The 144,179-nt window shown below is 36.2% G+C and overlaps 5 protein-coding genes across 6 annotated transcripts; 1 reads left to right on the top strand and 4 right to left on the bottom strand.

Moving 5' to 3' along the window:
* Positions 1 to 3,693: 3,693 nt before the first annotated feature.
* LOC127125461 (peroxidase 39) lies at positions 3,694 to 5,207 on the bottom strand. Its single transcript, XM_051054237.1, has 4 exons — positions 4,886 to 5,207; positions 4,610 to 4,801; positions 4,361 to 4,529; positions 3,694 to 4,259 (listed from the first exon to the last, which is right to left on the bottom strand). The coding sequence occupies exons 1-4, from the start codon at positions 5,093 to 5,095 to the stop codon at positions 3,856 to 3,858; spliced, it is 975 nt and encodes a 324-aa protein (XP_050910194.1). The 5' UTR covers positions 5,096 to 5,207; the 3' UTR covers positions 3,694 to 3,855.
* A 23,529-nt stretch (positions 5,208 to 28,736) lies between these two features.
* On the top strand, positions 28,737 to 31,322 carry LOC127125460 (rho GTPase-activating protein 2). Its single transcript, XM_051054236.1, has 4 exons — positions 28,737 to 29,247; positions 29,515 to 29,635; positions 29,732 to 30,082; positions 30,492 to 31,322. Exons 1-4 carry the CDS (start codon positions 28,934 to 28,936, stop codon positions 30,957 to 30,959), a joined length of 1,254 nt encoding a protein of 417 aa, XP_050910193.1. The 5' UTR covers positions 28,737 to 28,933; the 3' UTR covers positions 30,960 to 31,322.
* A 992-nt stretch (positions 31,323 to 32,314) lies between these two features.
* LOC127129793 (uncharacterized) lies at positions 32,315 to 32,710 on the bottom strand. The gene has a single exon (XM_051058918.1). It carries the CDS (start codon positions 32,708 to 32,710, stop codon positions 32,315 to 32,317), a length of 396 nt encoding a protein of 131 aa, XP_050914875.1.
* Positions 32,711 to 52,458: 19,748 nt separating this feature from the next.
* On the bottom strand, positions 52,459 to 58,671 carry LOC127125459 (RNA-binding protein BRN1). Of its 2 annotated transcripts, none has more exons than XM_051054233.1 (9): positions 58,320 to 58,671; positions 58,093 to 58,175; positions 55,638 to 55,689; positions 55,372 to 55,497; positions 55,187 to 55,269; positions 53,716 to 53,895; positions 53,192 to 53,528; positions 52,805 to 52,948; positions 52,459 to 52,719 (listed from the first exon to the last, which is right to left on the bottom strand). In XM_051054233.1, the coding sequence occupies exons 1-9, from the start codon at positions 58,486 to 58,488 to the stop codon at positions 52,592 to 52,594; spliced, it is 1,302 nt and encodes a 433-aa protein (XP_050910190.1). In that variant the 5' UTR covers positions 58,489 to 58,671; the 3' UTR covers positions 52,459 to 52,591. The 2 variants fall into 2 exon arrangements, with proteins under 2 accessions (XP_050910190.1, XP_050910191.1); XM_051054234.1 differs by having other exon boundaries at positions 55,187 to 55,266.
* A 31,881-nt stretch (positions 58,672 to 90,552) lies between these two features.
* Positions 90,553 to 91,266, bottom strand: LOC127129792 (uncharacterized). Its single transcript, XM_051058917.1, has one exon. It carries the CDS (start codon positions 91,264 to 91,266, stop codon positions 90,553 to 90,555), a length of 714 nt encoding a protein of 237 aa, XP_050914874.1.
* Positions 91,267 to 144,179: the final 52,913 nt, after the last annotated feature.

Genomic DNA, 144,179 nt, shown 5'->3' with positions numbered 1-144,179 from the left:
CTTGCCACTGTTAGAGTCATCATATACATTAAATGAGAGAAACTTACCTTTTAAGTGGAAGATAAAAATATCTAATTCATTTTATCTAAACTTATGAAAAATTCATCATTTGAAGATTTTTTGTTTTGTTTCAGGCTTGATATGACTGATCAATGTGTTAAGGAATACCCATTTGAACGGACACCTCATGACGAATTAGAAGTATTCTTGAGAGGGAGAACAAATCAAGAAGATGCAAACATAAAAGCTGAGGCATACAACAAATCGTTGGATGAAAACCTTACCTTTCAATACCAAAGGTTTGAAGTGTTAATATAAGAAACTCTGAAGGTAGAACTAAACCCTCGTCATTAAATCTCAAGTATGAAGTACTTGATAAAAATTTACCTCTTTTGTCATAAAAAATGTGGAATAAAAAGCCGATGGAACTGAAAAATGGTTAAAATGTTTGAAGGAGGTAAGTTTGAAGGAAACCCCGTTTTAATTAAAGAAGAAAGAATGGTCAAGCTAATGACCTAAAAGAAGTTTCCTGCGAGAGACAACCCACATATTTTTCTTCTTCTCTTTTATGCTTTTATTTATATTAATTTTATAGGACGCGAAAAAACCCTCACATGGAAGCAGATTTTAAACAACATAGAGTATATTGGTTCTTGTAAGACTAAGTGTATTAATTTGAAGTAGTGGATTTTCTTTCTTGGGTAGAGTGCCCCCCAGACGCATGTGTGGTTCCATCGAATTGGGTTACCAATCTCTTGGATTATTTTACTACTTTCTTTATTGTTTTATTGTTGTCATATTACTATCATTCTGGTTCAAAAAGTTGGACAAGTTGTCTTAACATCTGGTTAAAAATTTATCCCTCCAAAAACAAAATTTCACTTGAGACGAGACTTTAGTTGTAATTTTCGTTAGCCATCATCGGATAGTCAAGTTTATCAAACCCTAAAGATAAATTTGCATCTTTAACCGTTTAATTGTTCATACTTGACTTATCATTAGTTGTCATCATCAAAAATTAATGTCCTTGTTAAAAGCATATCACTTGCAAAACAAAGTTCCATTAATATTTCATACAATAATTTTATTAGCACAATTCTAAATTTGTCATAAGATTTTCTGAAGGTTGTGAAGTAGTTTTGGATTCAAATCAAATTGAAGGTTTGATTCCTTCATTTTTTCAAAGTCCACCATTGCTCCGGTTGTTCAAAACAAATTTTCAAAATTCCCTTGTTCTTATGTGCTAACAACACATCTAATAGATTGCAGGTATTAGACCTATCAAAGAGTCAATTATCATGGCACCTTTCACATTGTTAGAGTCATTTGAATTCATTGGTATTTCTAGATTTCATTGACAATATTTTATCAGGTGAAGTTCCATCATCAATGGGATCATTAATTGAACTTCAAGCATTAATATTGCGAAACAATATCTTCATTGAGGTGTTTCCTTTCTTCTCGAAAAGTTTCATAGAACTAATCATGCTACATGTTGGAAATAATAAATTCTCAGGGCCAATACCGTATTGGAGACATAAATATGTATTGTTCTTGAACAACATATTTGACACAATGTATGTGTTTATGGTGCTGCATGAAATTAAATTTCGAAGGTGGTTTTGAGGTTTGCAGGTAACTATTTTTCTCCCTCTTTCACACTAGCCTTCATATACTAAAGTCAAAAGATTAGCAACTTCAACCATAAATTACAATTATATAGCTCTATTTGTTAATCACTTGACAAGTTAATTAGGCCTACAAGCCAACGTCATGATCTCAATTTGTTTATATCTTTTTCTATTAAATAGGTTAAATTAAGCTTAAATAAAATTGTTATATCAAAGTTATAGATTTTTCAAAGATTTGTTAGATTAAAGAAGCATTTGCATCTCTATCGAAGAAAGATAACTGCCAATGAGACAAAAATAAGGGAATTTGAAGTTCTCTGTTTAAGATCAATTTGTGAAACATATGTGTTGTGTGATTAATATTGTTATCCTGAACATGTTTTATAATCTAGTATACTGATATAATGGTGCTAATTGAATGATATATATGTTATGAAATTTGACTTGATGTATTTCTCTATTGTATTTCATACTATATATAATAATGTGAGTAATTACAATTAATTATAATTTATAATGACTAATCTTCTATTTTAGGAAGGTAAATTACTTACAATAAAGGTAAAGATTAATTCATGATTAATATCCCCTCAAATTGACGCGGATGGTTAAAGACATCAATTTGCTAATAAGAAATTGATGTCGTGGGCGTGGAATAACCTTGGTGGAAATATATGTGACATGCAACTGTTCTGACACGAGGAAGTGATATCAGTCGGCCATCATAGGCTTCACAAATTGAATGACAATTAACTTCTATATGTTTGACGCATTCATGAAAAACAAGATTTGCAACAATTTGAAGGACACTTGTATTGTCAGCATAAAGTGAAATCGACTCTGTTTGGGGAAATCCAAGTTCAACCAAAAGACCACGAAGCCAAAGTATTTTGAGGAAGCAACAAACATGACACGTTATTCAGATTCAGTAGAAGATTTAGAAATTTAGTTGCTTCTTACTTTTCCAATAGATCAATGAAAAACCAAGTAACATGCACCAAGATGTGATAAATTGGCAAGTATCAGGACATCTATCCAATCACCATCACTATAAGCATTAAATTGAACAGAAATTCCAACAAGAAAGAATAATATGCGGTGAGAGGTTCCCTTCAAGTAGCGAATTATATGACGAACCATTTGCAAGTGAAGATGACGAGGGGAATGCATGAATTGAATTACTTGTTGGACAACAAAAGATAAGTCAGGACGAGTAATATTCAAGTAATTAAGGCTACCCACAAGTTGTCGATACAATAACGGATCATGCAAAAGATCACCATTATCACGATGATATTTAACGTTAACCTCAAAGGGAGTATCTACTTGATTAGCCGATTGGAGACCAGCCATATAAATCAAATATGTAGCATACTTATATTGATGGAGAAATCCTTGGATGTAGAATGAACCTCAAAACCAAAAAAATAATGTTGTTTACCAAGATCTTTCATATGAAATGAAGTTTATAGCTTCTGTTTAAGTCTCTAAATGGAAGCATGATCAAAACCATTAATAATCATATCATTAACATTGAGAAGAAGTAAGACAATTCCCGTAGATGTGTTATGAATAAATAGAAAAAAATCATACTGACTATGAGTAAAGGAGAACCCAAATATAGTGTAACGGAGTTTTTCATACCATGTTCTGGGTGTTTGTTTCAAATTATATTAGGAGCATTTAAGCTTGCAAACACCCAATTGGATGAAGAGAACATGCTTTGAGGAGATGTCATATAAATATCTTCAACGAAGAAAAACATTATTCACGTCCATTTGATGAAGAGATCATCCATTAAAAGCAATTATGGATAATACATTGCGAACAATTGTCATTTTGACAACCAATGCAAATGTTTCATCATAATAAATTTTATATTCCTACTTGTTTTCTAAGAGCAACTAAGCGAGCCTTGTAACGAGGGACTTATCGGAATTATAATCGAGGGGTTCATCAGAGTTCAACTTCACATAATTCAATTCATAATATAACTAATCTTCTATTCTAAGAAGGTAAATTAAGAGCAAACATTAATTATATATAATGACAACTTACATCATAAAAGATATCCTTTATTTATTATTCCTTGAATTTGAATACTTAGAACAATCTCAATTTCTCAAACATCACAGGCCCAAAACAATTAACTAGAATAGAAAATGTAACTAAATTAAAACACAGAAAAGTGAAATTAACAACTGATAATTAAACCATTAGTTATTTAATTAACAATAGAGCACTTCCTCCTAATCTCTCCATCAGAACCAGAGAGAACACCAATGGCTCCCATCCTCTTCATTGACTGAGCAAACTCAGTGAAGAATTTGTTTTGTGAAACCAATTCTTTAACAATGTTTCTTGATTGTTTGGTTGTGAGAAGAGTAGCATCTGATGTGAATAGACCCTTCTTCCGTAAAAGGATAGGATAATAGTCACTGTTAAAGTCTGTTGAACTACTAGGATCCATCTCCACCGTTGTGGTGGTGTCACCTAAACCTTGGCACTTGGTCTTCAAGAATTTGGCATAAGTTGAATCCAAAGTAGGATCTTGATCACCTTTACCAGTGAAGTTGAAAAGCCTGTTGCTGAATAAGTTGCAATGTCCTACTCCAATTGTGTGTGCTCCTATTCATACAAAAAAACAAAAGTTAATCAATGTGGCACAAACACTTCAAAATTTGCATATATGTGTTTGACGCGACACTGACACATGTGATTAAGCGTACCTGATAATACGACCAAGTCATGAAGAGTAAGATTTTTACTAGAAAAGATTTGTCTGAGTGTTGAGATGTTATGGAAAGGTGCTGGGATATTGATGAGTGCTTCCAAGCTTTTGGAGACAGTACCATCTCTTCTACCAGTAAGCACTTCCCACTTTTGTTCATTATTAAACTGTAACAATAAGTATCAATGAATCAATCATGATGCTACATGCATAAATACAAACATAGAAGAATATATATATAAATTACTTGGACAGAAACAGCATCTCTAGCAGCAAGTGTGAGTATATCAGCACATGAAACAACTCCAGGACATTTTGCTTCCACAGCATCTTTGATATCCTTTACCACATCAAAACCCGATAATGATAAATTCGGAATAGCATCCTTCTCTGCAGTGTTACTTGCAGTAGACTCTATCAAAACAGAAGCATCACACCCCTGAAATGCAACCATAATAGGTCCAAAAACAAGTTAACTAATGAAACCCTAATAGAGTATAAAAAGGTATGAATGTTTATATACCCTAACAAAACAGTCATGAAAATGCAATCTTAGCAACTTGGCTGGAAGCTCAGGCCTTGAAGAAACATGCTGTAGGGTTATATTCTTCACAATCTCCTCAGCTTGAGGACATGATTTCTTATAGAAATTCTTCCTGAGACTGCCTCCTTCAGTAATCTCAAGGAAACTGAGAAGCATCATAGAAGCTACAAGGAAGAATCTCATCTTCATGATTAACCTTTTGTGTGTTTATATTCTCTATTACTGTCTTAAATAGCTATAAAGTTGATGATTTAACTTCAATGTAGTTGCTCTCTTTTATAGGCATTGCATGCAATTTTTCTATAAAAAAAGCAGCTAAGCATCACATTAATTAATTTGAAAAATGACACTAAAACATTACCACAACTGATCATGATTGTGATGAGAAGTATAATTAGAAGGGTTGTTTATTAATTATGATATTTGTTTCTTGCAGCAAAGTTCAAGGAATTTCATATTTTGAATGTTTGAATATATTGGTATCTATCTATCTATCCAGAGAATTATGTTAATATGTTAATTTGGTGGTTGTGCTAATAATTCTGGTGGTTATCGTGATTAAAAGTCAATGACTAAATTATTGCCAGAAAGTTTAAGAATCAATTAAGATTTTTTTTGAATAATGAAGTCAATCCTTCTGTAGTGTCAACATTCTATATTTTCTATCAGAATTATACTTCCAAGTTTCAAGAGGCACCGTTCTCTTATAAAATATTTGAAATTGAAATTTTCAAGTCATTCCTAAAACAAAATATAATATATTTTTATAGATTTAAATATGTAGCAGCTAGATTTAAAAATTAAATTTGAAATTAGGCCACCCCAACCAATTTTAAAGACGGAGACAGATTTTAAAATGATTTTTTTTAAAGTTAATAGTTATATATATATATATATATATATATATATTAAAAATTTTTAATAAAATTATATTTAGTTTGATTTTATATTTTGAGTTCTTTTAAGTTCAATATTATTTATTAAATTGTTGTATTGGATTTCATCAATTTATTTTGATTTATAATAAAGTCTTTTTTTTTAATATTTGTTGAGATAATGCTGATTTTAAATAAGATTTGAAGAGTGTTAACAACATACTTTTTAAGACACGTTTTTTTTTAAATAATCAATTTTTTCAAAAATAATTCTAAAATAATAAATATTTTAATTTTTTTTCGAAATAACCACATTTGAAAGAGGATGCGCCAGATGAACTGGCGCATCTCTTAAAGATCAACAAGAGACATCCAAGGAATTGACGTCTGCATTGGGCCCCTCATGAGGAGGCGCCAATGTCCTTGGCGCATGCATTGACCTTCATGAGGAGGCGCCAATGCCAGACGATGTCAGACGATGTCCCATTAATATTCTGGTCAGTAATCCTCTTTTGCTACTACGGAAAAACTAATTTTATAAATATTTGATAGGCTGGTGACTTTGTAAACGTCAGATAGCAATGACATGGGAGCAGGGTTTACGAAAGGCTTGGAACTTTCCACAGTCGCACCAACCTCTATCTAGTTCGACTCTATACTGTCCCATCGGCATGCCCTCATTGTATTCCATGGACTCGACAACACTATACCAACATTTAGTGCGGTCAAACACCGTGACTACATGTGTGTTTGCTTTGGCAGCTTCATGTCTAATGAATTTCATTGAAGCATCACTGAACAGCTGCCCAGATTGCAACACTGAACTCAATTTGGACCGTCTGCTCTCAAATAACGCCCCTAGCCTGAAATATGTTGCCTGCATCAAAACGGTTATATGTAGGTTACAGATGTCTTTGAAGACAGAGTTCATTGATTCCACAAGATTTGTTGTCATGTGGCCCTAATATTGACCGTTGTCGTATGCCCTAGTCCACTTCTTCAATAGAATACTATTGATCCACCATACTGCATATTCGTTTGACAATCTTATTTCTTCGCGGTAGTGTTTGAAAGAAGGTTCTGGTAATGCATAACCTGCATTGACAACCTTCTTCCGCAACGTCTTATCTTCGATTTCCCGCATGAAATTCTGAGCAATATGTCTAATACAAAAGACATGCATCGAAGGAGGATTTTGCCAGCCATTATCAATGTTATTATATGCACTGATGATTGAAGGGTGTCTGTCGAAGATCAAACATAAGTTAGGTTGAGGTGCAACGCGCAATCAAAGATTTCTTAGAAAAAAACTCCATCCCTCAGCAGTCTCCCCTTCAACAAGGGCAAAGGTGATTGGAAAAATATTGATGTTGCCATCTTGTGCCACTGCCATCAGTAACGTTCCTTTGTATTTCCCGTACAACCATGTACCATCAATTTGTATAATCGGTTTACAGAAAGAAAAACCTATGATGCATGGTTGATACGCCCAGAAGAGACGGTGGAATATTTCATTTCCAACAACACATGTTCCGTCTGGTGTATACGCGGGCAACGTTTCCAACTTGACAATAGTCCCTGGAGCATACTGTTTTAGAGCCAACAAGTATTTTGGAAGTTGTTTGTAAGACTCCTCCCAATTGCCACTTTCTCAACAACCTTTGTCCTAACTATCCATGCCTTTCTATATGATAGAGTGTACTCGTACTCTGCCCTAATATGCGAGATTATTGTACTCACCTTTAACGACGGATTGTCGCCAATGACAGACAATATTTCATTGTATATTAGCTGAGAGCTTAATTTCCGATGATCCTACATTGGGTTTGTCAACATGCATGTGTGAACTAGACCCATGGATCCAATCTCCCAAGACTCGCTCCTCTTCCGGTACGAAGCTGACAACCTAAAAGGTAGTGCTCATTCGGATAATAAATTTTGTACCTCAATACGTTAGTTCTGTCAACTCTAAAATCAGCTGATAGTTGCATGTGAATTTTTTTTAATGGCTTTTACACATTCCTCTTTTGTGCGAAATGTGTCACCTTGTTTCAAAGATCATTGCATTTGCATATAAGGATTGTACCATATATCTGATGAAGGTTCATCGGAACCCAAATTCAACCTTGTCATGTGTTGAGGTGGACAGTATACATGACTAGCTGGATTGGCTCCTCTTCCTCATCAGCGTTCACCATTGAATCGACCATGATCTCGGCTTTTTCTTCTTCGTCATCTGGAACATTCACCTCTGCTTGTTCATCATCAGTTTCACAAAACACTTGTGACTGATCAATAAACTGAGACACTTGTTGTTGATATGGTAATATATACAACTCTATATCGTTGTACCCAGATTGTTCGTGACTGACAAACATATGCTGAACATCATCATCATCTCGAATCTTCTTCTGATAAAACTTCACCTGGTTTTCTGCAAACCAAACCGGAATTTTATAGATGATTTGGCCCACATTACTGCACTACAATTTATTTTCTATTCTTTGTTTCAGATGTGAAAAATTTGATCGTCGATTTACTATAAACCGAGTTACATCTGTGTTGCGAAAACAAAAACCGAATAATTGATGATCAAATATTTCACCTTCGATATGAGCATTGATCATGTAATATTGTGAGGAAGACATTTTTTAAATCTAACTTTCTTTTATATATTGAAATTGAATGCATTGCTAAGTTGTTCATCTGCACATACTTAAATAGCGTAAACATTGAATGCATTAATCACTCGGTTCGTCTGCACAGACTTGACCATGCATGCAGTGATAAGAATACACATGCAGTGACAAAAATGATAAGAACACACAATTCATGCGCCCAAATAATCTTTGTGGAAAGGAATCTCACAAGAGAATCACTGCCTTAATAGTCCAAACAGACGCCAATTCCCTAGGCGCATAAAGCAACCTAGGCGCCAAGAGTTAGGACGCCCCTTCTCTAAAAGTACTCCTAGGCGCTAAGAGGAAGGGCGCCTCTTCCTTGCATGTGACTATTCACATGCAGGCACCAAGAGGAAGGACGCTTCTTCCTTGCTTGTGAATATTCACATGCATGCGCCTAAGACCATGGTTACTCTACTTTTGTCATTGCATGCAACCAATCACATGATGTGTAGGTTGCAAACCTAGTAAGACTCCCTCTTCTATAAATAGGCTTCAAATCACAATATCAAATCATCTCCAACACTAATCATCTATACTCTTTCTTTACCACACACTTTCTCTGCCACACTCAAGCTCTGCAACATCAAATTATGTCTCTGTTGACTATGGGTGATGAACACATAGGAACACTCGAGAATATCTTGACATTTGTATGTTATCACTCTCTTTTTACTTATTCCATTTTTAAGTCGTATACCTTTGTTATCTATGTTTGTATTATATATTTATATATTACTTCTTCTTATTGTATTTCTTACTTATGTGTTATTAGGACCCAAAGCGTTTTCGATGTTGCGTACATGAATATGTACCCCACGATCCTTTGATAGAACCATATATTAGAGGATGTGGATTTATAAATCTCCTCAACATTGTCTCGTACTCGGTGGACTACAAGTTCATTCTTGCTTTGTAAGAGAGGTGGAGACCCGAGACCCACACATTTCACCTTCCTATCGGTGAGTGTACCGTCACACTTGAGGACATATACATGTTGTTGGGTCTCCGTATAAATGGTAAGATCGTGAATGGTAGAGTAAATCAGGACAACTCTATCTGCAAACAGATTATTGGGTGCCCCTTTATGTGACGACCAAACTGAGGGAGAGTCATCCGGTCAAGCAAGGGGGCAAGGTATAAATTTAAAGTACCTTAAACAATATTATGCGAGTATAATATTGTCCGAAGAATCAACCGAGTACGAGAAAATAATTAAAGTTCGGTGTTATATTATGATTTTATTTGGTAATTTTTTATTTCCAGAAAGTACAGGTAATTCAGTAAATATTATGTATTTACCGTTGTTACCCAACATTAATAAGGTAAGCACATATAGTTGGAGTTCAGTTGTGTTGGCTCATCTATATAGTGCAATGTGTAAAACTGCAAAAAAGAATACTTGTACGTTTTTTTCATGTGCGTATTTGCTACAAGCATGAGGTTGGTCAAGAATGTCGTCACTCGCCCCAATAAACGAGGACCCATTCATGTTCCCGTTTGCAACCAAGTAAGTCTAAGACTTTATCATTTAATTAATTATATTTCATATTACAATTAACTGTAAATAATATTTTTCAATTTTTTTGATCTAAGGTGGTCAGTAAGGGGGATGAACTACAATAGGTGTCTGAAACACGCTATTGTAGTCTATCGCAATCTATTAGACCATATTGGACCTGACGATGTAATACTCCTACACAACTATATTTAAATTTTAAAATGCTTATCAAATTATTTATCATCTAATCAATTCGTATTGTTTTACAGTTTTTCTGGAGGCCATATCTGGGTCTTGATCATGATGTGAACCATGACGATGCTGCAGTTTGGACAACAAAGACACCGATTATCCAGTTTACTACTGTGGAAATGCACCAGAGTGACCGGGTAAAATTGCAGTTCGGCATGCAACGACAAATTCCAGAACATCCCACGTGTTTGGGGAATTGGCATCAAAAAAGAGTTGATGCACAATGGGATTATTCAGACTGGAAAGACTTTGCAAAAGAGATGTATCGTCAATGGAGGAATCGACGACAACACATCTTAAACGAACCAGTCATCCATGGTGCAAGACCAACTCAACAATATATGGCATGGTTTAGGTCGATAACAACTCGACAATTTGTGTCTGAGCCGCGGTATTTGATGGATCAACGCCAACTAGCTTCGTCATCGTAGGCCCCATAACAATTCCCCGCCCAACACCAATGTCAAACTACCCAAACCCAACAACCAACCTCACAACATCAACCTACTACATACACCCAATAACCAAACACCCAACTTCGTAACTCATTCATGTCATCCACCCAACAACCAAACACCCAACGTCGCAATCCATTCATGTCACCCACCCAACCACAAAACTAGGAATCAAATCCTACCCACCAACAACCATACGATTCAACCAGATAATTCATATGGGACACTTCATCGTAGCCCCCCATCAATGACCACTCAAACATCTCATCACCAAAACACACAACCATTGTTTAACTATAGTACGCCCTAGGAACCATTGCTTCGTTTCCAAAACGATTCAATGTCCAAATTCAGGCAACTATACCGTCCGCAATCCACCAAACCCCATCGACCTAACTACGATGACATGGACACCGAACTCTATTACGGAAGCGCCGTTGGCCAGAGCCCCTCTGGATATTGGGAACAAATGATGACACAAATGTCAAATACCGTTGGAACTTCCGTCGGACCTTCGCACCAGCCATCATTCGATCAGGTCAGCACACAAAGACCTCAAACACCTCAAGAAAATCGTGGGAGACCTTGAAGACAAACTAATGCATCTAGTTTTGGAACAGGGGGACGTTTCGATCGAGCCAGTCATTAAATTTTTGTCAATCCCGTGTAACATTTATTATATCATGAATAATTTTATTTTTTTATATTATGTTTTATTATTTGATAAATAAAAAAAATAAAAAATAAAAATAAAAATTAAAATAATACAAGGGTGTATGCGCCAGATGAATTGGCGCATACACCACATGCACCATGCAGGCGTCAGATGAATTGGCGCATACACCACATGCACCATGCAGGCGCCAGAGACATTGGTGCCTCCTCATGAGGGTCAATGCATGGGTCAAGGGCATTGGCGCCTCCTCATGAGGGGCTCAATGCAGATGCGAATGCCTTGGACACCTCCTTTTGATCTTTAAGAAATGCACCAATTCATCCGGTGCATCCTCTTTTAAACGTGGTTATTTAAAAAAAAAAATTGAAAAAATTATTATTTTAGAATTATTTTTGAAAAAGTTGGTTATTTTAAAAAAAAACTCAAGACACAATCTTTTATTGATTTATAGTTAGATATATTTTTCTAAATTATGTGAGCTCCATATAATTTTAATGATACTTTTAATATTTTTCATGAAGTTATTAGTTTTTTATTTTGATTATTGATAATGTGAGAGCACGACATAAAATAGTAAAGTTAAAAAATTCCTTTAATTTATGGGTAAAATATATTTGAACTAGCGTCTTGTGTCCTTTTGTCCGTTTTTTTTATAATGCAAACGCGTAAAATATTAATGGATATTTTTAAATTTAATTTTGATTTTAATTTAAATTATTTATATAATAAATTTTATGATATGTATTTTCATCTTTGTCGGTGAGTTTTTCAAAAAAATTTAATACGCAACCAAACATTATAAAAAAAACTTCGCTATATGTTACAAAGTAATTGTGCAAGAATAAACACATGACATAGAAAATATTAAAGGAGATTAATTGGTGGAATATCTTATTTATTCTTTATTTTTGTTTCATGATATTTCGTATAAAGAATTCTCTTTATAATTTTTTTTTTATATTTTGATTTTATATAACATTATTTGTAAAGTTAATATAGTATATTCATTCTCTCCCTCCCTCCCCCTTTCTTTCATAATTACTATTTTTTATTGATAATAAATCATCTGAAAGTTATTCTTTAAAGAAGAAAGAGATAATATATATATATATATATATATATATATATATATATATATATATATATATATATATTATCTCTATTCATTTATATAAGAGACAATTTATTTTTTAAATTTATTGAATAATCAATATATCTATTATATAAATCGATCAAATACATTGGTTATTTAATGAATTAAAAAATGAATTTTTTATTGTATAAAAGAATGAATGTAGCATTATACAAACTTCATGACAATTCAAACATCCTTTGAAGAGTTATTTTAGAAACTACATTTTAAGTTGATCTTCCTCTGTTATGTTTTCAAGAAAATGCAATCTATTATTTCTTTTATCACTTGAAAATGTTGTTTCTAGGAGAAAAGAGAAAGAGTGTAGGTCTATTTCAATAGACGTCTTTTGAAAATTAGAATAAAAATTAAGAGATGGAGAGAGATTGTGATACAGATACAACTCCTAGTGGTGGAATTAGTAATGAGCAGCCCACTATTTTGCAGCCCAACACTGCTGAAGTTAGGCTCACTCGTACTAAGAGGATTCCTTCTAAGTACAATGACCACTTGCTTTATTAATGAATACTATATTTTCCTAGTTGCATTTTATTCCCTTATTCCTAGTATGTTTCTAAAAGGTTGTGACTCAGCCAAGTTTGTTAGGATTTGCTTAGCTGTGAGATCTCTCACTAGATTCTCTATTGCATTTCCTTATATGCTGTAATTGCTCTTGGGGCAGATCATGAATGAAATTCTGTTAAGAAAACTCTCTTCTCTCTCTTTATACTTGCTTGAGGAGGTTTGCTCAGTCCTTAAAAACTGAGCACTATCATTTGGTGCTTTCATTGTGTTGAATTCATCCTTCTTCCATGACTCCACCACCAGATCCCATCGCTGATCTCACTCGTCAAGTCGCCACACTCACCACTCAGCTTGATGCTATGCGTAAACGCTTCGACGACACCGCTCCTTCCGGTGGTTCTCGTTCCAGCGCCGATTCGCAACACCGTCCTCGTCTCAAACTCGATGTCCCTCGCTTTGATGGTACTGATACACATGGCTGGATTTTTAAGATTTCTCAGTTTTTCACCTACCATCAAACTCCAGATGAGGAACGCATCACCATTGCATCCTTTTACCTTGATGGTCCGGCGTTGGCGTGGTACCAGTGGATGTACCGGAATCGCCAGATCGCGTCGTGGGATCAATTTCTGAAGAAATTGGAGATTCGTTTCGCTCCAACGACATTTGATGATCCTCGTGGCAATCTGTTCAAGCTCACCCAATCGTCGTCAGTGACGGCGTATCTCACCGAGTTCGAAGCTCTTGCTAACCGTCTTGAGGGTTTATCTGAGGCTGATTTACTAAGTTGTTTCATTTTGGGTTGAAGGTTGAGGTTCGCCGTGAAGTGTTGGCTCAATAACCAACGACTATTTCTCAGGCCGCCGGTCTCGCACGATTACAGGAGGATAAATTGCAGGACATTGCTCGTTCTTCTCGTCCACGACCATCACCGTGGCATTCTACGTTTGGTTCTCGTCCTTCACCAAAGCCTAATTCCGACCCTCCCTCCACGGCGACGTCTTCGCAAGGCTTACTCCTTACCCCACCTGCTAAGCCTCGATTTAGGCATCTTTCTGGGGCGGAATTGGATGATAGACGTAGCAGAGGGTTATGTTTCAACTGTGACCAACCTTGGTCTAAGCAACACAAATGTGATGCCCGTATTTTTTTGATGGTGGATAATGATGATGATTTTTCTTCCGTGACAGGTGATTTAGAAGCTGCGGTGGCTGAATTAGTTGACGGCGGCGTCACGCCGGAGGACACCTTGATTCACGCCGCTCAATTGAGCTTGCACGCTCTTTCTGGCGACCAAGCTGCTGACACCTTTCGACTTTCGGGTCGGATCTCTTTGGAACCAATGGATGTTCTTGTTGATGGGGGTAGTACCCATAATTTCATTAAAGAGACTATTGCTGCAGCTTTGGGCCTGAAGTTGAGCCCAATTGATCCATTCCGGGTTTTGGTGGGTAGTGGCCAAGAGTTATTGTGTTCTCATATTTGCCAGGGGGTGTCAATAGTAATGCAAGGCCACTCATTCTCCATGGACCTATTTGTTTTGGGGTTGCGGGGTGCTGATGTAGTGCTGGGAGCCCAATGGTTGAAAAGGTTAGGCCCAGTTTTAATGAATTATAATTCCCTTACTATGACCTTTTTTCACAACAATACTTGTGTCGAGTTAAAAGGAGATTCACCCACTCCTACTGTAGGCTTACATCACTTCCAAAGGCTTACGAGACTTGACCCAGAAGCCCAATTATTCTCCCTTCATATCACCAGTCCATATGATACACATACTCAACCCACACCCACTCACTCACCTTCCTTACCTGATACAGACCACCTTGACCCAGATTTCATTTCCCTCCTCTCTAAACACTCCCACCTATTCACTTAACCCTCCACCCTCCCCCCATATCGTCCCACCGACCACACTATCCCCCTCTTACCTCAATCAACACCAGTAAACGTTCGACCCTACCGTTACCCCCATTCCCAAAAACTAGAAATTGAATCCCAAGTGGCCAAGTTTTTGAAGACAGGGTGGATACAACCTAGCACAATCCCCTTCTCATCTCTAGTGCTTCTGCTTAAAAAGAAAGATGGTTCTTGGCGTATGTGCGTCGATTACCGGGCCCTGAATGCAATTACAGTCCCGGACCGCTTTCCCTTGCCAACCATCGACGAGTTATTGGATGAATTGGGTAGGGCCAGGGTATTTTCCAAGTTAGACCTTACTTCTGGTTTCCATCAGATACGCTTGGCTCCGGGTGATGTTCCTAAGACCGCCTTCCGCACTCACGACGGTCATTATGAGTATCGTGTTATGTCGTTTGGCTTGTGTAACGCTCCGACAACCTTCCAGGCTACGATGAACGACATATTTCGTGAGTTGCTGCGTAAATTTGTCATCGTCTTCTTTGATGACATCCTGGTCTTCAGCTCTTCACTTGATACACATTTGGATCATCTGACGCAGGTCTTTACTATCTTGGCTAATCACAAATTTCACTTGAAACCCACAAAATGTTCATTTTGTCAAAGTCAGATTGCTTACTTGGGCCATATTGTTTCTGAGGGCACGGTGGCACCTGACCCACTTAAGATACAGGGAGTGGTAGATTGGCCAACTCCTAAATCAGTGAAGAGTTTCCGTGGATTTCTTGGCTTGTCTGGTTTCTATCGGAAGTTTGTGCAGGGGTATGCTACTTTGGCTCACCCTCTAACTTCATTACTTAAGAAGAATTCCTTTGAGTGGTCTGATCTTGCTCAGCAGGCTTTTGATAAGTTGAAGGTTGCTTTGGCCACAATACCGATTCTTGTGTTGCCGGATTTCTCATTGCCTTTTACAGTGCAAACTGATGCTTCTGGGTATGCTATGAGGGCTGTTTTGTTACAAAATGAACACCCTATCGCCTATTTTAGTAAGTTGTTTTCTCCTCGTCTCTCTAAAGCTTCAACTTATATCCGAGAGCTTCATGCCATTATTTGTGCCGTGAAAAGATGGCGTCAATACTTGCTTGGTCATTACTTTATAATCCAAAACTGATCACCGTAGCTTGAAGGAGTTGCTTACTCAAGTGATACAAACTCCAGAACAACAATTTTATTTATCTAAATTGTTGAGGTACCATTATGACATTCAGTACAAGCCCGGGAAGACGAATACTGTTGCGGATGCCCTGTCTCGCTGTCAAGAACCCCATGTTGCTGAGTTAAATGTGCTTTCCACCCCTCAGTTGTTGTTCATTGATGATTTGCGAAAAGAATTGAGTTCGGATGTTGACTATCAGACTAAGTGTCAGCAAGTTACTGCTGATCCCTCTCTTGCTCCGGATTACACCGTTTCTAATGGGTTATTGTTGCACAAAGGGCGCATTTGGATCCCTTCTACATCTCGTTTCAAGGCCCTGCTGCTTAAGGAATTCCATGAAACTCCTATTGGAGGCCATGCAGGGGTTGTCAAGACTCTCAAGCACCTTTCCGCTAATTTTTGCTGGCCTGCAATGCGCCAAGACATCAAACAGTTTGTGCGTGAATGTGCCACTTGTCAACAGACTAAATATGTGACAAGTAAACCAGGGGGGCTACTACAGCCACTGCCCATTTCGATACGTATTTGGGAAGACATTTCCCTTGACTTTGTCACCGGGTTACCTGCTTCTAATGGGTTTACAATTCTGCTTGTTGTGGTGGATCATTTCTCCAAGTATGTGCACTTAGGAGCATTGCCTTCTAATTTCACTGCCTATAAGGTGGCTGATTTATTTGTCAATATTGTTTGCAAATTACATGGGTTGCCTAGGAGCATTGTTTCGGATAGAGATCCGGTGTTTATTAGCAAATTTTGGACTGAGCTATTTAAGTTCAATGACACTCTCCTTCGATGAGTTCGTCTTACCATCCTTAAACGGGATGGCCAAACGGAGTTTACTAATCGCACAATTGAGCAATATTTGAGGGCATTTATTCACCACAAACCCTCTCTTTGGCATAGATTCCTTCCTTGGGCAGAACTGCACTATAACACCTCCTTCCATTCCGCTGCTGGTCTGACACCATATGAGGTGGTTTATGGTAAGCCACCCCCCCTCTATTCCCTCTTACGTGGCTGGCACGTCTGATTTGGCTGCTTCTGATGAGTTGTTGAGCTCACGTGACGCTATCCTAGACCTTCTTAAGAAGAATTTGACTAAAGCTCAGTCTACCATGAAGTCCATTGCTGATGGTAAACGTAGAGATGTTGCTTATGAGGTTGATTCCTAGGTATATGTCAAACTGCAACCATATCGACAGGTCTCTCTTTCAGGTATCAAATACAATAAGCTGCATAAGAGGTATTATGGTCCCTTTCGTGTGCTCGCTCGCATTGGACCCGTAGCTTATAAATTAGAGCTCCCTTCATATTCAAAGATTCACGATGTTTTCCATTGTTCGCTTTTGAAACCTCATGTTGGTCCACCACCTGCTGAGAGTGGGCAGCTTCCTGCTGATTCTTTGGGGAATAATCCTATACTCACTCCTCTGGTTATATTGGATAAGCGGATCGTTATAGTTGATGGCAGCCCTCAACAACAAGTTCTGGTGCAATGGACTGGTTTAACACCAGAGGAGGCATCATGGGAAGCTTGGCAGATGATGCAAGAAGTTTACAACCTTGAGGACAAGGTTGAATTTGAAGGGATGGGTATTGATACAGATACAACTCCTAGTGGTGGAATTAGTAATGAGCAACCCACTGTTTTGCAGCCCAACACTGCTGAAATTAGGCCCACTCGTACTAAGAGGATTCCTTCTAAGTACAATGACCACTTGCTTTATTAATGAATACTATATTTTCCTAGTTGCATTTTATTCTCTTCTTCCTAGTATGTTTCTAGAAGGCTGTGACTCAACCAAGTTTATTAGGATTTGCTTAGCTGTGAGATCTCTCACTAGATTCTCTATTGCATTTCCTTATATGCTGTAATTGCTCTTGGGGCATATCATGAATGAAATTCTGTTAAGAAAACTCTCTTCTCTCTCTTTATACTTGCTTGAGGAGGTTTGCTCAGTCTTTAAAAACTGAGCACTATCAGATTGTTCGTGGATAATTGTGAAAAGTTGTATAAATTGTGAGAAGTTATCTTGAGAATTTATCATTGATTCAATTTTTTTATTTGAGAAATTGAAAAGTTATTCATTTATGAGATAATTTTGGTAGAAAAAATTAAATACTTTTTGTTTAATTTTGATTTAAATTTAAATTATTGTGTAATGACATTTTTAATACCCGTTATAATTTTTGTTCTTTTTTTAGTGTGAATTATAAGTTATTATTATTTTTTATTTTGGTTTTAATTGAAATTATTTGTTAGGTAAATTTTGAGATAAATATTGATTTTGCATCTCATATTGACATATGATGGAGGTCTCTCTCCCTCCCATTCTCCCTTTATATTTATCAAGCATGTTAAATTGGATTAAAAGCTATAATAAATTGGATTAGAAGTTATTATAGTAGAACAACATACTAATCATCAAAAGAAATTGTAGAGAATTAAAAAAATGGTTTTAATCTCCATACACTTAGTGGTTTGTTCCAATGCGCATAAAAAAAATACATGATTTAGAGATATAAAAGATCATCTATACATATAAATTTGTTTGTAAATATATAATTGATACAATATTTAATTTATCTAAATCACTATATAAGAATTACTTCTTTTTTTCCTTCTAATTTTTCTTTCTCTTTCTCGACTTAAGTTTTCACATACAACACATACCATAAATTATCACCTAAAATAAAAAAATAAGTTGATGTCTAACCTATAAAACAAATATGAAGAAACCCAACATCACAAAAAGTAAGAATATAAGTGGTAAAAAAATAAATAAAACAATAAGAAAAGGCTCAAACCGACATGCTTGTTGTGCACCCTTGCTGACATTATAATTCATTATGTTATGGTGTATCCATTTCAGTCTAACCGAAAGGGGATTATGCAAAAAAATAAAATAAAATAGATGATTGAAAGCTACAAAGAAAAAATATAGGAATCATAAAATTGATAGTTATGATGTTTACTCTTAGATCAGGGATTCAGACTCAATTAATTGAATTTTTTTATTTTAAACCATTCATAAATTTCATCATTTAAAGAATGACAAATCAGAAAAAATGGGAAAACCAAAGGCAAAACAAAAGTGCAGAAACTGAAAATGGAAAGAAATTCAATGAGGAGACATGGGGTTTTTTAAGGAATGAAAAAGAGTTTACCCAATACTGAATGAAATTTAAGAGAGCATGAAAGTTGTATCAGAATTAATGAAATAATTTGGGAAAATATTAGAAAAGACGAAGAATAAGAAGAAGTTGTTGATAAAGAATAAGAAAGGGAAGGAAATTAATACAAATCCGTTGGAGAAACTAAATATTTAGAAAATTTTGTTGTTGAAGGAGACAAGGAAGAATTGGTAGATAGATCAAAGAAATATAAACAAAAGAGGGTGAAAGAGAACAAAGTTGAGACCAATGATATTATATAATTTATTGTTGCCTTCTTCGACCAAAATCAACATCAAGAAACATGCAAGTCACATAATTTATATCTCAAATACATGAGATTTCTCTCTAACAAACTCACAAATAAGGATAATGTGTTATCTATGTCATTTTGGTCACCCTAACAAACGAGGTGTTGAGCTGATGGAGAAAAAACAAGCACTATTTTGGAGGCATGCCAAAGTTTCTTTCCTTTTTCTTTATTTCAATATGTTGTTTTAGTTACTTTGCACCTTTCATTAGTTTTAACTTTTTGTGCATGATTATGTTTTGCTAAAATTTTAGGCAAACCATGGTGCTAATTGTTTAGAATAACAAGTGAGAGTATTATGGGAAAGTCCTACATTGATTAGAAATATGGAGACTTGAGTATTTATAAGTGGGAGAATCCACACATCTATCACCTTAAGGTTTTGGGTGAGTATGTTATGCGTCTCTCACAAAGATGTGTTACTCTTAAAGAAAATCTCCAAAGTGTAAAATGCTCCCTCGTGTTGACCCCCCCCCCCCTGTAGCCCCAACAGTGGTATCATGAACCTTTGGTTCGAGTGAAGGGACTAACTCACTTGTATCGAAAGTATCCCCACACTATCGTGGATAAAGTGTCACGTTGAAAAGTGTCAACTACGGTACAAGTGTATTTGGACGAAATAGTTTCCACTTGAGGGAGAGCATTGTGGATAGACTCACTGTTGAGAGTAACAAATGTGAGTAGTGTGGATAAGTCTGACATTGATTAGAAATATGGTGACTTGAAGATTTATAAGTGGGAGAACCATCACACCAATCACCTTAAGATTTTAGGTGAGTACACGGTGTGTCTCTCACAAATGCATGTTGCTCTTAAAGAAAAACCCTAAATTGTAAAATGTTGTTCACCCCCCGATTTGTAGCCTTAACACTAATAAGGGAAACTCATTAGAAAATTGGCATAATTCAAGTTTGTAAGTGACTCACGAGACGAGCAATTATCAATAAGATTTTGCTTAAACATTATGAAGCTAACTTCTTGAATATAAAGATGATCGACTAATTTCTCTAGATTAAACCCTTTAGATGAATTTGCCTAAATTTGTGTGAATGTGATATATTTAGATTTTCTCTTTATAATGATAAAGTCTTTTATGTTATTCAGTAATATTTTGTGGTTAATGTTTTTTGTTCTTTTATGAATTTAGAGTGAGTTGATTTAGACAATGTTTGAGAACTAATCTTAGATAACGCGATTGAATTTAAAGATTACTTGGAGGTTGCTTATATTACTGGACATATGGTATACTCAGTTGTGACATATGTACTTTACAGTCGCTCAAACCTTTGTTGGTTACAACTTTTTCCAAGAAATTGGGATAGTGTAATCATACGAAGCGAGTTGCATGACGAGATGTTACGTGCAACTATTTTTTGAAAATAATCATGATATATTAAGAGTCATTATAGGTGCAGGCATATATTAACCACACACGGATTGACAAATTATTCGAAAGTGAAATTAATTGTGTTTCTTTATTAGAATTCATAAATTTTTATTTATTTTATTTACTTTCACCGTATGTAAGAAAAAAATTAATTATACTATGCATACCCCAAGTTTATTATTATTATTATTATTATTATTATTATTATTATTATTATTATTATTATTAGTTTTAAAATAAGTAAAATTACTATTTTTTTATAAGTAAAAGAAATTTATAAAAAAAGGAGCACAAAGGGTGCTCAACCCTCACAACACAACTAAAAAAACACAACTAAAAAAACACAGCAAAAAACTCACTACCCGACTAAAAAGGAAGAATGATTGGTTTGTCATACCAATAGATTCACATCGATCTGCCCACAAAACATGGCCAAAAACCATTCCCTAGACAAGAATTTAGTGATCCCCAAAATATCCATCTCTTCCAATCTCCCTTCTTCAAAGATGATAAAATTCCTAGATATCCACAAAGCCCAACAAACCACTGGCCAAATACAACAGTGAAACCCAACATTGAATTTTATTGAACATAAGTTCTTAAAGTAGAAAAACAGAGAAACTAATGAAATATGCTCCCCACATAAATTGATGCCAAGCCAGCCAACAGATGGTCCCAAATCAATTGAGTCACATCACAAGAATAGAAAAGATCAAAGAGAGTTTCGTCGGTATTAAAGCAAAAAGGGAAAATAGAATTACCCGTATTGATGCCTCTTCTCAATAAATTCAGCTTAGTAGGTAACATATTCAACAAGTATCTCCAACCAAAAAACTGAATTTTACTCGGTGCCTTCGATCTCCAAATATCCGCCAAACCTTTAAGGATCAAAGCCTCTGTAATTAAACCCCTTTATTGAACACATACATCAACTTATAACTACTAGTTGTAGAAAAATTGTTGACATCCAATTTCCAAACAAACGAATCCTCCCGCAAGAGCTTAGGATGAACATTCTCCAACAATTACTACAACTCCAAGCGTTGCTCCGCTGCCTACACAGTGTGATTGCCATTACTGCCCGATAGATTCCACAACTAATTTTTGCCTATCCACTCACCCATTGAAATTATCTTGACAGGGCCTGCAGCGAATCTCCGAAACAAATATGGAAAAACAGCAGCAAGCGACTTCCGACAGATCCAAGTCAGCTGCCAGAAATCAACTAAGTTGTCATCACCGATCTTCCCACAAACAAACTCATTGAACCAGTTTATATCCAGATTGAAAACTGTTCCAATGCCACTAATGTCTCTCCACCACAACGATTATTTTTGCAAAACTTTATTATTCACAAATGAATTTGAAAGAATGTTGTAATTCAAATTGTCATACCTTGCCTTTAATTGACCAGGCCATAAATTGTCTTTCTCAACCAAGATCCGCCAAAGCCATTTACTGAGTAGTGTTATATTAAACCTCCCAACATGTTTGACCCCGAGACCCCAATCCTTTTTAGGCTTACAAATATCGTCCCAACTTATCCAACAAACCTTCTTAACTTCGTCAACCCCACCCTAAAGAAATCTCTGCTAAATAGAAATTAATTCCGACACAACCACTTTAGGAGCCTTGAAAAAAGAAAGGAATCACCAACCTTGAAACCACTAAAATGACCCAAATTCACAACATTCCACATCATCCCCGCAAGACCTTCTGCAACAAGCAGGAACAAAAAGGGAGAGAGAGAACCACCTTGTCAAATCCCTTTTCCCACCACAAAATCCTTCATCGGACTACCATTTACAAGAATCGGCATAGAGCTATTTAAAATTAACCCATTCATCCAAACCAATCACTTAGGATCAAATCCCATTTGACCTGAAATGTTTCTCAAATAGCCCTAAGATATGCAATCATACGCCTTTGCAAAATCGACCTTCACAAGTAAACATTCCTCCTTATTACGCCTAGCGAAATCCAACATCTCATTCACCACCAGGATATCATATAACATTTGCCTACCTGCCAAGAAAGCGGGTTGGGACTTCGAAACCAATTTATTCATGACATTCCTGATTCTATTAGCCAAAATCTTGGATAAAATCCTATAAAGACTACTAATTAGACAGATTGGTATAAAATCATAAATCTCTTGCAGATTATCTCCTTTCGAAATGAGAGTAAGAAACGAAGTCGTTATTGCCTTTAGCACCCTACCACACTCATGAAACTCCTTAACAAATCGAAACAAATCATCTTTAAGGAAATCCCAGCAAACCTTAAAGAAACCCAAATTGAAACCGTCTGAGCCCAGAGTCTTATCTTTATCTCCATTCCACATGACTTCTTTAATCTCATCCAACGCAAAAGGCTCTTTAAGAAATGCCTTATACTCCAAGGAAAGTTGTCTAAAAGACACTTCATCCAACATAGGCCGCACATAATTAGTTTCAGTAAACCTACGTTCAAAATGCCTTTTGAATTCCGCTTTCATTTCATGAACCTGCTCGAGTCTTCCCCTGCAAGTGTTGAGACCCACAATGTTATTCCTCCTAAGTCTTACCCTCAAAGAATTATGAAAAAACTTCATATTACGGTCGCCCTCTTTGATCCAAATGCTTCTATTATGCAAGGACTTCCAAACCTTCCTGGTAGCCTCCCACCTCAGCCTAACAAAATCAACACATTAGAACTTTCCTCCACCTCCCCACCAATGGCATTTAAGTTGTCTAACTGGTTAAGGTCCTTAAAACACTATCCACCTCCAAATTGATGACACCAAATACATCCTTATTCCACTTCCTTAAAACACTTGTCAACAACCTCAACTTCTCTTTCAAGGCAAAAGCAACCTTACCTTCAACAATAGTAGACTCCCAAAAATCCTTGATCAATGGAACTAGTTCATCATTACCTAACCAACCGTTGAAAAATTTAAATGGTTTGGGACCCCAATTCAAATTTATACCTTTGCACTCACATTAGAGCCTTTTGGACTAACTATTGTTTGGGCAGGAAGTTGGTTTGATCCTTGGGCTTGCTGCATGGCATTCATCGAAGTGGCAAGTTGTCCAATCTGTGTCTGCAAAGTCTGAATACTGGAATCTGTTCGTTGCTGAAATTGGAGATTGTTAACAGCCATTTGTTTGACAAGATCCTCCAATGAATGTCCGGAAGGTGCATAGGTGGAGACTTGGGGAGTGGTCTGTGGTTGTGGCAGGGGTATGACTAATTGTTGTTGGGTGGGCTGTTGGTTTCCATATCGAAGGTTTATATGGTTCCTCCAATTGGGATGATATTTGTTGGTGGACAAGTCAGGAATGTTGTACCCTCTCTGATTGTTGCTTTGGTTGAAAAAGTTAGCTACATATGCTTGAGGCAACTGAGTGACCGACTCATCTTGAAGAATAGGACATGTGTCAGTTGGATGTTTAGTAGAAGTACAAATACCACACAACTTTGTTGTTTGAGGTTTACTCACTGCCATTTGTTTCACTAAAGAAGTAAGCTCTTCAATTCTGGTTTCTAAAGCCTTGTTGGAAGAGGAAACCTGAATGTCATTCATACCTTTTGTTTGGACCATAAAATTATTTCTGGTTGTGAATTGTTGGGAGTTGAGTGACATGTTCTCAATTAGGGCTTTAGCAGCAACTGGAGTTTTATCGACAAGTGCTCCACCACTAGCAGCGTCAAGAATGTTTCTATCCATTGATAACAATCCCTCATATAAATACTGAATAAGCAGTTGTTCGGTAATTTGATGTTGAGGGCAGCTGGATACTAATTGTTTGAATCTCTCCCAATACTCAGCCAATGACTCATTTCTCTGTCTAATACCACATATTTCTTTTCGGATTGATGCAGCCCTGGAGGCAGGAAAGGATCTCTCTAGGAAGACTCTCTTCAAATCATTCCAAGTCGTGACAGAATTCGACTCAAGATAATATAACCAATCCTTGACAGCACCCTGTAGTGAAAACGGGAAGGCTCTCAGCTTGATGTGATCTTCGGTGATTCCTTCAGGTCTCAATGGTGTAGAGCAAACAACCTGAAATTCCTTAAGGTGCTTATGCGGATCCTCACCTGCAAGACCACTAAACATTGACAACAAGTGTATTAAACCAGATTTCAACTTAAAAGGAACAGTAACATCAACATATTCAATACATAAACCATTGTAATTCATATCAGGAGCAGCAAGTTCTCTCACAGTTCTTTGGTCAGCCATATTAAACTCAATAAAAAATCAACAAACAATGAGAAAACACATAACTAATTCAGCAATGCAGCAACAAATAGGAAAATACCGACAATGTCCCTATTAAGAACAAACAATTGAAATACGTAAAAAACTATTAAACTAAAAGGAAAAAAATACAAAAACACAAAAATTAATCTAATAACGTCAATTAAAATTTTTGAGATTTTTTTCGGAATTTTCTGAAACTATCAAAATAGAAAACAAAATCATAAAAAATAGAAAAATAAGGAATTTTGAGTTTTTAGGATAACTTCCACTATTTAGTCTCTAAATAGAGGCTTTTGATCATTGATTTTTTCCTAGTTAATCGAAAAAAGATCGGAATAATTTGAGATGATTTTCTTAAAAAAAACAGATTTTTTTATCATAAAACGCAAAAACACCTGAACACAAGAAACTTAGGGCAAAAAAATGTTAAAACACAACACCTATGACTATAATAATAGTTAGACTATATTAATGGTTAAAATCTACAAGAATCCCCGGCAACGACGCCAATTTGATCTGCTGTCGCACACGAGTCAAAAACAAGTAATAAAATATAGTAAACGGGAAGCGACACCTCGAGTATCATATCGCAAGGATTCTTGTATTATTCTTAACCTAACGAAATCGATTTAAGGGGGGTTTATATTTTAGTGGTCGATTTAGAAAACAAAGCAAAGAAAGTGATTAAAATAAGCGATTATAAGATAAGCCAATCTACTGTTTTCGGTTTCCGGCTAATCATTGGTTTTTACCTACCAATTCCCTAAGCGGCTTCGATCTCTATTCGATTCAAATTCGATTGACAAGCGCAATAGATATATGACATATTTATATTCCTATATTCCGAATTAAGCAAACGGATAAATACAATCGTGAATTAAGCAAACACGATTTACAAACGCAATTTAACGACAAAACGACAAAAACGGCGATTAATAGTTAGGAATGCAATCATACGAATTTAATCAAAACCATTCCATAAAATACAGATTAAGCAAATGAAATTTCATAGAATAGAATTGAAAGAGAACAAAATTAAATTGATAGAATAAAAACCTCAAAGCCTTGGAAATTCGGTTACAGCAAATTGACTCTAGGAGATTAGTTCCTCTTCATGATCGCACAAAAGCAAAAAGTTATTGTGAATAATGTGTGTTTGCTACAGTACTGCGGCTGCCCTTTTAAACAGAATAAGGGTTTCACTTATAATTCAAACTGGGCCGGAAAACCTAAATTTGGCCCAACAAATGGCCCAAAAGAAATTATTTCCTAAAGTACAAAACTTCAACGAATTATTTGAGACGTCTGCACTCTGAATCAGCTTTTGGCTTAAACAAGAAAATTATAGCCCTTTCTCTTAGCTTTCCAGAGCATGTTAGAACGCGCAAAACGACAACCGTAGCTCAAGTTATGATCTAAACAATCGACATGTATCAAATAGCCGCTAAAACTGAAAATAGCAAACGAAAATAGATTAAAGGCAAACATGAACTTAAATCTAAAAACATAATAAAATATTAAAATAAGTAAGATAAACTAGATAAATGCCTAAGTACAATTATAGAAGAATATGCATCAAAATGCACTGATCACAGATTCTAGTGGAAAACCATTTAAGAGTGCATGTAGGTAAAGCGAGGACGAACATCGAAGCACTATAAATATCAGTGCCATCTTTCTCTCTCTCTCTCTCTCTCTCTCTCTCTCTCTCTCTCTCTCTTACTCTTGCATTTAAATTCATAGTGATTGCATGCTTAGGTTTTTCAATTTTGTCGTATTATATTGTTTGTTCTTGATAGAGATTTATTACGTAAGCATTAGGTTTTGTTGGAATTGGATAACATGTTAAGCAAGATAGCTGATTGATAATCTGGAAACGAATTGAATTTAGAACTTCACAAATTGAATCATTGTGTATACACTTCTTATGATTACACAAATTGAATCAATTCATACCAAGCGTTTCATCATTATGATCTTTGATATTTGTGAAACAAACAATATTCAACTGTATAATTTTCATTTTCGCATGAAACATTTCGCTCACAACTCATTTTTGAAAACACTCTGATTTTGGAAAACAGAGATTGAATTTTAATTTGGGTCTATTCACCCCCTCTATACCGTTTTTCTACTTCCATATTCACATCCAATAAAATTATATGGCCATACCATTAGCTTGGATCTGATTACCACTAATAAGATTCACCCATATCTTCTTCTTTGAGTCTGAGTCATCATGGTTCGTCATATATTTTTCCGTTTATGCGCTCTTCGATGTCGAACTTAGGTCAATAGTCTCACCCTCTTCATCGTTCGTAAAGTTGTTTTCTTCGTTTGCTTTGCCCAAATCTTCATTCGACTTTTCCTTCTAATGAGTGTTGTCATCTTATACCTCATATGCCTTCGATTTTTCTCGTGGCAATGACACCTTCCGCGGCCACCCCGCCCTATACTCATCTTTTAGAACAATACCTAATTTTTATTGTTTTATCACATTTTTCAAGATACTCAATAATATATATAGACTATCATCGAAATTAAAAAGAATATGTGTTCTTATTAGTGGATTTTTTATTTTTTATTAGCTTTTTGAAAAAAACGATACAAATTTAAAAAAAAAAATTATAAAAAAAATATAATTAATATTATAAAATTACTTGAGAGTGTTAGGTTTAAAATATGGAGTGCATGGTACATTCCTCTCATTGTCGTGGAGTTAGTTCTTAGTTTTTTTTCTACCCAACCCACTTTCAAATTTTTTAAGCCTTGAATAAGTAGCTATAAGACCCAAACAAATTTATTCTCTCAAAAATTTGCAGTGCCGTGCAACGGTTGTAACGTAAACGTTTATGTTCTGAAAAAAGCAATAAGATCAAGTAAAAAGGAGCTATCTTATACAAAAGTTGTCTCCAAAAATAAGAGGAAACATTAAAAGAAAAAGATGATACAACTATTCGTTATACAAGAGTCCCTATATGATAAATACTAACTAGTATCTTTATTTTTTTTCCTTTTACAACGGTCTTTCATAAATTCATTAGCTTTCTAGGATTTATTTATTTATTTATTCATTTTGACTCAACTATTATTTGGTAATTCGTGATTACACCCACCAAGTACATAAGTGCTTAATCATATTTTCCACTCATTAAATTTCATGATTTTGATGGTAAATCAAATCAAGCCACTGTTGTTTTAAATCAAACAAAAATAATAATTAACAAGGACAAATTAATTTCCTTTGTTGGTCACTTAGCACATTCTTTATATCTGTTTTTTTAGACATGTCACATTCATTAAATCTCAACTATATTTTGCGCCTAAACAATATTTTGTAATAAATTTATATTAAGATCTAAACCAAAGTTGATGTACTATTTAATTTAAGTAAAAGCTTAATATGGAGTAGTAGCTGTAGCAGGTAGAATTAATTATGATTTGTACAATATAATAAATAATAATAATATCCATGAAGGGTAAAATAGTACAATAATGAAGTATTGATAAAGTTAACCAAAATTTGAAAACACAAGTGGCCGTTGAAGTTCACAAGAGAAATAAAACACAAGAGCCTTCAAATCAAAAGCATCACACAAAAAACAAACAACCTTAAATCACACAACACAACACAACAAAAACAAAACAAACAAACAAACGCTTCCTCGAATTCAAAATCTGTCTCTCTAGAGATAGTGTTTGTGTGGAGAATAACAAGAGGATAATTGAGAATGAGAGGACCAGTGATGGTGAGTGGTGGATGCGGTGGTGGTGGTGTGAAGGGAAGAAGAGGAGGACGTGACGGCGCCGGCGGCGAGGAAGTTTCGCCGGCGGCGTTAATGTTGGCTGCTTTGAAGAAATCAATGGTGGCTTGTAGTGTGGAGAGTCCTGACGATGTAATCTCGGCAGTTCATCATCCAATGGAGATTGGATGGCCTACCAACGTGAAACATGTTAGCCATGTCACGTTTGATAGGTTTAATGGTTTTTTAGGTCTTCCTCTTGAGCTTGAGGTTCATGTTCCTGCTCCTGTTCCTAGTGCTAGGTACTTTTTTTTTCTAAATTTGTTTTGTTATTGATCATACTATTGGATCTCTTAGTCGGAGTTCAGAGAGAATTTTGTCGTCTATTGTGGTTTTCTTCGACTCGAGAGATTACTAATTGTTGGTTTCTATTTTGGTTGTGTAACATTTCAATTAGGGTTTGATTAAAATGCTAAAAAAATCATTTTTTATGATTAACTTTTTTCAAGAAGCTATTAAGCAATGTCATTTTTTTTTACTAATGTGTTAATTATCATGAGTATTTGCAGTGTTAGTGTGTTTGGTGTGTCAGCAGAATCAATGCAATGTTCTTATGATTCAAAAGGAAACAGTGTCCCCACTATTCTGCTACTGATGCAGGAAAGGTTATACTCACAGGGAGGACTGAAGGTAACTGCAAAATTTATGATTATTTTGTCAATTTTTCAGATTATGTAACCAACTAGTATAACTGTTTTTTTTTTCTGTTAATTGATGATTTTTCAGGCTGAAGGAATATTTCGTATAAATCCGGAAAACGGTGAAGAGGAACATTTGAGGGAGCAATTGAATAGCGGCATTGTGCCGAATGATATTGATGTTCATTGTTTGGCTGGTTTGATAAAAGCATGGTTTAGGGAACTTCCTTCTGGAGTTTTAGATGGACTTTCTCCGGAGGAAGTTCTTGAATGCAACACTGAAGAAGAATCTGTTGAGCTTGTGAAGGAGCTGAAACCAGTTGAATCAGCTCTGCTTAATTGGGCTATTGATCTCATGGCTGATGTCGTAGTTGAAGCCGACTATAATAAAATGGATGCTAGAAATATTGCAATGGTTTTTGCTCCAAATATGACTCAGGTATGTTTACGCGTGCACCCACACTCTTTTTTTAGTATAAACCAGACATCCACCGCAAGCATTTGCAGAGACTAATATCTCAAATCGTGTATGGTAAGAGTGTCACATCAGACAATATATGATCTGGACATGTATTCATAAGTGGGGACAATCCTCACCTTACAAACCGGTCTTGTAAGATTGAGTTAGGCCCAACCACAATTCTTAAGATGGTATCAGAGACTCGTTCAGATCATATATTGTCCTCAGACTCTTAACATGCACCCTCACGTCTAGGACTAGACATCTGGAGCGTGAGTATAAATGATGGGAGGCATGAGACTTAGTTCTTGGATTGTCGATACTGCACGCAATCAGCCACATGACTGTTATTTTGAATTACATTTTTAATTTTTGTCTCATGAAACAGATGTCTGATCCATTAACTGCTCTTATGCACGCGGTCCAAGTGATGAATTTACTTAAGACACTGATATTGAAGACACTTCGAGATCGCGAAGAGACATCATCAACCGAAGAATATTCATCCATGTCATCTCATTCATCAGACCGTCAATCAGAAGTAGATGACTATGACAGTCAACAAGAAATGGATACTAGTGGTGAATTCAAAAGAGCCAAATTAGATTATGATGATCATGCTGACTACAGCCACAACATTGAAGAGGCCGCTGCATCTAACTATAATGCGGAATCTGTTATATCAGTTACTGATACAAAAACGGAGGATTCTTGTTTGAGTTCCAGTTCTAGAGACGACTCGACAACAACGGAGGGATCGAACGATGAAACAACAAGTAGTCCATCGACAGAAAGTAAAGAAACCAACGATGTGGAGATGGTAAATAAATGCGGTGATTCTGTTTCATCTAGTTAAGAATTTGAGTTTCTAGTTGTGAGAAATGCTTTCATTTTTTAAGTGATTTGTTTTAGATTTTGTGTTTTACAAGCAAGATTGCTTGTGTATATTTGATTAGTAGTACACAAATTAGGAAGTGTTTGGTTTGTTTTGGATTTTAAGTTGGTTATGTTCAGTTTAGTGCTGAATTTGATCTGATTTTATGTATGTCCAAATAGTAGACTATTTGGACATAGTAGCTAAGAATTTCATATAGGTTAGAAGTTGAAGTTGTTGATTAATTCTTAGGGACTAGAGTAGAGAGATTGATTAAGCTTGAAAATGGTGTTAGTGATGTATGCAGTTCATGATCAAAATTTATGGATTCATTTATGTTCAATTCATATCCACGCATTTACTCATCTGTGCACCTTGGATCGAAGTCAGATGGAAATTGAAATCGAGATGGACTGATTTCAATCCAACAAACGCGATTTAAATAACCACCATGTGCAACTTCTAAAATTTATTGATAGTATACTTGAATTAGGTCACACCATGAAAAAGTCTCTATTCCAAAGGGATCAACTCCTAAAAAAATAAAGAAAACGTGTGAACAAGTATTTTCAATTTCAATGGTAAAGACTCACACACTATTTAAAATTATATGAAATTTGACTATTTCATCACTCTTGGTAATGTTAATTAATACTATAATGCTAAGTAAGTTGAACAATAATTGATTTTCAAATATTCTAAGATAACATGTTATAGTGCAACCAATTTTTTTTGCTTATTTCCAAATAAAAAAGTAAAAGCATCAGAATTTCATCAAGGTGGGAGGAGGACTTTATATCAATGTGGGCCCATACTAAACCCAAATCCTTTCCATCCATTCACCTTGCCACCCACATGTCTTCCCCCATCTAACAGTCACAGAAATTCACAAGCTTAAAATTCACCTAACTTTCATATATCTCCTTAAACAAAACACATTATCATAAGAACTTAAAATCTAATCAAAGCAACCAATTCTCTAACATGATTATTATAACTACAACTATATGCTATTTGCATAATTAAACTATACCGTAATGATGCTTCTGTAGATAACACATGTACTGATGTACCGACAGACATCAGATACAACGCTGACACGTTGATATTGATAATAATTTGATGTATGTCATGACGCCGATGCAGACAAAACACAACACAGGAATATCATATGAAACTGATAATAGATTGAAGGAATCATGAAATATGGTTTATAAATTTGTATAAGCATAGACACTATTGAAAGCTTTCATCAAAGTGATTCTATGCATCTAAGTGATTATCAGAAATCCATAGAAGTGATTCATAAATAAAAACTAAACAAAAAAACAATACAATCAAGATGCCAAACAAGCTTCCCAGAAAAGCCTGTTCTTTTCCATCTCATCTAAAAACTCATGATCAGAAGAATCATCGGAAACATAGGACTTGTAATTGTTATGTTCTTGAATATCATCATCTTCACAATATGAAGAAACATAAACATCACTTTTTTTCACTTCTTCTTCTTCTTCTTCATCTTCATCATCATTCAAAGACTCACATACCTTGAATTCAGCAGCATTATCATGGCAACAAGATTCAGCATCATCATCATCATAATCACCACTTCCAACTTCATAACCAAATTCATCCCTTGTTGAATCATTACAATTATCTTCAGAATCACCAGTGGCTTCAATAAGCATGTGTGAAGGAACCTTAGCAAATTCATGAGAATCTTTCATGTCCATTTTAGAATGAACTTGAAACTGTGCATAGAACCAATACAACTATTATAATTAAAGGTAGATAGATAGTATTGAAATAAAATAATAATAATAATAATAATAATAATAATAATAATTAACTTGTTTGATACTTTTTTGTGAAAGTGACAAAGAAAATGATTCAAAAGCTTAGATGGGACTATAGTAAGTATATTTCATTAGTCATTATAATTAAAGGAGAAGGATTTGGCACATTTTTTGTCAAAATCTTCTAGAGGAAAATATAGCTTGTCCAATAGAGCAATGGAGACATGTTCCAACACTTTCTAGAAGAAGACATGGAGGGTCTTTAATTTAAACATTTAATGCAAGTTAAATAATTATATTTAATATATGTTTTGTGAGTGTTTTTAATATTGGTTAAAGAATTTTTTCTGATTAAAAAATCATTAGCATTTAATAATTTGATAATTTTGAAAATATTTAATAAAAAAACATATTTTTATTCTTTAATTAATTTATTATATTTAAAATATGCATTATGAGTGTTTTAAAAATATTGGTTAAAGGTTTTTTTAATTAAGAAAATATTACCATTTAATAATTTGATACTTTTTAAATATTTACTGGAAAAAAATCATTTTTTGATTCTTTAATTAATCGGTTTTCAGAATACTAAAGTTAATTTATTATATTTAAATTATATACTATGAGTGTGTTAAAAATATTGATAAAGAATTTAAAAAAACATTAGTATTTAATAATTTGATAATTTTGAAAATATTTATGTGATCTTTAATAATCAATCTCTAGAATACTAATTAGGGTCTTGCTAACTTGTGTCCTTAAAACACAAGTTAAGGATGCTACAATTAAAAAAATTGTGTGGAATAAAATAATATTTTAAATTTCAAAAAATTAAATGCATCGATTTCAAAAATGTATTTATACAAATAAGTCATTAACTTGTGTCCTTAGGATACATGTTAGCATTAACCTACTAATTAATTTGTTGTATTTAACATGTATGTCTTATGAGTGCTTAAAAATATTGGTTAAAGAAATTTTTATTTTAAAAAATAGTATTATTTAATAAGTTGATAATTTTAAAAATATTTACTAAAAGTAATCATTTTCTTATTCTTTAATTAATTGGTTTCTAGAGTACTAAGGTTAATTTATCATATTTAAGATATGTCTTTATGAGTGTTTTTAAAATATTGGTTAAAGATTTTTTTAATTAAAAAAATTTAGCATTTAATAATTTGGTGATTTCGAAAATATTTAATTTTATTAAAAAAATTTTTTTTTAATATATTGGTTTTTAGAATGAAAGTTAATTTATTTATTTTTTGGTCAAAGTTAAACTAGTATGTTTAACATATTTTAAAATATTTACTTTTTTAAAAATCATTTTTTTTATTCTTTAATAAATCGGTTTCTAGAATACTAAAGTTAATTTATTTAGTTTTGGTCAAAGATAAATTAGTATATTTCACATATGTTTTGTGAGTGCTTTTGAAAGTATTGGTTAAATAAAAAAAATTAATCCAAAAAACACTAGCATTTAATTATTTGATGATTTTGAAAATATTTAATTTTAAAAAATCATTTTTTATTCAATAAATAAGTTTTAGAATATAAAATTAATTTCAAGAATGTGTATTATTTATTAATTTGAAGTACATGTATGTATATTATTTATTAATTTTGACTAAACGTGTGCATTCTCTATCTTGGTACTCCAAATATTTCAACCTTTTTATGGTAGATTTTGACTCTTTGTATCATGGTGCTAAGTTCATGGTTTTGTGGTCAAATGGATGAATTTCAAGACAAAGTTAGAAATCAAAGAAAGAAAATGAGTATTATTCCACTATTATTCTTTCAATCTTATAAAAGATCAATAATATATTTTATCTCCTTTATAACATTTTCTCGTTTTAAGATAATTGTTTATTTATAATATTAAAGAAATAAAAAAAATCAATAATATATTTTAACTTATGTAAATATTTTACTAACTATTTAATAAAAATATTGTGTGTTTTAATTATAGTAGCTACTAGATTTTATATATAGCCACCATGCTGAAGAATTAAAAATAAATTTATTCAGAAAAAGTATCATCTCTTGTGAGAACTTAGAACTTTAAAAAAATTGGTCAAAGAAATCTATTGTGTGTGTTATAAGTAACAAAGCATTTGATATTTAAAAATATATTATACGGTTTTGGAAACAAAAACGTGTGTAACTAATTAAATATTATAGAAATACAAGTTAATTTAAGGAAGTACTTGGTACTTTTTCAAAGAAATTTCCTTCTTGGTGCTTAGAAAATCTCATACCATTTTCTAAGTAATTTTTAACTTTGTTTTGTAACATTTTGGCTTTTTCATTAGATTCAAACTTGACCATTAGATATTTTCTTCTCTTTTAGATGAATTTCAAATCTTATAATTTAAGACTATACAATGAACCGCATTTTATTTTCTTCTCTTGTAATTTTTAACTTTGTTTGCATCATATTAATATAATATTAAAAGTTAAATACAAAACATATATAGTTATACAATATTATAATCACTAATTTATTTGATTTACAAAATTGATCTCTATATTTTAAATTTAAATATTTTTTATTTTTTTATTTTAAATTTAAACAGTTTGATCAACCTATCATGTTTTTATATTTAAAATTAATAATATTTTTATTTTTAAATGACAAATTATTTATGAAACATAATAAATATATATATATATATATATATATATATATATATATATATATATATATATATATATATATAAATACATTGTTGAATTTTATAAATAAAAGTATAAATTAAAAATAAAAAATCTTATAGATTTTTTATGAAAAAATGTGAGAGAAAAACTAAAACGGATTGAATATAAAATAAGATATTAAAATTATTTAAATTTTAAATAGAGAAATTAAATTTATAAATAAACAAAATTGGGGACCAAAATTATTCTTTAACCTATTATAAACAATTTAAAATCCTAATTTAAGTATAAAATAAAAAACATCAAATCACCTTAATAAAATATCATTCATTATAAACTTATCACATACTACTTACATAGTTTTTAAAGTTATTAAAAGATAAAATATCTCATTAAAAAGTTATTCTTTAAAAAATCAAATCAAATCAAATGAATTAGATAAATTGAATAAAATAAATGACTTAAAATTCAATTTTACTAGAGATTTAACTAAAAAAATTTAACTCATAAAATCAAATAAATATTTGACATTATTGTCCATGTCACTCATATTTTGTGGATTATATTAGAAATGAGTTAGGATTAATTCATGTGTTTTTTCCTTTGGATAAAACAATCCCTTTTGTAATGAAGTATTTGTAATCTGAACAAAATCATTTTGTAAGAGATTTACTATTTCTGGTCACTATAAAAAACAAATTTGTCTTATGTTTTTGAAGACTTCGTACCATTACAAATATTTTATGAAATTTTAAACTAGTTAAGAATAATGTTACTAATATACTCTTCATTCAATTTAAAGATTAATTACTAAATAGTTAACTCATTAAATATCAACAAGTATAATTTAGTAAATTTTATATATGTTTTAGATGAAATTAATTATTTTAAATTAATGTAAAATTAATTATTGAAATATAGTTTTTTCTTTTATTTATAATAATGATCGTGGGAATATTAAATACTTTCTCTGAAATGATTTATAAGTAAAACACACAATATTTTTAATTACAAATTATAAGAAAAAACATTAAATTTATTTTATTTAAGTATTTTATTCAAAAAATGAATTTAAAATAAAATAAAATAAAATGTAAATATAATTTGAATTTTTTTTCAAAATAACCAAGTTTGGTAGAGGATGCGCCAGATGAATTGGCGCATCTCCACATTGTAAAGAGGAGGCGCCAATAGCATTGGCGCATGCATTGGGCTCCTCATGAGGAGGCGCCAATACTAGTGGCGCCTACATTGGGCCTCATGAGGAGGCGTCAATGCTAGTGGCGCCTGAGTGTATTTTGGTGGGTGTATGCGCCAATTCATCTAGCGCATACACCCCTCCTATTTTTTTTATTTTTTATTTTTTTTATTTTTAATATTTAATTTTTATTATTTATTAAATAAAAAATAGTAATGAAAATAAATAAATTCATTGAATATGTAATAATTGGTTACATTGGATTGGACTGACAATAAACTAATGACTCGCCCGATTATAACGTCCCCCCGTTCCACATCCCGGTGCGTTAGTTTGTCTCCGAGGTCTCCCACGATTTTCTTGAGGTGTTTGTGGTCTTTGGGTGCTGACCTGATCGAACGATGGCTGGTTGGAAGGTCTGACGGAAGTTCTAGTGGTATTTGACAGATGTGTCATTATTTGCTCCCAATATCCGGAGAGGCTCTAGCCAACGGCGCTTCCGTAATGGAGTTCAGTGCCCATGTCATCGTAGTTAGGGCGTTGGACATTGGGGTTGGTTTAGTGTTGTCGAGTCCATGGATCACAATGAGGGCATGCCGATGGAACAATACCAAGTCGAACTAGATAGAGGTTGGTGCGACTGCGGAAGGTTCCAAGCCTTTCGTACCCCCTGCTCCCATGTCATTGCGGCATGCTCAAAGGTTCGAAGGGATCCATCTTACTTGCTATCTGAAGTTAACAAAGTCGCCAGCCTTTCAAATGTTTATAAAATTAATTTTTCGATAGTGGCAAAAGAGGATTATTGGCCAGAATATCAAGGGGACATCGTCTGACACAACGAAGTTATGCGAAGGAAGAAAAAGGGTCGCCATAACAGCACCCGGATTCGAACCGAAATGGATACGGCGAACAAAATGGTTAGATTATGTAGTTCATGTCGTCAACCAGGTCACAATCGTAATAATTGTCCTAGTGTTGGAACGAGCACAACCAGATAAATTCAGATGTACCTCTGTTGCAATATATGAAAAACTAAATTTATTTCATAGTACCTCTGTTGCAATATATGAAAAACTAAATTTACTTCATAGTAGACGTCTGTGACGAAAATACCATTACATAAAAAATAACACAAACAATTAAAACAACTAGAATATAAAAACTATGCGATTACAACCATCAAAACAATTTTGAACATGTAATGCATCATCCTACGAGCGTCTTGGTCGGTCTTAATATCCACCCATTCGCGCACTTCTCCGTGTTGGTTGAACGTGGACACAAGTCATTGTATTCTTCTAATCCGTTCATCCTCTCCAATTTCTCCCTCTAACCAATTGTACAACGTCCGATTAAGACGTTCAAATGTATTTGTGTTTCAAAGTCAAATCTGTATCGGAGCCGCAACGGCAGAAAATATTACATCAGTATTTCGTTTCTGAATGTATGCAGACATTGTTGAAACAGAGAGAATTGAAATTGATGGTTGAACTAGACAAATTATGGTATTAGGAGATGAGTTTGAGTGAAAAATATTGTATCCAAGGCGTGGTATTTATAGAGACGAAACATCCATTGTACAAAACACGTGGGTGCCTTAGGGATTGACGCCCACATGACCATCACATGCAGGCGCCAGATGAATTGACACCCACCAACCAAAATACACTCAGGCGCCACTAGCATTGGCGCCTCCTCATGAGGCCCAATGCAGACGCCACTAACATTGGCGCCTCCTCATGAGCCCAATGCATGCGTCAATGCTATTGGCGCCTCCTCTTTACAATGTGGGGTTGCGCCAATTCATCTGATGCATCCTCTACCAAACTTGGTTATTTTGGTTTTTTTTTTTTGAAAAATTGATTATTTTCGATTTTTTTAAAAAAAATTGGTTATTTTGAAAAAAAATCATTATATTTAATTTGTTTTCTCTCATTTTCCATAAATAACTATTAATTGAAATTATTTTTACATCTTACTATAAAATATATTTTAAAAAAGAGACAAAAATTTGAATTATAAAAATAAGTGTGAAATATTGAGTTTTGTTTATAAATCATTATATTAACAATTAGGTTATTAATCATATTTTAAATGTGATTGTGTATGACTTGCAACATATGAAAGAAGTTTTAGTTCAATAGACTTTTAGTTAAACTTAAATGCAAATATAATTCTTAAGATGCTTCATTTTAACTTATGAATTAAAATGGACAAGATCTTAATAACTTCATCGTGGTTACTCTTAAATTTAAAAGAAATAATGTGCAAAATACCGCAAGTAAGCTAATAAACAATTTTATTGAATCTTTTGTGTTTAGATTTAATATCATTTGATGTCTTTCCATGTTTTCTTTGACAAGATTTAAAATATTTTTTATTTTCTTTTTTGTTTTGATTCTTATCCCTCATACTTTTCTTTTTTTTATATTTGTAATATATTATAATTGTATGTAAAAAAAATTACAAATTAATCTTCAACAATAATAATTTCTAAGTTTTATATGTGGGATCATCTACATAAATCAACTTTCGTCATAATATTCTATCAATGATCATATTTGTGTCCAAATCATTAAGATATAGCTCTTTCTTAATAACTTCTCTGATAGTTTTTCTAAGTCTTCTCTTCCTCTAATTATTTGTCTTCTCTCCTTACTACAGAATTTATCGATCTTCTCTACATGCTCAAACCACCTAAGTCTATTTTCCATCATCTTCTCCACTATAGGCGCTACCCCAACACTCTCTCTAATATTTTCATTTTTAATTTTATCTTGTCGAGTCTTAGCACACATCTACTACAACATTCTCATTTATCATTTATGTTACACTTATTTTATTCTCGTTTTGACTTTTAACTGCTCAATATTTTGTCTCGTACAAAATCGCAAGTCTTACCACAATTTGATCAAACTTTTCCTTCAACTTAAGCGATACATTGCATCACACAAAATATTTGATGCCCTTCTCCATTTCAACCACCCAACTTAAATTCGATGATTTACATCCCTTTATATTTCTCCATTTTTGTATTATGGACCCAAGATTTTTAAATTGTTTTACTTAAGAGATAATATGGCTTCTAACTTTCACCTATATGTTAGAAACACTTCTTTTGTTGAACATACATTTCATATACTACGTCTTACTTCTACTTAGGTGAAAACCATGTGTTTCTAAATCTCATCTCTAAGTTTCCAACCTCTCATTTAATTTCTCTTTCGACTCTCCAAGAAGAACTATATCATATGTAAATTGCATGCATATCGATGTTAACTCTTAGATGTGTTTCATGAGTACATCCAAAATTAAGGTAAAAAGGTAAGGGTTTAGGGTTGAACCTTGATGCAAACCAATTGTAATAGAAAATTGTTTGTCTTTCCACCCTGTGTCCGGACACTAGTCGATACTCCTTCATACATATCTTGGATAACTTAAATATATGCAATCCTAACTCATTTCTTCTTTAGGTATTTCCGAAAAATCTCTCTATGCACTATATCATACGTCTTCTCCAAGTCAATAAAAATTAAGTACATGTCTTGTTTGTCCATATGATACTGCTCCACCATACACCATAATAGATAAATCGCTTTCATGGTTGACCATCCAGACATAAAACCAAATTATTTTCGGTGACCTGAGTCTCTTTTCTTAATCTTCGTTCAATCATTTTTTCCATTACTTTGTGATATGACTCATAAACTTAATCCCTCTACAACTTTGCACAATTTTGTATATTCTCATTATTTTTATAGATTGGAGTTAAAGTGCTTCTTCTCCATTCATCCGACATGCGCTTTGACCTTATAATTTCATTAATGAGTTTGATGAGCCACTCAATACCTCTATCTCTAAAAAAAATCAAATTTTAATAGGTATGTTTTCTGATCTAATCGCCTTACTGTTACTCATTTTTTTCAACGCTTCCTTTACCTTCTATTTCTGAATCCGGTTGTAGTAACTATAGTTCCGATATGTTTCTCTAATGTTGAATCTTCTAGAGCCTGATGAGATATCATATCCTTCATTAAATAGGTTGTAGAAATACATCTTCCACATCCTTTATAGCTTTTTCCTGAACCAAGACTTTGCCTTCTTCATCTTTAACACACTTCACTTGATCCAAATCTCTAGTCTTTCTTTTTCTTCCCTTAGCAAACCTATATATAAATCTTTCTCCCTCCTTGGTTTTAATAGATTTGTATAATCTGTCAAAATTTTGGATTTTTGCTTCATTCTCCACCTTATTGATCCCATTCTTAGTTTTCTTGTACTTTTCCCACGTTTCGACATTTTTACACCTAGATCAAACTTTAAAACTGTCATTTTTTACTCTCACTTTACTCTTGACATTTTCATTCCACACTCATGATTCTTTTCTCCTAGGTCCAAAATTTCTTGATTCACTCAACATCTCGTTAGGCATTTTTCTAATCCCTTTGGCCATGTGATTAGAAAAGTGTCTAAAGAAACGATTAATGAATCAAGAGGTTTTAGATCTAGGGGTAAAGAAAAAATATATATATTTTAAGAAAAAAATTATTTATATTTTCATAACAATATTTATTGCATATTGTAAAAAAAGATAACATAATTTAAAATATTTAAATAAAAAATATTGAAGTAGTTGATAGTTACAATTTCTTATAAAAAAAGTTGAAAAAAATCACAAAAAGATTTTATATTTAAAAATTAAAATAGTATAATTTTTTCTTCTCACTCTACTCAACAAAATATGAGAAATGTGTAGTAATTTTAAAATTTCATCTCCCTTGAGAGTTGAGACTATGTGTAAGTGTGTAGGAATTTATCTCATTTCATTTTATTTTCTCTTTATTGCTTTCTACATATTTATATCCTTTTATTTTCGTTTTGTTGCGGCTATCAATTGAATCTAATTTTTATATTCGATTTGCATCTTAATAAACCATTAAAGAATTAATTGGTTATAGAAGGAGCTTAAAAATTAAGTTACAATTAAGGCAAACCTCCAAATGGTAAGTTGTTTTTGACATTTTCCAACCTTAGGTAGGTTTGAATAAATGTAGGCTTATATTATATTCACGTTAGTTCCATGTTTGATAATGGGGACGCTAACACACGTTATGGGTTGCATAGCTACATGAAACTAATTAAGGCAGACAACTTAGAAAAAACTTTAGTCACTTTGAACGTTACTCTATCTAGAAATTGGGTGAACAATTGAAAAATCGAATAAGATATTTTTATATTTTGGAGATATATCTTTTAACACACTTAAAATAAGAGCATTTCATAAGTAAATTCTTTATATTTGTTAATAACTGATTCAGGATGCATCTATGGAATCACCCCGAAATAATTATAGAGATGCATCATAAAATCACTTTGTATTTTACAAGTGAATCATCCACCACAAATTTATAAATAAATAAAAAAACGTTCTGGAGATGTATCGCAGTCATTCTTTAGGGATGATTTCGTAGATTCATATCCAAAATGATCTTTGAAAGTATCTAAGTTTTTTTGCCTTGACAACAAGTGTCTCAAATTGATATTTTTTTTTACCATTTACACTAGGATATATTAACATAATGTGAATTATACTAATATAATTCAAGGATGTCATACATAAATTCAAACATTAATACAAATCTAAACATTAATCAATTAACCAAAAACGTTACCTCGATACATAATTTTTTTTCTTCAGAATATACAATTATTACCAAAAATATAAATATATATAAACTATCGTGCATATCTAACCCTCATGTTTCTCCTCTGCCACCTGTACTCGAATGCATTATGTGTCTCGGCTAAGATGACATGTACGACATCCATACTAGAACTACCTTCCTCAAAATATGCTCTCTTTATGGTATCTCTCGCAATCTCCCCATTACGATGACATACCGACAACAGGTCCTGGGCATAATTATCGCTAGCTTGTTCATCTTCCAATATCTCCTAATGAGTTGGTCTATGTGGTGCTTTCGCGATATCTAGTGTCATGTAAAAATGTGATTGTTGATAGAGCCAATGGATGTAGTCATGTGTAGTAGCCCATGGATCAAGAACTGGCATATTGCATGCCTCGTCTGATACCAGATGACTATAGAAATCATCAAGTATGACATTAAGATCTTTATGGCGCATTGTCGGAGGAGCAGACACAAAGGGAGGTCTTGGAATAATCTAAAGAAACCCAAACTGGTGCATGATCTGCTCAGGCAGATGTGGATACGTCAGGCGTGAACCACAAGTCAACCATCAAGAGTAGAAGACTATGTATTCCAAGGCATGTGTCTGAGGGTGACCGTCGTATGGGGAAAAGCATATGTCGTCAACTACAGTGCGGTCAATAAATATCGTGTAGGACTTTATCGCTCGATTCCCTCTGAGCGGGGGAAATACGCTAGTACGTGGTCAATCCTCTGTGTAGTCTATCTCAGGTTCCCAATTGGATATGCGAGGAAAAGTGAGACAAGATCCACGTCGGAAAATGGTTTATATTATATATTAGTAACAAGTGTAACGTAGGTGTTATGAAAATATTAGTAACAGTTACAAATATACTACCGTAAATAATGTGTAGCTTCTTGTCATATGTCTTAACTTCCAAAGAAAAGCTCCATTTAATTTGGAGTACAGATAAACCACCACCCCCACCCCCCGGTTGTACCCGTGGATCTGCTCTAAGTCGATGAAGTATGTTAGGTAGACAACATTAATGTATGTTGCACTTTATGCACAAATATTGTCGTGCCAACCAAGTACAGGAAGTATGACCTCAATGAAGATTGTCTTTGGAACAAAACCTCCACATCGCCACCTTCGACCTCCATTGTCGTAGCCAGGTGGCATTTGTACAGTTTCGTCAGGTATGAAAATCAGGCATAAGCGCCTCTCGTGGCCTCAAACTCATCTTTGAGCCTTACCTGGGTTAACACCTAAATAGTTCACCATCAATTGAAGTGCCTCAGATTTGTTGATTTGACCATGGATTAGTAATCCTCCCTTAATCGAAAGATGCAAAAGGCATGAGACATCATCAAGGGCGATGGACATATCACCATGAGGGATGTGGAAAGATTATGTCTCTTTGTGCCATCTCTCCATAAAATCCTCCACAATGTCATGGTTTATGCTCTTGTATCTAATGGCACATAAACCTTCCATCCTAACGAACTACATCTTGAAACTACGTGTCTACATTCTATTCCAGGTTCAAAATCTTTATGGCATGGTTTACAGATTATATAGTTTCACGCTCCTGTAAATATAAATATAACAACATCAATCACAACTCAGATAGTATGAAACATATGTAACATAAAGTAAATAAATATATTTTTCCTTCCGAGACATGCCTAGCAGCATGTTCTATACAAAGAGGAAGTAAGGAGGTGTCATAGGGGATTAGTGGAAAGCTATCAGGAACGGGAGCAGTAGCACCAATAGGTTCCTCCTGTTGGGCTTCAGGGGCTTCATAAGCATGAGGGTCAGCAAGAGACACGTTCCCTCGGAAGTTTGAAGATTGAGACACGCGGCCTTGTGAAGTTTAAAACACACGACCATGTGAAATCGATGCTTCCACATCAAATAAACTAACACCAACTCGCGTGCCTTAATCTGTTCTGGTTTTCAGCCATTTTCCTATATTACAAACCAGAAAATCATATCAAAATCAAGACAAGTAAAAAACCAGAGATGTATCTCCGTAAAACAGGAGAGACAAAATTCGGAGATGCATCTCTGTAAAAATGTGTGATTGTAGAAAATGCAGAAAACATAGAAAATACCCTAAACAACGATAAATTTGAATGCATCTTTATACAAATTAACTATTTTGAATATAACTACAAACTAATACATTTTAAACAATTTATTTTATCTAAAACGTGCATAACAACTCAAAAAGAAAAAGAAAAAGAAAAGTTTGTCGATTGAGAGTAGTAAATAGAATGAATTGGGATTGAGTTCAATAAATTAGAAGTAGTATTGAAATTTGAGAAAGAAACGTAGTTTAACCCTTTTGACCTTTATTTTCAGCGTTTTGATAGTTTTGAGACGGGAACACATTTCAACATAAGGAACTAAACCAACCACCTAGATAAAGATGCTAATTGGTATGGTCTAGATTATAAGCAAAATCAATAAATTTCAAACTAATTAAAGATTTTATGTGTAATTATTTTTCTTGATCTTATTACAAAAACAAAATAGATAATTAGGCTTTACAGTTTTACACGAGATATAATTTGATTTGATAAAAAAAGTCATTAAAAAGTAAATTAACATAGTTTGATTGTTAATAAATTGATTAGTTGGATTAATTTTAAAATAAAATCAATATAATATAATATTATTATTTATTAAAATACTCATATTAATTATAATTAGTAGAAGTTCAGTAGAATGAAACAAGTTGCATTCTTCTTGACTTTTCAAAAACCTACTAGTACATTTAAAACGAGGTATTTGATTTCTTCCCTTGATCATCTTCTGATTTTAGCTAGTTCTCGAAAATAGAAAAATTTGAGAACCTATATCTAAGTATCTCCATTGTTGACTTTAATAGGGACATATAATAATTTTCGAACTGAGGCGAGAATAATTAATTCAAGAGATATGGATCTTCTCCCACTAGAATAAAAATGAGAAAGGTTGGTGTTAGATTTGCTTTGTTAAGATATTAGATATAATTCAAGTTGAGGTGTGTGGTTCAAGCCCAAAGCTAATTAGGATTTAGGATTTGTTACCTAGTTTGTTATTTTACTTAATAGTCAAATCACTTAGGTGTATATAAATAGACATTTTTTAATTCAATTTAATAATACAATCCTTATTTCCTTATTCTCTCATTCTCTCCTCACTAAAAGTGCCTTAAGCACTAACAAATTGGTATCAGAGCCTGGTTAGATTCTTGAGCGTGTTTTCAAGAATCACACGTCAGAGATCGTGTTTCTGGGATCATGGGTTGTTGTTGATCAATCACTGCAAAGATGAATGGTAATAGAAATTTACCAAAATCTCTTCCAACTCTTGACGGTAAGAATTGGCTTCGATGGAGAAAACAAATACAATCTCTATTTGATTTTCATGAAACCCTATAAGTAGTTACTAATGGTATTCCTGTGGTTTGTGAAGATGCAACCGACACACGGAGAACCGCTCACAAGGATGCCAAGAAGAAAGATTGCAAGGCAGTGTTTTACATCCAATCGGCAGTTGATGCGACTAATCTCGAAATAATCGCTTATGCTAAATTGGAGAAGGAGGCACGGGATATTCTTGTCAATTACTACGAAGGAGGCGAGAAAGTCAAGGTTGTCAAGTTGCAATGTTTGCGACGACAATATGAAATGTTGTCGATGGAAGAAGATGAAAAGATTGCAGGCTATGTGTCGAAGGTGCAAACACTCGTCCATCTCATGAAGGCTTGTGGTATAACCCTAACTAATAAAATGATAGTTGAGAAGGCAATGCGTATATTGACCTCTCACTTTGATCACGTTATCGTAGCTATTTTAGAATCCAACAATCTTAAAACCCTAAAACTAGAAGATTTAGTTGGTTTGTTGGAGGTGCATGAGATTATGATTGTCAAAAGGAAAGGAGTTCAAGACTCGATACAAGCACTACAGGCTTAGTCATGGAAGAATAATGATGGTTCCAACAAGTTCAAAGGCAAAATCAACAAGACTCAAGGTAAGAAGTCTTGGTAAAATCCTCACAAGAATAGAGTCGGTGATAGAGCTTCTGAATCCTCGAAAAGAGGAGAAGGAAATTCCTATCAAAAAGGCAAAGAAGAGAGAAAAGGGTATGTCGTGTTATAACTGTGAAAAATATGGTCACTTGGCCAATCATTATTGGTACAAGAAAGACAAGGGATCGACAAAAGGAAAGGACGAAGGATCGAACCTTGCAAGTCAAAATTTAGATGATTCTGATGATATGATGGTTATGGCTGCAGTTGTAGATGACCATGTCAAATCCAAGATCTGGTTCCTCGCCTCAGGCTGCTCGAATCACATGACTGGTTGACAAGTATGGTTAGTATATTTTGACGAGTCGAAGAAGAGCAAGGTCAAACCTGCTGATAATAGCTTATTGTAAGTTGAAGGTACTGGAAACATAGTTATTAAAAGGAGTAATGGAGCAAAAGCCTTGATCAAAGATGTACTCTATGTTCCTGGAATGAAGTGTAATATGCTAAGTGTTGGACAATTGGTCGAAAATGGGTTCTTAGTGGTTATGAAAGATGGAGCCTTAGAACTTTTCGACATCCAGAATAACTTGGTCTTGAAATCTCCGGTGTCGAAGAATAGAACATTTAAGACCATGATCAATTCGACTGAGGTACAATGTATGAAAATAGTCGTCGAACACAAAAATAGTTGGTTGTGGCATCTGAGATTTGGCCATCTGAATTTTAGGTCGCTCAATCAAATGATCACTCAAGATATGGTAATTGGTATACCAAGTCTTGAGATGCCCGACAAACTCTATGAAAGTTGTCTAGTTGGAAAGCAGTCCAGGAAGTCTTTTGTTTCGACTATGCCAATGAGATCCTCCTGCATACTCGAATTTGTACATGCAGACGTATGTGGTCTTTTTGAGTAGCATACCATTGGTGGAAACATGTATTTTGTTTCGTTTGTTGATGAGTTTAGTTGAAAGCTGTTGATCTATGTGATCAAGAAAAAAGGGCAAAGTATTCAAAATCTTTAAGAGATTCAAGATGCTTATAAAAAACCAGAGTGAAAAGAAGATCAATGTGCTACAAACAGATGAAAGTGGCAAACACAAATCCAAAATATTTGAAGCAATTTGTGCAGAACATGGTGTTGATCATGAGGTAATTGCTCCTTATACTCCTCAACATAATGGAATAACATAAAGAAGAAACATGACCATATTGGAAATGGCAAGATGCATGCTGAAGCAAAAGTATTTTCCAAAATACTTATGGGGTGAAGTTGTTTCGACTTCTATTTATATACTGAACAAGTGCCCTACCAAGAAGCTGAAGAACAAGGTTCATGAAGAAGTGTGGAGTGGAAAACGACCATCAGTGAGTCATCTGAAGGTGTTTGACTCTATGTCTTACAAGCATGTTCCTGATGCAAGAAGAAGGAAGTTTGATGACAAGAGTAAACCTATGCTTCTGGTAGGATATCGTAAGATTGGAGCATACAGGTTGTTCAATCCAATTAATCAAAAGAATATGATTAGTCTAGATATTGTGATTGATGAAAATTTTGCATGGGATTGGAATTCTAGTAATGCAATTGACAAGCCATTGATGAGCTATGATTTTGACGAAGCATGTAATGATGTTGAAGTCGAAGATATTATCGATATTTCAGTTAAAGTCGAAGTTGTTATTGATATACCCGACATATTCAAAGTCGGAGAGATTATGTCTAGCACAAGTCAGAGACCTCAAAGAACTAGAGCTCGTCCAGCAAGACTTTAAGACTATGAAGTGGTTGGTGATGATGAAGTCAAAACAGATGGAGAACTAGTTCATTTTGCTTTACTTGCATGTGCTGAACCAATCAACTATAGCAAAGCTATAAAGAATGTGAAGTGGAATTCTTCTATGGTTGAAGAGTTACAAGCAATCGAAAGAAACAACACATGAGAGTTGGTCAAATTTCCAGCCCATACAAAAGTTATCGAAGTGAAGTGGGTGTTCAAGTTAAAGCACAATGTTGATGGGTCGAAGCAAGAAATAAGGCCAGATTGGTAGCTCGGGGATTTCTTCAGCGAGCAGGACTCGACTACTCTGAAGTCTTTGCATCTGTCGCAAGATTGGAAATTGTTCGGCTAGTGGTAGGCTTGGCATGTAAGCAAGGTTGGTCGACATTTCACTTAGATGTGAAATCGACATTTTTAAATGGATCTTTAGATGAAGAGGTGTATGTCACATAACCTCCTAGATTTATGATTAAGGAGGAAGCAAGGAAAGTATAAAACTTGCACAAAACGCTCTATGGTCTCAAGCAGACACCTAGGGCATGGAACAAGAAGACTGACTCATACTTGGTTGAATTGAGATTCGTCAAATGCAAATCTGAGTATGGTGTCTATGTTCAGATTGTGGCACAAGATAACAATCATATGCTTATATGTCAATAACTTACTAGTAATTGGAAATAGCTTGAAGAACTTGTCAAAGTTCAAAGAGTTAATGAAGAAGGAATTTGAAATTTCGGATATGAGAAAGTTGTCATACTTTCTAGGCATGGAATTTCAAATTCCGAAGCAAGGTATGGTGCTACATCAAAGAAAGTATGTCAAGGAGATACTCAAGATATTCAGGATAAATGATACAACTCCTGTATCTTCGCATATCAAACCAAATTTGAAGTTGGAGAAGTATGGAGAGGAAGACAAAGTCGATGCAACTTTGTTCAAACAAATTGTGGGATCTATGAGATATGTGTGCAACAGTCAACCTGATATATGTTTTTTAGTCAAATTAGTGAGCATATATATGAGTGAACCAAGGGTGTCACACATGAAGGCTGCAAGAAGAATCCTGAGATACTTAAAAGGATCATGAAACTATAGAATTTTATTTCAACGAGACTCTGAAAGCAAAGAAACTATGATTATTTGTTATTCATATGTTGATAGGTGTGGAGATAAGGAAGATCGAAGAAGCACTACTAGATATTTCTTTCAAGTATTTGGTGCCCCAATCTCATGGTGCTCGAGAAAGCAACCTGTGGTGGCATTATTGTCGTGTGAGGCTGAATATATAGTAGGATCATATGTTGTGTGTCAATCAATCTGGATCAGATATGTGCTGGAAGAGATTGAAGTCGAAGTGAAGAAACCTCTGGTGTTGCAGATCGACAACAAGTCAGCCATAAATCTTGCGAAGAATCCAGTTTTGCATGGAAGAAGTAAGCACATAGAAGTTAGATTTCACTTCTTAAGGGATAAGGTGAATAGAGGTGAACTTGAAGTAAGGCATTGCTCAAGTGAAGCACAATTGGCCGATATTTTCACTAAAGGATTAAAGATCGACAACTTCCTAACGCTGAGAAAGAAATTAAGAATAGTTCAAATCGACAATGATTAGTGTGTTCGACAACTTGGATTATAGGGGATATGTTGAAATATTAGATATAATCCAAGTTGAGTTGTGTGACCCAAGTCCAAAGTTAATTAAGGTTTAAGATTTGTTACTTAATTTGTTATTTTACTTAGTAGTCAAGTCACTTAGGTGTATATAAATAGACACTTTATAATTCAGCTTATTAATTCAATTCAATAATACAATCCTTATTTTCTTATTCTTTCTTTCTCTCCTCACTAAAAGTGTCTCAAGCACTACCATGCCTTTGGTGAAATTTTGATGACTAACCATATACTTGTGATAAAACTCATGGAGGATCATATGGTACAGAGTGTCGTTATGAGTTTGAGGTGTATGGTCAAGAATGAAGTTGGAGAGCATGAGGTGAACTAGTGGTCAAAGGATCGATCAAGATGTAATATTTATGGTAAGCATTTTTTATCTGTAAATAGTGAAAAAGAAATGGGAAGAAAAGTGCCAACAATTCTTCAACAACTTGATGATGTTGTTGAATATCCTTATGTGAATGACGAAATTTTTGGAGCTTCATCTTGATACATCGGTGAAAGTAGAATTGGTATTACTTATTGAGATATGGTAACGTCTTTGGAATGGCTGATGATTTTCCCATAAATGGTAAATGTGTTTGTTATTATAAAATGCGGGGATTGCCTCTACATATTGTTTATTTTTCAATATGAGATTTACCCTTCCTTTTAATGAATTTGAAGTTGAAGTTCTGAATCAATTAGAAATTTATCTTTCAAAATTTCACCCTGTGAGTTGGGTTTATGTGAAAATGTTCCAACACTGGTGCGAATATAAGAATGGTGTTCATATGTTGACGTTATTCTTCCATTTGTATTATGTTTTTTAAAAATATGTCGACTCTGACCACCCTCAAATCTACTTGAAGTGCGATCGTAAAAATTTGAAGTGTATATAGATAGCTTTGAAGAATTCAAAGATAAATATTAATTTATTTCTCTCAACAATCGTGTTGTTCATGAAAGTCTTGTTGAGATTCCAACATAAGCCTTTGAGGCTGGAGAGAGAAGTAGATGATCACTTTGACAAAGCTTTTAGTATAGTGTTTATGGTCATCAGTAATCAAAAAGATTATTTGTGAAGTTAGTACTTCAAACGTTCAAATGAGTATTTGAGACATGTGAAATATTGTCAATAAGTGAAAAGAATAATAAGTAAGGGTGTACATGGGTTGGATAAACCCTACAAATCTAGTAAAACCCACACACCCCGACCAAAAAAAGGACTGGGTCGAGTCATTGGGTGAACCGGTTTTCAAAAATAAATAAAAAAACATTCAAAATAATTGGGTTATGGGTAAATCCACACCCAATCCACAAAATCCATAGGTTATTGAGTGATTATTTTTTAGCTATTTTTTTTTATAATTTGATAAGTGATGATTTTGATGTCTTTAATCTTGGTTGCTTCAATTACAGCCTTTTGAACATCTTTTATTTTATAAATAATGATTTTAACTTATTTAGGATGTTGCACTTTAATTATTTTGATGTTAATTCTTATAAGTCCTAAGTATTTTATAAATTTTAGGTATTACTGTAATGTAACTTTAATTTTTATAAATATGTTTATGATAAATTTCATTGTGCATTTAGACATTTGATGTTTTAAAAAATGGCGGTAATAGGTTAAATTATTTATTAAGAACAAATGTGACAAATCATTTATGATTATATAAGGAAGAAAGAAAATTGGGTAACACACTACCCAACCCAATCCAACCCACAAATTTGTAATTTTATCAAATTCGACTCAATGATGATATGAATGATTATTTACTTCACTCAAATCAATATGCTCTATATGGATTAGGTCATGATTTTGTCTAAATTCAACTAAAATCGACCCATATACACCCCTAATAATAAATGTGACTCAGGATCACAGTTATAAATGCGGATACCTATTGGATGTGATCACCAATTGAAATTGAAATGAGGGGGGAGGCCGTACTTCTATTATGTGTGCAGATTTGTACAAGTTTCCCAGAATGAAGGTTTATATGTGTCACTTAGTGGAAAGCTCTTTACTAGATTTGGCTTATGAACTGAGTATGTCTAGACATATTTTATCAAAACCTTTTATTCAACACCATGTCTGGAGTTTTTTTTCCTTTCTGGCCTTTCAAAATATTATGTGGATACCGCAGCATTTTCCATTCAGAAAATGAAGGAACATAAAAACGACACTAAGCATTGAATGTGAAACATGGAGGTACTCATTGAATTGAGTTGGGAGAAAATTAAATCAAAATGGGACCACAGTTGGTGGGAAGCCCCCCGTTTCTCAAAAAAAAATGGAAGTGGTAATAATCAACATAACATGCTTGACTTTTGTGGTAGACAGGATACATACATCTATTAAGTATGTGGGCTATTATCATTGCCATCAGCTAATCCTATGATGTTTTTCTTAAACAAGTAGTGAGTTGATGTAATGTTCATGTTTTATTTTATTTTTTCAACAATGACTTTCATGATTTATGTCTACAGAAAATTGGATTGAATTAGTAATTGCATTTACTTTAAATTTAATTCAAATATGTCAAACAACTTAAATAGACTTTTACCATAGTATATTCTTAGGCACTTTTCTGTGAAATTGTACTACGGATTGACTTCACAGTTCACACAAGAGTGGTTAGGTTGGATTTAGAAATAAAACTTATGAGGAGAATAATAGAACCAATAGGTATTCTGAGAGAAAAATCAATAAATTAATCAATGTCTAAATAAACTTTCATGTTACAGGAATTACAAATTGTATTAACATTAGACTGGTCATGAATTACAATGTAAATTATACAAAACTCCATTGTTCATCTTCATCAATAAGGTTTACCGGGTTTGTTGTCCCTCTTATGCTGAACCTTTAATTTCTTACCTCCTAATTGGCATCCATTCATCATACTAATTGCAGATTGAGCATGATCTGGGGAATCATAACTTACAAACCCTGCAAATGAGAGTGTGTTCATCAAACACAAGCTCCAAACACAATCCATGAAATTGATTACAATTAATTAAGAGCATAGGTTTACCAAAACATTTGCTGACACCGGTTGCTTTGTCAACAAAAACTTTAGCGCTTAAAACTCTACCAAAAGGTTGAAAAGCATTAGCAAGCTCTTGATCTCCAAATTCTTGAGGTATGTGGTAGATAAATAGATTTGCGCCAGGTGGTCCTACGTGAAGTATAATAATATGCAGAATTAGCACCAGGTAACATTTAACGTTGTAAGGAAATAGTCAGGGCAAAAACATAAAGATATCAACATGCTTAGTATGCATGCATTCATTTAGAATCAGGTAACATTTATTGTTGTAAGGAAATAGTTGTACGCAAAAATATTAGTAATTTTTTTGTCAACAATAATCTTGCGTATTTATTGCAGACAACTTAAAAAAGAATGGAAGGTATAACTAACCTTCAATCTGACCACCGCCTGAATTTTTGCTGGACCCTGAAGATGTAGCTGAGTTACCGTTTCCACCGGAAGGCGAAACAGAACCGGGAGGACTATTCATAGGCCTTGGACTAATCATACCTGCAGGATAGGGCATTGGAGGTTGTAGACCTGGCACAGCAGGATAAGAACCAACATAACTTGCAGGAGGCACATGATAGTTTCTAGGATTCATGTTGGGGCCAAGATCAGGCCGCAAAGCATTTCCTTGATTCATGTGAGGCATCATATTATGGTAACCAGCTTGATTCTGCATTGGCGGCATGCGGTACGGCATGAGCCCATAACTTGCTGGAGCCTATCAAGAGAAAATTATTGTCATTGCATATCTGGTCAAGAAGTTAGAATGGAAAATAACAAACATAAATGAAAAAATGTAATGGTTTTTGAATGAATGACAGTAATATGGTGAAGTACCTCGTGAATTATTTATTAAAAAAAAAAAACTATAGTAGTCTTTTATTGTTATTACCAACATAACTAACCTGATAACCATAGCCATTATATGGGGGAACGTAGCCCATAGGCATGGCTCCAAACAAGGAAGGATGCTGAGAGTCAGCATGTGCCACATTAGAAGCTTGAGATTGTGCTTTCTGAGCTCTTCGGGCTTGTCTTTCCTTTTCAGTATCAGCCCATTTGACAACTAAAGGAACACTTGAACCCTATACATGAAAAAATAATATCAAATTGTAGTTATACTTGTCATGTTAGTGGTATCTCGGTCAACTTTTGTCATGTGTGGATAACATATAAACCAAGTGACAATAAATAACTTTCCGGAGGGAATTTAGTATTTGATCAGTAATTTGTTGGAAGACTAGTTTGTCTAGAGGGAAAGTAATTTGTGGTTTTGAAAAAATAAGATAGAATGCAACTCAGCTACAGCCCATTTATGCAAGTTCATGAGTTTTAATTCATATATCTTATATTTCATATACTATTTCATATATTATAATTGTGTCAAACGAAACAGGGCACAAGGGTTTGTGAATGGGCAACAATCCCAATCTTGAGAGTTATTCAGCTCAAGCTGATTTATTGCAAACATGTAACAAGCTTAACAAGCCGAAGCTTGATTTTCCCTTTCCAAGTTCGGATCCAGTTCGAGCCTGTCATATAAATAATGGTTAACGGGTCAAGCCTAGGCGTGGAACATTGTCTTATACAGGCCATTGTAGAAAACAATCCCACCATTAGGTTTCCAATCTACGACAAGGACACAAAACTGAAATAACAATTGCAGGTCTATAAAGAAATCTGAACATGATTAAATGTTCACGTCGCTCACCAACAGCATTTTGTGGCTGGATGCCGCTTGAAGGTCCAAAATACAGCAAAGACCATCTACAACTAAAGTTGTAATTGAGTTTGAAGGCATGTACTTTTCCACTCTACCACATGCAAGGAACCAAAGGCATATTATCAATCTAAAATAGCCCCCTTGTGCCATCTTAGTCACGGCGGTTTCAGCGACAATTTGCACTCATTGCATCAATAAAATTGCATATAGTACCACTAAACTGCTAAATAGTATCATTCAGATAACAATATAGTTTCATACTGTATATTAAATCTAATTCACTCCATCCCTCCATTAGTAAAATACTAACTAATGGATGAAATTTTTAAATACATTTCTTATAGGTTTAAATATGTTTTTGGTCCCTTAAAATATATTAATTTGTTTTTAGTCCTTTTAAAAAAATTCTTCAAATGGTCTCCCAAATGTTTTCTATCATCAAATTTGGTCCTCGCTATTAAATGTTCCACATGTGGCCTTTATAGATGGACTAAAAACAAAATATTCTTAGGGACAAAATACTTAGGTTAAAATAACTTTTTGGTCTTCTACATTCATTTTTATTCCCTTTATAAAAAGTCATGTTTAACTTTTTTAACGGCGAGGACCAAATTTGTTACTACCAAAAATAGAAAATAGGATTAAATATCAACCTCCATTTTGTGTTTTCCATTGATTGCCTCCAAAGCAGCCAGAGCTTGTTCTTTAGTTTCATATTTCAAAAATGCACAACCTACTACAACATGGTAGAAGAAACATGAATAAACCTTGTGAATTGTGATTAAGAAAGGAAAAACCTTGAAAGAATAAATAATGAATTAAGATGTAGAATCAGCACCTTTACTTGTCTGTTGAGAACCTCTTAAAAGCTGTAAATCCTTTATAGTTCCGTACTTGGAAAAAAGTTCGGATACTTCAACTTCAGAAACATTCTTTGGAAGCATGCCAATGAAAAGTTTGTGTTCTGGATTCAAGGACAACAAGTAATTATTTATCAAGATATGTCTTCAATGTAAATAATATAACTTCAGTACATGAATGAATCACAAAAAAAATTGTATTGTTGATTAAAATATTAAATAAAACAATAAATATAAACCACACCTAATCTTTCCAGCTCGCCGTCAGCATACTTCACTTGCAAAGGACTAGATGCCTGGATTAGAACGAGAAAAATCATATCATATCATATACCACGGTCTTAAGAAATAAAATTCATAACATCAACAGTACAATGTTCTATGAAAAGCCTTGGCTAATCAAGAAAACAAAAGTATAATAGTATTGGGCTTTTTATGCATATTCGAATAAAAAATACAGGAATAATCAACAAATACAATAACCCCCTTCTTAAAAATTCTCAACCTTAAAGGACCAAAAATTTGCAATAACCCCCTTCTTTTAAAAGAAACAACAATGTCAATCAAGCATAGGTAGGATTGACTGTACCAATCAATCAATGCCAAAATACTCTTCCAAGTGTTAATGATAGGACAACATGGACAAATGGATTTTGATGACTTAATCATTGGGCCCAAGTCAGACACCTCACACACTTATAGCTTCTAGAAGGTTGTGGAAGCTAAGGGAATAATAAATAGGTAGGATAATCCCTGAATTTTAGGGAATATTCTGTTATTAAAGGAAGGGGTGGAAATGAGTAATTCAATTAGAAAGTTTGTTATGAGAGATACTCTGGTTTAGGAGCAATTCTGCACTGGCTTAAGAGTTCTTGGAACTCTGGTTTAGGAGCAATTCTGCTCTGGCTTAGGAGTTCTTGTAACTCTGGTTTAGTTTTTCTGTTTCATTCACCATTGTAAGAGCTTTAAGCTCAACTAATTGTAGTAAATAATGCAGTGTTCATATTAATTTTCCGGGTTGTATCAATTAACACACAAAGAAATGTTATTAATTGTATGTACACTTAAGTATAATATACAATATATAACAATGAATATGTAAATACCTTATAAATCAATCTCTAAGTTGTATTTATTAATAAGGGAATAGGACTATGACCTGAACAATATCATTGTATTAATATTAAAAGAAGTTAAATAACAAAATGGAAAATCAACTCCATTTATCCCATAAAAATTTTCATAGTTGGTCATTTCACACAACTTAAGGAGAAATTGTAAATAAGGAAATACTAGTAGAATAAAAATTCTACCAAATTAACCCTATTAAGTTACCAGATTAAAAAAATTATAAATGAGAGAGCTAGAGAGAATAGTAGTTTTACTGAATTATCCTTAGTAGTTTCACTTTCATCGTAAATGCAAAGTGATATGCCTAATACTCATCAAAGTGATGCAAGAAGTATTAATTAGAGAATAAATTATTTTAGTTAGTGAGTACAATTAAAAAATAAATAATGTTATATTGAAAACTGAAAAAGTAAGTCAATTTGTGATTTTCTTTTGCAAATACTCCCCTCTAGTTCTTAATATCAGAAAAAAATTGTTTTTCAAATTCATTGAACAATTAATGTATTTGGTCTTTGTAATAGTCTATATACATTAATTATTTAACAAATCTAAAAAACATTTTTTTATATTAAGGACCAGAGAGTAGATCACTCAATTTAGGAGTGAGCACATAGTAATTAGTTATATGGTATAATTGGTAAAAAAATAATTAATGCTGTATTGAAAATGACATTTTTTTGGGACAATTTTTTTTTTCAAATATAATAATTATTAGTATATGATAAAAAGAATAAAGACTTATATGTCCATGATGAGAAGCAGGGCTCTAATTGAATCTAATAATGACAATCATAATATTACCTCAATTTACCAAGGATTTAAGGCTGCTACGTCAATACATTATAAGATAAACCCAAACCCCCTCCCCGAAAAAAATCATTCCTAGAGGGATTCAAGGCACAGTAAAAGTGTGATCAGATTGATTGCCATGATATTTTTTTAAAAACATGCATGTGTATCTGCTTATGCATGTTAGATTCAGACTAACTAAAACAACAAACTTGGCAAATAACTTCCATCATATGTAGCACCGACATTTCAGACCGAAGACGTGTTTGGTGTCACGGATGGACATAACTTACATTCAATCACTTGTATTTTCTTAACATTATAACCAGTGTTAACAATCACTACGAAAAATAGCAGTTTGTTCAAACTTCGCTACAGGTTGGAAGCCAAATAGTAGTTAGTACCTTGGAAGTGCTTCAATAGCTTCCAGCCAATGACCAATAAAGAAAGTTAGAAAAATAAAGACACAACCAAGAACTAAAACACTAGTGAATGAATGTGGAAAGACATTAAAAGCAGTGATGAAAGCTATAAGAGTGAGTTCAGTGGGTTACCCAAATATAGCACAAAGCACCAAAACATAAATTGCTAAAATTAGACAAAAAGTATATCCACCAATTAAGAAACTCGATACTAGTAAAAGCAAAAGTTACTAGTAGTCGTCACAATTCACAATCAATCCATTTATAACGGAATCACCATATCATTGAACAGAATAATAACAGATCACATTCAAGACTATAACAACATAAAACCAAAAATAAAATTACTATACTAACCCCAGGTAAAGTTTTCTTATTGTGACACGCATTAACGGCCTTATCAGCTTCATCTCTAGAAGGACAAATCACAAAGCAACAACCTACAAAAAAAAATTAGGGTTCAAAAAAGGGAATGAAGAGAAAATTCAAAAATTCGAAAAATTCCAAAAACGAGATTCAATAGCGGAGAATGCGAGATTTGAAATTGAGAAGAAGAAGAAGAAGAAGAAAAAGAAGAAGAAAACCTCGAGAAGCGCGAGTGGCTTTGTCTTTGATGATGTTGACTTCTTCAACCAAAGCAAACTCTTTGAACATTGTAAGTAACTCATCTTCCGTCATGTGCTTCGGTACTTGACCTACGAAAAGTTTCACACTCTCTTCGTTAGATTTACTCTCTTCCTTCGTTTCCGCCATTAATGTAGTTACACGAAGCTTCGTTTCTTCTCAACAATGATTTTCTCTCTCTCTCTTCTGAGATTCAGTTTCGTTTTTTTAGAGTCCTCGATGGTAAAATTGAGAGTACTTTCTCTCTCCTCTTTCTCTCTCTGGATGATGAGTTATGGGAAATTTGGATCTTCAATTTGTTTGCATAATAATGTTATGTTATTAATTGCAATTTTTCTAATTATTAAAACCTTATGTTCGCGACATTTATTTCTGTTTTTTTACCATTATGCCATTACTTATCAAGTGGATTGGACACAGTGCTGTATGCATAGCTGTCCTCAATACACTTCCTAATTGGAAAATTATTATTAGTACTTTTTTGTTATTTTCTAGAAAATCTAGATGTGTTTTTAAATTCAGAAAACCTAATAAATGGTGGTTTTTGTAATTTTTTAAGTTGTTTGACTTATTTTAGAAAATAAAATATTTATACCAAAAAGCAAACAGTCAGCATGCAACTTGAAGCTTTTTGTGGACTTCTTGTCTATCCTATGAAAATGTAATTTGAGTTTTATAAATACTTATCATTAAAAAATATCTATTTTTATATAAAATATATATATATATATATATATATATATATATATATATATATATATATATATATAATATTGTATTCATTTTAGTAGAGTAATTAAGTTTATTTGTTTGTAAAAAAATTCTAAAATACTAGTATGTTGTAATGAAAACCTAATAAATGTGGATTTTTTAAAAGGAGTATGAAAATAAATAGTCAGTATATGCAACTTGAATCTTTTGTGGCCTGGTCATTTATCATATACTAATATAGTTTGACTTTAATAAATATTTTTTCAAAAAATAAGAATAAGGGTTTTTTCGTTTTTGATTAACAAATTTGATAAACAACTCTCCAGAATATATTTAATTAGTTGTTTTTATGAGAAAGAAGAGAAAAAAATAATATTTCCTTTTTTAGTAGGACAGAGTACCAAGTCGAACTGAAGTCGCTGTAGTTAACGGTCATCTTAGAATGTTACTACCGAGAATGAAAAATGAATCTCCACGAAACACAATGATGGATACATAAAAGTACAATTGTGTGCAAATTGTTGTCATGAACATCAAAATGTGATTCACTTTTCCACGACGCAAGTGGGGGAAGGGTAGGTTGAGACAGTAGGGGTGAGTTGGTCAATTCAAAACTCAACTAAGTAACATGTTGGTTTGGTGTTTTGTCTTTATACATTTATTTTCGGTCAACTTTTATCTCCATGCTATTGCTATACTACTATTAAAGTAGTGGTAAGTGATTTTAGTTTTTTTTTAAAACATAGATAAAGGTAATTTTGAATATATAGTTGTTATTTTTTATTTTTTTTATAACCCGTTGAAATAAAAGAGTTTTTAACAAATATGAGAAAGAAGAGGACAGAAAAGAGATAAAACTGAATTGAATAAGAGAAATGTTATTGAGTAAACTTGTTAGGATTTATAGAGATCTTAACTTGTCACCCCTTACTTATATCTGACAATCACCGTTTTGTATGAATAGATGATACTAATTCTATAACATCTTCACTCATTTTTTGAAATTCACCTCTCATATGCGCGACTTTTGAATTCTCTAGAGCAATATCGAAAAATTCGATGGACTTATCAGAAATTTCAAAAACAATATGTTTTTTTATCGTAAATAATTAAATTTGTGTGATTTTGTATTGTAAATTTCAAAAATTCTGATAATTGTGAAAACATTTACCCCAAAAATTTCACACTTTGCGGTACCAAAATGACATGCAAATCCCTGGAAATTTCAAAATTTCCGATAGTTATAAAAAAATTATTTTTTTCCCGAAAATTTTAGAATTTCTGGAAAAATTAGGAAAATTTTAAAATTAGTGAAATTTCCTGTAGTTATTAATCTTTTTGTTTGTTTTTTGTAGTGAAATACAGAGGCAGGGACTGCACTGTTGCAGGCAGAGTGACAGATAGAGCGGGAGAAGGTTATGGTTGTTGAGGTTGAGTTTTCCCAAATACGGGTTGGATGAGTGGTTCCAACCGGTTCACACCAAAAACGGTTGGATGAGCTGGGGCAGTTCTATGCACCTCTTAGCACCTCATGTCGAGCGTTGGAGCAGTTGAGCGACCCATAGACGATGATGAGGTTGTTCATGCTCAGGATGTTCATGACCCAACGGTCGAGACAAATGTGACACAAATTGTTGCTGAGGTTGTTGATGAGATGGTTCAGCCATATGTCGTTGTTGCAGATGAGGTGGTCCAACCAGATGTCGTTGTTGCAAATGAGGTGGTCCAGCTAGATGTCGTTGTTGCAAATGAGGTGGTCCAACCAGATGTCATTGTTATTGATCCAGTCATCTGCTACTACTGACACAGAGGTTACAACTCTTTTGGTCGAACCGTCTATGCACACTGATTAAGGATTTCTGGGAGGACATATTGACTGGTCGATGCTTATTGAGTAAGTTGACTGTGTGACATGCCGACCATGGCAGTAAGAGGTATATATATTTTATGTTTAACTTTAATTTATTTATTATTCTTTCATGAAAGTTAACTACTAATTTTTTAAAATTTGTTTGTTACAAGATTGTCTCCCACTAAAGGTGACATTGCACGGATCAAAGTTGAAGAACATCCCTAAGAATCCAATGCTTAAGCAGGTCATGTGTATTGTACGTGATTTTGAGCTCATTGATTTTGTCGGTTGCTCACTTACCATGTTCAACGCTCCACTTCTTACTGCTTTTGTTGAGCGATGACACAAGGAGACATCTTCATTTCATATTCCATTTAGGGAGATGGTTATCACTCTAGATGATGTCTCATCATTGTTCCATCTCCCTATCACCGACAGATTCTGGATGACTCGTGTTATTAGTTTGTCGCTTGCATGTTTGACTGTTACACAAGATTTACGAGTTTCTGAGGAGACCATGTTGGAGGAGTTTGGCTTTAACAGGGGATCTCACCTTCGTATATCTTGGCTTCGGGATAGGTACGAGGAGCTTGTCACGACACTAAGTTATGAGGTTTGTCGCTAGGGTATACATGATACATCTAGTATCATGTATTCTCTTTACGGACAAGTGAAGTGTTTATATCGACGCCCGATACATGTGGTTATTCAGTAGCCTTAATGTTACCAGGTGGGCTTAGGGATGCACTGCGTTGACCATCCTATGTACAACACTTGGAATGGCAACAATATTTGAGATCAGACAGCTTGTTGGTTATTTGAGTCTATTACATGTATACTTGAAATTATTATGTGTTACTGATTTCTTATTTAACTGTACGAATAACATTTCTTAATTACTATTTGTTATGTCTGTATTTTGATATGAGTGCTCTATATACGAGTATTTCCCCACCATATGTGACAGGAGGGTGCAACATTCCTCAGTGAGGGGCCCCACGTGCGAGGAGATGAAGGGTCAGCCATTCATATCTCAGTGGTGTTGCGGAGTACAGGAGGAGGCTAGATGCGCTGACTATAGATGATGTCATATGGACACCATACACTGATCATAGAGTCCACCATGAGTTTGATGACTCTTCTTTATATTAAGGTTATATGCAGTGGGAGACCATGGTCGCTAGACACTTGCCTAAGAGGTGTCTGTGACAATATGGTTATATTCTAAGCATCCCACGATCAATTCAGGATATTCCATCTACGGGCATTGACATGTGGTTTCAGAGTAACATCATCAGCTCTGGTCATGCCATTAGAGATGGTGTAGTTACGGTTCAGTATGCCTCGCAGTGTGAGTATTGTTATTTGGAGCGGTACCTCACTGTATCACACCCTTACATCATCCCACATGTTAAGCATACATATGATATTGGGCCTTCCGATATTGGGGTACATGTCGATGACATGTCTCCGCCGCCTATTACAACTAATGTTGATGTTGATGACCAGCTGTGCCTCTAGATGATTGTAGTTATTATGGATAACCTCATGGGTTTGGTAAACCCAGATGGAGAGGTTTATATTGGATTATCTCCCGTTGCACACATAACTCGTGGGGACCTATTTAGGCATTGTTGTTATCTTTATGTATAATTTGTATATTATTTGTATATTACGTGTAACATTACTCGTACATCTTCATCGGAACTTTTTATTAGATAATATTTTTGATCATCCATTGATGCAACATGAACATAAATTAATATTTGACAATGGATTACATAACTTAAATATAACTTAGGAAAAAGATAATAAATAAGAAAACCTAGACACTACCAGATGATTTTGGACGTTCCATCATCTTAATTGTATCATCGACAGACCTTGAAATCTTAGCATGTAACTTGATCGTCCCCTTTGTTAACCTACGACAAAATGATCTCCATATATCCTTCACATCTCCATCGGTGTTCAACTCAATAAGGTTGTATTTTACCCTTTTCATCGGTATTAATCCAATCTTCACGAAACTCGATCTTTCTCATCTTTTTGTTTTCGGTATCGAGCAATAATTCATTCAACTTAGATATCAAGGCGACGAGAGATGTGGTGCCATCCATAAGTCAAAACTCTACGGGAGGTGAAGCTACGTTGAAGTACACTTCTGCCTTAATAAAAAATTGAGGAAGAGGTATTTTGAGATATTTTTATCAAACAAAAGGTGTCCCCCTATTTATACAACTTTGCATTTATTCTGAACCACACAAAATATCGGTGTAATCACAACCATCCAAAACTGTCAGCAAAATCCCGAGCGTTTAAATTTTCAAACAAATAACACTACCGGGATTATTGCTATCTCTGAGTACTTGACAACATACTAGGCTCCCGAATTCCTTGGAAATGCACATGCAAAAGAGTTATATGATGTAATGATGTTTTATGATATGCAAATCATATGCAACAACATGGCCACATTCTGGATAATCTGAACATTTTGCTTGAAGTAAGTTTAAAAGTTCGACGTTACATGAGAAACAGGGTATGTAGGAGCTTGGTTTCCTGCACAAACCCAATATCCCACTCACAGGTATGTACTAGTCTTTCAAAGGTGATCCCTAAAAGGTCTCACAAAGTCATGGAATCAAGTGAAAATACTTTGCCGTAGTGAATTCTCACATGACAAGAGTACCCCCAAATAAAACTAGTTTGGGTGTGGATCTCGTGCCAACCCAATGCGCGAAATGTAGTTCAACACGACTATACACAAGCCTATCATGTGTGTATACTCAAGCTCAGGTGTAGATCTTCTCTAAAGTAACATCAACCCATCCTACAACAGTAAAATAAGATATCCATAATGGGTTAGCAAAATGAAAATCTAAAGCAATAAAATATGCAATAAACAACATAAGAACTAACAACATGGAACACTAAAATAAACATCAAAACAAATAAGAACAAACAAAATTATGCTTGACTCTCTCTATCAACTAGGTTCCAATGTCCCCAGCAGAGTCTCCAGCTGAAGATAGCTGACTGAAATTGGTGTACACACCGAATGCATCGCACGCTCGAAGGTATAATAGAGTCTCCACCGAACTTTATTTATCCCAAAAGAGAGAAGGGAAAATATCGATAAAACCCAAAGAGAAACAGAGAAATAAGTACGGGAGTCGGTTATGCAAGAGGAAGGTATTAACACCCCTCACATCCATGGTATTCCATGGGAACCATTTTGAATTCTCTTGCTTAGATGAGTGTTATAATCTTCATGTGCCTGCAAAAAATAAACGGGGTTAGGAAAAGGGGGTGCTCGAGGAGGATTATGGCCATCATGCCTACGTATTATCATTATGCAATGAGAAAGTCAGGGCCTCGTAGTTCGTGGAACTGGGGAGGACTAGGAAAAGAAAGGAAGGTGCTCGCCAAGGATTCACATCCTCGTTCCTATGTATCCATATAGTGTAATAAGGAAGTCAGAGATCCGTAGTTCAGAGGATAAAAACTGAAAGAGAGATATGATTGGAGGTGTTGTTTAAACCGGAAAGAAAAGGGGAAGATGGTGTTTAAACCAGGAAATAGGGAATGAACATAAGGTGTATCCCAATAATAAAGTGGTGTCAAAACCAAGAAAGGGGAGTGACCATGAATGTGTATCACAAAAATAAAGTGGTGACAAAACGAAGAAAGGGGGAGACCATAAGGTGTATCCCAAAAAGAAAGTGGTGTCAAAACTAAGAAAGGTGGAATGACCATAAGGTGTATCCCAAAGAGAAAGTGGTGTCAAAACCAAGAAAAAGGGAATAACCATAAGGTGTATCCTAACAGGAAAGTGGTGTCAAAACCAGGAAAGGGGAATAACCATAAGGTGTATCCTAAAAAGAAAGTAGTGAAAAAGGAATGACCATAAAGGTGTATCACAAAAAGGAAGTGATGTCAAAACCAAGAAAGGGGAATGACCATGAAGGTGTATCCTTGAATTATGGTGTCATAACCAAGAAATGGGAATGACCATAAAGGTGTATCCCTGAATTGTGGTGTTATAACCAAGAAATGGGAATGACCATGAAGGTGTATCCCTAAATTGTGGTGTCATAACCAAGAAAGGGGAATGACCATGAAGATGTATCCCCAAAAGGAAGTGGTATCAAAACCAAGAAAGGGGAATGACCATGAAGGTGTATCCCTAAAAGGAAGTAATTGCAATGATGTTTAAACCAAGATGAGAAATAAAAGGAGCCACATGGCTAGTTGCAGACTCATCAGTGAATATACTAGAATTGCACTAAAGTCTATGAATAGAGACAAATACTATGAGAAACTGGGTTATCTGTCTCGTACTCAGAGATATTCTAGACAAGTGTAGGGAAAATACTCTCTCATTATTCTCTATTGCTTAAGGCTCATGGCATGCAATCCTAGTCAAGGACGGACAAGTTGTTGAAGCAAGTTCCTAAAGATGCTTGTGGGGATGAGTCAGATGACGAACTGTTGAGGAAAGTTTTACTCCACTGAGGGTCTTGAACTTGAAGCTCTAAAGTGACAGAGGCAAGTCCCATCAAGTGACCAAGGGACTTATGGTCACTTGATAAATACAAAGGGGGAATGTAATAGATGGAAGGATTTAGTAGATCAAATGTGACTTTGATCAAGCCAAATCAAAGGAGTAAGATTAATGAATAAACAAGATGCATGATCATGCAAAGCTAGTCTAAGATCTCATTGTTAGATAGCCCAAGAGAAATCCATGTGGGTGCAAAGTGTATTATCCTATGTCTCATTGTTAGGTAGCCCAACAGAAAGTCGTGTGTGTGAGAGTGTGTTAAACCTAAGCAGATAAATGCAAGAGGTAGATGAATAAACAGATGAATAAGACCACAACTCAAAAGTACAACAAGAGCAAAGCAAGTCAAAGCGTCTATAGGGTCCATGGTTCCAAGGTCACTCTAAGTCAAGCAAATGGTCTAAGCCTAAGTCAAAGTCCATTGTTCAAAAGGTCTTCAACACTCCAGGTCAAGCATAGATTTAAGATTACGTCTAAGTTACTTTTATCGTGTTTTGATTCATTAAGATTTAACAAACAGATCAATCAACAAGATAAGAAGAAACAGATGAATAAGGCAACATGAATAGAGTATGAAGTGAGATGATTAATGAGACATGAAATTAAAGTGAATTAAGTAAATGACATAAAGGTAACTGACACAAACTAAATGAATTGAATTAAATGGCAATAATGCAAAGAGCAAGAAGTAATGTTAGGAGTTAATGGCTAATGAATTCTGTCGGGACAATGTAGCGCTATGTTAAGCAATCGTAAGTAGGCTTATGTAGAAGTTATACCTATATGAGGCCGGTCAATAATAATGTATGTATCAGACAAGTTAGAGAATTAACACAAAGTTAATCTCCTATAACATGTGATACAATGATTAAAAGAAGAGAAGAGATGGAGATATAAAGAAGTGAGGAGGATAGTCAAGGCAATCACATAGGGATCATTTTATCCATAAATCAAAGGACTCAAAATACGGTGCATCAAGGGTTAACCTGTCATTGATGCAAAGTATTGAAGATGATTCATGATCATCTATCAACAGTTTTTGATCAAAGAAGGTTGATCAACCTCAAGTTCATCTATCAATGATTTGAGATGGGGAAGAATTCATCAACCAAGTAATTAACTCAATTCAAGACATCAAGTCATCATCAAAAATAAAATAAAAATGAATTAATAATGCTTAATAAAAGAAAATAAAAGAGAAAATGTCAAAGAGGTATTTAAACATCAAATAAAAGTCTAAGAAATGGAGAAGGTCAACAAAATTAAGAGTGAATTAACCTCAAAAGTTGGGATAAAAAACGTTTTAAAATGATCAAAATAAAAATCCCAAAAGAAAATTAAATGAAAAATAAGAGAAAATGTGAATTAAATACAAAATGAGTTTTCAAAAATGTGGAAAAACTATATGTGATAGATAATATTTTTATAAAATTTTGAAGAAAAAAAGTGGACTAAAAAATAATAAATGAGCGATTTAAAATTAATTTTGAAAGAAAAAGGAATTAAATGAAATAAAAAGAAAATAACAAATAATTCAAATGCAACAACAAGCTGTGTGGCGCATCCTGATTGGCCGGGAGATTTGAATTTGGCTCCAAAACGCACTAGGCAGCTTCATCTTCAACCTCCAGATTTCAAATTTTCAACTTCACGAACTCTTGTTTTTAATATGAATCAAATATGAATTCAGTGTTTAAACATCTCATCGTTCATGTCTCCCTGCATCAGAGCAATTGATTTGCTATGAACAGGGAGAATTTGCTAAAGAACTTGAAGAACCCTAGTTCTTCAAAGTAAAATTAAATTCCAAGTAAGTGAGGGCTTTTGATTAGTGGAGTAAGGAGAAGAGTGTGGTAACTTGTTTACTTGAAATGGTAAATCATATCTACCTTTTCGATTGGAGCTTCAGAAGTCAATAATGGTGGATTTGAAAGCAAAGTTGCAGAAGGATTCAGACCACGACAATGCTTCAGACGACTTCAAATGATGTCGATGAAGGATTATGGGCAAAGAAATGGAAGCAAAAAGGCTTGAATAGAAAAAGAGAGTGACTGATTATTTGAGGTATCGACCTTAAATGGTTCCATAGTTTGTTTGGCTTTTAAAGCTTAGGAATGAAGGAAAATCACTCCGCTATTTATAAGGAATGGTTCGGAAGTCAAATACGTGTGAAATAGGTCTGAATTAGTGTGAATCAACTTGGAAAATTTTAGATCCAAACCGTGTGAAACTTTGGTGCCAAACTCGGGATTTTGGAGCTTTATAAGTTGTTTCATGTTGTCAGCATGTGCATTTGGTCATAGGAAATAAGTTTGCACGCGTGAGAAATGATCCCAAGTTGATTTGGGCATGATTCAACATTATTGGTTACGGTGCAAAATAGAGTTTAGGTCACCATGTTCATGCTTAGGCCAATTCCAATCCACTCATGCGTTTTCCAATTTATTTGAGCTAAATGACCACTTCATAAAGTAGATCATGATTAAAAAAGAATCAAGTCCAAAGGAGATTTGAGGTGGAAGTGACATGCTTGTGAAGTTGAGGTCGTGACCTTTTTTTAGGATGGACAATTGGTCAAGCACTTTGCAACATGTTTGGTCATTTTTGGGTCCCAAGTTCATGACACCATAACTTTTGATTCCTCGTGCATTTTGAGTCAAACTTTGGCCAAATGATCTTTGACATAAGCTTAACAATATGCAAAAGGAATATGATCAAAAGGATGCTTGATCTGAAAATGGCAAGGGTGGAAAGTAAGGGTCATGACAAGGTTTTGACCTATTTTGGCAACTTGGCCCTTTGCACAAATGAATCCTTAATGAATGAACTGATGTTTGACCCTTGAATAAAAGTTATATAGAATACCAAAAGGAACATTTGGCTCAAAGAATCTTGGAAATTGGATAAAAATTAAAAGAGTTATGTAGTTTGGACCAAAGACATGGCATACCTGCAAATGAGATCAAACCAACTTGTACCCCCTTTGTGCAAACTTGATGTTTTCTTGTATTTCAAGCCACAATAATGATGGAATAAGCATCCTTTGATGAAAACTTGATTAGGGCTTGAATAATTTTGATAATAACATGGAGATTGAGTGAGGTGGCATGGAAACAAGCACATGGACCAACTTTGAATCCTCATGAACAAACTTGTCTTTCCCTTGATCAAAAGGCCTTTGTCTTTCCTTGATTTGGAGCATGATTACCTGTATGAATGACAAGAACAACCAAGTATTATCTCTTGGGGAGGTTAGGGTAAGTTGTTTAGCAAAACAAGATGAAACCCTAATGTTAAGATACAAATCACCCAGTGGTCATGCTTATGATCCCATGACCAAATGCAATGGTCATTTATGATATGGTTTGATGTATGCAAATGAACTATGCAAAAGGGAGGGTAAATTTTAGGGTATGACAACTAGAAGCAGCAGGATAAACAATCGGGTCAATAGGATCAATCACAACAAGAGCCGTGTCAGCAACATAAGTCACCATAGTAGCATCAGCTTGATTGACAACAACAGTGTTGTCCCTCTGGGCTTGCAGAAGTTCCAGAATGGTACCCATATGTCCTTGGAGTTAAGCTAGAGCCTCCCTTGTTGCAACATTCTCTTGTTCAAAATCAGACATAATTCTCTTTTTGTTGGCTCTGGTGAAGTACCGGTGAGTTTTCGTTTTCTGATGACGAGGAAGACGAATAGAAGCATTTTGTATTTTTGATTTTCTGGATAAAAAAATTGCATATGAATGAATCTGGTGTTAATGAAAAAGATTTTTGATTATTATAAAGTTTTCCAAACAATCCTCGAGTCTTTATTTGTCGCAAGTAATCATAAAGCATAGGAAATAAAAAGGCACAACATAGGATTGATAGTGAAAAGAAACCTTTTATATTCATAATAATGAAACAAAGAGTATAATTATTATAACGTTGCCCCAATGGCTACATCAAGTGTTCTCAAAACAAAAATAATGAACCCCCCCCCCCCCCCCAAAGATAACTAAGCATCCATTGTTTCTTGGTCAACCACCACCGTGCATCCTTGAAGTTATAGTCTGAATTGGTCTACTCAATAGATCTTGTAGCACTGATTCCTTCTGATCTAAGAGTACTTGCAAGTGACAATTGTTTCTTTCCCAATGTGTAGCTTCTTGTGGTAGCTGATAAGTATCTTTTTTACTTTGATGCGCATAATCCTTCAACCCTTAAATCTCTTCAACTGATTGTCAAGTTCTGTCTGGTGCTAAGATAAAGAAACATCCAACTGCTTAGTACGTATTCTTTCTTCCTTCAACTCCTTATTGCAAATCTCTAACTGTTCTCGAAGATTCTTAAGCTGGTCTTGGTAACTGATCTTTATCTTGCATGCTTGATATTGGGCATCGACGAGTTGTTTCTTCTTGATAAACAAGATGCCAATAGTCCCTTTCAAAGTGTCACCTACCTTCCTCCTCTTGAATTGCTCCTCTTGGGCTTCATCCACTGCCTGGGATGTCATGGACCTCTTCTGGTTAAGGTTAAATTCCAAGTCTTCTTTCTCCCTTGTAAGCCTACCAAGATTAAATCAGAGATCAGTGTTCTATTTCTCTAAGCTTTTGATACTCTCCTTGAGTTTTCCAACCTCATAGGTAGGAACAACTACAAACACAGGCTATAGGATGTTCATAGATGGCTCAAACGGAAATGGCATCAAAATTTCTTCAACCCTATCCTTGAACCACTATGTATAAGCTTCCTTGGCAATGCAATGCTTCTTCCCTAACTCAGATCTTCCTTGAGGATGGACTTTTGTCCAAGCTATGACGATATTCATTAGCAACTACAGATTTCCAACCCCTTCATACAATACAAACTTATCCACATGCCCGAAATCTGGCTTGCATAATAACATGTAACCCCACTAACATAGTGTCAACCTTGGATTATATTTAATCCCAACCTTTGTGCTTATGAGAGGTACATTGAGGAAACTACCACATTTAAGAATAATCTTGACACCATCATAAACTATAGAGTACCACAAAATGTCATAAGTCGTTAGAGACATGATCCTCTAAGACCATTTGAGATTGTCCTTGTTGAAATTCTGGCGTAGTCAGATTTCAGATGTTCTACTCCAAGTTATGACATCTGATCCAACATTGCTACAAATACAGCAAGATAGTTATACAATTCAAACCCAGTACTGATATGCACACATTCACAGATGTCACGACATCTGCTACTATATCACCATAGTATGGAAGAACACCCAGTTCTGTCCATCTGGTACAAAGACACAGCAGAGATCAACCATAGCACTTACTTCTGTTGAGCCTGCACAGTTATCAGCATGATGTCTCAACATTGATTTGAACATCACCTGTTACAGCATTACAGGTTTACCTTATTTTATAACAGACAAAATTATAACATGCAGAAGGTAAACAACACAAGTAATTGTTAACCCAGTTCGGTGCAACATCACCTACGTCTGGGGGCATACCAAGCCAGGAAGAAGATCCACTATCAGCAGTATTAATTCAGAGTTAAACTCCCCCGTTTACAACTCTTCACTTAATCCCTACCCAATGCAATCTATACCTAGGAACTCCTAGATAGAAACCTCCAGTTTCCATTCCTATCACTACAATTACAATGTAATACTAAACAACTTGAACTTGCTTCACAGCTTCGTTCAAGAACATAATCACTCTTGCCTACAGGCTTAGAGTTACAAAAACTCTCAGCTTTTACCACTGAGAAACACATGGTAACCTTCCCACAGATTGGGAGGTTTACCTCACACACACCCCTAAAAATTCATTCTAAGAGGCTTACAAAAACTAGGTTACAATAAGCTATTTATAACCTAATCACCCAACTGGATTTGGGCCTTCAGAAATCGCAGCAAACTTGTTCTTTGCTGTTACAAATTCAGCAGAAACTTTCTGCTACAAACAAGGTCTTCAATCCTAAAATCTCTCCATATATATCTCCTTATTTTGAGCCTATATATATTCCAAGACCTCCACAAATAATGCTACATAGGCTTCTAACTAATTTCCACATATTAGTGAGCTAACAAATAGGCTATTTGTTAGGTTCCTTAATTGTAGCTTGGTTGTTGGTTTCCTGGATTTTAGCCTGAGAAAAAAGCTGAAACAGAAAAACTAACCAACCTACAATATAGCATATGCTGTCAAGAATGAATGTCACAACATTCAGTTTGACTTCCAAATCATTAACCATATGCTAAGTCTGTGTTTCCTGAAAATAGACTGTACAATTTGCTGTACTGTACAGAGCCAATCTGTCCATACTTCAGTATCAGCGTACATTAATAAATGTCAAAACATCCAATTTGACATTCACACATAGAGCCTTACATCAGGTCTGTTATCCTCTTGATAAGCAGACTGAGTTGCATACTGAAATGTAGCAGAAAACCAATCTGCTTATTGTTCAGTATATGTTGTCAATGATGAATGTCATAACATCCAGTTTGACATTCAGACAGTAGGCCTTATGCCAGGTCTGGTATTTCCTTGATAACCAGACTGGAAATGAATACTGAGCTCTAACAGAACACCAACTGTTCTATTCCTCAGTATCTGCTGACAGGGATGAATGTCACCACATCCAATTTGACATTCAATAAATCCTGTATTAGCTAATCCTGCAGTAATATACTCAAGTATGTCATGACATTAGTCAAGACATCAGAGTACAGTTAGATATTCTAACCTACAATGCAGTTACACAACCATCTCCACAGCATGTCATGACATCAGTCAAGACATTAGAATCCAGCTAGTGTTTTACCATACAATGCAGCCAATCAAACATCTACAAACTCCCCCTTTGGCAAATTTTTGGCTAAAACACTTTGGCTTCACAACAGAGTCCATAGCAGCGGAAAACACACATCTAGCAGGAAATTAACCTAGCTAATACACTCAGAGTAGCAGCACACTCACACAGAAGTTAAATAAAAACTTCTAATTGCAGCACACATACACATACTCACACTCATAGAAGTGGAACCTCAGCTGCAGCACTACCTCTGGATAAGAGGATCTTCAATATCTGTTTAGGAAAACACTCTGTTGTCCTGGGGCATCACAGGTGTTACTCCCCCTTTTTGTCAAAAATGTTGCCAAAGCAACACTTTAAATTACAGACCAACATAAACAGAATTACACACAAATGACAGATACACAATCTTGATTTTACTTCACAGTTTTAATCAAGAATACCCCCTCTTGATCTTGCTTTACAACTTTGATCAAGACACTACCCACTTGATCTTGCTTCATAACTTTGATCAAGTAGTCACACACTGTCTTCACAGATAGACCACAAGCTTGATGATTACTTGCAGCACAAAGACAGAACTCCCCCTGTCATGAACAACCAACTGTCCTCTTGAAACTTGGAGATCACACATGAACATATCAAACACCCCAAAGTTGGGCCTTCACATACTTCCTGATTCAAAGAGAACCCAAACCACTTGATGAATGGAAAACATAAGACTCATCTTCATGTCTTCAAGAGCACACCCTCTGTTCAACCCTCTTGGCTGAACACATCCACACTCTGTGTCAATCTCTCTTCTAATCAGAACAGAAAACCACTTCACAAAATGTTCTAGCATTCGTTAGGACATCCTTCACAACATAACAAGAAGCACCATCTGATAATCTTCAGATATCACTGAGTCACCAGCTTGATCCAAAAGTACCCAGACATAAATTGGGACATATACATTCTCATCCCATTACGAGAGATAATCTTCCATAGATAGCTCAGAGCTTCTACCACAAGCTCCAAGAGATGAATAGAAAACACCTCCTTTTGTCTTCAACTTACTACTTTTCTGATCAAAAGTAATTTGTCTTAGACTTTCCTCAAGAATAATCAGCTGCCATATGTGGATTATCTTGATTCTTCGAACTCACTTCTGAGATAGACCAAATGCCACTGGTTGATTACCTCCTTCATGAATCCTCATATGAAAAAGTCAAATGCCATTCTTTGACCTATCCACGTCTATCAGGCCTCTCCCAAAGATATTATGACCTTCCAAGTGAGACTTAAACTTCAAGCTACATGTTGAACAAAACTTAGATTTTCTAAGGCATGAACATGTAACATCCTTTATATCCAGCAACTCCAAAGAACTGCATCGAGGACGACCTTTTTGAAGTATCCAATCTACAACCCTGTAGACCCTTCTATCTCAAGTTGATGTGCCACTTCACCAACTAAGAATCTGATGTTGAACCAAATGTCACAACATTGTGTTTTGACATCTAGCTGTTGAATTCAGCTCCTTCTTCTGCCACTTGAAAGAACTTCCTCCCTTCACAGAACAAGAGTTCAATGTTCTCATAGACTTGATTGTGGAACCAAGTTTGAGTAAACAACCTCCATCCTGCAGGTTTGCAGTTAAGTCATCCAAGCTCACACCTTGATGAATCCCTGCTTCTTCTCCAAAGACATCAGACACTCTGATGCATGAGTCTTCAAAATGACCAGTTAGAAACTAACCCTTCAGCTATACCAAGGATTCCACTTCCTAAAGCAAGGCTGTTTCCATGATGTTAAGAATGCTGCCACTTGTTCTTAACTTCATAGTGTGCATTAGCCAATGCACTTCCTTACTTAGATCAGAGATAAACTGATCCAAGTAACCACCATCAAGACTCTGATGTCTTCTTCTTCTTGTACACACCAAGGCTGAACATGTTTCTTGCCAGGAAACCTTTTCAGAGATCATATGCTTTTGCTGCCACCAAAGAGATAAATCATAAACCAATGTACTATCCTTCCTGTGATTCTGCACAGGGTCTTGAAGAAGAGATGTTCCAACATCTTTAAGAACATCAGTTATCTTGAGCTCCAAGGATAATCAATTAACTACTTGTACTTGGCACAAGTTGACATTGATCTTAAATCCTTTCCCAATATTCCTTTCAGATACTTCCACCATAAGACTACTTTGAAAATACTCTTCAAGTGTCAACATCTTCTGCTTGCAAGCACTTCAACAGTTTTGAAAATCTTCTCAGATTAAATTCACCCTTAGGAATGAGATAGATGAATTCTTCCTTGCAAATGTGTCACACAACCACCAGAACCCATGTGACACAGATCAACAGCCAACCAGACCCTAGGCTGACCAAACGTGAGGAGGTTAACCAAAACTCCCCCTCAAATTAACAATCATGGAAACTCCACACTAATATCCATGCATTGTACAAAAATGTCTCAACATGACATACATCATCCCTACTAGAGGCAACTAACTCTATGAGCTATACCTATACATACTCCAATCACACCAATCAGACTCCAGCTGACCATACGTACTAGTGAGCGAAAACAACACCAGTCAATAGTAGATATGCATTGCCAAAGCAGACTACCTCAACCAACTTCTGAATCTTCATATTCTCACTCCTTGAAAGAACTACCACTTCTGAGCGAGGTGTTTGAATAACAAGATTCATGGTCCCAATCCTCTTAAATGGAATAACAGTCAGGTTACCCCATTATTGACTTCTATCATCCAGGGGACTTGTCTTCCAGCACAACATAGTACTTCAGGGAACAACTATCTAACCCTGATCAAGTTATAGGAATAAGGCAAATAGCAGGCAATTGCACAATGTCACATCTCAACCAGCTCCACTTCTAGAGAACAGACTTCTAAGAGTGACCTTCTTGAGCACACACACAGTTGACCCTACCCTTGTCAACTTAGCACAAACAGATGTCTCCTCTTCCAGGTCAGGAGTAGGTTCCAAACAAAAGTATCCCTTTGTTTGACACCTAAAAACATCTGCTCTTCAACCAGTAGCTGCATGCTTGTTGAACAACATGTTCTAACATCGCATAGAACATTAGTTCCACCATCACCTACGTCTGGGGGCATACCAAGCCAGGAAGAAGATCCACTATCAGCAGTATTAATTCAGAGTTAAACTCCCCCGTTTACAACTCTTCACTTAATCCCTACCCAATGCAATCTATACCTAGGAACTCCTAGATAGAAACCTCCAGTTTCCATTCCTATCACTACAATTACAATGTAATACTAAACAACTTGAACTTGCTTCACAGCTTCGTTCAAGAACATAATCACTCTTGCCTACAGGCTTAGAGTTACAAAAACTCTCAGCTTTTACCACTGAGAAACACATGGTAACCTTCCCACAGATTGGGAGGTTTACCTCACACACACCCCTAAAAATTCATTCTAAGAGGCTTACAAAAACTAGGTTACAATAAGCTATTTATAACCTAATCACCCAACTGGATTTGGGCCTTCAGAAATCGCAGCAAACTTGTTCTTTGCTGTTACAAATTCAGCAGAAACTTTCTGCTACAAACAAGGTCTTCAATCCTAAAATCTCTCCATATATATCTCCTTATTTTGAGCCTATATATATTCCAAGACCTCCACAAATAATGCTACATAGGATTCTAACTAATTTCCACATATTAGTGAGCTAACAAATAGGCTATTTGTTAGGTTCCTTAATTGTAGCTTGGTTGTTGGTTTCCTGGATTTTAGCCTGAGAAAAAAGCTGAAACAGAAAAACTAACCAACCTACAATATAGCATATGCTGTCAAGAATGAATGTCACAACATTCAGTTTGACTTCCAAATCATTAACCATATGCTAAGTCTGTGTTTCCTGAAAACAGACTGTACAATTTGCTGTACTGTACAGAGCCAATCTGTCCATACTTCAGTATCAGCGTACATTAATAAATGTCAAAACATCCAATTTGACATTCACACATAGAGCCTTACATCAGGTCTGTTATCCTCTTGATAAGCAGACTGAGTTGCATACTGAAATGTAGCAGAAAACCAATCTGCTTATTGTTCAGTATATGTTGTCAATGATGAATGTCATAACATCCAGTTTGACATTCAGACAGTAGGCCTTATGCCAGGTCTGGTATTTCCTTGATAACCAGACTGGAAATGAATATTGAGCTCTAACAGAACACCAACTGTTCTATTCCTCAGTATCTGCTGACAGGGATGAATGTCACCACATCCAATTTGACATTCAATAAATCCTGTATTAGCTAATCCTGCAGTAATCTACTCAAGTATGTCATGACATTAGTCAAGACATCAGAGTACAGTTAGATATTCTAACCTACAATGCAGTTACACAACCATCTCCACAGCATGTCATGACATCAGTCAAGACATTAGAATCCAGCTAGTGTTTTACCATACAATGCAGCCAATCAAACATCTACACTTGTTCTCGATGAAAGGACCCTTCTTGGGCAGGTGCAAAATAAACCACATATGTAGCAGACGAACATAACACACGATGGTACCCTTCTTCTTAAGTAATAAGTGTCATGAAGAAGTGTAGGAACCAAATTCTTAGACAGGAAGTTGTGAATATATACAAGGTCCACAAAATCTTCCATACTAGGAAACAACATTATCCCATAGACAAGCAAAGAGAAAGCAACATTGAAAGTTATCCAACTTCCAACATCAGCAAAGGCAACGACCTTCTCAACCAAAAACTTCATAGTAAAACCATGAGTTCCACCATAAGGCTTAAGATTGAGTTATACTTTCTTCTTTTTCAAATGCAAAGCTTCGGCTAAAATACGAGACTTCGGTAATTCCTTGGTACTAATAAAAGGAACCTGACCCCTAATTCCAACCCCCAAGGTATGTGAGTATTCCTCCAACATCGGGGCCAACTAATAATCCTGAAAAGTGAAATACGTTAAGGGAGGATCATACAACTGTATCAGAGTATGGACTATTATAGTGTTCACTTCAGTTTTGATAATACCTAAGAGATTCCCGTAGGCCTTCTTGAAATCCTCTTTGTGATCCAGACCCAAACAAGTTCACAATCCCTTCAAAGCTTTCAATTGGGGTTCCATAAACTTGTAAATGAACACACTTATTATGCCATGATTCATGCTATCTCTGAGTACTCGACAACAGACTAGACTCTCGGATTCCCTGTAAATGCATATGCAAAAGAGTTATGTAATGTAATGGTGTTTTAAGATATGCAACAACATGACCACATTATGGATAATTTGAACATTCTTCTTGAAGTAAGATCAAATGTTCAACGTTACATGAGAAATAGGGTATATAGGAGTTTGGTTTCCTACACAAACCCAATATCCCTCTCACAGGTATGTACTAGTCTTCCAAAGGTGATCCCTAAAAGGCCTCATAGAGTCATGGAATCAAGTGAAAATACCTTGCCGAGTGAATTCTCACAGGACAAAAGTACCCCCTAAGTGAAACTAGTATGGGTGTGAGTCTCGTGCCAACCCAACATGCAAAACGCAGGTCAACACGAATATCCACGAGTTTATCCTGTGTGTATACTCAAGCTCAGGTGTAGATATTCTCTCAAGTAACATCAACACATCCCAACAACGGGAAAATACAGATATCCAAAATGGGTTAGCAAATCAAATATTTAAAGCAATAAAATAAATGCAATAAATAAACATGATGATAAAACAGGCAGAACATGAAAATAAACACCCAAGCAAACAAGAAAGTAAACAAAACTAGGCTCAAGTCCTTCTAGTAACTAGGTTGGTATCCCCAGCAGAATCGCCAGTTGAAGCTAGCCGACAAAATGGTGTATGAACTGAACGTATCACACGCTCAAATGTACAACAGAGTCGCCATCAAACTTTATTCATCCCAAAAAAGGGAAGAGAAAATATCAATAAAACCTAAAGAGAAATAGATAAACAGGTAAGGAAGTTGGTTATACAAGGGGAAGATATTAGAACCCCTCACATCCATTGTACTCCATGGGAACCGTTTTGAATGCTCTTGCTTGGATGGATGTTGTTATCTTCATGTACCTGCAAAACAGAAAATGGGTTAGAAAAAGAGTGCTCGAGGAGGATTTTGGCCCTCATGCCTACGAACTCTCATGGTTCAATGAGAAAGTCAGAGCCTCGTAGTTCGTAGAACCGGAGAGGACAAAGAAAATAAAGGAATGTGCTCGCCAAGAATTCGCATCCTCGTGCCTACATATCCTTATAGTGCAATAGGGAAGTCAGAGTTCCGTATTTCAGAGGAAAAAGACCGGGAAAAAGACAAAATTAGAGGCGGTGTTTAAACTGGAAGGAAAAGGATTACGAGAGCACTAGGACTGACATGGTAAGTAAGAAAGTAGGAACTTGTCAAAGTATAGGGACTCACATGACAAGGGTCTTACCAAAGCATTGGGTCTCATATGGTAAGGAAAAGAAAGCAAGAACTTATCAAAGCACATGGCTCACATGAGACCAAAGTATTGGGTCTCACATGGTAAGAGGAAAGAAAGCAGGAACTTGTCAAAGCACAAGGACTCACATGAAAAGGGTCTTATGGAAGCACTGGGTCTCACATGGTAAGAGGATGGTGTTTAAACCCGTAACACCTCAAAATTTGCCCTCCTCTCTTGGGACTAGCTTATCATATTGCATTTCATCTTGTAGGTCATTAGGCATTGCATCTTGGCATATCATGTGGAAACAATAAACAAGTCATCCTCCTAAGTCTTGTTCAGAAGATAAAGAGATTGAGAGATGCAAGCCTGAGGGTCTTAATGAATTGGTCACTAGCCATTTGAGGGTTTGTGCTTCAATTAGGGTTTCTTGGTTCTTCAAGGAGATTGGGAATTATCTTGGTTGAAGTGGTACATCACCATCATCATGGTATTCTCATCACCAAGAGGTTTATTGTGCCTGATCAGTTCCTTGGGATTAGGGTTTTGACCTCTGGTCAACCCTAATCAGTTAATTTGTGCCAATCAGGGTTTGTCAAGGAGAGGAGGTCTTCAATGAGGTGGGGATCATCATATGCTTTTATTGAGCTTGTGAAAGCTAGGGTTTCATTTTGGAGCCATTTCATCAGGAGATTGAGGCTCAAATTCATCTGTGCATAGCCAAGTCATCTATCAACTGAAAAAGTCAACCAAAAGTCAACTGATGGATTTGGAGGTGGGAGAGGGTTAGAACTACTTCATTCATGTTCAAACAAGTCTCATTTGACATTTCAAACATCAACATTGAAGAAAATAAAGTCAGGACAAAACTTTCCAAAAATAGAAAGTGACTTGTAATTCAAAATTGCCAAAAATGGAAAGGTTTTCTCCTCAAGATTACATCATCAAAAATGCTTCAAATGAAATTTTGTTGAACATGAAAGTTGTATATCTTGTTGTCCCATTTCCAAAAAGTCCAAGAACATGAATTTCTCATGTATGGTTGAGAAGTTATGGATCAATCATGGTCAAGCAAATTTGAACTTCACAAGTGCATAACTTTTGAACCATAAGGCCAAATGAAGTGGTTCTTTTTGCAACATTCTTGTTTTGACATGTACTATCCAATTCATGCATCATAGGCCATGCATTTTGATCATAAAAATTTTGGACTTTTCATTTGAATTTTGGAGGGAAAGTGGTAATTCAAAAATTATGCATTGTATTCACTTCCTAACACTTGCATCTGGTTCAAAACAGGTTTTTAAGTGATTTCCAAAGGCATTTGTGTACTGTTACATTGCAATCCCATGCATAAGGTGCATTGTGCAAATTTGCACTTACACCTTTAATTTCATTAATCCTTGGCATTTGCTTAATCATGATTAGCAAGAATCATTAACAACACATATAAAAGCATAATCATAACAGAAAACTTCATTAATACTTCATTTTGCTCAGATCTAGATCTAATTCACCAATCTTCACATTTTTTTCTCTCACTTTTCCATCAAAGTTCTTCACAAACATTGCTTTGTTCTTGATTGAATCATCATCCACAAGCATAGTTGAGCTGGATTGAAGCAAAGTTTCAAGGATTTTCGAGCTAATTTGGAACTGTTGAAAGCTACATCCATTAATGGCAATTGAAGATTTGAGCAACATCAAGCACGATTGAGCATCAATTCTTCATCCATTCATTCACATGAGCATTGGAGATCATCTGTTTTTGCTTTCCAGGACTTAAAACAACCGATTCCAGTTCTGCACTTCCATTAAGGTCAGATTTCGAATGTCACGATTCTTGAAATTGATAGGTGCATGTTGTAGATCTCTCATAGGTGATTAGTTTGAGCTTTGTATCGTGGATTTTCATTAAGAAATAAGCAAGTTATGGTAGATCTAAGTTTGGCACATGAATGTTCTTGCATGCGAATCTTTCGATATAGTTTGATTTAGCAAAATCCAAGCCTAGCATGTTAATGTATGTTGAAAGACGAGTGCAATGGTGTATTGGTTTTGAATTTTTGTGCATAATTGTTCTTGACCTCGAAATTATGATGAACATGATGAACTTCTTAGGGTTTCCGTTCCAGAACTCGATTTGATCCGTTTGAGCGCTTTCTGCATGTATTTTCGTGTTAGAGACCATGCATTGGTCCATGCTGGCGTTACGTGGCATTATGATTGGTTCAGCTCGCTTGCCTTGGCCACATAGGCTTAAGTGAAACGGTGCGTTTCACTTAAGCACGCCTCAATTTGAAACTTGGCTCGGTTCGAATCCCAGTTGAGGCGCTTTTCCAATTGCTTTTGCATTTTTGTTCATGTTATGCTATCCATTCACACCATGCCTTCATCCATGTTTTTTTAATTTTTCATTCATTTAAAAAATTCATAACTCATTGATGGATGATCCAATTGACCTGGGAATTTTTGCATGTTGTTCCTTATGATTTCTAGTTTTTTATGAATATTTTTCCAGAAATTGTGCACGCATGAATTTTGTTTTGGCTTAGGGATTGTGTATGTATGTGCTTTCTTGACCTTGCTTGCCATTTTCTTCATGAAATGATGGATTTTAATCCAATGCTTTTGAAACTTTGCATGCTTAAACTAGACATCTTAATGGACATTTTGGTATAGAGTTTTCATTTTTCTCATTCCTGGTTGTTGAGATATGATCTGTTTAATATAGGTGTGACAATGTGTGTCACACCTTTGCTTGCTTGACTTGAGGATTTTCTTTGCCATGCCAAATGAACTCTAAATAATCTGATTTTTTTGCATGATGTTACTTCTGGATGTTAGGATTGCTTGTAAATTTTTGTGGAATTGTTGGAATGATTTCTGATTTGTTTGAGATTTTTCTTGCTGGTTAGTCATTTGTGGACTTTTGGATAGTCATGAACTTCAATGATTTGTGAAATGCTTGATGTTTATCATATGGATTTGAAATTTTGTACATTGATTCTAGACACTTTGAAGTTTATTGTGGCTTTGGTTTGAGGTCTTCATCATGTTTGGATTCTGTTTTAGGTTTGTGTTAAGTTGATGTATGAAATTGTGCCTCATTTGAGCTTGTTTGTGCTCACCTTGTCTTAGGGAATTTAATTTCCTTGCTTAAACTTGTCCAAATGCCTTGATTTTTGGTGTGTTGATCATGTAATGAGTTCTGTTTATCCATGATTTTTCTTGAGATTTATTGAGTCATTTTGGAATTGATATGGATTTGTTCATTCTGTTGCTTCAATGAGCTTCCAACTTGTATGCTTTGCCTTATTTGATTTGTGAAATGATTTTGGTGCATGATATGGATGTGGAACTTTTTGGATGATGTTCTTAATGGATTGAGCTTGATTCTTGTCAAATTTCATGTTCTGTTTTGGATTATTTCTCCCACTTTGACCCTAGGCCCTGTCCTAGTGGTTTGTGCTTATGTTTGGGTTGTGTTTTCAGGTTAAGAAGCATATGGCCATGAGGGAATTGATTCACATTGCTTGAGTTGACTATTTGGTTTATCTTGACTAATCTTGAATTGTTTTGTAGGTGGCTTTTGGATCATTTGAGTTGAGCTTGTGCCTTGCATATTGTAGCTTGCACTTGTTGTCTGTTTGACCATATCTGTTGACTTTTGGATTGTCTGTTTGACTTTGTGAGTTGTGTACTGATTAAGTTAGATTGTTTTCAGGTACATTAGTTGCTTAAGTTCTTTGAACTTGCTTTCTCTTTGCTTGGTTGCTTAACCATTTTAGGTATAACTCACTGACTTCATGTAGTCTGGAAGACCTGTCCTGTTACTTGGGCAGGCACCTGTCTGAAGCCCTCCTTAAGAGGCAATGCTTGTGTTTGTTTATCTTTTTGCCAAGCAGGAAAAGACCTTTGAAAAGGCAATTGGCAGATAAAAGAGATGTGCAATCCATATCCTGCTAATCAGTGTGTCATCCCTTTGCTCACATTACATGTTGATGCATTGTGGATATTAACCCAAGATCTTTGTTGAGTCAGTCATATGTGGATAGAATAGTTTCTGCTTTCTGAACTCCCACACCTTCTATTTGAGTCAAGCTCTCCCAGGCCAGGGATAAGAGCTGTGAGGCACACCCTTCACTTCCCATTTCATCTGCTTCACCCTAACTCTCAATGTTAGGGTTAAGAGCTAACTACACCCGATTCCAGTTGGCTTGTGTTTCACAGCCTAACCTTGTGTGAGCCCACTTTGTTTGTATATAGTGTGTGCTAATTGTGTGTATGTTTACTTTGCTTATTCTGTTTAGGATAGCTTACTGCCTGTGCAAGTTAGATAGAAAACTCAACCTAGGACCATTGTGGATTGCATGATAACTATTAGGCTCGAGTCAGTCTCCCTTCTAGTTTGTCATTTCCCAGTCTCTGGTTAGGAGAAAGTTTCTCCCCTGTTAAGGGGAACTACGTTGCCCTGATCCTCATACCAGATGAGGTACGTAGGCAGGAGGTCATACGAGATCTCTCTAGGCACCCTTTTTCTTTTTGCGTGTGTTTTGCTTGACAGTTACTAGGCTCGAGTGCCAGACTCCTTAGTAACTTGTTGTTTGTTACCCTTCTTGTGTGTGTTAGGAGATGGATGTAAGCCCAGCGATTGGCATTTTGTATCCTATTGTTGTATGCTTGGAGTCCGATATAAGTCCAGCAATTGGCGTTTGGTTTCCAGTGTGGGTCTGTTTGGTTCGGAGTCTGATGTAAGTCCAGTGATTGGCATTCATTTTCCATGTTTGCCTGTTTGCTTGTGTTTTGTTTCGGCGTGCGTGAGCCGAACTACGGTAGCTCTGATTCTCATTCCAGATGAGATACGTAGGCATAGGATGCGATATCCTAGCGAGCCCTTTCCCCTTTTCCTCCACCTGTGTTGTTTCCAGTGTACGTGTGTGATGTTTGTGAGCAGCGTTTAGCAACCTTATCCTATCTTTCTGAGCGTGGATCCCGTCGAGTACGACGTATGCGTAGGGGTGCTAATACCTTCCCTTCGCATAACCGACTCCCGATCCCATCTCTCTTTGGTCGCGAGACCATGTCTTTTCCAGGTTTACTTCTAGCGTTTCCTTTCCCTCTTTTGGGATAAATAACGCACGGTGGCGGCTCTGTTTGTTTTTGTTTTAGCCCGCCGGTTGTTTTTCGCGGATGCGACAAAACCAAAAGAGGATAGGGGGTTAACCATGAAGGTGTGTCCCTGAATTATGGTATCATAATCAAGAAAATGGGTTAACCTATGAAGGTGTGTCCCTAAGAAATGTGATTATAATGGTGTTTAAACCAAGAAATAAGGAATGACCATGAAGGTGTATACTAAAGATAGAGGGTTAACCATAAAAGGTGATGTCCCTAGAAAGGTGGTTACATTGGTGTATAAATAAAGAAATAGGGAATGGCCATGAAGGTGTATCCCAAAGACAGGGGGTAACCATAAAAGGCGATGTCCCTAGAAATATGATTACAATGGTGTTTAAACTAAAAGGAAAGATAAAAAGAGCCACATGGCTAGTTGCAAACTTGACAGTGAATTGACTGGAATTGCACTAAAGTCTATGAATAGAGGCAAATACTCTAAGAAATTGGGCCATTCGTCTTGTACTCAGAGATATTCTAGACAAGTGTAAGAAAGATCCCATATCATAGTTTTCTATTTCTTAAGGCTCATGGCATGCAAGCCTAGTCAATGTTTGACAAGTTGTTGAAGCAGGTTCCCAAGGATGCTTGTGGGGATGAGTCAGATTATTATGATCTGTTGAGGAGATCTGTAGTCCACTAGGAGTCTTGTACTTGTTAAGAGGATGAAGCCCCCAATTAACATAGACAAGTCCTATCAAGTGACAAAAGGACTTTTGGTCACTTGACAAAGACAAATGGGAAGTGTATCAAATGACATGATCTAGTTGATCAAAGTTAAATTTGACCAAACCAAATCAAAGGGAATAGAATTGATAAACAAACAAATATACATGATCATACAAAACTAACCTAAGGTCTCATTGTTATGTATCCCAAGAGGAAGCCATGTGGGTGCAAAGTGTTTTGTCCTATGTCTCATTGTTAGGTAGCCCAAAAGAAAGTCATGTGCGTGTAAAAGTGTGTTAAACCTAAGTAGATTAAAGTAAGAGGCAAATGAATAAAACAAATGCATAAGACCAAAAACTCAAAAGTTCAATAGGAGCAAAACAAGTCAAAGTGTCCATAAGGTCCATGGGTTTAAGGTTACTCCAAGTCAAGCAAAGGGTATAAACCTAAGTCCAAGTCCATAGTCCAAGAGGTCTTCAACATTCCAAGTCAAGCATATGTGTAAGATTAACTCCAAGTCACTTTATCATGTTTTGATTCTTTAAGATTAACAAGCACATCAATCAAACAAGATAAGAAGCATCTGGTGAATAAGGCAATATGAATAGAGTATGAAGTGAGATGATGATTAATGAAACATAAAATTAAAGTGCATTAAGTAAATGACATAAAAGTAAATGACATAAACTAAATGACTTGAATTAAATGGCAATAATTAAATGGCAATAATGTAAGTGGCACAAAGTAATGTTAGAAGTTAATGATCAATGAATTGTGTCGGGAAAATTTAGTGCTCTGTTGAGAAATCGTAAGTAGGCTTATATAGAAGCCATACTTATCTGAGGTCAGTCAATAACAATGTATGTGTCAGACAAGTTAGAGAATTAACACAAAGTTAATCTCCTACAATATGTCACACAATGATTAAAAGAAGAGAAAAGATGAAAGGTATAAAGAAAGAAGGGGAGAGCTAAGGCAATCACATATGGATCATTTTATCCGCAAATAAAAGAACTCAAAATATGACACATTAAGGGATAACCTATCACTGACGTAAAGTATTGAAGATGATTCACAATCATCAATCAACAGATTTGAATTAGAGAAGGTTGAATCAACCTCAAGTTCATCTATCAATGATTTGAGATGTGGAATAAATCATCAACCAAGCAATCAACTTAATTCAAAACATCAAGTAAATATAAAAAAGAATAAAAAATGATTAAAATGATTTAATAATGACTAAATAAAGAAAATAAATGAGGAAATGTCAAAGAGAGGTCAAAACCCAAAATAAAAGTCCACAAAAAATGGAGAAGGTCAACAAAATTAGAAGTAACTTGACGTTAAAAGTTGGGGTGGAAAATGTTTTAAAATGATTAAAATAAAATGTTAAATGAAAATTAAATGGAAAATAAAAAAAATATGAATTAAATGAAAAAAATAATTTGAAAATAAAATTAAATAGAAAATATTTTTAGAGATTTTCTATAAACATTTGGAGTTAAAAAGAATTAAGGAGCTATTTTAAATATTTTTTGAAAGAAAAAGGAATTAAAAACAAATTAAAACAAACGAAAAAGATTGAGCCATTAGATATGATTACTAAATTCTAGTCAACTGATCAGATGGCTAGGACCTAAAGTCAAAACGCGCTCACCATGAGGATCACTGCACCAGATCATAGCGGACAAAACAATTTAAAAAAACACGCGCCAACATATGATTGGTCCGATGTTTGAATTTTGGAGCGAAATGTTTGAATCATGAGGGAAGCATGATCGTCTTCAACCTCAGTTCAGATTTTTGCAAAGTCATGAACTCGTGTTTTTAACATGAATCAACCATAGATTCAATTGCAAACATCTCATCATTCATGTCTCCCCTGTATCAGATCCATTTATTGGCTCTGAGCAGGGAGAATTTTCTCAAGAAATCTAAAAAACCTAGTTATTCAAAGTAAAATTAAATGATGGATAGTTAAAATTAATACCAAGTAGGTAAGGGCTTTTGATTAGTGGAACAAGGCGAAGAGTGTGGTAACTTGTCTGCTTGAAATGGTAACTCGTATCTACCTTTTCGATTGAAGATTTAGAAGTCAACAATGGTGAATCTAGATCCAAGGTTCCGAGGAGCTTCAAGCTGAAATAATGATTCAGTTAGCTTCATAGGGTGCCGATGAAGGATTCTGGGTTTAGATTTGAAGTTAAAAGAGCTTGAATCAAGGAAATGGTTGACTGGTTATTTGAGGTATCAGGCTCCAATGGTTTTAGAGTTTCCTTGCCTTTCAAGGCTTGAAAATTAAGGCAAAAACTTCCTCTATTTATAGGTAATGTGTTAGGATCCAAATAAGTGTAAAATGGATCTTAATTCGTGTGAATCAATTAAAGAATTTTCAGATCTAAACTGTGTGAAAATTTGGCACCAAACTTATGATTTAGAAGCTTTGCAAGTCGTTTCATGTTGTGGTCAGATGCGTTTGGTCATGGGGAACAAGTTTACACACATGAGAAGTGGTCCCGAGTTGATTTTGGCATTATTCCACATTATAGGTCACGGTGCAAAACAAAGTTTAGGTCATCGAGTTCATGCTTAGGCCAATTCTAATCCACTCGTATGTTTTCTGATTTTCTTTAAGCCAATTGATCGATTCATGGAGTAGAAAATGATGCAAAAAGAATCAATTCTAAAGGAGATTTGAGGTGAAAGTTACATGCTTGTGTAGTTGAGGTCGTGACCTGGTTTTTAGGCTGGGCATTTTGTCATTTTGAGGTCCTAAGTTGATGCTACCATAACTTTTGATTCCCTCGTGATTTTTTAGCCCAACTTGGGCCAAATGATCTTTGATAAAAGATTAATAATATGAAAAAGGAATGGAATCAAAAGAGTGTTTAAGCTAAAAATGGCAAGGGTGGAACGTAGGGGTCATGGCAAGGTTTTGGCCCATTTTGGCAACTTGGTCTTTTACACAAATGAGGTCCTAACTGAATGAATTTATGTTTGAGCCTTGAATAAAAGTTGTATAGGATCCAAAAATGCACATTTGGATCAAATAAGCTTGTCATTTGGATAAAAATTGAAGGACTTATGGAGCTTAGACCAAAGGCATGACATACTTGCAAATTAGGTCAGACCAACTTGTACCCCTTTGTGTAAACTTGATATTTTCTTGCATTTCAAGCCACAATGATGATGGAACAAGCATCCCTTAATGAAAGCTTGATTAAGGATTGAATTATATGGAGAATATCTTGAATATTGAGTAAAGTGGCATGGAAATAAACACGTGAACCACCTTTGAATCATCATGAAGCAAACTTGCATTTCCTTTGACAAAGAGACCTTTATCTTGCCATGATTTGAAGAATGATCACCTAAATGAGAAACAAGAATAACCAAGTCCCATCTCTCAATGAAGTTAGGGTTAGTTAACAAGCAAAAACAAGATGAAACCCTAATGTTAAGATACAAACTAAGATGTGGCCATGCTTGTGATCCCATGACAAAATGTAATGGTCATTCATGATATGATTTGATGTATGCAAATGAATTATGCAAAAGGGGAAAATGAAGGGCAAATTTTTGGGTATGACAACTTCCCATATTTAATCATCTTAAACATGAAGGTGAAAATTGCATTTAGCTTTTTGTGTGTTCAGGTGGAAGAGGAGTAAATACATAAATATCCGAAAATTTGCCCATGATTAAAAAGGATTGTAAGGTATAACAAATAAACTTGTTGGTTTGGTCTGTTGGTGATTGACTGAAATATTCCGCGGGGGAAGATAGATCAGCTGCAAAGTAAAATGCTTGATATGCACTGTGTATCCAATGCAATGTATGATTGTTTGATTATGATACATATGCAAAGTGAATATGGGGTAGTTATATTAAGGATTGCTGATGAACGATAGACTTCAACTCATCGTTATCCACACCAAAGAACTTACAATGAAGAACTTCTAAGTTACCACCACTGCTCGAAAAAACCTTCTGACTGAGGACTACCATCAGGCTCCGCTGGGGAAGAAGGATGCATGACCTTACTGAGCAGTTATTGAGATACAAGCATAGAACAAGTGTGTAACTGTAAGCTACTGATAATCCACTAGGGAGTTTTCAGCAATCAAGAAATGCATAGAGTTTTCCTTTTGATTTAGATTTTTATTTATTCTCAAAGTATTATGGCATTATGTAATCAAGATTGGAAGTTATTTTGCAAACAAAATATGGGAAAATAAAAAGATGAGAAGTTACCGAATAACGACTTATTTTATTGATTGTGGAAAATTTTACATGTAGGGTGTGTACAAGGATGCAAAAATCCTTAAAGAGGAAATTGAAAAAATTGAAAAACAAATTAAATGACAATGAGAAATTTGTTTGACTTTCCACTGATTACAACATTGGTTGTCATTCGCTATAGCAATGGGCTCTGATACTTTGCTTCTATTGATGGTGATTGGACTGATATGATGTCGCCTGAGGTCAAGCTAAGGGTGAGAATATGCTCAAAAGATAATGTCAAGATATAGTCAAATTCATTTATCCCTAACTTGCATGGAATTTTTTATTCTTTTATCCATCGGGATGCCATTTTTGCCTAAGTCGCCCTTTCTGGTTTTCAACTTAGCGAGCTTATATCTTTTTTTTTGTTAAATCCCTAACTTTTGCATGAACATTTCTTTTTTTGGGTCCATAGGGATAGCCATTTTTTCTTAGATTGGTTCTGATGGATGCCAATCTAGTGGGCTTTAAATTCATTTTTTTTCTATGTATAATATTTTTTGACTATATCTGAGTTTACCAGCATCGGTAAGTCATCCCCATCCATTATGGTGAGAATGAGAGCCCCTCTTGAGGAGACCTTTTTGAAAATAAAGGGTCCTTCATAGTTGGGAGTCCACTTGCCTCTAGGATCCGAGTGTATAGGAGAAAGTATTTTGAGCACAAGCTCACCGACTTGGAATAAGCGAGGAAGAACATTCTTATCAAAAGCTCTCTTGAGGCGTCGTTGGTACAACTGACCATGGTAGACGACCATCAAGCGCTTCTCTTCGATGAGATTCAACTGATCATATCTTGATTGCACCCATTCAGCTTCATTAAGGTCTGCTTCCATGATAACCCTTAGGGAGGGGATTTTAACTTCAATAGGCAAAACAACATCCATTCCTTATACTAGCGAAAGGAGTTGCCCCAATAGAAGTATGTAGTGAAGTTTTGTAGTCGTGCAAAGCAAAGGGAAATATCTCATGCCAATCCTTGTATGTCTTAACCATCTTCTGGACAGTTTTCTTGATATTTTTGTTAGCTGATTCTACAACGCCATTCATCTTGGGCCGGTATGGCGAAGAGTTGTAATGCTCAATCTTAAACTCTTGGCACAATTCACTCATCATCTTATTGTTGAGGTTGTTGGCATTGTCAGTAATAATCTTGCTAGGAACGCTGTTGCGAAATATTATTTCTTTCTTGATAAATCTTGTAATCACTTGTCTCGTGATGTTTGCATAGGAAGCAACTTCCACCCACTTGGTGAAATAGTCAAAGAGGATGAAAGGATGATCGTTGGAAGCTTTTGGCTCAATCATACCAATCATGTCAATGCCCCACACAGAGAAAGGCCAAGGAGAAGTCAAGACGTTTAATGGATTCGGTGGAACATGGATCTTGTCACCAAAGATTTGTCACTTGTGACACCTCTTGACAAAGTTGTAACAGTTAACCTCCATTGTAGTCCAATAATACTCATCCCGAAGGATCTTCTTAGCCATAGCAGACCCTTTAGCATGTACACCTTCATAACCCTCATGTATGAACCTTATGATCGTGTTTTCTTCGTGTTTATCTATACATTTGAGCAACACGGAATCATAATTCCTCTTGTATAAAACATCCCTATTTAAGAAAAACTTAGAAGAAAATCTTCTTAAAGCCTTCTTATCAGTGATAGGTGATTTCTCGGGACAATCTTGTCTTTATAGATATCTCTTAATGTCGTAGCACCATGACTTATCGTCAGATTTAAACTCCATTGCTAGATAGTGCACTGGTTCATCCAAGTGGTCAATACGGATGACAAGTGCTTCATTCTTCCACTTGTCTTTAAACATGGATAAAAGAGTATCTAGAGAATCAGCTAACTGACTCTCTTCCCTCAGAATGTAATGAAAAGTGATTTCATCAAAATAAGGAATCAATTTTATAATGTGTTCTTTGTACGAAATCAACTTCTTATACCGAGTTTCCCAATCTCCTCGGACTTGACTGCTTACTAAAGTAGAATCTCTAAACACCTTAAGAATCTTGATTCTCAAGTCCATGGTTGCTTCAATACCGTAGATGCATGCTTCATATTCTGCCATATTATTGGTACAGTCAAAGCATAATCTAACGGTGAATGAAATGTGAAAACCAGTTGGAGATGTAATAACTGCTCCTATTCCATGGCCTTTTGCATTAGAGGCACCATTGAACACGAGCGTCCATCGCGCTTCTAGTTCGGATCCTTCATCTGGGCCTGGAATATTACAGTCTCTGATGAACATGATATCTTCATCGAGAAAGTCAAACTTGATCGACTGGTAACCCTCCATAGGTTGATGGGCAAGATAGTCAGACAAGACATTCCCCTTGATAGCTTTTTGAGTCACGTATTGGACGTCATAGTCGATTAATAATATTTGCCACATGGAAATTCTTCTAGTGACAGCAGGCTTCTCAAAAATGTACTTTATTGGATCCATTTTAGATATCAACAAAGTTGTGTGGCAAGTCATATATTGTCTCAGGTGTGGAGCTGCCCAAGTTATAACATAACAAGTCTTCTCCAAGAGTGAGTATCTAGTCTCACATTCAGTGAACTTCTTGCTCAAGTAATATATTGCATATTCTTTACGACTCGTTTCGTCATGTTGACCCAATATGAAACCCATTGATTCATTTATCACGGTGAGATACATGATTAATGGCCTACCGGGAAGCGATGGTTCTTGCAAATACTTTTTTATCTTGTCAAATGCCTCTTGACAATCATCATTCTATACGATCGTGATATGTAATTAAGCCGTCCAAGGAAACCTCAGACTTCTTTTTCTGTTTTTGGGAGTTGGCATGTCTTAAATGGCTCTAACTTTGTCAGGATCAACCTTAATACCTTTTTGACTCACTATGAACCCCAACAACTTGCCAGAACGGACTTCAAAGGTGCACTTAGCCGGATTCAGCCTTAACTAGAATTTCCAAAATCTGGAAAATAGCTTTCTCAGATGGTCTAAGTGATCATCTTTAGTCTTGGACTTAGAAATCATATCATCTACATACACTTCAATTTCCTTGTGGATCATGTTGTGAAAGAGAGTCATCATAGCATGTTGATCTGTTACTCTTGCATTTTTTAAACCAAAAGGCATGACTTTGAGGTAGCAGGTTCCCTAGGGTTTGATGAAAGTTGTTTTCTCCATGTCGTCTGGAGCCAACTTGATTTGATTATACCATGAAAAAACGTACATAAAAGAAAAGACTGAGTGTTAAGATGTGTTGTCTATTGTCGTACCTCGAAAAATGAGAACACGACCCAGTGAAGCACAACCGCACGCTCGCATGATGGACTAAACAGATTCTCCACCGAACTTTATTTATTCCTAATAAGGAAAGGGGAAATATCGATAAAACCCAAGAAAGAACGACAATGATTATGGTCGTCGCAACCAATTCAGGGTTCGGGAGTCGATTACGCAAGGGGAAGGTATTAACACCTCTCACGTCCATTGTACTCAATGGAAACCGTTGGGTTAGTTGTGCGCGTTAGTGTTAGTTTGAAATGCTAGGCTTCTTCAAAGACTAAGCTATTTTTGTTAATAAGCTCTCGTACCAAGGCTTTCAGCGTTAAGCAAGAATCTAGGTCATGTCCCACTGCCCCTTTATGGAATTCACATGTTGCATTTGGATTGTACCATGGCAGGTATGGTGACGTAGGTGTGAGAGCTCGAGGGGTCACCAAAGCATTCTGGATCAGCTGTGGGTAGAGCTTGCTATATGGCAACGGAATCGGGTCTTTGTGATTTTTGTTCCCCTTGTTCTGATTCTGATTTTTGTTCCGAACCTGACTTCGGTGATTTTGAGGAGGAATATCCAGAGGATGTTGATGATGGCATCCCGAGGGAGGGCCATATGCCGGTAGATGAGGAGTTGCCACATAGAATTGCCACTGACTTAGGGTAACACCGGATGGATGTGGAGCAGTAGCTCCCTCCGTTGTAGCAATGGGTATGGGATGACCCTCTTTTCTTAATAAGGCTTACAGGGTTTCCACGACCCATCCCATTTGGCTCTTCAAAAGATTGATTTCCTCCTTCAATGCTTCTTGACTTTTCCTTAGCTCGTCCATCATCTCTTGAGACATGGTTCTTTGTTCTAAATGCGTGTCAGGAATCACTTTGCTGATCATGGACAAAGGATGGATGAGTTTTTTTGTATTTTGTCTGGAAAATGACATGCATTATGATGAGATGCAGATGCAATGGAATGTGAATTAATGCAATGCAAGCCATGCATATTTGGTTTTTCCTCAATACACGGGTTAAAAAGTCTGAGGTACTGATGAATCTGATTACTTTCCAAGAATAGGTTCTCACGGGATACGATCTAGGGTTACAAAGGTTCCCAGAGTCATGGATCCATTAGACTGTTTGCTTCCTGTGGCAACTTACTTGCCGAGCATCAACTTCATCCAAAGTATCTACTCCAAGTGAGGTTCTGGCATCGATCCAACGAGAAATTCGTCTCGTGGACCCACACTATGCAATCATCTTTCCTAATTTGCCAAAGTATTAAGGTTCTACAAATGGTCCTCAGAGTCATGGATCCTAATGAAAATATTAAAGCTTACAGCAACTTACTTGCCGGGAGACAACATCCTTCCAAGGATATACTCTAAGTAAGATTCTCGCACAGACCCAACGAGAAATTCATCTCGCGGACCCACACTACACAACCTCGTCCTATCTTATGTTTTTACTCGAGACTCGGGTAAAAAGTCTTTCCCACAAGGTTTGTAATCAGAGTATCCAAGTACCAAAGCATAATGGAACCAATACAATATATTTTATCAATATGACAATAAAGATAGCAAAAACAATAAAGAAAAGCCACACAAGTAAACAAACAAAGGCACACAAACGACCTAACTAGGCTTGACTCACTTAGGGAAACATGTTATCCCCAGCAGAGTCGCCAACTGTCGTACCTCGAAAAATGAGAACACGACCTAGCGAAGCGCAGCTGCACGCTCGCATGATGGACTAAACAGAGTCGCCACCGAACTTTATTTATTCCTAAAAAGGAAAGGGGAAATATCGATAAAACCCAAGAAAGAATGACAATGATTATGGTCATCGTAACCAAATCAGGGTTCGGGAATCAATTACGCAAGGGGAAGGTATTAGCACCCCTCACACACGTTGTACTCAACGGTAACCGTTAGGTTAGTTGTGCGCGTTAGTGTTAGTTTGAAATGCTAGGTTTCTTGAGTTATTGGGTGGGAAAGAAAGCATATAAGAGAAAAGAATGTTTTGGGATTTTGCAACGATGAGGACTAAGCCTAAGTTTTTTTATTAATGGGCCTGATAAGATTTACGAATCCTGCTCCTACGTATCTCCAGGTGCAATAGAGAACTCAAGGCTTACATAGTTCTGGGTAGAAAAATATTTATTTGTTGATCGATTTTAGCGAAAGGTATATTATATTAATCGACGAAAACATTATTTTACCCAAAACAGATCAGGAGTGGACGCATACCACACATCGAATGGATTTACAAATCAACATTCAGAAAAACGTCACTTATCTTAACTCAACAATTATGGTAGAAGCATTGCTTTACATCACCTTAAGACAAGATGTCTTTCGTTTATGAAAAAGTTTTAAAGACCGCACGACGGCGAAAAAAGAGTTTGATTGGTTGGATGTATTTTTGGGCTTGAAAGACGAGTATTTATAACTTGCAAGCTCTTACAACTTGAGTCTAATACTCGGGATTACGACTTGATATTTCATCCAGGTAATCTTTTTCTTTCAATTTTATCAAGATAAAGGAGTTTGAATATTCACGAGTGTTTTAGAGGAGAAGACGAATACATAGGGCTTACAAGCTCTTACAACTTGGGTCTAATATTCGGGATTACGACTGGATATTTCATCCGGGTAATCTTTTTCTTCAGATTCACTTATGAAAATGATTTGAATATTGGAGCATTTTGAAGAGAAGACGAATACATAGGGCTTACAAGCTCTTACAACTTGGGCCTAATATTCGGGATTACGACTGGATATTTCATCCAGGTAGTCTTTTTCTTTCAATTTTATTAAGAATTTTTTTGAAGAGATTTACAAGTGGTTTGAAGGGAAGACGAACACTTTTGGCTTGCAAGCTCTTACAACTTGGGCCTAGCATTCGGGACTACATCTGGACCTTTCACCCAGGTAATCTTTTTCTTTCAACTTTATTAAGAAAAGGGTTTGAATATTTACAAGTGTTTTAGAGAGAAGACGAACACTTATGGCTTGCAAGCTCTTACAATTTGGGCCTAACATTCGAGATTACGACTGGACCTTTCACCTAGGTAATCTTTTTCTTCTGATTTTAGTAAAAGAGATTTAAAAGAAAAGATTAATGCAAAGGTTTGAAATTAAATTAAAATAACCAAAGCATGGAAATTTGAAATTAATGAAAATTAAATAGATATGTTTAAAAAAACTCGATGTAAAAAATACCCCAAAAATAAGTCGAAGAAAATAAATAAATGAATAAAAAAGGTATATATAAAACACTTAAAAAAATTAACACGGAAAAAATAAAATCAACAAGTATTTAAAATACGGCTAGATAGGAGGATACAAAACTCGGCCGTGGGTGGTTAGTCATTAGACAAACACAGCCAATAATATATATATTAAAAAACTGCGCTGAAATAATTAAAATAAAACAAAAAGCATTGGAGTAGCAGTACCAAGCACACCTTATTTGCCAAACTATCATAGTGATATAGATTTTCAACAAAACAAAACACGAAAGTGCTACGAAACTAAAATCGAATCAAAAATACCATACAAAACAAACAAGAAAACAAAATAAATTATGCAAAAAGGAGTTTGAAACCGAGAGTTATCGAAAGTCGAAGTCGTTGTCGGTTTTGCCGTGAAGTGGTTGATTCACTATTTCTCACGTTTTGTGTGATTTGTTGTAGTGATGCAACGAAAAAAAATTATTGCGGAAAAAGCTTAAGGAAAAGTGTAGGTGGTGTGGAGGTCGCAAGAGGTTCCGGCGTGAGCTATTAACGGTTTGGAAAGGCTTTTTGTACAAAGCTGGTGCTTCTAGTTATTTCTACTCCTTGATTTCAAAACAAATTTTCAATGGAGTATTTAATATCATCTACTTTGGTAGACTCTTATAAACATTTTCCAACTTCATCCTATTCAATGACCTGCACTTTTTCGAATTATTTCATATTGAATAAAACCCAAATTCTTTCTTAAGCATGTGAATGGAGAGAAATAAAAGAGTGGATAAAATTCAAGAGAAATACTAAAAGTGGATAAATTCTAGATTTTTGAAAGACTATGGATAAGAAAGAGGAGAGAAATAAAAGAGTATTTGGATGAGTTTGTAATTCTATGGAAACTGTAAAAGAAGAAAAAATGGTTTCTGTGAATAGTGATTATTGAAGTCCTCTTTTGATTTTTGAAAAGAGAGAGATCCAAAATTTTTGGGATCTTCACGATGAACCTACGAGGATGCGGCACTCTGTCTCCAATTGGTTCTCCCAAAATTCTTGCAATGTAATAAGTATAAATACTAGGGTTCTCATAATACATAAAGACTAAAATGTCCCTTCATATTTTAAATGACAACAAATGGATACTAAAATTAAATTGAAATAAAAATCTAAATAAATTTTAACAAATCAAATGAAAGTTCAACTAATTCCATTTATTTTTTCGGAACATGTTAATAAAAAACGGAAATAAAAAATGAAATAAAATGAATAAAAAACGGGCGAAAAGATATCCAAAAAATAAAATTGAATGCACCAAAATGATCAGTACGAAATAAACTTCTCGGAAACATATAGGTTTTTGTCAAATTTTGAAATGGAAAATGCCCGGTTAAAACGCTCAGAAGAGCCAAAATGTGATCGAAAAATTAGCCGAAAAATAAATCGAACACACCAGGTTAAACTACGCGAAGCATAGATTAATAAAATTGATGTCTGCAAGCTTGATTTGGAAATTTTCCGTCCGCTGATTTGACGTACATTTGAAAATTGATTCAGCCGGTTTGCATGTAGATCTGAAATTTATTTCGACTGATATTATAAGCACTATGCGGTATAGAATGCATGTTATGATATGCAGAGATGCAACGACTATGATGAATGTGTTAAATTGGTGATTCAGGGTCAAAATCAGGGTGTGACAGTTGCCCCTATTTAAGTATCTTCAACTAGAGAATATGAATCAGGACATTCTTCATATGATCATAGTGGGAGATAGTTAAATACTAAGAAGACCCGGATTTTGATCTTGAAATGCAAATGATATGAGATGAGATGAGATGTTATGAATGTATGAATGACTCTTTTTGTTTTTGATTTGCTGGGAATGTGATCAGACATAAGATAAACCACAATATGATGTTTTATGATGAATGCAGAATGAGACAAAGATCTATGGGGAATGATGGAGACATATGGTAAAGGTGACCCAGAAAAAACAAAAAATGAGGGTAGAAATTCATTGGAAATAACAATCCTGCTGGAGGAAAGACAACTGGGGAATATGCAAAGAGATTTTGATAACAGGTTGATACGTGACCTGACAACACCAGAATATTCAAAGAATTTTCACAACAGATTCAAACATGATCTATCAACACTTGAATATTCAAAGAGTGCTAAATCAACATGCTCATACATGACCTGACAGCAACAAGGAACATACAAAGAAGGTTTAAACAACAGGTTCAGATATGACCTGATGACAGCTTGAATATCAAGGAAAGTTTAGTCAAAGGGTTTATACATGACCTGACAACATTGGAAAAAATTAAAGAATTCCATCAATAGGTTCATACATGACCTGACAGCAACAAGGAACATACAAAGAAGGTTTAAACAACAGGTTCAGACATGACCTGATGACAACTTGAATATCAAGGAAAGTTTAGTCAATGGGTTTATACATGACCTGACAACACTGGAAAAAATTAAAGAATTCCATCAATAGGTTCATACATGACCTGACCATTTGAATATTCAAAGAGTTTCAATAACAGGTTCAAACATGACCTGACAATTTTAGGGGATATCAAAAGGTTCCAATAATAGGTTCAAACATGACCTGACAATATTGGAAAACATACAAAGAAAGTTCCATCAACCGGCTCATACATAACCTAATAGCATTGGAAAATTCAAACTGTTTCAACAACAAGTTCAGACATGACCTGTCAATACTAGAAAATCAAGGAAATTTTAATTGATAGGTTCACACGTGACCTCAACATTAGGATATTCAAATAAATTTTCACCCATAGGTTCAGACATGACCTGACAACACTTCGGAAAAATCAAAGGGAGTTTTATCAATAGGTTCATACATGACTTGACGACATTGGAAAGTTCAAAGAAAGCATATCCACAGGTTCATGCATGACTTGACAATTCTGGAGGTTTCAAAGATATTTTATTAACCGGTTCATATGTGACCTGACAACACTGGAAAACCCAAAGAAAACTTCAACAATAGGTTCATACAAGACCTGACAATATTGGAAAACATACAAAGTGAGTTTCATCAACAGGTTCATACATGACTTGACACTTTAGAATACATCTGATAGTTCTGGAGATTTCTCACAAGAAATTCAGCCGATCAAAGATTTTGGAGATTCCTAACAAGGAATTTATGCAAAACAAAGATAAGCATGAGTGTTCTTATAAGTAGATCATCCACGCAAAATGCTACGATGATTCTTTACAAAGAAATCAAACAAAACCAACATCATTGGAGTTTTCTAACACGAAAAACCTCCAAGCTTCTGGGAATTCCTCAAGATGACGAGTCATTCATGACTTTCACGGAACCATCAGGAAATACATGGTAATCAAACTCTTTGTATGGGCCAACAACAATTGGACTTTGACCGTAAGCAATGGATTACAACCAACTTTTAACGGATTTTGCCAACAACAATTGGACTTTGACCGTAAGCAATAGATTACTGTAAGACCCCAATTTTGTCCCTAAGATCCCTCATGGCATCGTATCATTTCATTGCATAGTCTCAAGGATTTTTGAGCATCTTGCCTTCCTTTCCCTGGGGGTGGGGTCTCCTTGTGAGTGGTTTTGGATCACCAGGCATTGCTTGCATTGTATATCCTTGCTTTTCTTGTTTAATCACTAACCAAAAGTACCAAAAATATGTCATCTAACATTTGTTTTGCAGTCTAAGCAAGCACAGGTCAAAGCAATTCAAGGTTTTCCTTTGAGCAAGAGCAGATGGTATCTTCTTGAAATGAGAACCATATGATCTTTATATTAAGCTGATATGAGCTAAGGTTCATTTTGGAGCAATTTCCCAAATGGTTGAAGCTCAAATTCATCAGGCATTGCCAAGGTCATCTGAGGACCATGTGATCAACTGTACATCCAATTAAAGGCTTTGAGGTGTGGGAAATAATCTTAACATCCTCATTCATGTTCAAACAAGGCCTATTCATCATGTCAAACACTTATGTTGAAGAATTTGAAGTCAAATCAAAAGTTTCCCAAAATGGAAAGTGACTTGTAATTTCAAGTTTCCAAAAATGGAAAGTTTTTGGATCACATTCAACTCAACTTTCCAACATCAAAGGAGCTTCAAATGAATTTTTATCCAACAAAGTTGAAGATCTTTCTCTCCCATTTCCAAAAAGTTCAAGATCATGATCATCTGATGAATGGTTGAAGAATTATGATCAAATGATTGCCAAGTGTGCATGGAAGTTCAACAAGCCATAACTTTTGATCCAAAGCTCCAAAATGAGTCACTCTTTTTGCATATTGCTTGTTATGACCTATATTTTCCAAATCCATCATTGCATTGCATGAAATTTAATCACATGATCAAATGTCCATGCATGAACATTTTGGAGGGAAAGTTGGAAATTCAAATTTGGTGCATCATATGAATTTAATCCCAATCCAATTATGTGCATGAGATGATTTTAAGTGTAATTACACCTCCACATGCTACTGTTCACGTCCAAAATTTGCCATGCACCTCACATTTTCCAATTTTGGTCATGCATCTTATTTTCACTTAATCCCAATTAACACAAGCTTAATTAAATTTTCAGCATGATTAACACATAGTATAAAGCCTTAATCCTAACAGAAATTTCATAACAACACATTCTAGATCTAGATTTGAGATTTCCCTCCATTTTTGCTCTCACCTCAAATTTCAATTTTCTTCACATAACACCTGGATTTTATTGCATATTCGTGTTCCTTGATCATCATTGAGTGCAGATCAAGCTGTGGATTGAAGGTTTTGGTGAAGAAACAAGCACATCAAGCTTAAGAACATGAAGATGGAAGTTGCAATCTGATCAAGATCCAAGCCATTTCAAGCTTCAATTCGTGCCTAAAGCTTCAATATACAGGTGATAGAGGAGATCTGGACATCGCTAGGCTTTGAATATGCTGTTTCCTCATTCTGCTCTTCAAGAGGTTGGAAATTCGAAACTCTTGATTCTTCTTTTTATGTGCATAGACTTGTAGAGCTTTTCATGCTGAGAATTCTGATATAGATTTCATGGAAAATGGATGAATATTGGTTGAGTTATGTTGATTTGAAGTTTGTGTGTTAAAAATGTTTTCAATCGATTTACATGATCCATGGACTTTTAGACTTAATTAATGTTGGATTCGTGTTGTACATGGAATAAGCTTTTGATTGATATAAATTTTACGTGTTTCTGGAATTTTTTTGGATGAGTGTACTGTAGCGTTGCCGGATCCAACGAGGAAGACGGTGGAAACCACCGTCCTCCACCGCGTGTGAATAGTGCCATGGCCTCTCTGGTTCAGCGCTTAGGGTTTCCCTGTTCACGCGCCTCTCACCTTCGCGTCCTGCGTTTGATTCCCAGCGAAGGACATCTTATTTTTTCACTCTTGTTTTCCTTCATTAGTGAAACGACTGCGTTTAAGGCTAACGCATACCTCCATTCGATTCCCACCTTTGGCATTTCTGCATTTTATTTTTTGCAGCGCCTTATTTTAATGTGTACATGGTTCGATTCTCTCTGGCAGCACTTTTTCAAACTTCAGCATCATTCCCATTTCCCTCCACTTTTTTGACATGCATTTATGTGACATTTCAATTTTATTTCATCCAACTTCAAAAAATCATAACAAATAGAATATGCATTCAATTTAATCCAAATTTTTTTCCAAATGTTCATCTTGATGTATACTATTTTGTGGTTATGATTTCATGATTTTATCATTTCTGGATTTTTAATTGTGGACTGCTATTTGAACATGTGTGCAAATTTGACATGTTGTACCAATTCTATTGTGAAATACTCATACATTGTCCAATTGCCATGAAATTTAATATGCTGATTCCCAACATGTTGCATGATTTTTGAGGCTTGGTTGTGCATTTTTATCATATTTTTTCTCTGTTTTAGACACATGAATGCATGGTGTGATAATGTGTGTCACACAATTTGATGTTATACTTGTTCATTTTCATATACATGTCAACTGAGCTTTTCTGATTCCAATTTTTGACATGATGCTTGTGTCTGACATGTTGTATGCACATAAAACTTTTCATGATTGTTTGATTCATTTCTGTTTTAATATGGAATTTTCATTCTTGAGGTCCAATTATGTGCTTTGTAATTGCCTTTGCCATATCTTGCTCATGTGATGACTTTGCTTATTGATTTAGACTTGGTCTTTTTAGGACATGTTCTTGCTTGATTAAATGAGCTTCATGTTGAATATTGGTTGTTGTTTTGACTTTTTGCTTTGCCTTAGACCCTAGTCTTTGGACTAGTGGTCTATACTCACCTTTTGAGCTTTGCCTTTCAGGTTCAAGCAATTAGTTCTAATGGATGATGTGATCTCCTTGCTTGAGATGCAATTTACTTTGTTTAACTAAATTTGATTTTGTTGTAGGTCCTTTGGTGGCTAACTCACTTGAGTGTTTGCCTCTTATGGCTTACATGTTGTACATATTGGGAATGTCTGACTGTTGTTAATTGTTTGGTTGTCTGAATGTGAATACTGATTGTTTAGCTTTTCATACAGGTACCTTAGTAGCTTTTAGCTCATTATCTGAGCTTTGCTTTGCTTGTGGTTGGTTTACCACTTAGGTAACCTCTCTAACTCCATGTAGTCTGGAAGCCCTGTCGTTTCTGTTTGGCAGGCATTTGGCTGAAGTCCTCCTTAAGAGGCAATGTCTTTGTTTGTTTAATTTTGTGCTAAAGACCTCATTGTCGAGGCATGTGACTTAAGTCCTCCTAAGTGAAGAGGCAATTGGCAGATAGAAGGGATTTGCAATCAATCCCCTGCTATTCAGTTGAGTCTTTCAATATGCTCGCACTACGTGCTGATGCATTTTGAATAAATACCCAAAATCTTGTATAGAGTCAGTCATGTGGAATAGAGTTCCTCATTCTGGACTCCCACACCTTTTTTGATTCAAGCTCACCCAGGCCAGGGTTAAGAGCTATGAGGTCTAACCCTCATTACCTTTCATCTGCTCACCCTGACGGTCAATGTCAGTGGTTAAGAGCATCTCAGCACCCATAACAGTATTGGCTTGTTTGTCAAGGTTGATATGACCCCTTGACTAAAGCCCAACCTTGCTTGAGCCTCTTGGTTGTGTATAGTGTGTGATAATTGATTGCTGTGATTGCTTGTGTTTGCTTTTGCATATTGTTTTGCATATTGTCTTTGCATTTGTTATTTGCTTTGTTTGAGGAGTCAGATGTAAGACCATTGATTGACTATCTGTTTCCTGTTCCTTTTGGGAAGCTGGATATAAGACCATTGATTGGCACTCCATTTCCTGTTATGTTTCTTTTGTGGAGTCAGATGTAAGACCATTGATTGGCTATCTGTTTCCTATTCTGTTTTCTTTTGTGGAGTCAGATGTAAGACCATTGATTGGCTATCGGGTTCCTGTTCCTTTTGGGGAGCTGGATATAAGACCATTTATTGGCACTCCATTTCCTATCCTGTTTCCTTTTGTGGAGCTGGATATAAGACCATTGATTGGCACTCCATTTCCTTTCTTGTTGTGTTTTGTGGAGCTAGATGTAAGACCATTGATTGGCTATCTGTTTCCTATTCGTTTTCTTTTGTGGAGTTAGATGTAAGACCAGTGATTGGCTATCTGTTTCCTATGTTGCTTTGTGGAGTTGGACGTAAGACCATTTATCGGCACTCCGTTTCCCATCTCGTTTCGGAGTTGGATGTAAGACCATTTATTGGCAATCCATTTCCAGTTTTGTTGCTCCTTGAGCTTGCTTATTTGCTTTTTGCTTTGTATTGTTTAATTCCAAAGGAACTTCCTTGGATCATTTCTATGATCTTGAGAAAGCGACTCCTATTTGTGGCTTTGTCCCTTAACCCTTTTGTGCTTAACCTTGAGCCTTGTTTCCATCCATAACCCAAACTAGAAAACTTTTGTGCAAACATTTTCACTTGTTTTCAAAACTAGAAACCTAGGCCTTAGGCCTTTGATTTTCAAACTTCATTTTCACAATACTTCTTCTGAATTGAACTTAATGCCAACTTTGATCATCTTTGTGACTACTTCTAATTGGTTAATTCCACTCACTCAATTGCTTTTGTGGCCCTTATCCACTTCTTAATCAAGTTTTCATGCATTAGCCATAGATCTGAATTATCTTAGTGGTTGATGTGAATCTCACCTTTGTCCTTAGTGATTGAATTGTAAGACTTCCATGCTTATTATAGGGCATAATCCCTCACTAGCATGTCAAAGCTTTTCTCACATGGTGGACTTGTGGTTGTTCAGGTCGAATTTTCTCCCTTTGATAATGAAAGACCTTAAGGCTTTTGTTTAAAATCAATCCACTCATTGTTTTGAAATCTTTTAGCCGAACTACGGCGTTTTGATCCTTATCTTTCATGAAAAGGTACGTAGGCAATGGGTTCATCCATCCAAACACAAAAATAACTAACTTGTACATTCTTTTCTCATCTCTTCAATCAATGTTTGCACAAAAATATTTCATAAACAAATAACAATTATACAACAGTTGTGAAAAGAGGTTCCCTAGGAGTACCTAGGATGTTGTGGGTGCCTAACACCTTCCCAAAACATAATTACCCCCTTACCCAGATCTCTGACCTTTTATTAGTTTTCTTTGTAAAACTTCTTAGGCTTTTGTTCGCTTTCTAGCCATTCCTTTGGATAAATAGAAGTGCGGTGGCGACTCTATCTTGTATGATTTACCTTGGATCTAATTGATATTTCCAATGGTAACGAATACACCGCTACAGAAAAGTGGCGAATCTGCTGGGGACTCTTATCATCCTAGTGGGTTTGCCTACTTTTCACACTTGTTGTATTATATTTGTTTATATGACATATTTTTGGTGCAATTTGGGATTACTGTATTGATTGTAATGTTTGAATTGCTTGATATATCAATTGCCTGTTTGCTTGGTGATCTCTGTGAGATGAGTTTTATACCCGAACTCGAGTGCACCTTAGGATAGGAGAATGGCGTAGTCTTGTCGACTTGTGTGGAGTTATTCCTTAGCAAGTTGACTTGCGAGTCCATTCACTTGGTGGAGGTCATGTTGGATTAATGATGTCACACAAGTTATTTGTGGTTAGGCATTATCTTTCCAATATGTGCCCTAGAAGCCAAGGACCTTAGTTTACCAAGCCCATCTTGGCCTATTTTTAGGATGTAGTGCGGAGGTCGTTCAAATGTAAGATTTGATACGATTGTTACGCGATACTACACTCATAAGAGTCTCTCTTGAGAATATTTTTGGAATACGAGTATTCGTTCCTCCGATAATATTCGAAAGATGGGATGATGACTATGGGGACCTCTGATAGAACATGTTCGGCAGGTTTAAACCATAGTACACTCCCTTTGGGTGGTTCTTAACCGAGACTCCATGCTCGTGACTCGCAACAAACCCGTGATTCATGGTTGATCCGTTCAGTCATCCTTAATATCAATGAAACTTGGGTGTCGATAAGGTGTAAACCATAATCCACCAAAATGGATGATTGATATTAAGGAGGTTTGAACCGTTCATATATCGTTAATATCAATGGAACTTGGGTGTCGATAAGGTGTAAACCATAATCCACCAAAATGGATGATTGATATTAGGGATAATATGAGCTATCCCATGACCTTTGTCTGGTGTGCTTTGCGTGATCCTTGAGTGTGATTGTTGCATTCATGCATTCATGCATTCATCTGCATCCATATCATCAGATAAAAAGAAAATTTCCAAGGAACTTAAGGGTTTTATTTGCAAAATTTTCAGATATGGAAAGACAAAAAAGGCATACAAAGAAGTACAGCTTCAGACAGCCCGATCCGAAAGAGTTAAGGAATCTGACATCCTATGTATTAGATCCCTTGGGTTTCAAAGCTCGTTTCGGGAAGCTTCTGCCTCTTCTGACTACTCAGGTTGATGAAGGGTTGATGGGTACTTTGGTGCAGTTCTATGATCCTCTGTATCACTACTTCACTTTTCCAGACTTTCAGCTGTTGCCTACCCTTGAGGAGTATGCTTATCTTGTGGGTATTCCGATTCTGGATCAGTTGCCGTTCAGTGGCTTGGAGAGTATTCCTACTTCTCAAGAGATAGCTGACATGTTGCACATAGATGAATCCTTGGTTAAAGCTCATATGACTACCAAAGGTGGAATTCAGGGTCTTCCTTCTGAGTTCCTCATCGCTCAAGCTACCGTTTATGGGAAGGCCATGAGTGAGGATGCCTTTGAAGCCATATTTGTGCTTCTCATCTATGGATTGGTATTGTTCCCCAACATCGACAAGTTTGTGGATGTGAACGCTATTAGGATCTTCTCTGCTTTTAATCCCGTTCCGACTCTGTTGGGTGATACCTATTTCTCTTTGCATCTGAGGAATGCAGAGGGTGGTGGCGCTATTGTGTGCTGTTTGCCTCTGTTGTATAAGTGGTTTATTTCTCACTTACCTCAGACGGTCGCTTTCAAGGAGAACAAGGGATGTCTACGGTGGTCTACGAGACTTATGTCTCTCAGTAATAATGATATCTCTTGGTATGATCGAGTCTACGACACTGTGCAGATCATTGACTCTTGTGGTGAATTCTCCAATGTGCCTCTTCTTGGTACATGTGGTGGGATTAGCTACAACCCTGTGTTAGCACGACGTCAGCTTGGGTTCCCCCTAAAGGATAAACCTAATAACATTCTGTTAGAAGGTATGTTCTTTCAGGAGGGTAAAGATCCCCAAGGCTTGAAAGCAAGGATGGTTCGCGCTTGGGGTAAGATCCATAAGAAGGGTAGGAAGGAGTTAGGTCCTAAGAATTGCATCGCTTTGGAGCCGTATACTACTTGGGTAAGGAAGAGAGCATCTGAGTATCTCATGCCTTATGATTATCCTAGACCTACACCTTTGGTTGTGGCTGGGCCCTCAACCCTCCCTAACCAAGGCGTAGAGGAGTTGAGAGAAGAAGACCTTTCATGTGCCTGGATCCGTGAAAGAGAAGAGTTGCTTCAACAGCTTAAGGAGAAGGATGCTCTGATTGAGTTCCTCGAGCATCAGGTGATTGATGATCCTGATGATGCATGGACCTCTCTACTTCCTCAGTCTTCCAAGTTCTGGAAAAGGAGATATGACAGACTCGCCAAAGAGAAAACGGATATGGAAGCAACATATGAGAGAGAGGTTAAGAGGCTTCGTGCAACTTATCTTCTGGCATCCCGAGCTTCTAGGGATCCATAGGATGTTTATTTTCCTTTTCTCTTGTAATGATTGACAATGCTGTACTTCTTTTTCTCAAATATATTTGATGAGATATTTTCCATATGCGATAAATGCTTAATATTCAAAATTTGCAAATAATACCCTAAAGTTCCTTCGAAAATAAAAACAAATCATATGCACGAACATTGCATGCATCATTTGCATAAGCAGGTGTTGTTCTCAGCCTCTGGTCTTGTGGTCTAACTCTGTGCTCTTCATTTATTTTGAAGACAAGCTGACTCATCGGTACTACACCAGAGCCAACTCTTCCAGATTGATGGATCATCTTGAGCAAGAGAACCGTGAGCTCAAAGAGGAAGTCGCCAGACTGAGTGCTTTGATGGAGTCTTTTCTGGCAGCTCAGAATCAGTCGTCTCCAACACCTGCAACTCCTCCCCAGAGGACAGTCATCTCTGAGGTTGTTTCCTCTACAGTGCCTACTGCCAATGCCCATTTCGTGCCAACAGCCATGCCGTCCGGGTTTCCGTGGGGGATGTCTCCCGGCTTTATGCCTGATATTCCCGCACCAACTTTTGCTTCCATGCCGGCATCTAGCCCGGTCCTTGCTATTCCTCCTCCTGTCGTGCATACCGCTCCTAGGGTAGACGACACCATCTATCATTCTGAGCCGTCTGAGGGCCCAGATGTTCATGAGAAGATGGATGCGATGAATGACCAATTTCTTGAGCTGCGCAAGGAATTGAAGAATCTTCGAGGAAAGGACCTCTTTGGCAAATCTGCTGCCGAGCTGTGTTTAGTTCCCGGTGTGAAAATTCCTATAAAGTTCAAAGTCCCTGACTTTGAGAAGTACAAGGGGAACACCTGCCCTCTCAGCCACCTGGTCATGTATGCCAGGAAAATGTCTACTCAAACAGATAATGATCAGCTACTCATTCATTATTTTCAGGACAGTCAGTCCGGTGCTGCACTGCGTTGGTATATGAGTTTGGACAGCGCAAACATCCGTTCCTTCAATGATCTTGGCGAAGCCTTCGTCAAGCAATACAAATACAACGTGGATATGGCTCCCGATCCGGATCAACTCAGGGCCATGTCCCAGAAGGACAAAGAGACATTCAAAGAGTACGCCCAAAGGTGGCGAGAGTTGGCAGCTCAGATTGTGCCTCCGCTGGAAGAGAAAGAAATGACCAAGATCTTTCTGAAGACCTTGAGCTCATTCTATTATGAGCGGATGATTGCTAGTGCTCCTTCTGACTTCACCGAGATGGTGAACATGGGGATGCGACTACAGGAAGGAGTCCGTGAAGGACGTCTGACCAAGGATGAAGGCTCTTCTAGCAAACGATATGGGGCGTTTACGAAGAAGAAAGATGGAGAGGCACATGCTGTGCAATCCCATGTGAAATCCCAAAGACCCTCTGCCAGGAGGAAGCCTGTGCGTCCAGCCAGCAATCAGCACCAGGTGGCTCACATAGCACCTGTATTCAGAGACAACAATCAGCAATATCATCATCAGCAACACATTAATCAACAACCACAATAGCAGTATCAGCAACAACATCGTCCTCAACAGCAGACCTACCAGCCTCGCAACAGTAATCAAGCTAGTACGAGTTATGAAAGGAAGAAGATCACTTTCGATCCTATTCCTGTATCATATGCAGAGCTTTATCCCTCTTTGATAGAGCGGAAATTGATTACTCCGAGGGACCCTCCAGCTATACCGGTCAACCCGCAGTGGTGGTATAAGCCTGATCAACATTGTGTCTATCATTCGGGTGCTCCTGGCCATGACGTAGAGAACTGCTTTCAGCTGAAGAATAAGGTTCAAGACCTTATGAGATGCGGCATTTTGAGCTTTGAGGACGCAAGTCCTAATGTTAAGAAGAACCCACTGCCCGAGCATGAGAAGTCAGTTAACATGGTCCAGGGTTGCCCTGGTAAATACAAGGTCAAATATGTTAGCCATATTCGACAGTCATTGGTTGAGTTGCATCGTCTACTGTGTGATTACAGTCATCTGGAGCACGACCATGACAAATGTCGTATCTGCTCTGTCAATCGTTTGGGCTGTCGCCAAGTGCGCAGAGATCTTCAGGAATTGTTGGATAATGGGACCATCGAGATCCTTCAAAACAGGAATCTTGATAAAGATGAGCCAGAGGTTAATGTGATTTCTCCTGTGTTCAGGATCCCAGAACCCGTTGTCATTCAATATGATGGTAGCAAGCAGAAGGCTTCTCCTGCCCTGATCATCAAACCTGTCGGCCCTGTGCCTTATTCTTCAGACAAAGCGATCCCATTCTGGTACAACGCTGTCACTGTTGAAGATGGGAAAGAAGTGCCGTTGCCTTCATCCTCTGTTGTGAACATAGCTGATGTGAGCGGATTGACCCGCAGTGGTCGCGTATTTTCAGCACCTCCGAAGCCTCAGGCTAGAGCTGACTCAGTTGCACGTCCGGTGGGGAATGCGGCTAATTCTCCGAACCCGGCACCTGTTGCTAAACCCTCCTCTGTACAAAAGACTCCTACTTCTTCTGTTGGACTTAGTGGCATTGTGAATGAAGACTGTGATGAGATGATGAGGCTCATCAAGAAGAGTGAGTACAATGTTGTAGACCAGCTTCTACAAACACCATCCAAGATCTCCGTCTTATCTTTGCTTCTGAATTCAGAACCGCATAGAGAGGCTCTGCAGAAAGTCTTGGATGTGGCTTATGTTGATCATGATGTCACAATAGAACAGTTCGATAGCATTGTTGCAAACATCACTGCTTTTAACAATTTGAGTTTCTGTGACTCTGATCTCCCTGAGGAGGGAAGAGACCACAACATGGCTTTACATATATCCATGAATCGCAAGAACGACACCATGTCCAACGTGTTGGTGGACACTGGGTCATCTCTAAATGTATTGCCTAAATCCACTCTCTCTAGATTGTCATATCAAGGGCCTCCCATGAGGCAGAGTGAGGTTGTTGTGAAAGCTTTTGATGGGTCGCGAAAGACTGTGATTGGGGAAGTTGATCTCCCAATCAAGATTGGACCAAGTGATTTCCAGATCACCTTTCAGGTTATGGATATCCACCCATCTTATAGCTGTCTCCTTGGTAGACCATGGATTCACGAGGCTGGCGCCGTGACATCCACCCTACACCAGAAGCTGAAATTCGTTAAGAACAAGAAACTGGTTGTGGTAGGGGGAGAAAAGGCTCTCCTGGTTAGCCACTTGTCTTCCTTCTCATACATAGATGCTGAGGATGAAGTTGGAACTCCTTTCCAAGCTTTATCTATAGCTGAGCCTGTTGAGAAGAGGACTCCTTCATTTGCTTCCTATCGAGATGCGAAACTGGCCATTGAATATGGTGCAGTTGCTGGTCTAGGAAAAATGATCGAGCTTGAAGATAACAAGTCCCGGGCTGGCATTGGCTTTTCTTCTGGGGTCTTCAACGAACGAGGGCTGTTCAAGAGTGGAGGTTTCATCCACGCCGCTCAGAGCGAGGAAACTACTGCTGTTCTGGAAGAGAATGCTGAGGATTCTGACAACTTTGTCATCCCTGGCGGGATCTGCCACAATTGGGTCGCTGTGGATGTTCCTACAGTCATTCATAGATCAAAGTAATGATTCACTTTGTTTAAAAACCCTTCTCCCTTGCCAAAAGGAGAAGTGATGACATTGTTGGCAACATTTAATACAATGATATTTCATTCAATAAATTCATGTTAAATGTTTGTTTTTCCAATTGTTTTCACTTTTTTCTTTTTTGCATGGAATTGGTGATCACAAAAAACCATAAAAACAAGAATAAAAGCAATCTTTTCATCTGCATAATGATTGTCTTGTTTGTTTTCTAAAAAGCTTTCATATCCTAAATCATTATGCAGGTTGATTCTAAAACCCATTGAACATAATGATCCAACGCCATCTCCCAATTTTGGGTTCCCTATATTCGAAGCAGAGGAAGATGATGTTGACAAGATTCTTGACGAGATTACCCGTCTTCTTGAGCACAAAAGGAAGATCATTCAGCTGCGTCTTGAGAATCAGCAGAACAGTCAAAACGGGGCAGTACAAAAAAAAGAGGGTGAAAAACAAAATAAAAAAAAAACAAAAGCAAAAGCAAAATCAAAATCAATATAAAAAAGAAAAAAATGTAAAGAAAAGTATACCCTCAAAACCCTAGTTGACTGATGCTGAATGGATTCAGAGTCGTTATGACCAACTGAATTTGATCGAAGAGAAGAGATTGACTGCCATGTGCCATGGTCAGTTATATCAGCAGAGAATGAAGAAAGCATTCGATAAGAAGGTCAAGCCTCGTGTGTTCCAAGAAGGTGACCTTGTGCTCAAGAAAGTCTTGTCTTTCGCGCCCGATTCTAGGGGCAAGTGGACTCCAAACTACGAGGGTCCATATGTTGTCAAGCGAGCCTTTTCAGGCGGTGCTTTGATGCTTACAACTATGGATGGGGAGGATTTCACTCGTCCTGCGAATTCAGATGCAGTCAAGAAATACTTCGCCTAGAAAGAAAAACAGAGTAGCTCGCTAAGTTGAAAACCTGAAAGGGCGGCTTAGGCAAAAATGAGCGTCTCGGTGGATTGAAAACCCGAAAGGGCGATCCAGCCAAAAATTAGAGACATGAAAAAATGAATTTGCATCCCGCTAGATTGAGTACCTCACCCTGGGGCAATCTAGGCAAAAATTAGGGATTTGGCAAGTAACTGCATCCAGACAAGACTGTGTTCCACATCTGTCATCTGCCAGAGATTCTCGATTCGTCGTCAACTGAAGCTTCGAATACATCAAATTCGGAATTGGTGGAGAAATGGTCATTATGTTCAATGTATCCCTTTCCAATATATATCACCAATTTCAAACTTGTACAGATCTATGGAGTCTTGCCATTTGCAGACTACCATTCCATCAAATAAATTTGAGCTTTTATCCAATTATTTGCACTATTATTTGTTTCAATTCAACAAATGTTTTGCATGTTTTAATTGATAAAAATATCATTGTTTTCAAAATAAACAAATTTTTCACAAATTGTTTTTAAACAAAGTGAACATTCACAATGGTCAAGGATACTCAGGAGATTCTCAGTGCTTTCCCAAGGGTGGTATGATTTCCAACAGGGTAAGACATTTGTTCATATCTCGAGATAACTGTATCTTTTTCCTATAGAACCTTTTATGGTTTCTCCTCAGCAAGGTTGCTCAGTGTAGTGTTGGTTGAAGTTGTTCAGCTTCATTTCCCCGGCAGTACAACATTCCTCCTATAAGGCTCTTTTAGCCTTATTGTGGTTTACATCCTCAATAGAGTGTTGTTTTAGCCCTATTGTGGTTTACATCCCCAGTAGAGTGTTGTTTGAACACTTTTGTGGGTCAGCCCCAAGCAGAGTGTTTGTTGAAGACTTCAACTTTCCTCCCCAGCATTATTCTCTCCCCAGCATGGGTGCTTTTCTTTGGAAGATTCGGTATTTAGCGGGTTGACATCCCAGTACTTCGTCATTTCCTCGGATAGATCGCTAGCGGAGTTGTTGGCATGATGAACTTCGTCTAATGCTATCTATCCCCATCAGAGATCTGGTTGCTTCCTGGCATCTCTGATCCCTAGCGTGAGTTGCTGTTGTGGCGTTTTTGCCTGTGCATTAAACTCTTTTCTCCGGTTGTGACTGACGATCCCTCCGTAAACCTCTTGAGGCCTTCCTCCCCTACAGAGATTTGGTGATTTCTTGATACCTCTGATCCCCAATAGAGTTGCTTGTGTGACAGGATCTACTTGTGTGATCTTTTCTCCTTCAGATGGGTCTTCCCCAGTGGATTTGTTTGGAGTTGCTTTCGTGGCAGTTCTTGCCTGTGCAGCGAGCTCTCTTTCCCAGTTGAGACTGATGATCCATCCTTGCAGATGATTTTGTTGTCTCTGATCAAGGCACTTGCTCTCACCTCTGGTCCCTCATATTGCAATTTACCTAATATGCTTTTAGGCAACACATTAAGTGAAAAGCTCGTATCAACTAGGACCTGGAGACTAAAGTGTCTACACAAGTCACATAAATGTGCAAATCTTTGTTGTGATTATGACCTTCAGCGGTCAATTATGCTCCGTTGAAGCCCAAATACCTGCTTGCTGTTATATTGGCCACCACATCATCAAACTGATCTACCGTGATATCCTGCATCACATGGGTTGTGTTGAGTAACTTCAAAAGAGCATTTCAGTGAGATTCTGAACTGTGCAACAATGAAAAGATTGAGATCTTTGATGGAGTTTGACCTAGCTGGTCAATAATCTTGAAATCACTTCTTTTAATCAACTTCAAGAACTCATGCCTTTCTTCTGCAGTAATGGTTTTTTCAGCCTGCCCTTTCTCATTCATCGCTTCCTTCCCCCTGGAAGTTGTTGCTTCTACTGAATTACCAGAAGTATCTTTGGCCATAGGAGAAACAGGTGCCCCAACTGGAGTAGCGGGAACACAAACTGAGGCCTCTATTTGAGGAGAAGGAGTAAGAATTGTTATTGGCATTGGAACAAACTTGGGAGTATATTTTGGTGCAAACACGCGATCACTTCGGGTCATTCTACCTGAACATGATATATTGACGATCTATACGTTTGAAAACTGAATTTCTTCACCACCAACTGAAACAACTGCATTATACTTCCAAGGCACAACCTTAGAATTCTCATAAGGGAAAGGCGAGGGAACTTGAAAGACAATGGGTTGTACTTTCTTTATCGGAGCTTTTATCTGTTTCTTACGATAAACAATCTCAATTGGCTCGATAACAAAAACTTCCCTCAAGGTTCTATCCCTACTGATAATGGATCTAACCTCAATAATAAAATGATGAAAGAGTTATGTCAAAATTTCAAGATCGACCACCACAACTCATCGCCTTATAGGCCTAAGATGAATGGCGTTGTTGAGGCAACTAACAAAAACATCAAGAAGATCGTGCAAAAGATGGTGGAAACCTACAAAGATTGGCATGAAATGCTCCCATTCGCATTACACGGCTATCGTACTTCCGTACGCACTTCCACTAGGGCAACTCCATTCTCCCTTGTGTACGACATGTATGCAGTCTTATCGGTCGAAGTAGAGATTCCTTCCTTAAGGATTTTGACAGATGTTAAGCTTGATGAGTATGAGTGGATAGAAGCTTGATTTGACCAACTAAACCTCATTGATGAGAAGCACTTAACAGCCATCTGCCATGGCCAAATCTATCAAAAGCGCATCAAGAGGGCACATGACAAAAAGGTTTCCCCCCGCAGCCTAAAGGCCGGAGACCTCGTATTGAAGACGATTCTTCCAATCCATACTGACCCAGGGGAAAATGGACACCAAACTACAAAGGCTCGTATGTTGTAAGAAATGTCTTCTTCGGAGGAGCCTTGATCCTTGCAACTATGGATGGTGAAGATCTTCCATCCCCGATGAATGTGGATGCAGTCAAAAAATACTATGCTTAAAATATATATATATATATATATATATATATATATATATATATATATATATATATATAATAAAAAAATAGAAAGTCCGATATGTTGAAAACCCGAAAGGGTAATTTATGCAAAAATGGGTATCCCGGTACACTGAAAACCCGAAAGGACGGTCTAGGCAAAAATTAGGGATTTAATAAGAGCAAGAGGCTGCATCCCGCAAGGAATCCTTCTTCATTCCTTGGCGAGTCAATTATGTGGATCCCCCAGCAAGTCAATCCATCACCCTCCTTCAAAAAGCAAGATCAAAGGGCGACCAAAGGCATAGAGGCTATAACAGAGTTGGAATTTGGTGGAAACCCGAGATGTTTCATTGCCATTACAATTATCATTTTCTTTTCGCAATCACCTCTTTTAGGAATTGCTTCCTTTGTACAAAATCCCCATTTTTTTGGGGACCACTTATCAATAAAATCAGTTCCCTCACATGTGTTCCATATTTTTACTTTTCTTGTTTTGTCTGCGAACTATGACTTTTTGCCTAAATAATATTACATTGGAAATTTTTTCGATTAAAAGACCCTTTTAAAAAAACTATAAGGGAGACAACATCGAATTACAATTCTTTCCGAAATTTGCTAAAGGTAACCAAAACACATTTGGAATTTCCAACCCGAGGGTGCCATACAGTCCCTTGGAGTTGGCCAATCATTCCTCTCCCTAGTAGGAATTCTCAAACATTACATTCAGCGCTTGCTTGAACGTCGAGTTCCAATTTCTCAAGTATCGGAAAGTTAGTATACTTCCCTCAATCACCCTTTTTTAAGCCCAATCGCCATTGGCATTCTCCAAATACACTCCTTCACAAAGCCCAAACATACTGGGCATAACTTGCAAACCCTGCATTTCATATATTTTCCACGAAAGCCCAAACACGCATTGGCATACATAACATAACATAATAAGTATCTCCTTAACTTACTCAAATTAACTCATCAGAGTTTGGAATTTTCCAACCATTGTTAGGAATTTTCCCCAATAAAATCAATGTTCACCCTCAAAAACATTCCCTGAGCACAACCACGCGTTCCAGTTGTTGCTGGGAATCGTCGCTAAGCTATTTTGTTTCATTGTCAAGTTTCCCCAAAGGAGTCAGGCATTCTAGCCATTGTTGAGAAACATCATTGTACTTCTTCTATCCCTAGAAAGATATCAACACATTTTCCCTGCAGAGTCAGGTATTCTTAGCCGTTGTTAAGAATCATCACTGAATTCTCATTTTTCAGACTAGAGGCCTTTTGGGATCATTCCCCAAGTCGAGTCATACATTCATTGTCGAGAATCATCCTTGAATTCATTTTTTCCAGTAGATGTCAGGTATTCCATCCATTGTTAGGAATCGTCACTTGACATCTGTATTCTCCTCAGCAGAGTCAGGTATTCTAGCCATTGCTAAGAATCGTCACTGAACTGTTTGATCTTTTCGGCGGATTTCGGGAATTCTAACTGTCGCTAAGGAACATCATTGTACCGTCATGAAAATTTGTATCTCTAGTCGAGTCGAGTATTCTAGCCGTTGCTAAGAATCTCCATTGAACAACCCCTTTTTCCCTCAAGAGTCGGGTATTCTAGTTGTCGCTAGGAATTGTCATCATACCTTGTCTTTTCTCCCCAACCGGTTTAAATGGTACAACCTTCGCCATGCATCATCATTTGAAATCATTTATCATCCCCACTAAGTCGGGTATCCTAGCCATTGCTAAGAATCATCACTAAATTCTTTTGTTCGACCCCCAATACATGTTAGGTGTTCCAGTCGTTGCTAAGAAACACCATGTTATTTTTCCCCGGCCGTTGCTAGGAGCGGTCACCATTGTTCTCATTCCCTAGTGAAGTTTTATTCCCTTAATTTTTTCCTTGGGATTTTCACATCAAATTTTTTTCATTAAGAAGATACTTAGGGTGCATACATCACATTGCATGCATAATAATCATAACCACACATAATCCCCAACAAATTCTAACATTGTCCAGCAGGGCAAATTTCTGGTTACTCCCATTAGTATTTAATCCTCTCTTACCTTAAACACATTGGAATTCGTCGCAATCCATATATTCAGGTCCGAGAAAATTAAATAGGGGCAGTTGTCATACCCCAAAATTCACCCTACCCCCAAACAACTTTCATCAGATCTATGATCATGTTACACATACATTTATTCATTGCTCCATCACCATAATTACATTAACATTCATAACAAAAGGCATATTGCATGGGCTCAAGGCATGGATTTAAAAAATAAATAAATAGGGCAATCGATTTACCCAATTGGGTAAATTGGTTTCCACTGCGCAGACACCAAAAATAAGCTTTTTTTGCACAAAGGGCATTTGGTTCCCCCCACTTACCCACTTTCTTTCCCTATAAATAGATGCATTATTCCCCCTCATTTTTCATGCTTTATAGCCCCCAAAAATTCTGAAAAAATATCATCCAACCCCCCTCTTCTCCAAACCTAAGTCAAAACCAAAAAACCTTTCTTTCCCAAAAGTCAACCCCACCAACTTTTTTTCCATTTCACATTTTTCCTCAAAATTTATCACTCTCTGACACTCATAACTCAACCCCTTTACTAAACTTTCACCACAAATATTTTCATCCCAAATCCCTTGCTTCACATTCAAGCTCAACACCATTTCTACCTAGCTTTTTCACATTTTTTGGGCAATGATTTTAACTTAAACTTTTTAACTTTTAGGTTCTATTTTTTTGATTAAAAATGGTTGCTTGTTCTTGGTTGGTCTTTTGAGATAGTTTAGAGTCAAACTTGCAAAAATGATTAACTTTGATTTACTCACTTTTTTTTGAGATTTTTTGTTCACCTTTTTGTGGTTGCTTTGTGTGTGCTATCATTTTCTTTTAGTGTGGACTTGTTGTTGTATTTATTTGGTTGATGAGGTCTATTAGATCATGACCATGGTTGTTTAGAGTTGATTAAATCTTCAATGTTTCCAACCTATTAATGGTTGATGAATAGATCACTCATGATACTTTGATGCATTGATATATTGCCTCTATTTTAACCATATTTGGGTCATTTGATGCATAGATGAAACCATGTTTTTACATTAACTTCCTAATCCATTTGCTTATTGTTACTAACTAATAATTACTAACTCCTAACATTTATACTATTGCACTTTAATTCCTTGCAATTTATTTTATTGTTCATTTTATTTCATTTAGTTTATGTTTATGTTCACTAACTACTAAATTCTAACATTTATATTATTGCACTTTATTTTTTTTGCAATTTATTTTATTGTTCACTTTATTTCAAGTATTTTATGTTTATATTTATTGTTGTCTAACTATATCATTTAAATTATGCTAATTTATTTACTACCTTATTATCTTGCTAAATAAAGGAGGAGTAAAAATAAAAGGAAGAGAACAAATCACTTTTTTTAAAATATTAATAGATGGACTTAAGGTTGCATAACTTTCTTTGTTACACATCTATTGTTAGTTTATTTTTTAATCATCTTCAATACTTTGCATAAATGACAAACTCTCCCTTAATGTGTCATATTTTAAGTCTTTTTGACATAAGAAAATAGTCTTAAAAAATATTCATTTTTGTACATGTTACTAACCACTGATTATACTTCATTAATTTTGTTTATCATTAACCTTTGTTATTGTGATTTTGGTATTATTGACTTATATTTTTTTTATATCATTTATATTCACTAACCATTATTATTGTGATATTGTTTCTTTATCTTGTAATTTACTTTTACGTCATTACCTTGTAATTTACATTAAAGTACTCATCATCATCATCATTGTACAAATTCATCATGCATGTTTATTTACTTGTTATTTATTTTATTGTCATCAAACATTAAAAACAACAAAAACATGATAAAATGATAAGACAAATATTCATTCCACTCTTAATCAACTTGGACTTAGAGGATTTCATTTTAGGACCCTTGCTTGGAGGCTTTTTCCTTATCTTTGTGATACTTTGTAAATGTCGGATTTTATTTGTAACTTACATTCATGTTGTAAGAATGGCATCATGGCACCACCTTAGGGGGACATGTTTGTAAGACCATTATCCTTTGTTTAGCTTAGGTCACTTTTGCACATAAAAAGTTTTCTCTTGGGCTACCTTACAATGAGACTCTTTAATTTCTTGTTGGTTACTTTGCATTCATGTTGCATAAGCCAAATTTCATAATCAAAATAAAATAAACCCTTGATTCAACGTCAAGTGGCATTTTCATAGTCAAATTCAAAACATTTAATAATTACGATTATTATTGTGCGCCACGAGCCTTAAGTGGTGCAGAATGAGTAAGAATGAAGCATTCTTACCCTTACTCTGATTATTTTGGACGCAAGACGCTTGGCTTGTTGTCTAGAATAATCACCTCCGCCCATAGACTTTAGTACGATATAATCACAAACACTCATTTCATAAAACCCTTATTCAAGGTAAAAATAATACAACTCATCAAACTCATTTTTGTGTACCTTAGGGCATCTTCCCGAAAACCCTTTTTCAAAGGTAAAATCAACCAACTCACAAACATTTTCTACTCCGAACTACGGAGCTTTGATTCCTCATCCCCGAATGAGTGATACGTAGGCACAAGGGCCCCAATCCTTGGCGAGCACTATAATAACAAAAACACCCCCCTTTTCCACACATTTTCTTTTAAAAATAAAACAATGATAGATAAATCCCATGTATGTAAAACAACCTAAATGGTTCCCATGGAGTACCATGGACGTAAGGGGTGCTAATACCTTCCCCTTGCGTAACCGACTTCCGAACCCAAATCTCGGTTGTGAGACCGTTTCCTTATTCTCTTTTAGCGCTTCCCGTGCGCGTCTCCTTCCCGAGGGTTTTATCGACTATTCCCCCTCTCCTCTCCGATAGAGGTAAACTAAATAAAATTTGGTGGCGACTCTTCTGATTTTGCCTCTCTTTGGCATCTCTTTAGTCCCGATTTAGTTATCGTGAAATCCCAGTAGCGACACACATATGTGACAAAATTGGTCCTCATCAATTTGGAGCTATTATGGAATTCTTTTTGTCTAAGTATGGCAATGGTCAACACCTGCTGCTATGAACCCTATCAGTGTGTTACAAGTTCATTTTGAGAAACAAAGTGTTGTTGTTGTTGTTTTTTAGTGAGCAACCATAGTCTTAGAATTTAAATGTATTCATGCTTCATATGTTGTATAACTCCAAAAAATAAATTGTTTTGGTGTCCAACTTTTTAAAAGAGATGTTAATACACCACTTTGGTTTATGGGAAACATTTAAATATGCATGATGGATGTTAGGCTTGTAAGTTGTAATGTGTGATTGGTTTTGCTTGATTTGGTTTAAAATTTCCCTAACATGTATGGCTTATGCTTTGGTTAGGTTTTACGTGTGGTCATGGAAGCATATAGTGGCAATGTTTAAAAGGTCATTTGGTTTGGAATAGTATGGTATTGAAATGAATACATAACTGGTTTAGGTTACATTTGTAATGCAATGGTTTGTTTGGTTCTGGTGCGTATTCAATTCATGTTGGTTTAGCACCGACGCAGGAAGCTTGCTGTACTGGTTTTATACCATGTTTTGTGATAGGTAACTCAAGTTTTTGGTTGCTTTGCTTATGTTTCAGAAGGTATGAATCATTGGACATGTTCTCGACCACGGCTTCAAGTAATGTTTAGCTTGTGTCCTGCAGGTCTAGTATGTTTTGCAGCTTGTTCTGATTGTCGTTCCAACTTTGGTTCAATGTGGTTTATTCATTAGGTTTTCAAGATGGTTAGAAAGGTTGCATGTATTATGGAAATAGAAGTAAGTCATGTATTCCATGCATGTCTGAACTAGGTCTGCAGCAGGTTATGGTCAGCATGTTCTGCCTTGTTGTTGGATGAACTCAGGCCCTATTGCACATGCTATACTCATGGATTGTGGTTGCAAGTTGTGGTTAATGTAGGTTTGTTAATGATTATGAACTCGAAAGGGTGGCATGCTAGGTAATGTACATGTTCTTTAGCCATGTGTGTATTCATGTATACTTGGATTTGTTTGGACATATCATGAACATGTTTGTTGCATGTAATAATGCCTTGACTTGGTTAATTGGTTTTGTAGGCGTGTCATGAACAAGTGTAACTTGCCTTTAAAGAAATCAAGATAAAAACAAGTAAACATGGACTTAGATGATGAACCAAGACAATATGGATTAGGTTAAGTCTTATGGTGGTCAACGGGGGTCAGTTGACTTTGGTCAACGAGTTGACCAAAAAGTCAACTATTTGTAAAAAAAATAAGTCAAACTTGTAATTTTTGTATGTATGGACTTTGAATGAATAATGTATAAATGAAATTTGATATTTGGTAGTTGTTTGTGAATGAATGGATTTGAATGATAGTGTATGGAAACGATTTGAATGGAATCTTGAAATGGAAAATAATGCAAGATATTAAAAATGAATACATTAACATGACTATGACTTGAATTAGACCAAAGATCCATGAATAAACCATGAAAGAACCATGACCAAACCCATGGATGTCTATGGATGGTACAAGACTTAGATGAACCCTTAGACCTTAACAAGGACCAAAATGGATAATAACTATTACCGAACCAAAGGTCCATAGACAAAACATCTAGGCATTATAAATGGCATGCAGTGGGTTTGCATGACCATATGAAATAGGCCTAAGTAAGCCATGAACCAGGGATTAGGAGATGATCAAATGAAATGCCATGAATGAACGGAAGTAGATGAAAGTTATGGGACCAAGAGCTTAGACTAGAACCATAGGTCATGGGCAAGTGAATATTGAATGAACTTTTGACCAAGCAGATGAAATCAAGCACCATGAAGGATAAAGATCTAGATGACATTAAGGTTAGGAGGCCACACAATGAATGTGTAGCGGGAAATTCATGATCGTCAAGCTATTGACAAGCCAGGGATCAATTAACAAGAGTCGCCACCGCGCTTTTATTGTTTCTAAGGGAAAAGGGAAAAGTACGAACAAAACCCAAAAATAAGAAGTTTTCAAATAAAAACTAATAAAAGTCAGAGATCACAGGTAAGGGGGTTGGTTACACAGAGGGAAGGTGTTAGCACCCAAAGTGTCCTAGGTACTCCTAGGGAGCCCTTTTTGTGTGCATATGTATTTTGTACAAAGTAATGTTTACAAACAAATAGAATGGGGGGATGGGAAAAGAATTCATTAATTATATTTTTGTGTTTGACAAGACCTTCAATATTGTGCCTACGTACCAACATATAAATGAGGGATCAAAACCTCGTAGTTCATGCTATAAACTTCAAAATGAGTGTGTTGATTTTAACAAAAATTAGGTTTGAAAGCACAAAGGCCTGAAAATGGTTTGAATGAGTTAGTTCTTTTTGGCTTTTTGAAAGGTTAAGTCAAGTAAAGTTAAGTTTATTTACAAGCTTGATTTAAGAAAATAAGTTTGAAAATGCAATGGCATAAGGCCAAAGTTTCTATCTTTTGCAAGAGTGGCCTAAGTTTAGAAAAGTAGTTCACACAAAGAAGGTTTTGAAAATGGAGGGAGAGATTTTGAAATTAAATAAGTGGGGAGAAGATGAAGAGACTACACTATGTACAAAAATTTAAAAGTTGAAAGTTGAAAAGATCTGACCAAATGGGAGTAATCCAATAGACAAGTATGTCAATAGAAACCCAGAATTCCCTTGGACTTTTAGAATCAAGCAAAACACAAATGTACAATTATATCAATCTTGAAGAGCAAAGGCATCAAATAAAGATGGCCTCATCCAAGCTTATCCACTTCATGATCTTCTTCAAGATAGCCTATGTAGTAGATGAATTCCACAAGTCACAGGTTCAACATAACAACTTAACAATGATCAATGTTGCAGATGAACTGGAGAGATCTTGATTGATGTATCAGATGAATTCAAATTGTAAGCACTTGGTTCTTCAACAAATTGGCATTATCCAAGTCTATTAGCAAAGGAATGTTGCCTAAATTCTAAGTCCAATTGGGCAAGATCAAACCAATAGTCCACTCAAAAGTCTTTTAGGTTTTTTTTGTTATTATTAAGTGTATTCATGGTCAAGGACCAAACAAGCAAACAAGATATACACAAACAAAATAATATCACACAATATGGTCCAAATGGACAAAGGGAAAATTACATTAATATAAATAATTAGAATGATATGTATAATGGCAAATGATATAAAGTGATAAAAGTAAATTCCATTAAAAGTAAAATCTTGAAAGTAAAAGTTAATAGTTAGTAAGTTAGTAGTTAGTTTTGTTTTGTTTTGTTTTTTTGATTTCAAGACATTCTTTGGAGAACACTCAACCCACTTACCACAAGCATGGATCCTTGAACCAAAACATCTTCCAAAGGAAGGAAGGAAGGCCAAGTTTCCACACAATACCATGGAAGAGGGGAGCCTTACAATCTCACTAATAAGAATGCTTATGCCTTTTATGTCACAAATTTAGCGCTATGTTAAGCAATTGTAATTGGACTTATATAGAAGTCACAACTATTTGAGGCCGGGCAATAAACTTTTGGTGTTAATGCATGTTGGAGACATAGTATTAAGAACTATGCTCATTAAACATACCACACACAAAAATATGCAAAAAGGTGTGGCCTAATCTCATCCATACCCATGTTAATCTTTCAATCAACTAGCATTAGGACTTTGAGATGTCATTGGCCAATTGAAAATGAATGGATGAAGAAGGGGAATTAGATGAAGAGGGAAGGGGATGAATGAGATCACAAATTGGTCAAATGAGGACTTTTACCAAATTAATATTATTCATTCATTTTGGGAGATGGAATGTACATTCCATCAATCCCCTAAATTCAATAATATTAACTTGACAAAGTCAAATCAACCTTGACCAAGGCCCAACAACAAATAAGAAAATCAATTAAGTCAATACAAATGGTCAACACAATTAAAATGGCATTTACTCAATTAAAAATATTAAAATAATGCATTAAATTCAAATATGTTTTGTCCAAATTCTAAAATTTCATCAAAACACCAAATAAATGGCCATGAGATTTATCATAGGTCAAACAAGGTCAAAGGACCTTGGAGATTTTTTTTATAATTTTTGGACACTTAAAAATATTTTTAAACAATTAAAAACAAATGAAAAATCAACTAATTCATGAAAAATATTAATAATGATCCAAAAAATAATTTTAATTCAGAATATGAAAGAAAAATATTTGAAATTTTTTGGTGAAAGTCCCATATTTTTTGGATCAATATTAAATTTATTATGAATTATTGAAGAAAATGGAAATAAAATGAAATTTCAGAAATTCAAAAATACGTGGACCATCAGATCTCCCTCATTAATTGAGGTGGCAGATCTGATGATCCAAAACGCGTGTTTCACCAATGCCTTAGTCAACAGCGCTGTAACATGAGTAATCACAAGAAACGGTTATGATTAAAACGTAGAGCATGAATCACATGGTTCTGACTCAAGACACATCATCACCGGAGCCAGAGCTCCGGTTGTCTTCTCCGGTGAGCTTCACCGGACTGGTCAACATGAACCATCACCAAAATTTAAAACAGGGACATGATTTTAAAGAGAAAACATCATTGAACACGAATATCATCTCCAATTTCTCCAATTCCAAATATATTGCGAGATATGTGGAATTGAAAAATGAGGTTCACGATCTAAGGTGCTTTGATTTGGCCTCAAAGCAACTCAAACTCCTTACCTACATTGATAGGACTTCAGACAACACAAGGATCAATGGAATTGAGCAAGAATCAAGGAGAATGGAAGAGTTTAAAATTTCTGCAAATTACCTTCAATGGAGGTCTGAGCTTGCTAGATCTTGATCTGAATCGTGCTTGGCTTCACTTTAATTGCTTGCAGGAGAAGAATGGAAAGGCTTAGAAGCAATGGATTCCTGGAGAATTGAATTCCAAAATAGTGGAGATTCAAGCTCAAACTCAAATGAATTTATCAAGGTTATCCTCTTAGAATGAAGGGTTTTCAATGGGGATTCAAAGCTGGCGCAAGGTGTGTGTCATTTCTAAGCAAATGCAGCTGTATATATAGCCAACTCCCTGTGATATTTGTACACTCTTTGCACTTTCCAATTTTAGCAAAATGATGAAAGCATGGTGCATGGGCGCACATAGGCCCATGGAATGATGGTTTGACAGTCCAAATGAATGATCAAGTGCTTTGGAGATGGATTGGATTGCAAGGTACATGTGCATTGTCACTTGAAGGTTGATCCATGCCAAATGATATCAACCTGTTTAAGCCATGCGCAGCATATGCATTTCTCATCCAAAATTCATGAATTTTAACTCTTTGGAAATGTGAGATCAAGAGAAACAAGTTTTATGTTGAACACTTTTTATTTTGGAGCTTGGAACTTAGAGATATTTGAGGTGGAAGTTTGGAAAAATTTGACATATCAAAAGTTTTCTAAGTGTCAAGCCATATGTCTCAATATTCCACCTTGCTTAACTTTTTATAGAAGCTTAAAATAAGAAAGGTGTCTTCATCAAAGTTGTAGATCTCTCAAAAAAATTTAAAATGGTCACCGATTTCATCTCATTTGGATTTGAAATTATAGAGTTATGTATTTTTGAAGTTTGGAAAAATTACTTGATCAATGGTATAGGTCAAAAGTGACCTATAATGTAGCCTCATATCAAATGTTCAAAGAAGTTGAATTTGCTCCCACTCCAAACATAAAAGTTGAATTAGACACATTGAATTTGATTTTTCAACTTGGAAATATTTGATCTCATAAAAATTGAGAAAGTTATGGCCTTGGGAAGTTGACTTTCAAATTAGGGTTTAGACAAAATGACCTATAATGTTTCAACATAGAAAATGATTTTCCAAGAAAAACTAGCTCTAGTTCTAAACATGAAAGTTGTTTATAATGTGATTTGGAGTAAGTTTTCTATTGGAATCATTTTCATATGGTGAAAATTGTAGGAGATAGGGTCTAGGGAGACCCAATTTTGATCAGATGAATCTATCTGGCCAACCACCATCAACCAACTTGCTAATTTCCAATTCTCTTGACTTTCTGGGATCATGGTAGATCATATATGCATAAGATGATGAAATTTTAAGTGTCCCTTGATAAATTTGATCAATTGGTGAGATAGCTTGTTGGAGAAGTTACTCAAGATACCCAGTCAAACTAGGGTTTCCAAGGCAAATCACCCTCAAACTCTTGAAGAAATATTGATCAATATAACATATGGAAATCATTGGGACTCATATATGATGATTGTAACCAATCTTGAATCAATTATTGGTTGTGCTCTTTGTTCATGAGGGTCTCAAACCCTAGATGTGATCAATGAATCAATGAGATCATGCCCTACCTACAAAAGAGTTAGATAGATACAAAGACATATTTTTGGTATTTTGGTTAGTAAAATGATAATATACAAGTATGATATAATCATAAGGTGCTTGGTGATCTCTCCCAAAACAAACCCAATGAAAGAGGGGTAAGGAGGATGCCAAGGTATGATCCCAATGCTGATGCTTTTGATGAGATTGCATGAGGGATCTTAGGGTCAAAATTGGGGTCTTACAGAATGCTAGACATAATTAGGGTTTATGGAGCCTTGATCAAGTAAGGATCCCCCAAATTATGGTTTTGATCCTTTATTGATCATAATTTAGGGTAATAACAAGGAAGCCCTAATTTCCTCCTCTAGTAAGATCTCCAAGTCTTGAGTCTATGCAACATGCTTTCTAGTTATGAAAGTTTTAAATTATCCGGATAAAATTGGGGTATGATACCTTCCCCTTGCATAACCGGATTCCTTACCCAAATATCTCTTTCCCTAGGGTTTTATCGATGTTTTCCCTTTCCTTCGGGAATAAATAAGGTTCGATGCCGACTCTGTTGTATGTTCAAGCGTGCGATGTATTCATATATATATCCGTTAGCTTCAGACATATAATGACAAATGCAATAGCTATTAGGTCATCATATAATCCCCATAATGGCTCTACTTTGACCATAAATAATATGGTTCAACTAAGAGGGATAAGTTATATCCCTCAAGCAATTCCTTCATTAAATATGACCTCTATGAGACTATGATGGCTATGAGATAACTGATGGATGAAAGAAATATGGAAATGGTTAATATATTGACCCAACAGACGGGTATAATATTTAACCTGTTGATTACAAAAACTAACCAAACATATGAGTTGTTGGCCAATCAAATGGGTTGAATAACCAATTTTTTCGGCACCCCTCAGGTTCAGGCTCGACTAACCCCTCAAATATCAAATGTTAGGCAAGTCGAAAGGCCTGCGAATGGGATGCCCCAAGTAAACTCAGGCCAACATCTAGGATTTCGACCACCATAACCTACCCCAAATAGGGAAGATGAAGAATACATAGGTCAGCATAATCCTAGGCCCATAATGGTCCAGAGAAATCAGGATGTCGACCAAGTGCTTCGAAATGTCCAACAAAATAACTTTGGGGGGCATAGCAACATAGCTAATGTGGTCGAACAAATTTTGGCCCAAAATGGAGTTAATATGGGTCTCCATAGACCCAATTTCATATCCCTTTTGTCAAAATACGTTCAGTAAATAGAAATTCCTAGGGGATGGAAAGTTCCCAAGTTCACAAAGTTTTCTGGTGACACTAGTGAGTCTACGGTCGAACATGTCACTAGGTATCAGACTGAGGATGGCGAGATAGTAAATAATGAGAATTTAAAAATAAAGTATTTTCCCAATTCTCTAACGAAAAATGCTTTCACTTGGTTTACCACACTCCATACAAACTTGGAGTCAATTATAGAGATTATTCTATGAATAATTCTACACGGGCCATTCGAAAATAAGCCTTAAGGAACTGGCTAGTGTTACGTGAAAAGTGCCTAAGTCGATTGATTATTATTTGAACAGGTTCATACTTCTTAAGGTAAGATGCTTTACACAAGTCCTTGAACAGGAGTTAGTCAAAATGGTTGCAGGAGACCTAGATTATTCCATTAGGAAAAAATTAGACACTCAATACCTTAGGGACATGGCATAATTGGCATATAGGGTTTGTCATGTCGAACGCTTGAAAACTGAGAAAGCCAGGACAAATAAGTACCATGAAAAAGAAAAGTCCGCATATGTAGAGATACCTGAGTATCTCTTAGAATTAGGCGACGAGTGTGTCGAAAAAAGTGAGGTCAATGTGGCAAAACTTAAGCCAGGACCTCCGTACTTGTGCAAATTGCTAAAACCTTCGAACAAGAAGAATTTTATCGTACCCAGCAAGAAGGATGAACTCGTCATAAAACGTACAATTTTGATATAACTAAATTTGATAAAATGTTTGATTTATTGGTTACCGATGGGCAGATTATAGTGCCTCCGGGCATGAAAACTCCCCCATTAGAACAAATAAAAAAGAAAGGTTTTTGTAAGTACCACAATTTCTTAGGTCATAAAACTTCTCAATGTGTGCTTTTCAGGGATTTGGTACAGAAGGCGCTGAAAGAAGGAAGGTTGCAGTTTGGCGAAAATCCAAAAGCTTCCATGCAAGGTGTAAGACCCCAATTTTAACCCTAAGATCCCTCATGCAATTTCATCATATGCATTAGCATTAGGATCATACCTTGGCATCCTCCTTACCCGTCTTGAATTGGGTTTGTTTTGGGAGAGATCACCAAGCACTATGTGATTTTATCATACTTATATATTATCATTTTACTAACCAAAATACCAAAAATATGTCTTTGCATTTGCCTAACTCTTATGTAGGTAGGGCATGATCTCCATAGATCTATCAAGTTCATATCTAGGGTTTGAGACCCTCATGACAAAGAGCACAACCATGAATTGATCCAAGAATGGTTATATGCGTCATATATGAGTTACACTTATTCCTACATGTTATATTGATCAAATTTTCTTCAAGAGTTTGAGGGTGATTTGCCTTAGAAACCCTGGTTTGACTGGGTATCTTGAGTAACTTATCCAACAAGCTATCTTACCAATTGATCAAGTTTATCAAGGGACACTTCAAAATTCATCATCTTATGCATATATGATCTACCATTGTCCAAGAAAGTACAAAGAGTTGAAGGTTAGCAAGTTGGTTGGTGGTGGTTGGCCAAATGAATTCATCTGATCAAAACTGGGTCTCCCTAGACCCTATCTCCTACAATATTTACCATATGAAAATGGTTACAAGAGAAAATTTACTCTAAATGATGTTACAAACAACTTTAATTTTGATACCTAGAGCTAGTTTTTCTTGGAAAATCATTTTCTATGTTGAAACATTATAGGTCATTTTGTCTAAAACCTAATTTGAAAGTCAACTTCCCAAGGCCATACCTTGCTCAATTTTTCTTAGATGAAAGATTTCCAAGTTGAAAAATCAAATTCGAGATGTCTACTTCAACTTTGATGTTTGGAGTGAAAACTAATTCAACTTTTATGAGCATGTGATATGAGGTTACATTATAGGTCATTTTTTACCTATACCATTGAACAAATGATTTTTCCAAACTTCAAAAATGCATAACTCTATCATTACAAATCCAAATGACATGAAATTTGTGACCATTTTGAAGGTCTTTGAAATATATACAACTTTTATGAATACACTTTTCTCATTTGAAGCTCACATAAAAAGTTAAGTAAGGTAGAATATTGAGATATATGGCTTGACACTTAGAAAATTTTTCAACATGTTAAAATTTCTAAACTTCCACCTCAAAATTCTCCATGTTCCAAACTCCAAATGAAAAAGTGTTGAACATTAAGCTTGTTCCCCTTGATCCAAGCTTTCCAAAGAACCTAAGTTCGTGCATTTTGGATGAGGTTTGCTAGGTCTGCGCATGGCTTTAACAGGGCTGCATCATTGGAAAGAATCAATTGCATAAACTTCAGTTCACAATGCCTTGCCATTCAAGCTCCACTCAGACTTCATTTGGAATTATTTTGGACCTTTTTGCATTGCATCATGGGCCTTTACATGACCTCTTTGCTCATTTGAATGAGACCTTGCGCGCCAACTTTCCCCCCCCCCCCCCCCCCCCCATTGAAGCCCTGTCATTCTAAAGGAAAACCTGAGAAATTTCAATTGGAAATTTTATTTTGAATCTCAACTGTTGGATATTCAAGAACTCCAGGATCCAAAGCCTTGCAACCTCTATAATCACTTCCTGCTAGCTTCTCAAGTGTGATCAGATCGTGTTTGGAGAAAGCCACATCATGAACTGCATAACATTGAAGGTAATTTTCACAAAAATTCATCTCTTCGATTCTCACTCAATTCTACTCAATTCTCTTGGATCTTTGGATGTCTGAAGTCCTACCAATGTAGGCAAGAAGATTGAGTTGTTTAGAGGTCAAATCGAAACAACTCAGTTGACACAACTCAAAATTCAACTCCTCATATCTTTCTATATATGCGGAGTTAGTTAAAATTGAGGTCAAATTCGTGCTCTACGACATTTCTTCTTTCAGATCATGTCCTCCTTTTTCATTTATGTGATGGTGATGACTGCACCAATCCGATGAGCCTCGCCAGAGAAGGTGACCGGAGGTCCAGCGCCGGTGGTGTGCTGGACAGGTTCTGAGCCACATGATCATTTCAAAATGTTTTAATCTTACGCGTCTATTGTGATTACCATCCTTGCAGCGCGCTGACTCGTGTGTTTGGTGGAACACACATTTTAGGCCACTTGATCTGCCACCTCAATTAATGAGGGAGATAAAGTGGCTCACGTTTTTTCACATTTTCTGATTTTTGTTTTATTCCTTTTATTTTCATTAATTCATATTAATTTTAATATTGATCCAAAAAATATGAGAGTTTCACCAAAAAATTTCAAATTAATTCCTCTTTCATATTCCGAATTAAAATTATTTTTTGGATCATTATTAATATTTTTTATGATTTAATTGATTTTGTGATTATTTTTAATTGTTTAAAAATACTTTTAAGTGTTTAAAAATTCTAAAATTTTTTCTCCAAGGTCCTTTGGCCTTGTTTGACCTATGATAAATCTCATGGCCATTTCTTTGGTGTTTTGATGAGGTTTTAGGAATTTGACAAACTATATTTAATTTAAATGCCTTATTTTAGTATTTTTAATTTGATTAAATGCCAATTAATTGCGTCGACCAATTGTGATGACTTGTTTGAGTTTGACTCTTGTTGTTGGGCCTTGGTCAAGGTTGATTTGACTTTGTCAAGTTAATATCATTGGATTTAGGGGATTGATGGAATGTACATTCCATCTCCCAAAATGAATGGATGATATTAATTTGGTAAAAGTCATCCTTTGACCAATTTGAGTTTTGATCCATTCCCCTCCCTCTTCATCACATTCCCCTTCTTTATGCATCAGTTTCATTTGGCCTATAATATCTCAAAGTCCTAAGGCTAGTGGATTGAAAAATCAACATAAGTATGGATGAGATTAGGCCACCTCTTTTGCATATTCTTTTTGTGTGTGGTATGTTTCATGAGCATAGTCCATTATATTATGTCTCTAACATGCATTAACACCAAAATTCTATTGCCCGATCTCAAATAGTTGTGACTTCTACATAAGTCCAATTATGATTGCTTAACATAGCGCTAAATTTGTGACACAAAAGGCATATCATTCTAGTTAGTGAGATTGTAAGTCTCCCCTCTTTCATGGTATTGTGTGGAAACTTGGCCTTTTTCCTTCCTTTAGAAGATGTCTTGGCTCAAGGATCCATGCTTGTGATAAGTGGGTTGAGTGTTCTCCAAAGAATGTCTTAAAATGAAAAGCAAAAGCAAAACAATACTAACTTCTAACTAATTAACAACTAACTTTTAATTTCAAGCCATTTACTTTAATGTCATTTAATTTTAGTCCTTATTCATTTGCCATTATTCATACCATTCTAATTGTTTATGTTAATGCAATTTTCACTTTGTCCATTTGGACCATACTGTGTGATATATCTTGTTTGTATATACTTTGCTTGTTTGTATGGTCTTTGACCATTAATGTACATAATAATAACAAAAACCCTAAAAAACTTTTGTGTGGACTGTTGGCTTGATCTTGGACAAATGGACTTAGAACTTAGGCAATATTCCTATGCTAGAGGACTTGGCCAATGCCAACTTATTGTGACACCAAGTGCCTATAATTTTAAACTTCATCTGATACATCATTCAAGATCCCTCTGAGTTCATCTGCAATATGATCATTGTGAAGCTGTTATTTTGAACCTGTGACTTGTGGAATTCATCTGTTACATGGGCTAATTTGAAGAAGATCATGGAGTGGCTAAAGATTGGATCTTGCTAGCTTTATTTGACGCCTTTGCTCTTCAAGATTGATATAATTATGAATTTGTGTGTTGATTGATTCTAAATGTCCAAGGGAATTTTGGGTTTCTATTGACATTCTTGTCTATTGGATTGCTACCCATTGGTCAGATCTTTTCAACTCTTAACTTTTAATTTTGTGCATAGGATTAGTCTCTTCATCTTCTCCCTATTTCTTTAATTTCAAAATCTCTCCCTCCCTTTTCAAAATCTTCTTTGATTGAACTTATTTTGTTCTAAACTTTGACCACTTTGCAAAAAGATAGAAACTTTGGCCTTATGCCATTGCATTTTCAAACTTCTTTTCTTAAATGAAATTTGTAAATAAACTTTCAGAAAAGCCAAAAAGAACTAACTCATTCAAACCATTTTCAGGCCTTTTATGCCTTTCAAACTTAATTTTTGTTAAAAGCAATGCATCCACTTTGAAATTTGTATCACGAACTATGAGGTTTTGATCCCTCATTTCTATGTTGGTATGTAGGCACGAGTCTGAAGGTCTTGTCAAACAAAAAAATATAATTAATGAATTCTTTTCTCATCCCCCCATTCTATTTGTTTGTGAACATCATTTTTGTACCAAATACATATGCACACAAAAAGGGCTCCCTAGGAGTACCTAGGACACTTTGGATGCTAACACCTTCCCTCTGTGTAACCAACCCCCTTACCTGTAATCTCTGACATTTAATTAGTTTTGATTTGAAAACTTCTTTCTTTTGGGTTTTGTTCGTACTTTTTCCCTTTTCCCTTGGAAACAATAAAAGCGCGGTGGCGACTCTTGTTATTTGATCTCTAGTTTATCCATAACTTGATGATCATGAATTTACCGCTACAGAAATTAAGTGGCAACTCTGCTGGGGAGTAGTCTCCAGTGGGTTTAGCCTACTTTTTATGTGTATATATTTGTATATATGTGGTGTTTGTATATATGTATGTGTGATATAATCTGCTTGTTGTGCTTGGTGATCTCTGAGTGGTGAGATAAATTCTGACCCGAACTTGAGTGCAATTAAGATATGAGGATGGTATAGTCATGTTCGACTTGTGTGGAGTAGTCCTTAACAAGTTGGCTTGAGATCTATCTGCTCAGTGGAGACTCTTTTGGATTTGAAAATGTCACAAAGTATTTGTGGTTAGGCATTGCTATCTCTAATTTGGGTCCGAGAAGCTGAGGACCGTAGAACATTTACCCCCTCTTGGCCTATTTAGGATGTAGTGCGGAAATTGTTCAAGTGTAGACTTGATAACAGTTGTTACACAATATACACTCAGACGAGTTTCTCTTGAGAATATTATGGGTCGATGAGTCAGTCATCTTAACCTGTAATATCCGATAGATGGAATTAAGACTCTGGGAACTTTTTAGAACATGATCTACAGGTTTTTATCCTTAGTTCACTCCTTTGGGATGGTTCTTACCCAGACTCCATGCTCGTAACTTACAAAAATCCCTTGATTCTTGGTTGATCCAATCAAGTCTTGTCAATACCAATGGAACTTGGGTGTTGATAAGGTGTAAACCATAATCCATAAAAATGGATGATTGATCTTGACAATGACTTGATTCATCCCTTGACCTTTGTTTTCCTTGTGTGTGATCCCTTATTTGTGATTGTTGCATTCATGCATTCATGCGCATCATAACATTCATCACACAAAAATTTCAAGGAACTGAGGTATTACTTACAAATATTTTCAGACCATAGATTGTGGATGAAGGAACACTAAGAAGTACAGTTTCAGATGTCCAAATTTGAAAGAGTTAAGGAAGCTAGCATCTTTTGTATTAGATCCCTTGGACTTCAAACAACGCCATGGGAAGCTTTTGTCTATCTTGTCTACTGATGTGGTTGAAGGACTTTTGAGTGTGCTAGTGCAGTTCTATAATCCGTTTTACCGTTGTTTCACTTTCCTAGATTTTCAGTTCGTGCCTACCTTGGAGGAGTATTCTCATCTTTTGGGGATACTTGTTTCTAGTAGAGTGCCTTTTAGTGGATTGGAGGAGATTCCCCAATCTAGTATTATTGTTGAAGCTCTTCACTTGAAAAAGTATGAGATAAAGGCTCATTGGGTGAAGAAATGAGGGTTGTTTGGGTTTCCATCTGATTTCCTCATCAAGGAAGCTACTGCTTTTGCTCAAGCCAGTAGTGTGGACGCTTTTGAAGCTATCTTTGTGTTGCTCATTTATGGATTAGCTTTGTTCCCTAACATTGACGATTTTGTTGATGTTAATGCCATTAGAGTTTTCTTGATTGGGAATCCTGTGCCTACTTTGTTGGGTGATATGTATTTCTTTTTGCATCTAAGGAATTCTAAGGGTGGTGGAACGATTGTCTGTTGTATTCCTCTTCTGTACAAGTGGTTTATTTCGCACTTGCCTCAGACACCTGCTTTTGTGGAGAACAAACAATGTCTAAGGTGGTCTCAGAGACTTATGTATCTCACTAATGATGATGTAGTTTGATATGATCCTTCTTTGAGCAGTTTGGAGATTATTGATAGTTGTGGTGAATTCTATAATGTGCCTCTCATTGGTACACAAGGAAGAATTAACTACAACCCTGCTTTGGCTCATCGTCAACTTGGGTTCCTCTTGAGAGACAAACCTAATAACACTTTGTTAGAAGGTCTTTTCTATCAAGAGGGTAAAGATCCCCAACATTTGAAGCAGAAGGTTGTGCATGCTTGGCATAATGTGCATAGGAAAGGAAGATCTGAGCTTGGTCCGTGCAATTGTGTAGCTTTGGAAGCTTACACTCTTTGGGTGAAGAAGAGAGCTTTGGAGTTGAAGATGCCTTATCCTTGTGAAAGACCTATGTCTATGGTTGTGGTTGAGCCATTAACTCTCCCTAACCAAGATGTAGAGGAGTTGGAAGACGCGCTTGTGAAAATGAAGCAAGAGAAAGATATGTGGGAAGAGCGTTTTTGTGCTTTGAGAAAGAAGCGTGAAGAGTTGCAGTTGGAGTCTAAGGACAAAGATGTACTTATTAAGCTACATGAAGACCGAGTGACGAAGAGACAGAGAGAGCCAGAGGTTTCATCTTCTAGCATGCCTCAACCTTCCATTGCTTGGAAATAGATTACTGATCAGCTTGTCCTCGAGAAGACTCAGATTAAGGCTTTTTTTGAGACTGAGATTCGACGCATTCGAAGGAAGTACGCACCTTCAGCCAGATCTTCTGACGTTGTTAGGGATCCTTAGGATGACTAGTCTCCTTTTCTCTTGTATTTTTCATTTGGTTCCTGAAATTGTACTCAGTGTAATCCTTCCAATTATATAAATGGAAAGAGATTTTTGGTCATATAAAAATTATTGCAATTGTTGATATATATATATATATATATATATTTGCAAATGATATAAGTAAGTTCCTTGAAAACAAAAATAAATAAACAAGCATTGCATTTCATGCATCATTTGCATAAGCAGGTTTCTCTTTCGCCAGATGTCTCATTGGTGTTTCTTCTGTGCTTTAGCCAAGTTGACTCATCGATACAACACCCGCGCCAATCACTTCAAAATTATGGAGCATATAGAGCAAGAGAACAGAGAGCTGAAGGATGAGATCGTCCGCTTGACTGCCATGATGGAGTCAGTTCTTGCTGCTCAAAGTCAATCTTCTTCAATGCCTGCAACTCCTCCTCCTTAGAGGACGGTTATCTCAGAGGTGGCTACCTCTACCATGCCTGCTGCTACCGCTCATTTTGCACCCACTATGCTTGCCAGATTCCCGTGGGGAATATCGTCCAACTTTATGTCTGAAGGCTTTGTGCCTTCTTTTGCTTCCATGCTGGCATCTAGCCCGGTCATGTCTGTGCCACCTCCCGTTGTGCACACCTTACCTCGTGTAGAGGACACCATTTATCACTCTGAGCCATCTGAGGATCCGGATGTCTATGAGAAAATGGATGAAATGAAAGATCAGTTTCTTGAGCTGCACAAGGAATTGAAGACGCTAAGGGGTAAGGATTTGTTTGGAAAAAGTGTTGTTGAGTTGTGTTTAGTGCCCAACGTCAAGATCCCGGTGAAGTTCAAAGTGCCTGACTTTGAGAAGTATAAAGGGAACACTTGTCCTCTCAGTCATCTAGTGATGTATGCTCGTAAGATGTTTACTCAGATCGACAATGATGAACTGTTGATTCATTATTTCCAGGACAGTTTGACCGGTGCTGCGCTCTGTTGGTATATGGGGTTGGATAGTGCAAGCATTCACACTTTCAATGACTTGGGAGAGGCTTTTATCAATAAATATAAGTACAACATGGATATGGCTCCCGATAGAGACCAATTGAGGTCTATGCCTTAGAAGGATAAGGAGACGTTTATAGAGTATGCGCAGAGATGGAGGGAATTGGCTGCCCAGATCACTCCTCCTTTGGATGAAAAAGAGATGACAAAGATCTTTCTGAAAACTCTGAGTTCATTTTATTATGAACGAATGATTGCTAGTTCCCCTAGTGACTTTACCAAAATGGTAAACATGGGGATGGGGCTTGAGGAAGGAGTCCGAGAAGGACGTTTAAAGATGAAGCATCTTCGAGTAAGAGGTATGGTAGCAATTTTGGGAAGAAAAAGGATAATGAAGAGAATGCAATAAGCAGTGGGAGGAAGAGGAGGCCTCAGATCAGAAGGAATCAACCATCCCTTCAACATCAACATCAAGTATCTTCAGTTATCCCTGTGTTTTCTAATCAAGAATCAACACCAGTTCAACAACCACAACGTTAACAACAACCACAACGTCAACAACAACCACCGCAACAACAAACAAACACCTACAACAACAACAATACCAATAACAATCATCATCAACAAAACTTTGAGAGGAAGAAGGTATCTTTCGACCCGATTCCTATGTTTTATGCAGAATTGTATCCGTCTTTGGTTCTCAAGAACCTAATCCAACCAAGAAACCCGCCGCAAATTCCAGAACCACTTCCATGGTGGTACAATCCTGAGCTTCATTGTGCTTTTCATCAAGGAGCACCCGGGCATGATATCGAGAATTGTTATTCACTCAAGTATGAGGTTCAGAAGCTGATGAAGAGTGGAATGGTGTCCTTTGAGGACCGTGCACCAAATGTGAAAGCAAATCCGTTGCCCATCCATGGGAACTCTTCTGTGAATATGGTGGATGGTTGTCCTGGCGAGTTTAAGGTTTTTGATGTGCTCATTATTCGGAGGTCCTTAGTGCAGATGCATAAGGAAATTTGTTTGGTGAATGATTGTGAACATGACCATGACAGTTGTGTTATCTGTAGTATTAACCCTAGGGGTTGTGAAATTGTGAAAGGGGACATCCAGTGACTGATGGATGAAGGCATGATTCAAGTTGTTCAATCTCGTCATGTAGATGACAATGTAAATGTCATAGTACCCATTTTCAAGCAACTAGAGAGATTGGTAATCCAGTACGACATCAACAACAGTAACAATGTCAACAATAGATCAGTATCGCCATTGGTTATACGGTTAGCGGGCCCAGTCCCGTATTCATCTGATAAAGCTGTGTCCTACCAGTATAATGCTACAATGATAGAAGGTGGTCAAGAGGTCCCGTTACCGATGAGTAGCTCTGTGGTGAGCATTGCTGATGTTACCAAGGTGACCTGCAGTGGTCGTGTGTTTGGGCCGGTGTTCCCAAAGGATAAGGAAGAATCAGTTGTGAGTAAGAAGGTGGAAGTGCCTGTTGTAAATCCAGTTGGTGTTTCAAAGGGTAAGTCTGGTGAATCCAGCGATTTGAAAGCTAACAATGATGATGAGGTACTTCGGCTAATCAAGAGAAGTGAGTTTAATATGGTGGAGTAGCTGCTCCAAACCCCCTCAAAAATCTCAGTTTTGTCTCTGCTCATGAATTCTGAAGCACACAGAGAAGCATTGCAGAGAGTTTTGGAACAAGCATTTGTAGAACATGATGTTACCGTGGATCAATTCGATCATATCATGACTAACATCACTTCTTGTAATAATCTTAGCTTCTGTGATGAAGAACTTCCTGAGGAGGGAAGAAAGCATAATCTGGCTTTGCACATTTCTATGAATTGCAAAGAGGATGCTTTGTCAAATGTGCTTGTTGACACCGGGTCACCGCTGAATGTACTGCCGAAGTCAACTTTATCAAAGCTATCATACCAAGGAGCGCCTATGAGGTATAGAGGTGTAATCGTCAAAGCTCTTGACGGTTCGCGCAAAACAGTTATTGGTGAAGTGGACCTTTCGGTTAAGATAGGTCCAAGTGATTTTCAAATTACTTTTCAAGTAATGGATATCCACCCGGCCTACAGTTGCTTGTTGGGAAGGCCATGGATCCATGAGGTAGGAGTTGTTATCTCCATATTGCACCAGAAACTCAAATTTGTGAAGAATGGAAAGCTTGTGATTATTGGTGGAGAGAAGGCGCTGATAGTTAGCCACCTGTAATCTTTCTCTTATGTTGAAGTTGAGGATGAGGTTGGAACTCCGTTCCAGGCCTTATCTATTGCTGCTGAAAAGAGAGTTGGGGCACCTATGTCCTCGTTGAAAGATGCTAAGAAGATTGTGGAAGAAGGCAACGTTGATCAGTGGGGACGCATGGTAGAGGTCTCCGACAACAAAGGCAGAACCAGTTTGGGGTTCCAGAAAGGTTCATCAACTGCAAGGACTGAAGATATGCAACTTAGCTTCCGTAGCAGAGGGTTCATTCATGACAATGAACAACACTTAGTTGTTGTGCTAGAGGATGACGAAGAGGAAGACTACACCAATTTTGTGACGCATGGAAAGGCTTGCAACAATTGGACCGCTGTTGATATTCCTGTTATTTTGCATCGATCTAAGTAATTGCTTTTATATGTTTTTAAAACCCTTCTCCTATGCCTAAGGGAGAAGTGAACATTGTTGGGCATTTTCAAATTGATCATTAATAAAATTAATTATATTAATCCACATCTATGATGTCTTGTTTTTACTTTTTGTTTTATTCTGAAAATGGTAATCACAAAAAACATAAGTAAACAATATAATTCTCCATCTGCATAATATTTGGTCATAAATCCACTTCTCTAAAATCAAAATATCAAATCATTATGCAGGTTGGTTCCTAACCCCATTGAATACAATGATCCTTCTCCTTCTCCAAATCTTGAATTCCCTGTGTTTGAAGCCGAGGAGGAAAGTGATGTAGAAGTGAGTGATGAATTATCTCGTCTTCTTGAGCAAGATGAAAAGACCATTCAGCCGTTCGAAGAACAGATTGAGTTAGTCAACTTGGGTTTCGAGCATGATGTGAAGGAAGTCCAGATTGGGTCTCGACTGTGTCCAGATATCAAGAAGGTGTTGATTGATCTTCTTCGAGAGTATTCAGATGTGTTTGCTTTGTCCTATCAAGACATGCCTGGCTTGGATTCTGAGATTGTGGAGCATAGATTACCGTTGAAGCCAGAATGCCCGCCAGTCAAGCAGAAGTTGTGAAGAAAGCATCCTGATATGGCTGTGAAGATCAAAGAGGAAGTGCAGAAGCAGATTGATATTGGTTTCCTTGTGACCGATGAGTATCCACAATGGATGGCCAATATTTTGTTTGTGCCGAAGAAAGATGGAAAAGTCTGCATGTGTGTCAACTATAGAGATTTGAATAAAGCCAATCTAAAAGATGATTTCCCTCTGCCACACATTGATATGTTGGTAGACAATACTGCTAAATTCAAAGTCTTTTCGTTTATGGATGGATTTTCCAGATATAATCAGATCAAAATGGCCCCCGAAGATATGGAGAAGACCATATTCATTACACCTTAGGGAACATTATGTTATAGAGTGATGCCTTTCGGTCTAAAGAATGTTGGTGCAACTTACCAGAGTGCAATGACTACTCTTTTTCATGATATGATGTATAAAGAGATTGAAGTTTATGTCGATGACATGATTGCTAAATCTATTGATGAAGAAGAACATGTTGAGCATTTTTTGAAGCTATTCTAGCATTTGAGGAAGTATAAACTCTGCTTGAATCCCAATAAGTGTACTTTTGGTGTTCGTTCTGGTAAGTTATTGGGATTTATTGTCAACGAGAAGGGTATTGAAGTTGATCCTGCCAAGGTCAAAGCAATACAAGAAATGCCTGCGCCCAAAACTGAGAAGCAAGTCAGAGGTTTTCTCGGCCGCTTGAATTATATTTCCAGATTCATTTCCCACATGACTGCCACATGTGCGCCTATATTCAAGCTTCTCCGGAAAGATCAATCTTGCGATTGGACCGAAGACTGCCAGAAAGCTTTTGACAGTATCAAGGAATATTTGCTTGAACCTCCGATTTTGTCTCCACCTGTTGAAGGAAGACCGTTGATCATGTATTTGACTGTGCTTGAAGATAGTATGGATTGTGTTCTTGGTCAACAAGATGAGACTGGAAAGAAAGAATTTTCAATTTACTACCTCAGTAAGAAGTTCACCGACTGTGAGACTCGGTATTCTATGCTTGAGAAAACTTGTTGCGCATTAGCTTGGGCTGCTAAGCGATTGCGTCAGTATATGTTAAAGCATACCACTTGGTTGATATCCAAAATGGATCCAATCAAGTATATATTTGAGAAGCCTGCTTTAACTGGGAGGATTGCCCGTTGGAAGATGTTGTTATCAGAGTATGATATCGAATACCGATCTCAGAAAGCGATCAAAGGTAGTATCTTGGCTGACCATTTGGCCACCAACCAATTGAAGATTACCAATCAGTGCAATATGATTTTCTTGATGAAGAGATTTTGTACTTGAAAATGAAAGATTGTGATAAACCATTGCTTGAAGAAGGGCCAGAACCTGGTTCCCGTTGGGGCATGGGATTTGATGAAGCTGTTAATCAATATAGAAATGGCATTGGGGGAGTGATTATTACTCCTCAAGGCACACATCTACCATTTACAGCTAGATTGACTTTCAAGTGTACAAACAACATGGCAGAATATGAAGCTTGCATTATGGGGCTTGAAGAGGCCATGAATCTCAGAATCAAGTATTTAGATATCTTTGAAGATTCCACTTTGGTTATGAATCAGATCAAAGGTGAATGGGAGACAAATTAACCCGGTTTAATACCATATAGAGATTATACGAGGAGGATTTCAACTTTCTTTACAAAGGTTGAGTTCCATCATATCTCTCGAGATGAAAACTGGATGGCAGATGCTCTTGCAACGTTGGGATCAATGATTGTAGTGAAGTATTGGAATGAAGTTCCTAATTTGTCTGTGATGCGCCTCGATAGGCCAGCTCATGTGTTTGCTGTTGAAGAGATCAAAGACGAGAAGTCGTGGTATTATGACATCAAAGGTTTCCTCCAAAGTCAGATTTACCCGTGTGGGGAATCTTTGAAAGATAAGAAGACCTTGAGAAGATTAGCCGGTAACTTCTACTTGAATGGTGATATACTGTACAAGAGAAACTTCGACATGGTTTTGCTCATATGCGTGGATAGACACGAAGCAAACTTGTTGATGACTGAAGTGCATGAAGGTTCCTTTGGTACTCATTCCAATAGACATACAATGGCAAAGAAGATGTTGCGAGCAGGTTACTATTGGCTGACAATGGAATCTGTCTGTTGCAAGTTTATGAAGAAGTGCCACAAGTGTCAAATATATGCTGATAAGATTCATGTTCCTCCGACACTATTGAATGTTATTTCTTCCCCATGGAACTTCTCCATGTGGGGAATTGATATGATTGGGATGATTGAACCCAAAGCTTCGAATGGACATCGTCTCATTCTGGTGGCAATTGACTACTTTACCAAATGAGTTGAAGCGGCACCGTATGAGAATGTAACCAAGCAAGTAGTTGTGACATTTATCAAGAATCAGATCATATGCCGTTATGGTGTGCCAAGTAAGATCATTACTGATAATGGATCAAACTTGAATAAAAATATGGTGGAAGCTCTTTGCAAATATTTTAAGATTGCACATCATAATTCTTCTCCCTACATACCTAAGATGAATGGGGCTGTTGAAGCTACGAATAAGAACATTAAGAAGATTATTCAGAAGATGGTTGTCACGTATAAGGATTGACATGAGATGCTCCCGTTTGCTTTGCATGGGTATCGTACATCCGTCCGCACTTCAACAGGGGCAACCCCTTTCTCTCTTGTATATGGTATGAAGCAGTGCTCCCCGTAGAGATTGAGATTCCTTCATTGCGCGTGCTCATGGAAGCCAAGTTGACCGAGGATGAATGGTGTCAAACTAGTGTAGCGGTGTATTCGTCACCATCAGAAATATTAATTAGATCCGAGGTAAATCATACAAGATAGAGTCGCCACCGCACTTCTATTTATCCAAAGGAATGGCTAGAAAGCGAACAAAAGCCTAAGAAGTTTTGCAAAGAAAACTAATAAAAGGTACAGAGATCTGGGTAAGGGGGTAATTATGTTGTGGGAAGGTGTTAGGCACCCACAACATCCTAGGTACTCTTAGGGAACCTCTTTTCACAACTGTTGTATTATTATTTGTTTATGAAATATTTTGTGCAAACATTGATTGAAGGGATAAGAGAAGAATGTACAAATTTATTATTTTTGTGTTTGAATGGATGAACCCATTGCCTACGTACCTTTTCATGAAAGATAAGGATCAAAACTCCGTAGTTCGGCTAAAAGATTTCCAAAATGTGAGTGGATTGATTTTAAACAAAAGCCTTAAGGTCTTTCATTATCAAAGGGAGAACACTCGACCTGAGTCAACAATCCACCATGTGAGAATAACTTCGACATACTAGAGGGGTTAACCCTGTTATCAGTATGGAAGACTTACGATTCGATCACTAAGGATGAGGTGAGATTTACATCAACCACTAAGATAATTCAGATCTATGGCTAATGCATGAAAATTTGATTAAGGAGTGGACAAGGCCACAAAAGCAATTGAGTGAGTTGAATTAACCAATTAGAATTATTCACAAAGATGAAGTCAAAGTTGACATTAAAGTTCATTTACAATGAAAATTTGAAAATCAAAGGCTTAAGACCTAGGTTTCTAGTTTTGAAAACAAGTGAAAATGTTTGCACAAAAGTTTCCTGGTTTGGGTTAAAGATGAAAACAAGGTTCAAGGTTAATCACAAAAGGGTGAGGGTTAAGGTTAAGGGACAAAGCCACAGGCAGGATTGCTTTCTCGAAATCATAGAAATGATTCAAGGAAGTTCCTTTGGAATTAGGCAACACAAAGCAATAAGCAAATAAGCAAGCTCAAAGGAGCAACAAAACTGGAAATGGATTGCCAATAAATGGTCTTACATCTAACTCCGAAACGAGATGGGAAACGGAGTGCCAATAAATGGTCTTACGTCCAACTCCACAAAGCAACATGGGAAACAGATAGCCAATCAATGGTCTTACATCTAACCCCACAAAAGAAACAAAATAGGAAACAGATAGCCAATCAATGGTCTTACATCTAGCTCCATAAAACAACATAAGAAAAGAAATGGAGTGCCAATCAATGGTCTTATATCCGACTCCACAAAACAAAACAAATAGGAAACAGATAGCCAATCAATGGTCTTACATCTAGCTCCACAAAACAACATAAGAAAGGAAATGGAGTGCCAATCAATGGTCTTATATCCAGCTCCCCAAAAGGAACAGGAAACAGATAGCCAATCAATGGTCTTACATCTGACTCCTCCAACAAAGCAAATAACAAATGCAAAAACAATATGCAAAACAATATGCAAAAGCAAACACAAGCAATCACATCAATCAATTAGCACACTCTATACACAATCAAGAGGCTCAAGCGAGGTTGGGCTTTAGTCAAGGGGTCATATCAACCTTGACAAACAAGCCAGTACTGTTATGGGGTGTCTGAGGCTCTTAACCACTGACATTGACCGTCAGGGTGAGCAGATGAAATGGGAGATGAGGGTTAGACCTCATAGCTCTTAACCCGGCCTGGGTGAGCTTTAATCAAAGAAGGTGTGGGGGTCCAGAATGAGGAACCCTATTCCACAATGACTGACTCTATATACAAGATTTTGGGTGTTTATTCAAAATGCGTCAGCACTTAGTGCGAGCAAAGTGAAAGACTCAACTGAATAACAGGGGATGGATTGCACATCCCTTCTATATGCCAATTGCCTTTTCACTTAGGAGGACTTGAAGTACATGGCACAAATATAAACAATCACAGACATTGCCTCTTAGGGAGGACTTCAGCCAAATGTCTGCCAAACAGAAACGACAAGGCTTCCAGACTACATGGAGTTAGAGAAATTACCTAAGTGGTAAACCAACCACAAGCAAAGCAAAGCTCAAATAATGAGCTAAAGCGGCTAAAGCACCTGTACAAAAGGCTAGTCAATTAGTAACCCAGACAGATAAACAGAAAACAGACAAAACCAATCAACAGTGTTACACCAAGCAAAGTACAAAGTGCAAGCAACTCAAATTGTTTCATCATTCAAATGACCTACAAAACAGCAAGTTTAGTTAACCAAGGTAACTTGCATCTCAAGTAATGAGATCACATCAATCATTAGAGCTAATTGCTTGAACTTGAAATGCAAAGCTCAAAAAGTGAGTATAAACCACTAGTCCAAAGACTAGGGTCAAAGGCAAAGCAAAAAGTCAAAACTGGAGGTGAGAAAAACAAGAAAGGGGGGTTTGAATTGTTTGAAAAATAAGCGCTTTTGCAAAATGAAATCACACAATG

Source organism: Lathyrus oleraceus, chromosome 3 (genome assembly GCF_024323335.1).
Source record: "Lathyrus oleraceus cultivar Zhongwan6 chromosome 3, CAAS_Psat_ZW6_1.0, whole genome shotgun sequence".
NCBI classification, from domain to species: domain Eukaryota; kingdom Viridiplantae; phylum Streptophyta; class Magnoliopsida; order Fabales; family Fabaceae; genus Lathyrus; species Lathyrus oleraceus.
The sequence above is the reverse complement of the archived record's forward strand: the minus strand, read 5'-3'. Positions and strand labels throughout refer to the sequence as shown.

Excerpts from the sequence above, each read along its gene's own strand:
- LOC127125461 (XM_051054237.1), bottom strand. The coding sequence starts at position 5,095 with ATGAAGATGAGATTCTTCCTTGTAGCTTCTATGATGCTTCTCAGTTTC. Across the intron at positions 4,802-4,885 it reads TTCATGACTGTTTTGTTAGG|GGGTGTGATGCTTCTGTTTT; the intron begins GTATATAAACAT and ends GTTGCATTTCAG. Across the intron at positions 4,260-4,360 it reads TGACTTGGTCGTATTATCAG|GAGCACACACAATTGGAGTA; the intron begins GTACGCTTAATC and ends TTGTATGAATAG.
- LOC127125460 (XM_051054236.1), top strand. The coding sequence starts at position 28,934 with ATGAGAGGACCAGTGATGGTGAGTGGTGGATGCGGTGGTGGTGGTGTG. Across the intron at positions 29,248-29,514 it reads GCTCCTGTTCCTAGTGCTAG|TGTTAGTGTGTTTGGTGTGT; the intron begins GTACTTTTTTTT and ends GAGTATTTGCAG. Across the intron at positions 30,083-30,491 it reads TTGCTCCAAATATGACTCAG|ATGTCTGATCCATTAACTGC; the intron begins GTATGTTTACGC and ends CTCATGAAACAG.
- LOC127129793 (XM_051058918.1), bottom strand. The coding sequence starts at position 32,710 with ATGGACATGAAAGATTCTCATGAATTTGCTAAGGTTCCTTCACACATG.
- LOC127125459 (XM_051054233.1), bottom strand. The coding sequence starts at position 58,488 with ATGGCGGAAACGAAGGAAGAGAGTAAATCTAACGAAGAGAGTGTGAAA. Across the intron at positions 55,690-58,092 it reads ATAAGAAAACTTTACCTGGG|GCATCTAGTCCTTTGCAAGT; the intron begins GTTAGTATAGTA and ends GTTCTAATCCAG. Across the intron at positions 53,529-53,715 it reads ATAATGGCTATGGTTATCAG|GCTCCAGCAAGTTATGGGCT; the intron begins GTTAGTTATGTT and ends TTCTCTTGATAG.
- LOC127129792 (XM_051058917.1), bottom strand. The coding sequence starts at position 91,266 with ATGTGGCAAATATTATTAATCGACTATGACGTCCAATACGTGACTCAA.